The following is a 140366-nucleotide window of genomic DNA, read 5'->3' as shown; positions in this document are numbered from 1 at the left end:
CTCCAACAGAAATTGATTCGTCTTGAACCAACTATTATTGGAGAAAACCCCTTGAGAATCTTCAATTTCAGGCCCTAGGCCACAGTTCACCAAATACGGACACATATCGGATTTGTCGGTTCCTCTGGTAAGAGATTGGCAATTTCTAATCAAATCAGAATTGAAACGACTCGGAATGTCCTGGATGAACAAGTAGCGACCAGAGCAAGGATCGGCGGCGTCAGATTCCGAGTCGACGCTCCGAGCAGCAGCAGAGGGTTTGACGAGTAGTCTATTAGGGTTTAAGGAGGAAGCGAGGACGCCATTGTTGGAGGAATGGAAAGCGGAGTAATCAAAACAGAGGAAAATCCATGTTATGGCGAAGGAAATGAAAATGGCGAACCAGAGCTCGGTGGAGCAAGTGGTTCTGAACAGTTTCTTCTCCATTTTTTGGGTATGGCTGTGGACGGAATCTGAAGACGCGTCTTGTTGGAGTCAAAGCAACGGCATCTTCAACACAGAGGATTCTCTAGGAGAGCATCATCAGCATGAAGGGTGTGAAGGAATAGCAGAAATTACAGTTTTACGCCATTGATGAGCAGCAAGCTATGGAGGATAAAAGAAAACGTCGGTTACAGTGTTGGAATGGAAAGGAAATTGAAGTGTAATAATTGGTGAGGCCATCTCGTTTAATTTTCCAACACATAATACGCTATGAATGCGTGATAGGCGTAATCATCTAAACACTTTTCTATGCCATAGTTACTTTTTTTTCTACACCCAATTAGACATAGACCACGTCAGGATCGAATTGGAGTCATGAGTCGGTACATGTAGTAAGTGTTACCCATCTGACCCTTGATGCCATCGAGACAAGAAAGTGTCTTAACTCGGCTGGATATTTCTTATGTAGTTGGGAGTCATGAGTCCGTACATGCAAAGTCCAAAGAAGTCTCATTTGGATGCTGGTCGATGAATCTTGAGATATGTTAAAGGTACAGTCTTCTGTACAAAATAAGCAAAGACTACAAGTTACTTGGATATTGTGATATATTGACTGTGTAGGAGACCATAATACTTGAATATCAACCGAGACCATAATACTTGAATATCAACCACTGGGTATGTGTTCAAGTTTGGTTTGGGAACAATTTTTGGTGTAGCAAAAGACAACCAACAGTATCATTGTCAACTATAGAAGCGACGCAGAGTATAGAGCAGTGGTTGGAGCAGAAAATTGACTATCCAATATCATTTCATTGCGACGAACAGAAAATCCGGTGTTTCATTCTAAAATAAAACATGTGGAGGTACACTACCATTTCATTAGAGAGAAAGTCGACCCAGTGACAGACTTGTTTACAAAAGGGTTGAATAGTAGCAAATATGAGAGCTTTTGTTGTCAGCTCAATATGGTGAAGTGAATGAGGACTAGTGCTGAGCATAGTGTCAAAATATATCACTAGCACAATAAGGTCAAACTCAATAATTGTATGAGCCTATATTTATTTTTAAAAAAAATGATGGAAATATTTTAGGAATAGAGATATCTAGATGTCTGAGTAAAAACTTTAGATATTAAAAAAAATGTAATAAAAATTTTAGGAATAAATTGTCTAGTCTCTCCTGTAAATACCTTTTCACTTCTTCCTCACAAGAAATTGGAAGCATAGAGTGCAGTAATTTTTATAGTGTCTTGTAATCTCTTCTCGGTTTTAATAAAGGGTACAAGCATGTCCTCCAAGTAAGTAACTACATGAACTTTAGGTAAGTAATACTTGTAGGATTCGCTAAGACATGCTAGCATACGAGCATTCCTTACCATAAGTGGTTAGAAAATGCATGTTAAGGACTTTAGAACGACGTTTTTAGATGAGTATGTATTGTATGCATGGTATGATAAAATTATCTTTCTATCCATTTGTGATGAATAATTTTTTATATGCTTACCGCTGAGTTAGAAAGAAGGATGGCTATTATGATCTGTTCTTCGGGTGATCGATGAATGTTATTTCCCTATTGAGATTGTTTGCTTGTGTGAGTGCATGATACACTACGTTTAGCTCCATGTGCTGACTGTATGTTCTCCCTTTTGAGCGTGCTTATCTGTATATAGATAGAACATTAGAGTTTGGTTGGTTAGACAATAACCTAGGTCACAACGCCTCCAGTGGATTGAGCGACTTAGGATCGTGAGTGACGATCAAAGGAAAAAGACCCGAGGAGTCAAAATAGAGCAACCTGTAGCAAGAAGTCCACATTAAACCAGCTAGTCGCCTTAGGAATCCAATAGAACTTCTCAACTTCTAGATATGACTAAGGTGAAGTTTAAATTATGGGATACGAGCTTAGTTGATCGATAGAAATATCTCCCTAGCAAAGCATGCATGAGAGAAATTAGTTAACATTAGTACGCTACAACTAGTGCGATTTACTTGTTGACCAAGGTTAGTATGTTTCCAGTAGACCTTGCACCCAGGATCATGAGCGATTAGAGGCTTAGACTCATGTGTACCTAGAGAGTGGTTTAGCCCGAGGAGCTAACCCCAAACATCTTGAAAATGAGAGATGAGATTTAAACCATCTAAACGCCACTAAGAACCTAGTAAATTACAACGACATCTAAATATGATTAAGGAAGCTTAATATAACACTGAACCCACTTGAGTTACTATTGATTGAAGGATCAGGACAAGGCTGACGTCGCGATTCTATTAAACTAGTCTTGTAGAAAGACTAGGGACTCTACGGGTAGTTAGCTCAAGGTAAGGACTCCTATTGAGTGTAGAAACGAATCAAGGCTGATGCCTCAACTTTGTAAATCAGTCTTAGAGAGAGACTAGGGACTACAAGTGTAGCTGTCAAGGCCAAAACTTCTACTATGTGTAGAATCGGGTCTAGGCCTTAATCCTGCCTTGAGAGGAGACACTTGACTACATGAGAAGCGATGTGAGGAATTACCACTATATGTAAACCCGCCGTAAGAGGGAACGAGGGACTACATGATTGGGTAACATGAGGAACTACTACTGTATGTAGACGTAAACTCGCCTTAAGAGGAGACAAGGCACTACGTAAGTAGATACGATCCCAATTCTCTAAACCTTTGAAATTATATACAAAGAGTGTCTTTTTATTTTCATTAAATACTTTTAACTTTTCATTTTCAAGACAACGAAACAATATAACAACAACACCGTAGAAGAAGATCATGCAAACTCTCAAGTCTTTTGTCATTTTTGTTTTCGTTTTAGCGTTCGTCCACAGACTCGAACGATGTACGTGTGGTAAGCCTCTTTACTTTTTTAATGCAGTTTATTTTTAATAAACTAAGAACACGAGTCAAAGTTCACATGATAAAGAACCCAAATAAATTGGATAATGGAACATGGGCCGAAATAATGAGTATTGATATATTAATACGTCATTTATGTTTTTATTTTCAGACTCAAAGTATCAACTTCCATTGACGAGGTGGGAAGTGATTATTTGGAACCATTATAGAAACCCACCTGTTGAGGTTCATTGCAAGTCCAAAGACAACGATTTAGGTTATTGACTTTATATATCTTCTTAATTACTTGAAATTGTGAACCATATGTGTTTTCACTTTTATCTACATTATAAATTTAGGTGTACACACCGTCACTCCAGGAACCGAGTACAAATGGGAATTCAAGGAAAATTTCTTCCAAACGACATTGTTTTGGTGCAACTTTAAGAGCAAATTAGGGCATGCTTCATTCTAGGTTTTCTGGCCAGAAAATGGAAAATGGTTTTCTGATCGGTGCAATAATGAAAGATGTATTTGGTTTGCTGATAGTAAGGGTTTTTCATTGCTTAATATTCCTCTAAACAAATTTGAGTTCTTGCACGCATGGAAACCGGGTAGTTCTTAGACTAAATCTCATCACCAACTTTTGCTGTAATTTACTTCCCATATCAAATAAAAAGTAATATTAATTGACGTTTGTTGAGATTTTTCGTACCATCGTGCTATTGCTTTATGTGTTCGTTGTATATTTGTGTATTCTAATAGGCACCTAGCCTACGTTCTTCCAATTTATTAAGCTAAAGTTGTCTTTGTTGCGACCAAATCAAGATTCAACTTCTTTAATTCCCACTTCGTCTTACATTCTAGCTTAAGGGGAGATGAAAGACTTTTTTGAGTACCTATATGTCCACGTACCAACGTGTGACTTGAACACAGTCTGATATGACCATAGAGCTGTTAAGGACGGTTGGGCGGGAATCCCACCTTGGCTAATTTAGGGAATGATCATGAGTATATAAGTAAGGAATAACATCTCCATTGGTATGAGGCCTTTTGGGAAAATCAAAAGCAAAACTATGAGAGCTTTTACTCAAAGTGGACAATGACATATTATTGTGGAGGGTCCGTGGTTCCTAACACAGTATCATAGCAAACCCATGATTTGTTGTGGGTGCAAGAGTATATCACTATAGCCCAATACAGCTACCTTGTTACGACTTCACTCTAGTCACTAGCCCTGCCTCCGGCATCCCCCTCCTTGTTGTTAAGGTAATGACTTCGGGCATGGCTAGCTCCCATAGTGTGATGGGCAGTGTGTACAAGGCCCAAGAACAAATTCACCGCCGTATGGACCTCTATAATTAAAATTTAAGTTACATGTCGATTTTAATACTTTCTGTTGTGTTAGAATGAAGATGGTGATATTGTGGTTGTACTCCAAGCGATTGATGGAGGTTATCTCCTCGATAAGACTAGAGCATTACAGTTAAGCCAACTAGATAATGACCTAGGGCAAGACCCTTTCAGTCGACTGAGTACCTTAGGATCATGAGCTGCAATTAAGAGGTCTAGGCCCTAGTGCTCTAATACTAAGAAAGACTCGAGAAGTCAAAAAGAGTACCATTGAGTCAAAAGTCTATATTAAGCCACCTATCTGCCTTAGAAGCCTACTATACCTCCTCGTAGCCTAGAGATGATCAAAGCGATGTTTAGAATATGTTTTCCGTTCTTAGGTGATTAATAGAAATATAATTATGTAGGAGTGAACCAGGTTAAGATTACGGTGCTAGAGCTAGAGTAGTTTACATGTTGACTTGGGTCAGTACGTTTCTAGTAGATCGAGAACCTCAGGTTCATGAGCGACGATCAGAGATCTAGACTTGACTGCACCCAGAGATTAAATTAGTCCCTAAGAGCAAGTCCCGACTGTTCTGAAAATGAGAGATGACAATTAAACTCCTTAGATGCACTTAAGAACCTAGTAGACCTCCACGAGAAAGACAACTATGAAAGCTTTACATGCCCAGTAATAATGTGACAATGTTACCAAAGTCTTCCTGTCTTATCCTCTCTGATATGCCCTTAGTATTAGTAGCCTCACCAAGCAGTAGGAGTACAAGTACCATCAAGTTAGCCCTAGTCATGATAGTATATCCCGTCAAGTTAATTAGGTGCTCTTATCTAGTGGACCCATCCTAAGAGGTGGCATGGGACCATGCAAATAACATAGTAGTTGGCCAGCACATAAGTCTCTTCCTCATAAGATTCAGGGTGACTCTATAACCCTATGGAAGGGTTGCATCTAACCTTTCATGGATGATGATAGACTAGCTACATGCCATACTATCCTAACAAATTTTATATGGTAGCATCTCAACCTAAGATACCAGTCATTTATTATTGTTGTTATACAAGCTGATTAAGTCCAAGAACAGGATAGTTCACTCCTAAAAATTAGAATTTTCGTGCCGTAAAACCATGCACTAGAAATGGGTGTCAATACTGACGCAATATCTACCACTCCTAAGTGTGCATAGATATGAAAATATTATTACTCAACGAAAGAATACAGATTTAAGAATTAGAAAAAGAATTGGGATCGAATGTTCAATCTTCATTGATATTCATCACCTTTAAATAGGATACAAGATACTAAATAATATCTACCAAGAAAATATAAACTAACTAAATACTGATAATAAAATAAAATATATTACTATTCAAATTCAACTGATTACGATATCTAAAATATATTTCCTAACTAATATATTCTGGAATATTACGAATATCATATATTCCATAACTAATTCAAACTAAAATAAGTTGCACTAAATTGTGACATCATCGAGCATAGTGAGCACTAACGCCGTCACCAATCTCTTTTTTAGTTCTAAGAAACTTGTCTCACAGTTGTTCTTTTTTGGTTAGTTGAGTCAGGGCGGCTGCAATCTTGGAAAAATCCTTTATAAAACGATGGTAGTAACCTATTAGTCCCAAAAAACTTTGTATCTCAGTCGTTGTAGTCGAACAAGGTCATTTCATCCCTACCTCAACCTTGGTTGGATCCACTACTATTCCTTTTATTGACACCACGTGGCTTAAGAAAGAAAATTTTTGAAGCCAAAACTCGCATTTCAAAAGTTCCGCTCTCAGCGTGGTCAGTACTCTCCTTAGATGACCTTCATGTTCTTTACTAGATCTAGAATAAACCATGATGTTGTTGATGATTGCTATCACGATCATGACAAGGAAGTTTCTAAATACCCTCTTCATCATATCTACAAATACAATGGGAGCATTCGTTCATCCAAAAGAGAGACATTATTGTGACCCCATAATGTATGTCGCAAGTTCAGAAAGTTGTCTTAGCTATATATTCCCTAATTATTAATTAATGGTATCGGATCGCAAGTCAATCTTTGAAAATACTGCAACTCCATGCAACCAAAGTATGGTCCGCGAATGTTTCACTTGCCCTTTTTATTTTTTATTATTATTTATTTATTCGTTTATCCTTTTAAAAAAATAGATATTACACGAACATTGCCAACCCACCCAAATTGGTGCGCAAGTACACACCAAACTTTTCAAAAGTGAAAACACTAGCAACAACGAGATCACTCAATCAGATTTTGTGGAAGAACCATCAAACCTAAGAAATGACTTTAGAAGAGGAAATGTGAGCATCAATACCCCGAATTATTCTAGGATTAGTCAACTTCAAGTACGAAATAATTGAATTGACCTTGTACAAACCTCCAACTATGTTTTAATGATCGAGAAAATCAAGTCACATGTAATCATCTTGTGAAATATTAATATTCTCAATGAATTTTTGTCTTGTCTAGTTTGATGCAAGTTAATGTCTAGTTTGATGCAAGTTAATGTCTAGTTTGATGCAAGTTAATAGACTCTTTTTCATCCTCTGATCAGTTGAATGTTACCATCTCTATTGCATATTAAGTTTTTACTCATTCACACACTAAATTAATAAAAAGTAATACAAAAACTTCCACAATTTCAATTCATATTGTTCAAAAAATTAAATTAAATTAATGCATGAAAAAACTTAATTAACTTATAAATTTATACGATAATGATGTTTTTCTTTATGCTCTAAGCAATTTTGTATTATATATATCTCCTATCATTTATTTTAAACTAAAAATTGCAACATAAGGTTAAAATTGTAGCCATTATAATGCAATTTGATAAAAAGTTCAAGGTAATTATGACTTTTTTGAAGTACACTTTAAAAAAATATAAGCAAAAATTCATACAAGACGAAAAGAAACTGAAAGTTGTAAAATTACTGGCAGTGAAAGACTCGATTGTAAGCTGATCTAAGGAGAGACTATTGTGTTCTTACACCGAAAAATAGAAAGCTGATCTTATCTCACAATGCAAACCAATAACTAATTAATCTACACTGAAGAAGGCGGATTCTGTTATGATTGCGAAGAGACTTACGAGTTTGAATAATTTAAATGAGCTTCTTTTTCTCGAAAAAGGTCTTCAGGTGCCATAGTTGCAATCCTGCAACTGATAAGCAAACAAAGAGCGAAAGCAAACTCAACCATGCCATCTTTGTGTTTGTACTTCTGTTCAGATCTTGCATCTCGTCCTCCCTGCAATCACAGATTGTTCATGGTTTCAGACCAATAACGAGGACGTCCATGAGTAACGGGGGCTGGGGTCAGCGAAAAAACTTGTATTGAACACGGTCGAGAACAAGTGAGAACGAGTAATCTCAATTCCTAAATGGGGGAATGGGATGGGGGCAAAGAAGTAGAATGCATGATTCTGTTTTACCTTTCACGGAGATANTGACGCAATATCTACCACTCCTAAGTGTGCATAGATATGAAAATATTATTACTCAACGAAAGAATACAGATTTAAGAATTAGAAAAAGAATTGGGATCGAATGTTCAATCTTCATTGATATTCATCACCTTTAAATAGGATACAAGATACTAAATAATATCTACCAAGAAAATATAAACTAACTAAATACTGATAATAAAATAAAATATATTACTATTCAAATTCAACTGATTACGATATCTAAAATATATTTCCTAACTAATATATTCTGGAAGATTACGAATATCATATATTCCATAACTAATTCAAACTAAAATAAGTTGCACTAAATTGTGACAAATCTGTCTTTGTAATTTGAGACTACTTACAATTTTATATTTATTACTAGTCTGATTTTTTAAAATGTGATCTATTAAATGTTTTAAAACATTGAATATTCAACCATTTATTATAGTCACAAATTTATTGCAAATCTATTAAATAAAACATTAAACATTCAACCACTTATTAGTTACAAATTTATTTGGACCACTCTAAATTACATATTTTTTAAAATATATTTTATTTGCAATAAATTCCATGTGAAAAATGGAGAAATTAGGTATAGAAAGCTATGCACCTTTTCAAATTCGACATTTGAACATGGGACACTCGTTGTAGTACCAATCACAGGTTTGGTTGGATCAGGAATTCATTGTCCACATTGTTCGACAATAGAGATGGACCAAGATTTAAGCACGTGCGTTGATTCTTTCGAAAAACAACGAACAAACCTTAAAAAATAAAAGAACGAAATGAAATGGTCAATTCCCTCGTTTATAATGATTAAAATAAGTCTGAAAAGTTTTTAATTTATGTCGGTTTAGTTCTTGAATTTTTAAATATATTTTATATTCGAAAAATGATGTACTTAATTATTTTTTTAATTTGGTGTATAATAAATTTATACATTTTTAATATTATGGTCTTTTTAAGTTACTTTAGTGTATGCTACACAAACTCGTGCAGCAAGCGTTTAAGAGTCAATCTATAACATCGAGCATAACAAGCTTCATTGTTACGAGTCCCTCCATCAAAACACGTGAACAAGAAAACATCTTTATCTGTAGCGTTGATATTGTAACATACCATGTCAATGCTACCTTATTTTTAGACCTAGACTCTAAAACACGTAGTGACGGATGTTTCTTAACTCGTGGAATGAGGCAAATTGTTGGTGTTAATAGGGAAGTTATTATCAGTGTTCACTCATAATTTGGTTGATCATATTCATAGCAATCAATCATGTCGACAACAATCGTACATTTGTATTCGCTCGTATAATATAAAAATTGATATCGTGAAGAACTCAACGAATCGGGAATTAAGTGAAGGGTCGAAGTTTATAATATAAAAAATTGATGGAATAAATTTGCAAGTAGAAATATATATTATTATTACGTGTCGGCACATGCAAATACGGATAAGATATGAAAACAGATTTATATTCTTTTTTTTTCCAGCGGTGAATTTGAGGTAACAATAAAAGTGAACGTTACAACGTGGGGAAGGGAAATAATGAGCTACGTAAGCAATTACGTGTTACATAAAGGCACTGCTGCCGTCAGCTGCTGACGTATCCAATTCTCAAAGCCACATTCGTTCCATGTATGGAAATGTGTTTTGTCGGAAAGTTTTCTGGAAGTGACAAGAAAACAAAAGGATAATATCACCTCACCTCTCTTCAATCTCTTCAAAAATGGTAACTAATAATATATATTGGGTAAAATACACTTTAATTTTCAATCTTTAATCTTTAACATGGTATCAGAGCAGTAGATGAAGTACGGAAGAATTTTTGTTTCTTATTCTTAACATGATATCAGAGCAGTGGAGGAAGAACAGAAGAACTTTTGTTTCTCATTCTTAACATGGTATCAGTAGAGGAAGAACCGAAGAACTTCTGTTTCTCATTCTTAACATAGTATCATAGCTGTAGAGGAAGAACAGAAGAATTTCTGTTTCTCATTCTTAACATGGTATCAGTAGAGGAAGAACCGAAGAACTTCTGTTTCTCATTCTTAACATAATATCATAGCAGTAGAGGAAGAACAGAAAAATTTATGTTTCTCATTCTTAACATGGTATCAATAGAGGAAGAACAGAAGAACTTATGTTTCTCATTCTTAACATGGTATCAATAGAGGAAGAACAGAAGAACTTATGTTTCTCATTCTTAATATAGTATCAGAGCAGTAGAGGAAGAATAGAAGAACTTATGTTTCTCATTCTTAACATAGTATCATAGTATCAGAACAGTAGAGGAAAAACAGAAGAACTTATGTTTCTCGTCCTTAACATAGTATGAGAGCAGTAGAGAAAGATTGATCTTCAAGTTCTTAAATATTAAAATTTTGTTTTTGGTTGAATCCGCCCGAACCAACTTCAAAATTTCAGAGGTTGATTTATTACTGGGTAGATTGTATTCTATTCAAACACTGTGAACAATAACGAGGATTAAACTTTTGATCCCATTTTTGTTTCTCATTTTTAAAACTAGACATGTGATTTAAATCTAAACATAAATTATTGAGAGACATCCTAAACCGATATTCTTAACAGTTGCCACCATTACACACAAAATCAAGAAACGAGCTAACGTTGGCATTGGAAGAACCTCCCTTAGTGGTGGCATGGTTGGCCAAGTCCTTCCATTTTAAAGCATTCCTTCTCAAACTCTCCCCCTCAACACCATCGCCCATGACAAGGTCCAAGCATTTCTTAATCTCTCCCCTCTCAACAATCCCATCATCATTCATTCTCAACCTCACTCCACTCTTAGACGACTCCTCAATGATCCTCGCATTGGTGGATTGATCCGTCCATTGCGGAAACGCCACCACCGACACACCACAAGCAATGCTCTCCAACGAAGAATTCCAACCACAATGCGTCAAGAAACACCCAACCGATGGATGCAACAACACCTCAAGTTGCGAACACCACGTAACTATCTTCCCTTTAGCCACCAGCTCTTCTCGGCAGCTCACTAAATCCCCTTCATCACCATCGCTCCTTTTCCTCATCACCCATAAAAATGGCAGCTTTGAATCCAATAACCCTCTAGCTATCTCCTCCAATTGAGCCGTCGACACCGCCGCAATGCTCCCGAACGACACGTACACAACCGAGGATTTGGGTTTGGAATTCAGCCACCCAATGTAGGGTTTCAAATCCATAGAATTGGTAGGGTGAAAGAAAGAAAGAGAAGGCAACACAGGCCCAATTGGGATCAATTCAACACTAATCGCTCTCAAAACATCGTGCTCCAAATCATCAAACGTGTTGATTAAAATCTTCAAATGGGGTTCTTGTTTGATGACATGGAAGTGTGTTTCGTAGAGTTTAAGGACAAAAGAGTTGGAGTTTGCCGGGTTGCATAGAGAGGGAAGTTGTTTAGAGTCCAACAAAGGAAGCCCGGGTAAGTGAATTTTAATAGAAGGATGGGAGAAAGCGTTTCCAATAATGTCTTTATAGCCATTGAAGAAGTGATAATAAATTGCAAAAACGGCGGCGGATTGGTTCCAAAAGAGAGCGGAAGGGAGATCAAATGAACGAGCCACTTCCGCCATCCATGGAGTTAACAAAGAGTAAACAACAAAAGAGAAGGGCTTTCCATTAGCTTTGGATTTGAGGATGGTTTGTCGGATGGCTATGGAGGCTTGGCGCTCGAATTGTGAGAGGAATGGAACGACGTCGTTACCGAGCTTAAAGCCGTCGTCTTGGCCGTCGGAGAAGAAGGAGAAGTAGAGGTTTGGGGAGGAGGGAAGTTTGGGGAGACGGTGGCGGACGGAGGAGGAGGTGGCGAAGGTTACATTAACGCCGCCGTGAGAGAGGGTGTTGGCTAAGTGAAGGCCTGGATTGAAGTGGCCGTGGGTGGCTAATGCTACGAAGAGCACATGTGGGTGTGATTGTGCCATGTAATTGATAGATGTGTTGGACTTGGTGGGTGTGAATGTTCATACGTTCTTCCCCTTTTTATAGCTACAAATTTCGAGCACAAGACAACACAAAACACAACATGGTTTCTTTCTTTAGCAATGTGGGGAAGGAAATTGATTACCTTATACAACTTTTCTTTTTCTTTTTTTACTTAAATTACAAACTTTTAAACAAAATAATAATAATTATTATTATTATTATAATTATAATTATATATACTACCCGTGTTCGTATGTCTGATAATAAGATATTGGAGAATATAATGTACGAGAGAATCGTATAATTGTGTTTAATGTTACATGAAAACACTATCAAAATTTTATATAAATAAAAAAAAATATTTTTTTTTATTCCCACCGATTATTCCAATAATTTTATTATATTACTCTATTTTGTAAAAAAATTAAATTCATGGCTAAATTATTTTTTGACGAATTTATATAATTATGATAATTATTGATAAAATAGTAAAAGAAATGATTCAGAAAAGAATTTATGTAATACAATAGAATATTTAATTAGTTTTAATTAATTATAGTTATTATTATTATTCATTATAAATTTAATTTGAATCTTTTTTTTTTAATTATGGTATATTAATAATGAAGGGGCTAATTTAATATATTCCAAAAATTAATTAATCAATTATGGAAAATAAACTCTATACTAGGTAAGTCAATTAATATTAATTGATTAATTAAAACTTAAAAATATTTTCAACTAATTAAATAATAATGTTAGTAAATAAGTAATTCATTTCTTTAATAATTTTTTTTTATAAGAATTAATTAAATATATATTGAATAATAATAATAACTATAATTTAATATATTCCATTGTATGACCTGACGCCGGCAAATGGGGGAAGAACATTTTTGGGAAAGAAAGAGAAAAAGGAAAAAGAAAAAGAAAAAAGAAAAAGGAAAGGAAAATATATAATATATATTTATTGCGTCAGCAGTGATGTAATTGCTGATGCACAGGCGGTGATATAATAGTGATGTCATCATTGTAACAACCCGCAAAATAAGCTGTAACCTCCCTCAATCCCTATCTCCAACAAATCCTACCTAAGCTTATCGGATAGTGACTAGAAATTGTATGAGTTATCATTTATTGTATCGTATGATATCATATACTAGTATATGATTATGTATGAGTTATGATGCTTAGTCACAGGTTCAGTCTTCTTCCCCCCTGTGAATCTTCAAACCGATTTAAGAACCTTAAATTCGATGGAATTTTAGTATTAGAGAATAACGACCGGTTGGAGAAGCATATCAAGGATCTTACGAAGGAGTTGAGAATAGTGGAACAGTTAAAAGATCATGCTCATACGCAACATGCAACTGTTGACAAAAATTGTTGGAAATGACCCACGATCAATATATATCGAAACAAATTAAAGAAAGAGTAAGAACAACTTGAGGGGAGAGAACTTTTGAATAGAGGAACTTTAATTCTCGACACATGAAAACTATGTTAGGTGACCAAACCTACTTGAATGTTCATGTATGACGGTAGATTTAGTTACCATGTTCTCTAGAATTTTTTGCATGATGGGGAGCCTTAGCCTTTTGTTTTACGTGCTTTATGAGAATATGTTCTAGAACCATTCCTGGATGGTGAGAGTTCTATATTTACAATTATTTAGATAATCAAATAAGATCAAATGGAAATGAAAAGAGCAATATATAGATGCACGATATTAGCATATGATCAATGATCAAATATGATAAATATGATAAATATGATAAATTGTAATGAAAAGCCAAAAATCCTCTATAATACAAGATATTAGCCTATATTCAATGGTCAAATGAGATATAGAAACTAGATTGAATCTCAAAAATAGCAGTTTTGTTATCGCAGACACAACAAGGACTACTGTAAAATTGGAACCTTGAGATAGTGCGAAAGATGCATAAGCCAAAGAAGTTCAATAGCAATCATGGTAAGAGCAAGATACTCAGATTCAGAGTTGGGGTATGAGATAGTAGGTTGGTTCTTGACACTCTAAGAAATGAAATTGTTACCAAGATACCAGTTTTAGATTGTGTGATCATAGGATAGATTATTAATAGTTGAGATTCTTTCAAGTAATTTCAAGTATTGGTAGTGAAAACTTGACCAATATGTGGCGGCAGGTTAGTGATGAGAATTCCATGTTTTAGCCATCGAGATTTGGACCCAAATCCGACCGGCCACAATAGTTTTGCTCTCATTTCAGCTTGAGTCGTACATGTTTTCATTTTCCATAATTATTTTACCTTCCGTATTTTATTCACATGGTAAATAATTGCAACTTTCTTTGTTGGTCTCACAAAGATTTGTTCCACAAAACCAATAAATATATATTTTATTGACATTCATCGACCAACTTAGATCAAATTTTTGTTAGAGCGACATAAAATAAAAACCTTCTAAAATTAAATTTCTTGCTTTGACATCATTTGAAAAGGTTAAGAGCTACCACGTTCCCATGCGTGTAAGAAGTCAAAATTGTTTTGAGGAATATTAAACAATGAAAACCCTTTATTATCTACGAACCAGCATCGTCACAAAGCCAACTTCCCTTTTCTGGCCTGAAAACCTCGAATGAAGCATGAGTTCTCCCATATGTAGGAATTTTTAAATATTTCATTAAATTCTAGGAAAATAATTTTAAACAAAAAAAAAAAAAAGTAGTGACAAGTAAGAAAAATCGGGAGAAAAGAGGAGTGGAATGATATGAAAAACTTGATTATTCCAATTCAAATATTAGGAGTCGAAAGGAAAGATGAGACGATATTAACGAAACGATTATCTGCTTAAGAATTCAAAATGTCCCTTCTTTTTCAAGGTATGTCTTCAATGAGCTCCTCGAAAGACGGATGCAAAATAAGGGTTGAAAAATCTACGCTTGTCTTAGATTAGGTCTGAGTTAAAGTTAGTACCCAAGTTTTATCGTGTAAAATCAAACCGCGTTTGTACCCAAGTTAGTACCCATTTAAACCATTTTCAAACGGCTATTGAATATAAAAAAAATTAAAAAAAATATATTTTAATTTATCAAAAATATTTTTCCAACACGACGCGTAAAAAAAGATAACATTTTTAGTCATTCATATCGAGTAAATTGGCTAGTACAATATTAAGTTCATTACAAGGGCTTCACTTCGTTTTGATTTGATATCGTTACAGATCTTAAATATGGTACCCAACCTTGCCGTGGCCATGATCGAGAGCCCAATAACTCTTCATCTGGTAAGTCGTCTCATAAAAAACTCGGTGTTTATCATGAGATCGTCAACGGTAGTATTCATTTCTCTTTTAATATATCCTAAAGAAGCTAATAAATGAATCTTTTCGACAACTCTACACTTCGAGAGTCAAAAATTCTACCGATTATATCGTTCGTTTAAACGTTCTTTATCTCATTACACGGTCAAAGAAGAAAAAGAATCAAGGAATGTAACTATTTTCAAGAGCGGGTTGTGTTCTTACCACTGATGCAGAAGGCAGTCTACTTTTCCCGATCCAAACTGTACCGAAACTCTCTCCTCTGTCAGACACCTTCTCCATATCCTTAATGTTCTTCCTCCTCACAAACCTCAAAACCGCCATTAAAACTAAACCCACCAAAGCTAACCCAACCAGACCACATCCAAACCCAACCACCCACCATTCCCACACCTTCTTCTTCTTCTTCTTCTTCTTCTTCTTCTTCTTCTCCATTGAAGAATTTGGAACAACAAGAGAAAAATGGCCATAATCAGTGACAGAACACAACCTTGGCTTTGTCATGTTCTTCAATTCAAAACCCCCACCATCTCCAAATTTCACACATTGTAGCTTCTTCTTCACATCCATTTCTCCCAATTTCACTTCAGGAAACCTCACCAAAATGGGTTGTCTTCCCATGAAGAACAAATTCAGTTTTCGATTGGTTAATGTGCTGGAATTTGAAGTGGAATCATAAAAAGTGAAGCCAAGAACAGGGGCAACAAGAGTATAACCAGGAACTTGATAGAAACTTGAAGACCAATTCCCCAAATTCTCAAAAACTATGGCTATTCTCTTTACATAAGGGATTGGAGTGATTCTTGGCGGAATGGATATCCAACTCAAATTTTCTCCACTAACCCAGAAACTAATACTCATCAATCTAACATAAGAAACTTCAATCCCCGAAAAATTTGAAGGCAGAGTGATGTTATAAACAACCCCTGTTCTAGGTTTTGACAGAGCATTATTCGTATATTTATGAACAAACCCACCAAGAGAATCGGCATCTTTAAACGAAACAGAGCATGAAATCAACATCAATAAACAAAAGAACACCACCCAGATGATAGAATCGTACCAGTTTCTCCTTCCCATGAATCAAACGAGTGTTTTCTTGAGCAGCAAGCCAGAATTTCTGATCAAGGGCAACAAAAAAAAAAAACGATGGGGTTATTATTAAAAACCAAATGGGTAAGTTAGAGAAGGAAGAATCACCAGCATGGAGATTGCGGGCGTTCGTGAGCCGCCGTGGACGGAGGTGAGTGATGAAGTGGAGTGGGCGGCGAAGGGGGGAAGAATGATCGGAAGAGTGATGGTGTCAAGAAAAGGCATTAATGGGAGTTGAGAAGGTTTGTTTGTTTTTAATTGAATTTTGATTCCTTGTAAGTTGGGGTTTGTTGAGGTGAAAGAGAGAGAGAGAGGGCATTTGATAGGCTATGGCAATGTGCTTTAGCTCGAAAGCCGTTCACTTAATAACGTGGCTCACGATTCTATATTAATGGATATCTAAAAACGTACTCACTTGCACTTGGTTCATTCTTGTTCTGATCTTTTGCACGATTGATTTCGTGATTGGCTTGAACCAATTTGAGTATCAATAGTTCACGTCCACCTACCTTGCACGATATTAACAATATATCGATCACCTATTTCTAGCTCTAATGTATTGGCCGGGACCTGCATCGTTTTCGTACAAAGGTCTCGAATCATGTCATGTCAATGGTTGCTTGGATATTGTCATTATAAGTGAATTTCAGGAGATATAATATGGAAACCCGACTACATTTCCTTGCAGAAAGTAAGCAAACTTGGTGAGTTTGTCAATAATCACCATATCACTATATATTCCTTCCGAGCTTTTGCAAGACCTACATTGAGGCTCATGGTTATATTTTCCTATTTTTACCCTTGAACGCTAAGAAGTTTAATTACTTCGTCGTCCTTTATCTTGGTGCCTTCACTTATAAACAAACAAAATATTTACTTACGAGCTCGGTTATGTTTTTCTTCTTGCTTCTCTATCAAAAATGTTGTCTCAAGTCGTGATATATCTTAGTATAACTTGGATATATAGAAAAATTGTGAGGTATGAACTCCTCGTTGGCACATCGCCTGGCACCTGGCTCTGATACCATTTGTAATAGCCCAGATCCACCGCTAGCAGATATTGTCCTCTTTGGGCCCAGATCCACTGCTAGCAAATATTGTCCTCCTTGGGTTTTCCCTTTCGGACTTCCCCTCAAGGCTTTAAAACGCGTCTATTAGGAGAAGGTTTGGTGTTTTGTTCTCCTCCCCAACCAATGTGGGACATCACAGCTCTAGACATATATCAAGGCCCTTGAGGCACGACCCCGACATAAGTTCACATAAGGTTCATACATTCTAAAGTTCAATCAACTCTCAAGGTACTAGTATAGACCCTTGTCGCTCATGACAGGTTCACTAAGAGAAAATTAACTAGCGAACTCTATAATAATTCTCATCGAGTATAATCAAAGCATAATCAAAGCATAATCCAGTTCTATAATTATTTGGATCCCTGACAATCGAGTTAATTTTATAATTAGGGGCTAGGTTATGAACCCCTAATCGTCCTTGTATAATCGCATAAAATCACATGCATGAACATCATATGTCTCAAGTTCAACCAACTTTAAAGACACAACTATAGACCCCTCAGGATCATGACAGGTTCAAAGGCAGCTAACTAGCAAATTTCCTAATATTCCCACGAGTACAGTTATAAATCATAAACTAGTTCTATAGTTATTCGGACCTTTGATAATCAAGTCGGATTTACGAATAGCGACTAGTTGGAAAACCCCTAATCGTCCTCACATAATTGCATAAACGTCACATACATGAACAAACCCTAATCGGACTCAGGTTTAGATCCTTAAAAAACTCCAAAATTTGTCAGACTCCTAAAAAAGTGATACATGCTAATAGACCATAAGAACCGATAAAATCAAAGCCAAGATCATACTATAAATGGTTGAACCACACAAGTTAGGTGAAATCAATCGAATTGGTGAGCGTTGAGGACTCGAGCGGGTTCGACTATTTAGCTACTTCTCTAAGAGAAAAGGGAAATAAGTTGAGTGTGTTACTACTACAAGCAAGAGAGACGTGTGACGGGTCAAAATTAAAAATCATAATTTGTCAGATATGTCAAATTTACCCTTTAAAAGAAAAAAAAAATCAATTTTGGCGTGTTGACCTTGGTCAATCCCTAGTTTCGTTTAACAAATTTGTCATTCGAAAAATTGTTTCATTTGGGTTTTTCGAAGACACTTCTTTTTTCTTGACAATTAAGTTTCTTAGCTTTTTTTTTTTTTTTTTTTTNTTTTTTTTTTTTTTTTTTTTTTTTTTTTTTTTTTTTTTTTTTTTCTTTTTTTAAGGAAAACATATTTGGTTTACCTTATTATTAATTTTATTATTATTCGGGGTCCACTCTGATTTTTTAACTTAAAAAAGTAATCATTTTAATAATATATATATATATATATATATATATATATATATATATATAGTTTGTATTAATTGGATTAAAAAGTAATAATCTTGTATGACGGACAAATTTATATCATAAATCTCTTCTTCTTTTTTAATTAAAATATTTTTTATTATGAACTTTCTAAATATATATTTTAATTTATTATTATGTTATCTGAGTTATATCTCTCAATTGTTTATAAATGAGTTAGGTGTGGGTGGATATTACATTCCTCGCAAGGTAACAACTTCAAACTCAAACAAATAACGTTTTCTAGGAGGAAGAGGAAGGGAAAATCGGGGCTTCGCTTTTTTTGCACCTAGTTTTGGTCTTGCGACTATTTAAATTAAATAATAATCTCTTTCCCGCCCAATAAAGATTGAAGCTAATATTTAAATGGTGACATTAACAAGAATGCCAAATAAATGGTTAAGTATATAATTAAACCTAAATTTTATCAACATTAAAGCTGTTTTTATTTGTACAAAAGTTTTTATTTATAATTTGTATTTTTTAAACAAGTACCCTTTTTATGTTTATTGTTTCTTTTATAAAAGAGTGGATCAAGAAGGAAATCATATATTTTTGTAAAAAATTGATAAATTCACTTAATCAACTTCAGATTTTCGATTCGAGTATATATCAAAGGATAAACATATGAATCATTAAATAAAAAATAAGAATAAAAATAAATAAATAAAAAAGGTGGTAGAATGAGATGTTGTCTTGAATTGGTGAACACATGAAAAAGGAAGAGCTTCAAAAGTTGGAATTGAGCATAAAAAATTGGAACCTATTCAAATACAATGTCTTCTTTTCCTGCCATTGAGAAAATAGCTAAAAGGACTGACTACTACTATTACTACACAGTGAGTGTCAGCATGAAAAGAAGTCCTTCAATCTTTTGAGCTTTGACATAGAAAATATGGGAAGCAACAACAAAGAAGCTATGGCTTGATCGTCAGCTCTGCCCTTAGATGAAGGATCCCATTTATGAAGTAAATACTATCTTCAGCCGTGAACGAAGTCCATGGTATACCAAATAAGTTTCGGTACCCAACTGCTTTCCCACCTGTAAACGTGTAGTTCCCCTTGTATTTACTCAGAAACTCTTCGCTCGGTTTCGATCTTGCTGAAAATTCGTAATCCACAGCAAAAGACACAGACCCTTTCTCCTGCATCCCTAGAAACAATCCAAAGCAATGGAATGAACTCTGCTGGTCCATGTTGCAATGAGCAGACAAGAAGAATCCTTGCCCTCCCAAGTGAAATGCTTGAGAGTATATTCGTCCAGATGGGAATAAACTTGTGCATTCTTCTCGTTTCAAGTCCAGGTATACCACACACTGTTGTCGAGGGAGCTCCAGTTCAATGATCTTAACTGGCCTATACTTGTAGGTCCTCTCGATGAAGCGACGGTTCGAGGAAGTCGACTCATCACTAATCAAGGCTCTCTGTCTGTGAGGAACGTCTGCCTTGAAAAACAGTGCCTCGAGCACAAGTTTCGAAGCAGCCTCATGATCAAAGTCATTACATGTCAATACCTTCTTAAGCTTCCGGCAGGACATGTAGGGGAAGCGAATGAATTTAGCAAGACGAGTACCAAGGACTTCTCGTCGTTCTTCTAACGAAGAATAGTGCGACCTTGCCCACTTCAAAACAAAGTCAAATACTGCATCCTCTGATGCTACTTGAAGATCATTACTGGATAATATTGCCTCTATTCCAGAAAGGGGAAACAGCAATATCTCTTCTTGGAACCTGACATACACACATTACATTATCGTCATTATAGAATTTAAGATAGCAGGATCCCTTGACAAAACAGTTTAGGAAACATGGCTTGGAATATTTATCATCAGCAAATCGTCAATGTGACGAACTATTGATGGCAATACATGTCATGCATGTCTTATTCTTAGTTTATTAACTAGCTATTGCTAGCAAGAGCAGAGCAACAAAGGACCAATGCCATTGTGGTACTTCTTTGGAAGGTGTGACTCGAGAGGAACCAAAGATTATTCAAAGAGAAGATGACCAGCAGTGATGGCCTATGGGATTCTACTAATAAGCTCTTTCCCAACATCTGGTGTTCTATTTCTAATATTAAATTCTTTTAGTAATTACGATCTCGTACATATTTTGCCTAATTGGGAGTATTTTTTGAAACCCTCAGGGGATATCTCAGATCCCCTTTTGTTTGATCCTTCTTTCTTTCAATTATTATTTGTTTCTGGGAAAAAAATCTATAGCAGAATCAACAGGATGAACGTTGAAGTGGTATGTTTCTTGTTTTCTTCAATCTAGATTAACATAATATAGATTATAGAACACAAAAGACCAAGAAAAAGAAAATTAGAAATAAAATTTTGATCTTCTTGTGAGATGTGAACGTACTTAGTTATGTCTTTATAACGAGCCGCAAGGTACTGTTTTGCTGTATCAGTCAGTGATTGAACGGCTTCAGCCATTAGAACACTGGAAGGAAGCTCCAAAAAGAGCAGTGCAGACTCCGGTGTCATACTCAAAGTTCGCAATTGTCTACTGCAATACCTCATGCATGAAGAAACCTCATATTTATCAGCAGCCATAAGCACATCCAATAACGCAGGAGCGGTGGTAACAGACAGGCTATTGCTGTACATAAAGTTCAACAACTCCATGAGAGCAGCTTCCTCTGTTCCAAGTAAAAGGACATAATATAGCAAGTCAGTTTTCTCTTTATAACACAGCCAAAAACTATCATTCAACAGTTTTCGTTCGGAAAGAAATTTCATATGTTATTTCTTACCAGAGGCATTGATCCGTAAGGTCACACGTCGTTCATCTGATTCTTTCATGCCATTTGAGAACAGCTACAAGTTTACAAGATAGCGTGAGAAAATGAACATTCTTGGGATTGTTGGGTGTGATAGTTATGGAACAATATCAATAAAGACTATTGACCTTTACCTTATAGAAGAATGGGCTTTTGGCCGCCAAAATAGGAGAGCTAATATGCAAAGTCTTCACCCTCACCACAGTAGAAGAATCCAAATTTAAATCATTGCAATTTGCAGCTTCATCACCTACAACAATATTTTCATGAATCAAACACAAAGTTCGAAATTCAGATAAAAACCCGATCATATCAACTTTTTATTGTGAGCACAGAAATTCTGATTGGACTTCTCCGTCATTACCTGATAGTGATTCTTCAACCATTGCCACAGGTCCCTCGTCTGGATTTTCTGACAAGATATCTACCATATCGGGCTCTTCACAGGTTACAACTTGCTGCTGTAGGCATTTACTGAGATCCAGAGCTGAATAAAACAAGAAAAAGGAATTAATTTTTCCGGTGAACTTTTTCGTGCAAGAAGTTGTCAAAAGAAAAGTTACACCATCAACAATCAAGAACCCACCGAAATATTGGAACAAAATGAAAATTCTGCAAACTGAAAACATAAATTGATCTCTCGAGTTCTAATATTTTATACAGACAGAATGACATTGCATAAAAATTCCACATTTTCCATTAGCAACTGTAATCTAAGTAACCCACTACCACAGTTTTTATCTATTCTTTCAGGAAAGATCGGCCATTGTAACCATTTAATATTACAAACTCTGTATGAAAGGTTGCAAGGTATGAGCAGTTTGCTATTTACGGCAGCTGGAAAAAAACCAAAATAAGCGTTCTTTGCGTACAGAAGATTTTGATTCAGAGTTCAGAACGTAGACTTTAAATTTGTACATTTCCCCTTTGGTTCTCAGCTTAAAGTGCCTCGAAAGGAAACTCATGAACCGATTCTGAGTTCTAAAACTAATTTTATACGAATTCATAGCCCAGAGATAAGAAAAACATCCATAAACCCAGATGGATATGAGTTAACATGCTCAAGTGATTCAGAAGAAACGGCGCTAAAACCACAATTAGTTTTAGACAAGAAAAAGAAACCCGGAATTCTGTAAGGTTCCTCATAAACCAGAGTCGGTGATGGAGCTAGCTACACTAATCCAACGGAAAATTGAAATTATCTAAATATAGACAAAAGTTATACTCGAACCCCCGAAAAGAGAAACAAAAATAGTCGAGTATGACTCACCATTTTCCGTTTTCTTTTCCTCTTTCCTCCTCTTTCGGCGAGCCCAATCGAGGACACTGCTGCACCCACCAAAATCCGGCTCCGTTTCATCGGACACACCAACGATCTCAATCCTCAGTACGCGATCGGAGAAGTTACTGTCGTCAAAAGCGAATCCAAAATCAGAATCCCGAGACGAAGTGGAAGCACCAAGCACATAATCGGAGCCAATCGCCGCTCTAGGGTCGAACAAATCAGTGTTGGAATCTTTCATCTTTGGTCCAAACAAACAAAACAATCACTCAACACGAACCCAGATGCAATTGAAGACAACCTTGATCTGGAAAGCCCTAAAATCTCAGCAGAAGCGGGTAGAAAGGGTAAGAAAAATATGGAAGAAGAAGAAGAAGAAGAAGAAGAAGAAGAAGAAGAAACAATCAGAAATTGAGGTGGAAGAGTTAAGAATTTATACATTGGAAGAGAGAGATTCGTAGGAAGAAGCCAAATCATTTCGCCGTGTGATAGAGGTTGGGTTGAAAACCAAAACCCTCGTTTCCATATCCGTCCTGCTTCCGTTCGTTCGTTAATTTTATCATTCCGCCGCTCATGACTGACTTTACCAGAAATGATACCTAATAAAACTATTTTCCTTTTTTTTATTATTTATTATTATTATTACTCTTAATTTCCATCTAATTTATTTGGAATTTTTTCCATTCAATTATTTGTGAATTAAATTTATAATATAATATAATATAATATAATTTCTATTATTTCAATTTTTAAAATTAATCCATTACCCAAAAGTATATTCTCGTCAAGTCCACCATTAGCCGATTTGAAGCATGGCTCGCCTCCTCGTCTCAGGTGGGCGCATAAAAATAGTTGAAATTTATAAAATTATTGAATTTTTGGATTTATAAAATTTTAATACTAATTTTTATATGATATATTTAAAGTAAAATGTTGGAAGCAAACACAAATATTAAATTACTTGTTTTATATTAATTTTAAATGGAAAGAAAAATCAATATTTTTTTTAAAAAGTTTGGATTTATTTGGAGTAACCAAAGAAAGACCAAGTCAAATGTTGATTTCTCCGAAGGAGAAAATGTCCATTTTAGCGGTCTTGTTGAGGTGGATGTTTGGATTAGGTCATCTCCTACCTCCTACAAATTGACATTTCTTTATTCTTATTAATTATTTATACGTAGTTTTTTGTTTTGTTTTTTTTTCATATATATTGTCTTTATTGTTAATTTCCAAATCATTATTTAATATCTTTCCAACTGATTTTTGAGACAGCTCAACAACGTATCTCCTTAGTTTTGTTGACTATGCGTGCCCATCTTTAATAGGCCCACCTCGACTCGGCTCGATTGAGGTGTACTTTTAGGCCTTTTGGCTCAGTATTCTCTCTCTTAGGGTTTGATCTAGCTTTTTCTTAGTTTGGCTCTTAGTAGTCTCATCATTACTAGAAGATGAGAAACATGTTGGCGGCTCGTTTCAATAATATGGTTCGGTAATAGATTGGTTCTTCTAAAGCACCCCATTCGTTATGCTCGCAACAATCCAATTAATTCCCCTCGTGAAAAAGCATTGGTCCAATATTAGGTAGCCCTTTTAGTTTATTCACTATTTGCTTTGTAAATACTTGCCAAGCTCACACGACTAGTGTTTTGCCTTTTCTAGCTTAAAAATAAATAATTAAGAAAAAAATATTTGGGTAGTCACTCGATTTAATTTTGGAATGACCCATCAAACTATTGCATAAGCATCTCTAAATACTCGCTTTTGCATGTATGTATATATGTATATATATATATATATATATACATATATATGGAAGAGATTATTCATGTCTCATCGTCTCTAACGACAATGAGAGAACATGTTAGATATAGAGTATGTCCTAAGACACATGTCTAGCCACTTTAGTGCGCATGAGCGATGGTTGAGATTTATGCATCATAATTAATTATTTAATTTTTAATAACAACCCTTTTGATTATTTTAGTTAACATTATCCATTATATAAAAAAATCGAAGGTTATTAATGTAATATTAAACAATATATTATTGATATACAAGAGGATTGTATTAAAGAAATAACCTAAAGTTTTGTAGTCTATGGATAAGATTAAGTGTCTTGTCTTGATAACTTAATTGATACGGTTCATTTTGTAACTGTTACATTCAAATGTTTACGCGAAGACATGTGATTTAAGATATCTTATACGATGAATATATATAATATTAGACCATGAAATATTTAGTCTCTCTTTATAAAATCTTTAATGGAGAAGATTAATATTTATATAATCTCGATCTTAATCTTAGGTGAATTATGAACTCCTGCTTATGAGGGTTTGTCTTCTCATTTGTATGGAGAATTAATATTTACATTCAAATGTTTTCGCTGTTCAGTTGATACTTAACACTACATACCACACATTTCTCTTGTTTTACGCTGTATTTATTGCGTCGGACTATTTTTTAAAAAAATAAAACTATTTTTTAGTTTGCAAAATTTTATTTTAGATTTTGAAAATATTGGTAAGAAGTAAATAATAAAGCAAAGATTATTTTTGTTAATTGGTATTAATTCTTTCGATAAATAATTTAGGATAATTTTAATTAGATTTAAAATTAAAAGAATTAAAAAATAAAATTATTTGAGTCTAGAAAACTCCGTACTCGCGAACGAGAACCTTCAACGTACCAAAATTTCGACACGTCATCATACACGTGGGATTTCAGACTCCAGATATTTCCGGCCGGAAACACCAGAACAATCTCGAAGAGACCGGAGACGTTCTTCCAATTCGACGTATAAAATGGCGCAGATTCTTACAAAATCATCAAATCTAATATCGCCGAGTAGCTTGGATCGATCTAAAAGCGACAAAAGGAACTTGAATCTCCGTTTTCTGGGTTGGTGGACCGTTTTTGCGCCGATATCTATTAAGTCATCTGGATTGTGTCGGAACCGATTGGTTGGATTTTGTTCTTTTTTGTTCGAGAAATCGCATCCTAGGTGAGTTTTCATGATATCTTCTTCATATTCTCTTTCCTTTTTGAATTTTAATTGAATGTTGTTAGTGGTCTGAATGGTAAATGTAGAATGTGGAACTTGAATCGGGGCTTTGAGTGATCCGAATACTAAATAGGATTCGATATCTTATGAAGCCTTATTCTGCAATATGAGATGGTATTATGATTCTGTTTATGTATGATTCCGCGGTGTTATGCTCTCTCTTTATTTTCTTGGGAAGAATTCTTACCCGTAATGTGTGGATTTTACCTGTAAACATCTTATTTTATCCTTTTGAACTCTGAGGTGAAGGATATATTTCTTTGAACTTTGTTCAAGTTGGTTTAGTTTAGTTATAATTTTTCATAGATTTGTAACTATGATTTGACTATTGGAATTTAGCCATTTTAGAATTTATTACTTGATTCTGTGGCTGGGTTTGAGTTTTCTTATGATTGGTTTAGGACATTTTTGTGACATAAATTGGTATTTCATTAGTTGAATTTTGTATGGATCATGATTGATTATTGAATTTTGTAATCGTGTCTTGAGGAGTAATATATTGCAAGTTTGTAGCACCCATTCTAGCTTGGAATTTTAATTGATAAAATTGAAATTGGGTCGAAATTATCTAAAAGGTTACTCTTCCCTGTTCTTATGAACAGTAGTGGCAATATAATCGAAGAGACGATCTTCTGCATCGTATAGATGATGTTTGTTGCGTAATATCTCTGTTGCCTGCGTATTCACTGTCTGTCTCTTACAATGTGATTTGATGATACTCTCAACAGGAATTACAAAGATCCCACGAATTGTCTGAGCCAAACAAGCTTACCGCTTTTCCTTTAAGCCTAAAGCATCTTTTTGTGGGCTTCAGATCAGCTAGAGGAAATGATTCCCATGTACAGGTACATGGACTCCCAGCCGTTCCAGAAGAATCGAATGCCTGTCAATCCATATCAGTATCCGAATATGGGAAGTGTCCCATCTTACACGATGATGGATCCAGCTAAATCATGTATGCCTCCTCATGATTCTGGGCATAACTGTTGCCATTATGGCTACCCAATGCCACCTTCCTGCTGTAATGATGGTAATTTCTTCCCTGGTTACTATAATTTCAGACCACCGCACCTTCCTGTTCCACCCCATCAGCATATGCATTGCTATGGCAGTTATCCACCGTGCCCTGAACCGTATTACATCCAATATGTTCCTCCCATGCATCATAATGTAGAGCAGCCTAGGTATGAGTTTGACAAGAACATGATGAGGAATCATCACTGTTGTGGCTGTCCTAATAGCTTGTGTGGGCAGAAGCAGAAGGAAGATAGATGTGTGAAGATTGAGGAGGAGAAACCGGACGATCAAAGAAAGGGGTCGATGGTTCCATTTCAATTAGGAAATAACCAATCCCCAATTGTGTGGATTCCACCTGACTATGTGGGGAGTGAAAAAGGGAAAGAACCTTCTGAAACTGGAGCCATGAAGCAGGAGAAGGAACGCCATGGTTTGAATTCGACGAAGAATTTGGATCCAAAGTTCTGGCATGGCTGGCCTTTGTCTGATTTGAGTCGCCTCGGGTCATGGTTTCCTGATGCAGAAGGCATGGGGACCCGAAGTGTGCAAAATAATCAACCGGAGGATGGAAAAAAAGAGTTCCCATTTCCTCTTATTTGGATGCCTACTTTCGGTAGAGAGGAGAGGGCTGGAAAGGACGTCCAAAATATGGATGCTCCTACAACATACACTGAAGAGCCTTCTAATGTTGGGAAGTTGGTACCAACGAATATCTTGCAGAAAAATGATGCAACAAGTGAAGGTCCTGAAGTTGTGAAGACCATAAATCAGAGCAATATTCCTGAAATGGATGTGAAGCATAAGACTGATGACGCCAACAAAAAGAAAGAAAGGAGATGCATTGCGGTGGAGACTGCAAAAGAAAACGAGGTAAGGGAGTCATCTAAAGATAATGTCAAAGGACAGAAATCAACCTCGCCAAAGAAATCAAGATTGCCTCCTGTTTGTCTCAGAGTGGATCCTCTTCCGAAGAAGAAGAATGGCAATGGCAGTTCGAGGTCGCAGAGTCCTTCCAAACTGACCGATGTTAAGGAAAACACTCAATTAGATTCAAAGATCAATAGCACCATGGCAGAGCCAAACAGCGAGAAGATCATTAAGGAAGTTGAGGTGAAAACCCATGACAGCCTTGATGGTAATCATGGAAATAAAGAGAATATCTCTAGAAATGGAGAGCCACTAAGCTTGACAGCGCAGTCTCAAGAGAAGGTTCTTGACAAGCTCTTCCAGGAAGGGACAGAAGAACAGGGGGAGAAGGACAGAACAATAGACCAAGCACCTACTGAGAAGAATGTGGATGAAGGGTCGGAGGTAAATTCAGGGGACATAGTTCAGGAAGAAGGGAAAAATGAGAAGCCTAACTTATCGGATGATGAAGCTGCCATGCTCATTCAGTCAGCCTACCGTGGTTATGAAGTTAGGAAAGGGGAGCTTCTGAAAAAGATGAGGCAACTTGCTGAAGTTCGTCAACAGGTCATGGAGGTTTATAATCGTGTGAATGCTTTGGAATTGGCTCCTCCTCAAGATGAGAGAGAAAGAGTGTTTGTTGGAGAAATGATAATGGGACTGTTGATAAAACTCGACACCATACAGGTATTTGTCTTCTTCTCGACCCTTCCTTTTTCTTCTTTTTTCCCCTTTTCGAAAAGAAAAAAGAGTACAAGTAGGGTCTGGAACTCTTACTCCTTCAAAATTTATAAGATGTTGATTTGAAGGCTATCCTAAGTTGTTTTCTTAAATTTTGCATTGAAAAGGGTCTGTATCCGAGTGTAAGGGAGTTCCGGAAGTCTTTGGCGAAAGAACTTGTAGCGCTTCAGGAGAAACTTGACTGCATGGTGATTAACAAGCCTACAGAAGTAGTACAGGAAGCCACCGTGGAAAAACATGCTGAACATTTTGATACAGAAACTTATCATGAAATAAAAGAGGAAGAGCAACACAAAGAACATCAGAAGCCCACTGGGGATGGAAATAGCGAGTTGCCTGAAGTAAACGATGAGAACACGAAGGTTCATGAAGCAGAGCAACTTGTAGAAGTAAAAGAATCTGAACTTCAAAATGAAGATACCTCTGAATTGTCGTCTCATGACTTATCCAAGAATTTTGAGGGTGAAGAGGCTGAATCAAAGGTTGAGATGGAACAGAATGTGGAGTTGTTGACTGATGCAGAGCAAAAAGTAGGGGATGTTCTTCAAGCGGACAGGCAAAAAGAAGCTGTAAACCAGCAAGCATATTCTTTTGGAGATACTCGTCCTGCCGAAGATTCTTTGCAGGTTGATGCTTCGAGGTCTGTCTGTGATGATCAAGTGGGAGCACAAACAGGACTAACACCTCAAGTTCTTGACAAGATTAACATTTCTGCACCTGCTGAAAATGGACAAACTGAAGATCAGTTGGCTGCAGATGTGGAACTTCCAATGAGGGAGGATACCAATCCAAATAATTTCGAAGCTGCCAAGCTTGAGCAACTTGAGATAAGGGGAGAGGTGTCAGAGACTGAAGAGAATACACATGATTTGGAAGTTGAACCAAGTAGTGATGGAACTTCTAATGTGAAGCATCCTGAGGTTGAGGACTGTCATGTCTCAAGTGTCGGCTCTGAGCAGAATAGGGAGTATTTGGGTTATACAGAACACGAAAATGAAAACGAAGGAGCATCTGATGAATCTGCAGAATTGCCAGGGGAAGAATTGAACTCTAATGACCCGAACATCCAAAACAAGTTGGTAACCGAGCGAAACAAACAACGGACAATGGATGAGCTTGTGCCATCCAGCCAGTTAGACGACCAGGCTAGACGAGCATGTGATGAATCTGCAGATTTGCTAGAGGAACTATCAAAATCGTACCACGATCAGAACGTCCAAAATGAAATAGTAAACGAGGAAAATGAACAACGAACTGCTGATGAGGAAACTAAAACGGCGGAAGACATGCTGCACGAGCCACTTGTACTTGATCCTGTGCTATCCAGCAAGTTAGACAACGAGGCTAACGAGTTACATGCTGCTGATGAAGCAACTCTCGATGGGCCTTCTATTCAGATGGGTGAAGGGTCACTGCCTTCTTCGCCAAACCCGAATAAGCTTGATTTGGGTACTGAAAAGGAGATGGATAAGAAACTGGTGGAAGAAAACGAGAAAATGAGAGAGATGGTGGAGAAGTTGATGGAGGCTGGCAAAGAACAGTTAACCATCATATCAAAACTGAGCGGAAGAGTGAAGGACTTGGAAAAAAGGCTGGCAAGGAAGAAGAAACAAAGGCGAGGATGTGGCTTACCAATGCCAAGACAGCATACGTTGAATGGTCGGATAAAGGCTTGAAGGGATCTGCGATCTGCATTATGCATATGTTTGTGATGGAATCCCTTTTGTAATATTTCATCTCGTTGTATATTTGTTTCTCATAAAAATAAAATGCATCTATGTTGCCTATGATCATGATCGTTCTTAATAACTAATACTTCAGCTTATTACTGTAAAATAGTCCACTGAGCAATCTGCAAAACAGAGTACTTCAAATTTCGGGTTACTTTTTCTGAACTCGAATCGCCTCGACACCATTTCGAGTTTGAGTTCATAGGGCAAAGAGTATATATTGTATTTAGGAGTAAATGGACTCAACGCAGAGAAAAATATAATACATGTGGGTGAACATACAATAGCACCAATCAAGAAGGATGTTGGATGTTTTACATAATAACAAGACCATTTGAACAAAAAATAAAATAAAATAAAAGGAGAAGAACATGAAGACATCCTTCCAGAAAAAATTAGAGAAGAAAAAATACATGAAGATGTTAAAAATGAAATGAATTTAAGAGTAGGCTCTACTTAAGTTAACTAGTTTTCAAAATAGGTTCTGTACTAATTGTTGTGGTTGAATTTTCCATCTCTGGTGGAGGCTTTACATACTTCCCTATCACCTTTTGGTGTCTTCTGTGTCTCATTCTGTCTAGTTTAGCTTTGCTCTTTTTCTTTCTGTTCTCTTTCTGCCGATCTCGTAAATTCTTCTCTCTCTCGTACACACCTTGCCAGAAAACCTCACCTGTCGATGGCCATAACCACCGTCTTGTGGGGTGGTCGGCATNTTTGGGTTATACAGAACACGAAAATGAAAACGAAGGAGCATCTGATGAATCTGCAGAATTGCCAGGGGAAGAATTGAACTCTAATGACCCGAACATCCAAAACAAGTTGGTAACCGAGCGAAACAAACAACGGACAATGGATGAGCTTGTGCCATCCAGCCAGTTAGACGACCAGGCTAGACGAGCATGTGATGAATCTGCAGATTTGCTAGAGGAACTATCAAAATCGTACCACGATCAGAACGTCCAAAATGAAATAGTAAACGAGGAAAATGAACAACGAACTGCTGATGAGGAAACTAAAACGGCGGAAGACATGCTGCACGAGCCACTTGTACTTGATCCTGTGCTATCCAGCAAGTTAGACAACGAGGCTAACGAGTTACATGCTGCTGATGAAGCAACTCTCGATGGGCCTTCTATTCAGATGGGTGAAGGGTCACTGCCTTCTTCGCCAAACCCGAATAAGCTTGATTTGGGTACTGAAAAGGAGATGGATAAGAAACTGGTGGAAGAAAACGAGAAAATGAGAGAGATGGTGGAGAAGTTGATGGAGGCTGGCAAAGAACAGTTAACCATCATATCAAAACTGAGCGGAAGAGTGAAGGACTTGGAAAAAAGGCTGGCAAGGAAGAAGAAACAAAGGCGAGGATGTGGCTTACCAATGCCAAGACAGCATACGTTGAATGGTCGGATAAAGGCTTGAAGGGATCTGCGATCTGCATTATGCATATGTTTGTGATGGAATCCCTTTTGTAATATTTCATCTCGTTGTATATTTGTTTCTCATAAAAATAAAATGCATCTATGTTGCCTATGATCATGATCGTTCTTAATAACTAATACTTCAGCTTATTACTGTAAAATAGTCCACTGAGCAATCTGCAAAACAGAGTACTTCAAATTTCGGGTTACTTTTTCTGAACTCGAATCGCCTCGACACCATTTCGAGTTTGAGTTCATAGGGCAAAGAGTATATATTGTATTTAGGAGTAAATGGACTCAACGCAGAGAAAAATATAATACATGTGGGTGAACATACAATAGCACCAATCAAGAAGGATGTTGGATGTTTTACATAATAACAAGACCATTTGAACAAAAAATAAAATAAAATAAAAGGAGAAGAACATGAAGACATCCTTCCAGAAAAAATTAGAGAAGAAAAAATACATGAAGATGTTAAAAATGAAATGAATTTAAGAGTAGGCTCTACTTAAGTTAACTAGTTTTCAAAATAGGTTCTGTACTAATTGTTGTGGTTGAATTTTCCATCTCTGGTGGAGGCTTTACATACTTCCCTATCACCTTTTGGTGTCTTCTGTGTCTCATTCTGTCTAGTTTAGCTTTGCTCTTTTTCTTTCTGTTCTCTTTCTGCCGATCTCGTAAATTCTTCTCTCTCTCGTACACACCTTGCCAGAAAACCTCACCTGTCGATGGCCATAACCACCGTCTTGTGGGGTGGTCGGCATCTGCTTCCTCTCCCAAGTCCTCATCCATGTTCTTTAGCGTGTCGTATGAAAACCATTTGATCCACATTTGGCCTCTTCGTATATCGAACTTGTGTTGTTCTTGCATTGCACCAGTCTCAGGGTTAACATACACTATACGCCTTGCACTGTGGTACGCCCAAACGTTTACGAGGAGTTCTAGCAGCCTGGAGTAGCAGTGCTTGTCCTGTGAAAAAGTACACAACTCTAGCATTTACAACAAAACAATACAAATGCACAAACTGAGGGATATTCACATGTGAGAAACTAAAAGTAGAGGGAATTTACTTTGGACAAACTCAAGTAACATCGTCCACTTAAATGGTGTTCGTCGTAAAATTGCGCATCCAGGGCATCAACAAACATTCTGCAGACAAAAAGAAAACTCAAGAATGGGAACTCTCAAGCAAGAGGGCTATAAAGATAGGGTACAAGATCTCTTCCGAACCTCGAAAACATGACAAATTCCAGAAAAGATCTGGTTGGCAGAGCCCAGCTCTGCATGGCAGACCATGTAGAACCATCCGCAGGCATGGGTGGTAAAAATTCCTGATCACCTTTTATACCGAACATCGTCTTCAATGACTCGGAGAAAGCAAACCTATTACCGAAAGGGGCATAGGCAAAGAATTGATATTAGAAGACTGTATAATGAGAGTTCAGATGTTCCTGTACATATGTTTTCAGGTCTTACTTGCAATTTCCAGCATTTATAGAATCACAAAATGACCAAAAATCAAGCTGGTGTGGGTTTCTTGGATCCGAGTCCATGCGCGCCCAAAAGTAAAGTGCATCTCCATGCCTTCGGGTTTGAATTGCATCTAATAATGCACTTTCAGCAATTTTTGACAGTGATACCTATTCAAAGCACACCATCAGTTAGATAAAAGGGTGTTTCTTCTCACGGAAACGGTAACGGTAGGTATATGCTGATATAGTTCTGTAATCCTTTATCGAATAGTCTAAGCGTTTACGTTTGTGAAAATAATCTAAAGATCATGTCGTAGCAGCCAAGCTAAAAACCTAATGCATGGACAGAGAACTTACCAGTTCTTTAAAGTTCAAGTGGTTTGTTTCTTATTTTCAGAAGAAATATAATAGTGAGTTCAAGAAGGAAACTTCAGAGGAAATATGGATAGAGAGACGTCACATACATTCCTGGCGGTTGCTCTCCAAGATTGAAAACCGATCCAAGCATTCTTGTGTATGCGGTCAACCCGGTTAGCAATTGCAAAGAAGGCTCCGTATTCGCCGAGTACATTTCTGTAGTATGGGTTATTGAGAAGTGGAAGCCGTGAAGGTGCATCGATATCATCTACCCCAGGTCGCCTGCCTTTACTAGACTGCAAGAATTACGTTCAACATCAACATTCAGATGGTAACGACAACGAATCTTGCAAACATAGATACAATAAGAAGCCATTTTCGTTTATATTCGAACCAAACAATCAAGCAGAACTGAGAAGACAAGACGACAAGAAAAATTTTTACGCACCAGCCCAATTCCACGGTAAAGAGAATAACGGTGCAGGAAAGGCCAAACTCCTTCCCCAAAATAAGGTTCATAAATGCATAATGGCTGTCCTGTCCTTTCAAGCTCCCCTTCATCCCTCTCATGCAAATCATTCTTAGACCGATCAGCTCTCTTAGCGCTTCGATACACGTCCTCCCATGTGGTATGAGGTTGTTCCGTTCTATCTTTGATCTGTCAAATTCAAGTAACAGTGATAATAAGAAAAAAAATCTCTATAAATTATAGAGAACCAGGATGTGCTGCTTAAAATCTTACCTCTTCTTCCTCTCTTCTTCTTTTGATATTAGACGTCGCCGTATGTTTTTCCTCCTCCCATATATCGTATACAAACGACTCACTAAAAGCAATAAGACTAGAAGGCTTCGGTTTTTTAGAATGGTTCCAGTGCTTCTCAAATTCATCTACAATCGTGAAGCTTCTTTCGTTTCTGTTCAGGATGGTCAAATTTGATACCCCTTCAAATAACTTCCACTGCCATTTTTCTTTCAGTTGGGAAGGGATTTCAGCAACTTCCTTAGCTGGTGCAGCTTCTGATGGAAGCTTAAGAACAGCATCAAGTAGTGAGGCATATCCCTCCACAGTTTCTGAAACCATCAGATTTTTCACAGTGCCCCTTCCAATCGAAGCAATACTGCGAGCCAGTGGCGATAATCTCCCTTTCGAGACCATTTGCATAATAATTTGGGAAAGTACATAGAAATTTCCCTTGGGGAACAAATAGCCATTTACCCTGTCATCAACCTAGTTGTTATTGCCAGTGTAGTCAGTAGCTTGTCCAGAATTTTCACGTATGATAAATATTTTCTTTAAAAAAAAGAAGTATCTTTCATTAAATATGCAAGTACAAAAAGAAGAGGCCACACAGAGAAGACTTCAATCATTTCAAAGGATTGCCAAAAAGGGAAAAAGTTACAAGGAATTCCAATTGTTGGTAAACGAAAATCGGAAATACCCCTAAGCAATTTAGTGGTAGAAACACAAAAGAGTCATACTAAGCCACATCCCAAAGATCCTCCAAAAGCCCCTCATTAAAAGAACGGTAACGGGTTAAGCCCACTGCTAGCGGATATTGTCCTCTTTGGGATTTCCCTTAAGGTTTTTAAAACGTGTCTGCTAGGTAGAGGTTTCCACACACTTATAAAGGGTGTTTCATTCTCCTCCCCAACTGATGTGGGATCTAACAATCCACCCCCCTTCAAGGCCCAACGTCCTCCCTGGCACCGTTCCTTTCTCCAATCGATGTGGAACCCCCATCAAATTCATCCCCCTTCAGGGCCTAGCGTCTTTGCTAGCACACCGTCTCGTGTCTACACCCCTTCGAGAAACGACCTCCTCGCTGGCATATCATCCGGTGTTTGGCTCTAATACCATTTGTAACAGCCCAAGCCCACTGCTAGCAGATATTGTCCTCTTTGGGCTTTCCCTTTCGGGCTTCCCCTTAAGGTTTTTAAACGTGTATGCTAGGGAGAGGTTTCCACACACTTATTATAAAGGGTGTTTCGTTCTCATCCCCAACCGATGTGGGATCTAACAAGAACACTGATGCTACATAATACTTGAGATAACTGGGAGAAGAGTGGGAAGATGCAACAAGGAACCAAAAAATATGTCATATAAGCAAGAACACAGAATCTTGAAGAGAGATATTATACAAGTATCAAGTCAAGCACATAAAGAGCGGATGATAAGTCAATCTATAAACATTCAAATGTGAAAGGATGAAAGAACAGGTAAAAAACATTTTACCTTCTTCTTTACATGAATCACATCCTTCTAACACTAAATTCCAACTGTTAGAACCAAGGATCATTATATAATGAATCTTTTAAATGAATTTCTTTGTTTATTATTGTAGTCACCCCTTTCTGTTGTATATTGGTTCTTAGTTATGAATTATTTCTTATCGTAAGCAATGATTGAGAACAAATGTATGACGTATCCAAACAGATATGAATAAGAAATAAGTACCATCCTGTCCTAGCATAGTATCAGAGAGTTGTAAGATAAGAAATTAGAAACGTACGTATTTCCTAATAATGGCAAGATCTGGAGCAATGATAGGTTTACCCATGCCCATGGCCTTCACCAAAACCTGTGGGAAAGATTGTTCTTCCAAAAAGGAACTATATATAATAAAATCAGCCATGCTTAGAGCATTGTCTGATCCTGAATCGACGGGAACATGCTCCACAATACTCCTTGGATATTCCAGTCTCTGAGCAATTGCCTAAGGAAAACCGAACGAGTCAATAAAGGCTAGCAATTCATTAATGAGAGATGTAAACCAAAGCTGACATGCACCTCAACAGCCATTGTGTAGTTGCCGTTCGAATCCCCACTTAGAACAAAGATCTTGAGATGAGAATTCGAATGTTCATCCAAAGAAAACTCGTGAAGTAGTGGTAATATGGCCTGCAAAATCATTGCATGTTCCATCCACATACCCCTATACAAAAATTGGCTTCCAACAATGGCAATAACCAAGTCATCATTTGCATAGCCCATCCTCGCACGCAGAGAGGTGATATCAATCTCTGCTTCCAATGTGTCGGGAGGATAACTCGGAATCACAAAGAAATTCCCACTATCAAATGTAGAGTAGACCATCTGTGGAAGTTTTAGATTCAATAAAACCAATTAACAACTTCATTACATCACAGGTTTACAATGTATGAAATTATTCTTTCTTCCTTCTTTTTTGTCAAAAAACCAAGCATTGCTGGGAAATGATTTTAAAGATGATTTACAAGTAACAAATTTCTTAGTGAACAAGTCTTTTTCTTTTTTTTTTCTGCAGGCTAATTAATTGGTTCATCCCTGTGTTTAATCTTGTTAAGCAAACCATTACCGGCATGACATAATTGGGAAAGACAACAACAGTTGAATGGTTGAATACTCTCTTCCAATCATTTAAAAGATCAAATAACCCACTTGAAGCATAGTTTTGAGAGCGTAAGGCAAGGGTTTCTTCACGGATAGTCCAGATAATCGGCAAAGACTTGAAAGGTTCCTGCAGAAAACTGTAAACAAGCAACACTACTCATTGAACTAAATAATAGACTTCCGGATATTGCCATAAGTTCACTATTAGTACAAGATTAGATGGATTGATAATGAACATATAGGCAATTCTTGGGATAAGAACACTAATGTAGCGGCAAAAACGCAAACAAAGAACAATAAAATAGAAAGAAAAAATAAACTGTACCATAAAAATTAAGGAATACATGAACAAAATTTATTTCTTAGTTAAAAAGTTACAAAAAAAAAAAACAAAGAACCTTTTTAGTACTTTCGAGTTTTTAGGAAAGGTTGCGGTTTGAATCCTAGAATTTCATTAGTTTGGAATCCAGTGACGGATATGTTTCGAAACAACTTTCGAAAGCCTATTTCTTTTGAGGTACGCTCAGCGAGATTCTTCTTTACTTATTTATTTTCCTCTCTTCAAAATTCAAAAAGTTGCGAGGAAAAGTTCGATCTTATTAAATATCAAGCTTCTTCATGTTCTGCTCTCTCCAAAGCTTTTTGCAATTATTCTTCTTTAGAAATTAATTTATGCTTACGATCAGAAGAACTAGTATTTTTTTCAATGGGTATTTCCTCCATCAATATAATATCTGGTCGTCGAGCCTTTAATGACACAGAAATTGTAATGGGTTTGGGCCGTTACAAATAGTATCAGAGCCAGACATCGAGCGATGTGCTAGCGAGGAGGCTAAGTCCCAAAGGGGTGGACACGAGGCAGTGTGCCAACAAGGATGCTAGGCTCCAAAGGGGGGTGGATTGGGGGTCTCACATCGATGGAAGAAGGGAACGAGTGCCCCAAAACTCAGCTCAAAAAAACCATCTTTACTGAATGTAACTCAAAGAAATGGCAACAATACTCCAGGATTTCATGAAGTAGGATATACTATATCATGATAATCAAATGTCCATACTTATTGTTGGTACCAAAAAAAGGATTATACTAATTCTTACCAGGAATAGATATCTTTCACTTCAAGAGAGTGCATAAGTATGCCATCATAGCTGAAAAAAGCATCATAAACATGATTAGAAACAATACAAATTTTATTTAATAGAACGCTTTAGAGATAAATGTCATTAAGTCAAAATATTGAAGTAGAATTAACATACTTTAGCCAATCAACCATGACCTCAGTCTCATCACAAGTTTGGATTAGAGTAACTGGGACTCCCATCTGCCTCCAAATATCACTCACTGGCCCACCCTGAAGAGAATAAACCTGTCGACCAAACAATTGAGACATCAAATTATATGCTCGTGCAGATAATCTCTATGACAGATATCGTTTAACTGATATAAACTTAGTTCTTGACTTCTATTTACACTGAAAGCGCAGCCTTGCATCCATTGGCAAGAAAAACGGTATCAAAGCAGAAACAATTGTGTGAAATTTCTAAAGGTGTACGAACAACGGTATCAAGGTAGAAACAATTGTGTGAAATTCCTAAAGGTGTACGAACAACGGTATCAAGGTAGAAACAATTGTGTGAAATTCCTAAAGGTGTACGAACAACGGTATCAAGGTAGAAACAATTGTGTGAAATTCCTAAAGGTGTACGAACAACGGTATCAAGGTAGAAACTTCTGGGTGAAGATCAGGGATGCCGGGCTTTAGCACTCAAATCTCAATCGAAAAGAGAAACGGATATTCTCACTTTACTTGCCGGGATTCTATCAATATTCTCCTTGCTTATCTTTCTACGGACCCCAATTGCTCCCTTTGAAGACGAAGTTGAACTTTACTATAGGGCGAGCGAAGTGGTAAGACCCGCAATCATCCTCCTAGAATGCTACCTCATCAATAACTCCCACTGGGATAATGGCTTTGGGAAGTGAATCTATGGCTTCTATGTCTCAATCTCTGGCAGGGAACAATATATATAGGTATTGTGCGAAATTCCTAAAGGTGTACGAACAACGGTATCAAGGCATAAACAATTGTGTGAAATTTCTAAAGGTGTATGAACAACGGTATCAAGACAGAAACAATTGTGCGAAATTTCTAAAGGTGTACGAACAACCGTATCAAGACACAAACAATTGTGCGAAATTCCTAAAGGTGTACTAACAGCGGTATCAAGACAGAAACAATTGTGTGAAATTCCTAAAGGTGTACGAACAACGGTATCAAGGTAGAAACAATTGTGCGAAATTTCTAAAGGTGTATGAACAACATTATCAAGACAGAAACAATTGTGTGAGATTTCTAAAGGCAGACGAACAACGGTATCAGCTGCTTCACGATATATGGAACGGGAAATGCCAGAATACAGAATGCTTACACATTACCTTAAATATTCTCACAAATCTACCAAGAGTAAACAACATAATATAAGTTGAGATTAAAGAAGGCAATGTGAAAACATATGAATTACCTGAAATACATATCCTATCTCCTGCAGAGCAGATGCAATGGTTACCATCAGCACTTGATAAGAATCAACCAACAGATCTGAAAATACCTTTAAGGAGAAAATGATATTCAAGTGAATTTTAACATCAAACAACATCAGGCATGCATTCAGTAACATTCAACTGAAGAACAAAATCCATAAACACTGTCAAATCTACACAAGATATGAAGTTAAAGAGAAGAATTCACAGTCCACGGAAGAACATAAATGGAAGAGGCCCAAAGATTTGAACAATTCAAGAACATAGCTAGGATTGAGTAGTAAACTCACCAGTGCAAGTTGAGGTTTCCTATATCCATAACGATTTCTAGTCCTATTCAAAGATTGAAACCCTGTTTCTCTTGATTCCCTTTGAAATTTCTCCAGAAGCTTTGATGGTTCAAATCGAATATCCTCCCCAAATTCCAACATGCCCAGCTCCTCTAAGAACTTCAAATCCCCTAAACTTCTCTTCGCATCTTTAAAAGAAACCTCAGACTTCTCCACGACTGATCCAGGCAAGAACATTTGAAAAAGAACCACAAAGAAAAGGAACACAACCACAGTACAAATCCATTGCAAGTAATCAAACTTTTGGAAAAGCAAAAACCGGGAAAATCTCGATCTAGGTCTCTGCAAATAGGAGTATCTTTCCCCCTTGTTAGTTGATGAAGAACGAAGAAAAGGGTCTCTCTTCAATGGAAATCCATTTTCCAGTGAACCCATTTGCTTCCATCCAATTACAGTAAAGTAAAACGCCTCAACTCAACATCCCAAAATCAATCGCATAAAATAACACCAAATTCACAGCCGAAACCTGAGAATTTCGAGATTCAGAATCAAAACAGAAATGACCCAGAAATCGCCGACAATTGCTTAAATGGGCTGCAACGGATTTGGCAGTAGAAGCAGTAAATTGAGGGCGAAAAGTAGAGGATGCTTGTGAGCTAGTGAACACAGAAAGAAAGAAAGGGTGAAATTGCTCAAGTGAAGGAGAACGAACGAGGATTGAAAAGAGATGATGTGGATGCGGGCATCATCGTCGTCAAGAGTCAAATTCAATTCCAAATGGGTCTCGAAAATCAAAGATTTTCAAAGATTTTACTGGAAAATGGTGGGTATTTGCTAAATATAGGGCTCCGCACTTTAATTTGAGATTACATAAAAATAAACAAATCAGAATTAGTTCTGAAAGTGAAAGATTCTAGCAGCGCTACTGTTGCAACACTCCATTCTTAGACAGATTTACATACTTTTTTCTTTTTTTTTTTCTAAGAACAAGTTTGAATTTGAGTTTTGATCATAGTTTCTTATCATTATATATTAACAAATATATATATATAATTAAAAATTAAATTTTGGGAATGTTACCTATATGAAGAAATTGAATTATGTTTAAATTCTTGTTTGTGAATCAAATAAATGTCACAACTCCATTTAAATATTTTATTTTTATCGAGTTAAATTATTAAAATAATTTAATTTTTATTTATGTAACTTCAATTTTAAGTTTTTGAATTTATTTTGTCATCAATTTTAATAATTATTTTTAAATAAATGACTTTAATAAAATAAATTATATAAGTGTAAATAGGACACCTATATGCTAAAATGAATTATGTTAAGGGAGATATATTATAAATACGATATAATTATAATAATTTATTAATAAAATAGAATAACTTTAAAAAAATAGAATATTTAATTAATTTGTACTGGTTATAGTATATTTATATTAATTATAGTTTTAATTTGAGTCAATTAATTTTATTTAAAATTATGAGACATTAATGAATGAGATGGTGAAAACTAATCCTAATAAATAATTAATTTGTTGTAATTATAATTATTGAAGATCATTTTTATAAGTTAATTCATTCAAATTAATTAATTAATTATATTCAAGATATTGTTATTTATTTATTTGTTTATTTTAGTAAATAAGTACTTTATTTATTTAATATTCTTTTGTCAAAAATATATATATATATATTTGATAAATTATTATTGATTTATTATAATTAAATAATTAATCGAAGACCAATTAATAAAATGGATAGAATCCGAACACATTAAAATATGTGTGAAATTTTGCGTCCAACTGTGGGACTAGGTTGGAGGCGGCGCTCATGGGACCGTGTCCACCAATGGATTGCCCCTGCGAGCTGAAGACGTGCGTCTAGGCTGAAGCTCTACGTTTGTGCGTCTCGAATACGGTTCGTGGATGCAGGTTAGGTCCAAATCGATTCGATCTTTCTTATTCACCTGATTGTACTGGCTGCTTTTCCTCCTCCAAATGACATCTTTCTAGACTCAAATTTTGAGACTCATGCTTCAAAATGAAAAAATTTATCTCGTGACATAATAAATATTAAAATTTAATTTTTAAAAAAAGAAATTATAATAAAATAAGGCCACTGAACTACTCTTATTATACAAATTTTTTTAATACAAAAATAGAATCAATTTCAACCAATAATATACACTAAAAGTATTCAAAGTCAATTTGCTTTTTATTATTTTTATTATTTTTATTATAAGAAAGTCAATGTTATTTAATACATTAAATATATATAGTCATATAATTGACATTTATGTTAATATTCATTTTCAATATACTTTACTAACAATATATTTAGAAGTAATTAAAAATTTAACGTAAAAAGTAATTATCGTGTATAAATACATCTTAACGAAAAAAGACGAGTTTATTTGACCGTACGTAGAGATAGAGATTTGAATTCTGACCTATTAATTACGAAAATGTTTTAATTGAGCTATTTTTATTTTGATAAATAAAACAGGTTTGGGGGAGGTTATAAGTTCGACGTTATTTTTAAAGCGGAAAACAAACGCAAATATGCAAGTTACAAATTCATACATTTTCAGAGAAATAAATTAATATTGTGGGTACCGCTTTAAATACATTTTTGAAAAAATCCATCAAAATTCATTAATAAATTGAAAACTTCATGAACAAATAACATAAGTTTGCAAATAGAGTAAATATATTGAATAACCATTAAATAACGTGGAAGTATGATCAAAATATGGGAGTAGTTTCTCACAAAAGCTTTGTTACGGGTCGTACGCTCTTACTCCTATATGAAAAATATTTTGAAAGGCTGAGTTCCAAAAGTAATCTTTTTATTGGGTTAGATATGCATATACACACAAAGAAAATATAAAATAGATCAAGGAATGTAAGACCGTTTATAAAAGGGCCAACTAGCATTTTATCTCGTTCAAAACTTTGGCCAACTAGATTGTGACAAGCATCTACGTATCTCTATTCAAATCTACAAGTATCGATCATGCTAGCTTGAGACTAGACCCAAAACCTTGGCCAACTAAACTGAGATCAGGAATCGAAATGTGGGACAACGAGTTTGTGCCCGTAGTGGTACAATTAACCCATAATCTTAAGAGGTAATTGCTACAATTTTACTTTCAAAACATGCCAGAGGTCCCATAAATACAATGAATTTGCATGGTGTACATCAAAAAAAAAAAAAAAAAAAAAAAGAAAAAAAAAACAGAAACCATGGTCAACCACATGCACACATATTTATTGGTTCAAAAAATATGTAAAATAATCTCAAGAAAAATTATTTTTAATCTATTTCGAAGTTACTTACCAAAACCTAATCAAAACACCTTTTAAATAAATAAAAAACTTAATTCATAAAATTCTAGTTTAAATATGAGGCCATATAAGCTCACTGGCCTTACCTAAACAAAAAAAAAAAAATGTTGGATAAACCATACCGAATCAACTAATAAAATCAAATTAGTCTATATGAATTGAACCATACCAGACTGATACACATGAGATCCTTGCATACAACCCCTAAAATCCACTACGTTAAATGTAGTTTTTCTCTTGTCCCTCCTCCTCACCCACAATTGCGCGTGTTACTGATGGTAGTCGATAATGCGTGACGACTGCTCCTACACAAATAGTCAGGAACACATGACAATGAAATTTCTAAGAGAACAAACAAAGTCATAACACATTTGAATTGAAAACAAAAAATAAAGACGGCTGATAGTTGAGACGTCACAATTGATATGAGAGAAAACGAGAATGATCGATAGAAGAATCAATGGCAACGGGAACGAGGCCCATGATAAGTGAGGTTGGGAACAATATAAGTTGCAAAGATGATCGATTGCTGCAGTGAAATCAAATACTAAGCCAAATGCAAAACAAGAATGATAATACACGAAAATAATTTTGAACACGAAAATGATAATATGTGAAAATTGTTTAAATTAATTGCTACAATAATGGTATTTCATATTTAACGACTAAAATGCATGCAAAGACGTACGAAAATGGTTTATGACATCAATAATGGTAATAGTCTGCTTTCGAAATTGGTAGATTAGAGGTTTCCTAACTACCACTATTTCTACTTTCTCATTTAAACAACCAAAAATAGTGTTAGAACTTGACATTTTTGTGCAAAAACCATTAAGAAATTTTGGGTTGTTGTAGCATACATAATCAACAACTTATACATACATGGTTATTCCTAAAATCAAAGGAGGGAACATCGTTTAGAGATCTAAGAGTAAGAGATGCCTCTGCTAATAAGATTCAAGTTGCATTCATCTAGTTCATGAGTTATACAAATTAACCTTACAGAATTTAGAAGAATTATTCCCAAGAATTGAATACAACTACCAAAATTTCAAGAATTTCCTACATTTTCCATTCCGAGACCAAATAGAAAATCTCAACTTCAATATTCAGAATTTTCTTTCTCCCTCCTCCGTCATCGATGCCCGTTTTCCTTCATCGTTGCTATATCCTTCTACCTAATCATGTATAACAAAGAGAAATAAACATGATATACAAGCCTTCAGATCTAATGAGCTTGTAAAGCTCACCAAATGCAAGAATAGATATGCTCCTAATATTTGGGAAAAGGGCCAAAAGAAAAGCATGAGAAAAGGGAATAGATGAAGGTAGGCAATATTTTGAGTGTACGAACCTAAATGCACTTAGATAAGGGAGAGTCCAAGTATATCAAAGGGCAGTGGAGTTAGTTTTGTCTTTCAATATCATTTCATTTCTTTAGTTTCTAGCAAGAGTTCGTTTGGTCATACATGAATGTCATAAATTTGTAAATTCTCCAATGGAGAGCCCTCACTAAAGTTCTAAGTAAAATAACTTCCACAAACAGAATTTTGAAAGAAATTTGATCAATGAGACTGAGTTTTTCAGAATAATACTGGTAATAATCGAAAATGTTCAATGAATGATGATGATAATCTTGCTATATGCTGCTACTTTGTTGTCATGAAATATAGTTCTAACCGAATGCTAATAAACAATGACAGAGCAGGCTTCACTGCAGTTGCATGATTGTCATTCCACTAATTGAATCACTGTGAAAACAAACCGCAAAAGAAAAATACGAGACTGCCAGGAAGAAGGAAAATTCAAAATTCAACTACATGTAGCTAAGGCTGCACATTTCTAAAAGAATGTACCTTTAATTGAAGGAAGAATTGTGATGACACCTATGAAGTTCTCATATTCGACCAAGGGGGGATTCGAGAGTATGATCATCCACATACCACAGGTTGAAATCTCGGAAACGCTTAATCTTCTTTTCAAAACCTGTGATATAATTGTTATGTATTATAACATGCATTCCCTTGGTTTCCTGTACCCACGACTGGTTCTTGAAGTATAGTCCACCTGTTGGGAATGCTGTCTGCGGCAGCAGGTATAGATCCACCTGTATATGATCATTGTAGCCAATTTTAGATAGTTATCTAAACTGCATAGTCTCTCTTTATGAGAAAATCTAATATATTTCGTCTCGTCTTGACCAAAAACTGAAGAATTCTTCCCGCATTTATGCCATAGTTAAGAGATTTAATCCAAGTGACAGAACCTTGAGTGAACAAACTACTAGATCAATTGGTTTCAGCAGCTTGGCAGATTGTTAGCTCAAAGGAAAATTTGATTCTGATTCTAGATTACCAAAGGGAAAAAAATTGTCTACTCTAAGGCCAGTTTGATAACAATCTTGTTCTTGGTTTTCTATTTTTAGGCTTATATAGAAACAATTGCTATTTCTACCGGTTACCACTGCAATTTTGGTCCCCTTTGAACGTCTAAGATTTCCAGGGCCCATTTGGAGTGTGTAAAGAACTGAGTACCAGGAAAAACACTGTTTGGAGATGAACCAAATTTTGAGGAGGGACATGAAACAATTCAACAAGCTTATTTTCTGTAGACTAAAAAAGTGTTTTTAAAAGGGGAAAAATCTAGACAAAGAAATTGTAAATCGGACAAGCTTAATTTTTAAAAACTAAAAACAAACATATGGGACCCTTTCATCCCTTGGATAGCCCCAAGAAGCTGGTATGGCCATTGGAATCATTTCGGTTTTCACAGGCTCAAAGTCCGTTCACTCTTCAAAGAAAATTGTCGACAAAGTTAGCTTGGAGCATCGCCCTATTAAAACAAATGTGGCACAGCATATACCCAAAGAAGTGAGTTTCTTCTTGTGTGAGCTTAGCTGTGAAAACATAAACTCACGACGAGACATAAAAATGGCTTCCCACATGCTCCCTCTACCTGTTTTTTTTCTTTTTTTTTTTTTACTTTTTTAGAAATATCTGGAGACCCAAGGCCATATCCCCTCAACTGTTCTTTTGCTGGTAATTTCTGGATTTCGATTCTCTTCGCTTTAAATTGGCAAGTGGCATGCCCACTAGATATCAAGGAGCTATTCTTACTATGTTCGTCGGCCACTCTTTTAGGGAAAAAAGGAAATTCTTTTGGCTGCAGCTCGATAAAGCTATCTTTTGGGATCTTTGGCTTGAAAGCAACAATAGCATCGTTAATGACAAAGAAAAATCTTTGCTTTATAATCGAATGGAAGTTCATACTTGGTAAATTTTCACTATTTTCATGAAAAGTTTTGATAATTTTCATGAAAAGTTTTGATTCAATCTTGTGATAATTTCATAACACACCATCCTTTTTGTGTTCTTACATGGTGTAAATTTGATTCTCCTTTCAATATTTTCTAATTTTTGTAAACTTAATTGTTATCGTATGGGGTGTATGCAGCTCAATTAGGATATGATAGTAAGAACTATAAGGCGAGAAAAGCAAACCTCTCCGGCGGTTTTATTCAGTGCCCAGTTGAAAGCAGGTTGATCATTTGATTTCTTTGCTTTGGACCATGGCTGAGCTTTAAGTTCATCAATCCACTTCTTCATGATCCGTTTTGCTCCATTGGTGGGGCGTAAGAAAATCATGCAGCTGCATATGTAAGTGCGGCCCTTTTTCCCTGGAGGTGGCAAATCATGAGAGTGGTGCAAAGGTTTTACCTGTTAAGGCACGAGGACAAATAACCTTATGTTAATCAAACAAGGATGCATGCACATTTCATCAAAATTTAAGATGAGAGTTTAGTGTCACCACGCTTCTCAAGTTATATTAAGCTAGAGATCTACAAGTACCACATTTTCCAGTCAATTTGATCGATTGATCAAAGAAATTATCAAATATACAAATGTTTAACCAAAGGTGAAATTTCAAGAAGCTAAATCCTCCAACATTTTTCATTAAAATTTTCCCGAACTTATTATGAATGTTCTTTTTGTAACGGCCCAAGCTCACGCTAGCAAATATTGTCTTTTTGGGCTAGAAAAATCCTTTCGAGCTTTCCCCTCAAGGTTTTTAAAACGCGTCTACTAGGAAAAGGTTTCCACACCCTTATAAAGAATGTTTCATTCTCCTTCCCAAACGATGTGGGATCTCACAATCCACCCCCTTTCGGGGCTCAACCTCCTCGTAACGCCTCTTGACTCATACCATTTGTAACGGCCCAAGCCCACCGCTAGTAGATATTGCCCTCTTTGGGCTTTCCCTTTCAGACTTCCCCTCAAGGTTTTTAAAACGCGTCTACTAGGGAGAGGTTTCCACACCCTTATAAAGAATGTTTCATTCTCCTCCACAACCGATGTGGGATCTCACATCTTTCTTACTCAAAGATTAAGAAATAAAAAATTAGAGTTTATACGCAAGGAAAGTGTAAGCAACACAAGTCCACAAACATTGCACCAGATGAAATGGGAAAAAAAGGGAGAAGAAAAGTTGTATGTACCGCAGCCATGTCATCTGTGAAGTACACATCATGTTTCCCTTGCAGATAAGGAAATGGATCAGCCAGCCATACCATATCAACATCATTGTACATAACATTATAACCAAGCTCCAAAATGTGTAGTAGGTGTCGTGGTCTTCGGGACGTGAAGTTGAAGAATCCCTGAAAAGTGAAGACAATCATTTTCATTTCACATAGGCAGTGAATTTGGCTAAAGATTTTTTCCTATTATCATTTTTAAAAAACTGAGCTTTCATTGAGAAAAAAATGAAAAAATACAAGTGGCATCATGTTTAGAAAACACATGCAAGAATGTTCATGACCAAGTGCTGCATTAACAAAACATCTTTGCCCAGGCAATCTTAAATGTGATGAGATATTGAACAGAGAAGCAACAAACACTGAATATGTTGATATAAGCAATCAAATTTTTAGTTTCAAATAAAATAATTAAATCTACGCCTATGATAAGGAAACAAAATTTATGAAAGCACATACTAGAGTCATAACCACACCTGAGAACCAAATTTATGAGCCGTTTGAGCATCAGGAGCTGGTGGGACGAGCACTGCATGCCCCGGCCATCGTTCATTCACCTTATAGAGCGTTGCATAGTCCTCTGCAATAACAAGAACTTTCTCGTGGTGCTTCTGCCGAGTAACACTAATCAACCAATTATTAAGAAACGGCAAGTAGGGTTGGCTCACAGCGCAAACAATCACAGTCCCGTTCCTAGCGACGAACGACGCAGCTTCAGCCAATGAGTATTCTCGCCATTTATCGTTCGAGATCTTGGAGCTTGAGAAAATACTCTCTTGTATATTCATCCAAGGTAAGAAGACCCCGAGAATCACAATAAGAGAAAGCAGAGCAAGCAGATTTAAAGGACTGAATATGGAAAAGGATCTCTCAGAACTCGAGGAAGAACGAGGAGAAAGTGGGTATGAGTTTGCAAGTGGGTTATGAATGGGTCTTTGGTGCAAGATCGACGGCATCTTCGTGCATTAAAAAACACAGAACAGTGTGAAGCCGATGTCAAGTAAATCTCTAAAACTTTGAGCCAGAAGGAGGAAGACGAGAACTATCCACAAATCATTCGTCGCAGAATCAAATTACAAAATCAATCAACAACATTCAAACAAGAAATGAACACAAATCAACTGCAGATAAGAACTCCCATTCCATCAGGAGTACGAAAACTGAACTCTCAAGGCCAGATTCGAGCTTAAGAAACCAATTAAAAACCAATCTTAACAAACTTTCTGTGCCGATAATCGGATCAATCACAATGAGAGGAAACAAAACACAAATGGCAGTGGGCAAACAGATCAGCAGAACTTAACCATGCAAAATTGCCACGGATTCATCCGCAATGATCAATGATCTGAAAATTTTCGGGCAGGATTCAGAATACGAATTCAAAAACTAAAAGTAACCAAAAGAAAACGAGTTCATGAACCAAAATTACTAAGATTTACCTTGCCGTTGGAAATCAAGCTTCCACAGAGGCTTTGGCGCTTGAAGAGTGAGGATCTGAGAGGTAGAACAATGGAGAGTGACGGTGGCGGGGAGCTGTTTTAGCAGTTTCTTAGCTTAATACTAATAGGCAAAAGAAATAGAAGATGTGGACTAATTATGTCAATATGATATTTTGTAGGGGGTTTTCTGCAAATAGTCTTGGATTTTTGTTAAAAACATTATAAAAATATGATATTTTGTGGTATTTAATGGTGTGTGAATTTTCAACTACTCTTTTCTTTATTTTTTTTAAATAATAAATATTATTTTTATATAATTATAATTAAACAATGGCAATCTATTTATTTCCTTTTCATAAAAATAGAAAAGGATTGGGAACTAAAATAAATAAATAATTCCTTACAAATTTATTAATTTTTTTAATTAACCTATTTATCGTACCAAAAGTTTAAAAATTTATTAGACATTTTAAAAAATTTAACACTTACTAATAATAAGATATCGGTAACATATAAAAATTTAAAAAAATATTAAAACTCCGCCTCATTTTTTAACATAAATATAGATTTTTGATTTGTATAAATGTAATTTAAAAAAAAAAAAGAAAATTAAAATCAATAAAAAAAAATAAAGAAAAAAAATCCTTATAGTGTGTGTGGAACACATCTTATTGATGTGGACATAATTGTGATTAGTAAAGATTAATGGGTGATTAGTAAAGATTAATGGGTGATTAGTGAATTGTGTTGATAATTCAGCTTATCCAAAATAATTATAGGTTTATCTATACAGATATTTCTCCTTCTCTGCAGTCGCATTTTCTCACCAGTTAAAGAACGATCGGCTCTGTGGTGTAAACATCTTCGTTCGTTCTTACAGAAAAACAAGGGAAAAAAAATGGTATTTTCTGTATTGGATTTCGTTTAATTCTTGAATTAGCTGTCGACTGTGTATTTCCATGGCTCTTCTCGCTCGTGCACCGGAATTTTCCATCGTCTCGAAGATTATCAGCCAGCCCAATCCTAGAAATGTTAAAGGCTTCAGAGTTTCATCGAATTTTGGGACGATCGGCGCTAAGGCTATGATTAAGGTTTGTTCGGAAGTGAAGGGTTCTGAAATTGGTGTTTCGAAATGGGATCAGTATGTAAAGCTGCACGGACAGTTTGCAACTCCATTGAAAGGGGACTCCAAGATGAGTAAAGAGGAGGAAGAAAAGCAGAATTATTATGTGAATATGGGGTATGCTATACGAACTCTGAGGGAAGAGTTTCCGGAGCTTTTCTACAGGGAGCTTAGCTTTGATATATACAGGTATTTAATGTCTGTCCTTTTGTTTTATTGATTGTTGTGAAGATTTCTTTTTTGTATATCCTGTATGATCGATGTATCAGGATGGAAGAGAGCCTAGAACTGTGGTGCGATAATTTGTATGTTGTAATTGTTGGTAGTTGTAGGTTTGATAGAAGGTTTCAGTGAGATGATGTGAGAAGACAAAGGGGAAAAAGCCATTGTGAGATTCCGCATCGGTTGGGGAGGAGAATGAAGCATCCTTTACAAGGGTGTGGAAACCTCTCCCTAGCAAACACGTTTTAAAACCTTGAGAGGAAGCTCAAAAGGAAAAGTTCAAAGAGGACAATATTTGCTAGCGGTGGATTTGGGTTGTTACTGTGAGAGTGAGAGATGATCAGTTTTCTCCATTTTTACATCATTTTACAAACCTTCCAATTCTTAGTGAAAGGTTGATTGTGTGGTGATGGAGGATGACATGGGAATTGAGGAAGAGATTATTTCCTTTTCCTCCAAGTTGCATGCTCCTTATCCGCTTCCTAGACAGTTCTTGGAAGATCTTGACTGGTGTCCTATCCTAGTTAGGGAAAATGAGGAGTTGATAGGAATAAGTTTCCTTCACTAGATGCGTTCACTATGGACTTCTTTTAGGATAATTGGAATTGTGTCAAGGAGTATTTGGGGAAAGTTTTCGCATAAGTTTTTGAGAGGGGTATTATCTGTGAGATCCCACATCGATTGGAGAGGAGAACGAAACATTTTTTATAAGGGTGCGGAAACCTCTCCTTAGCAGACGCGTTTTAAAAACCTTGAGGGGAAGCTTGAAAGGGAAAGTCTAAAGAGGACAATATCTGTTAGCGGTGGGCTTGGGCTTGGGCTGTTACATTATCGATAATGCAAGTATGAGTGAGACTTACATGTGCCTAATTCCTAAGAAAGACAACAATGACAAATCACAATATGAAGCATTTTGGGCCCATTAGTTTGGTCACAAGTTTATATAGGATTATTGCTAAGGTATTGGCAGTTCGGTTGAGGAAAGTTTTTCCTAGGACTATTTTGAATACTTAGGGGCCTCTATGGCTAGGAGGAAAATTTTGGACCAAGTGTTGATAGCTAATGAGGCCATTGAGGACTATGGGCAAAGTAAGAAGGAAGGGATGATTTTCAAAATAAATTTTGAAAAAGCTTATGACCATGTAGACTGGAATTTTTAGACAGGGTCTTGGAGAAGAAGGGGCTCGGTGTTAAGTGGAGATCTTGGATGTGGAACTGTATCAGGTTGGCATTGTGGGAGTTGGTGAGGCTTAATAGCTCATGTTGGAGTTAGTCGCTAGGCCTTTTTTATATTATATTTGAAATTATGATCTTGGTTTGATTTTGTTGAATTGGAGTCCTTATGTGTAGTTTCTGAGATGTTCTTTTATGGTGCTTGTTTCTTGTATGGCCTGTATTTTCTTTCATTTTTCTCACAGCGCAACTTCTTACCAAAAAGAAATAAGAGAAACAAAATAGGATCAAAGGAAAGGTGTGAAGAGTGAAAAGGAAAACTTAGAGATGGGTTTATATCAGATCAATTTTAATTTTAAAGGTTAAGTGGAAGCACGGTTGGTATTTGATAAAATGTCTCATCCAGATGTGGTTTCTTGGAGCATTATGATTGATGAGTTGGTAAAAATCCATGTTGTGAAGTCTTCAGACTTCTGGAGAGTTAGAAACAGAAGGAACATTTCTGTCTTAGATCTGTGAAGAAGAATCCTTCCACAATGTGATGGCAATGGTGTAATGACAACGATGAGAGGAGAGATGTGGTGGCAGATGGTAAGGACAGCGGTGAGCGACAACGACAAGCTTTGACCGAGGAAAGGAAGAAAAAAGAAAGGCGAAGAGGGAAGAAGAGAGAGAAGAGACCACCTCATAAAAAAGTTGGAGCGACCCCCTATTTTTCCTCTTAAATATAAGATCGTTATTACATGCATGTCATGACATTTCAAACTAACTCAAGCAAAAATTCTTTTTGAAAACTTGGAGTCTCTAAGAAAATATTTCAGATGTTTTACTTTGCAATTGATACTCCAAGGCTAGCGTGGTACTCTCAGTCCAATGGTTGGTCCAGAAAGATGTGCTTCCTCCATCACTCACCCTATAGTGAATTCGGTTGGTGATGATGTTTTGATGTTTTTTTATGTACTTCCATGACCCTTTGCAGAAGATGGGTCGATTTGGACATGATGTAGGAGGATGTTTGGCCTTTATAAGTTTTCTCCACAAGGCATTGTCTTCGTGATAATATCTTCGTATCCATTTGGCGAGGAGAGCTTTGTTCTTCTCTTTTATCGAAAATAGTACAAGTTCTCCCTTGTCTGCTAGGAGGTTTATGATATTTCATCAGACAAGGTGTGACAAATAGTTTCTGAATAATCTTTCTATATCTGTAGACACTTTTTGTGGCATTTTGAATAGAGATATGTAGTAAGTGGGGAGGTTGGACAGTGTGTCTTGTATTAGAGTGAGCATTTCGCCTTTGGAAGTATAAGATGATGACCATGTTGATAACCTTCTTTCTATTTTTTCAATAATGGTCTTTGAGGAGGAGAAAGATTTGTAGTTCCCATTGAAGGGTAATCTTAGGTACATATCCTGTTGGCAAGGTCTTTGATAATCTGTATGCTAATATTGATGCCCATAATCTTTATTTTTTAGAGATTGACATTTTGTCCTAAGCATCTTTTGAAGGTTTATACTATCTCGATTATGTTTTTTATGGAGGAGACATCTGACAAATTAGAAAAGAGTATTGTATCATTCGCAAACAGAAGGTGGTTGATGGTTAAGCCTTCTTTTCCAACTTAAAAGTTATTTATCTGCCCTTCATATTAGACCTTAGTGAGTAAGTGACTGAAGCAATCCATTGCCATTATGAAAAGGAAAGGGGATTGTGGATCCCCTTTTCAAAGAACCTGTGAGGCATGAATCTTCCCTCTCGGTCTTCCATGGATGATCATGGAGAAGTTTGTGGATGAAATGCAACCTTATATCCATCCCGCCATTTTGAGCCAAAGTCTTTTGCTACAAGAATGTTTTTGAAGAAAGTCCAATCGACCTTATTGAAGGCTTTTTCCAAAAATTTGATGACTACACTTTTTTGTTTCTTTCTTTTCCATTCATATATAAGTTCATTTGCCATGAGGGATACATCGAGGATTTGTCTTCTCTCTACAAAAGTTGTCTGCAGCCCAATAATCGTGAAAGGTAGAACCCTTTTAAGACACTCTGATTGACCATTGCTATGATTTTGTATAGTTCGGTTGTAAGACTCATGGGGTGAAAGTCGGCGACAATGTGGGCATTCCTTTTGGTCTTGGAGTTTTTTCGAAGCCTAGGAACTACATTCCCTTCCTCCCTTTTCTTCAGTGAAAGGATCCTCAAAGGAGGCTGCTTGCTGTTGGTCAATTGGGCTCCCGTCAATATTGTTTGGAAATTCGATAAAGGGTATCGTCCTTTGCATATAAGGATGTGTAAAGTTCTATTACAATTGCATCTTCGTTTACCAACTTCTGCCTTGTGTTGATAGAATTTTCATGATGGTACTCTTTCATTTCTTTAAAGCCATGTTATGATAGAAAATTTTGGAGTTTATGTCGCCGTTTTCTAGCCATCTTTTTTTACATTTTTGTCTCCAAGATTGCTCTTCCTCTGCTGCCAACTAGGTGAGTTTTAAACTAATGTGATAGAGCCCCTCCAGATCAAGGAGAGCAATTTCAGTAACGTTGGTTTATTTTTGTGGAAATACAACAAAAAACCTTCTTGTTTCATTTCTTCAAGACTTCTTTTAACCTTTTAAGTTTGTTGATGAAACTAATGCCCCGCCCATCCACGGAAGGGTGTGTTCTTCCACCAGTATTCTACTATTGCAAAAATTCAATGTGGTTATATCACATATTCTCGAAGCAGAATAGTGAGGGGCCATTTCTAGTAGTCCATAGAAAGTACAATGGGATAATGATCAGATGTAGGTTTATTCAGTCTTTAAACACTAGTGTTACTAAATTTTCTGAGGGGACCTTTTGTAGCTGAAATCCGTCAATTAGTGTCAAGGTGGGTGAGATCTGCTGTGTGATCAGGTATAGAGACCATTACTTAGGAGAAGGTCAATGAGTTCAACTTCTATTATGAAGTTATTGAAGTGTCTCATGCCTCTGGTAACTTTTCCGCTAGATTTGAGAGATATTGAAGTCACCAGCCAAAAGCTAGTTTTTTTTGTGCAAAGGCTATATAGGTCTTGTAACTCCGGCCAGAAGAGAGGTCTTTCTTGATATCTATAAGGGCTATAGATCCCTGTTATCCAAAAATCGAAACTGTTGGCCAATATAATATGTGTGGTTTGGGTGTAAATACCTTTGTTGACTTCGGAGATGATCAAAGTTGGGTTATTCCACATTATTAAGATCCCCCGATGTTCCTGAGGCATTAAAAAATGTCTAATCAATATGTCTAGCACTCCAAAGGGATTTAACTATCGAGCGATCAACAAAATTCAATTTTGTTTATGGAAGAATGACCCTAATGGGATTGTATTTGAGGAGGAAAGTCTTGCTGAGGGCTCTCTTTTGCCAATCTCCTAAGTTTTTGACCTTTCAAGAGATAATAATAATAAAAGATAGTGGTCACCCAATTGTGACTGGTTGGATTTCTCATAATTGATGCTCGAAAGGGGGCCAACAATCTCCCTAGTTAGTTTACTCTGTTTCATGGCTATAGTGGGCTTATTTTTCCCAGATGGAATAGTCGTGATACACATGTGGTGTTCTTTTTGCCATGGTGCCAGGACTTGAATGGGCTATTACTGATGTGAGTTTCGCCAATATTGGGGCGATTTCTTTTGCCTTGTTTTATTCTTCTTTCTGGAAAAAAAGTGTCAAGCTCTATATTCACAAGGATAATCACTGATAGAGAGACAGAGAGATTGGACATACTCGCAGTAGGAGATGAGGAGATGTGGAAAAGGGGAGATGACTAGATGCATATTTGTCATCGGATTCTTGGTGAGAGTCAACCGTGGAGAATTTTGTTCCTGGAACGAGGATTTTTTTTTGGTTCATTACGATGATGGCATGTTTTTCTAGTGATACTGTCACAACTTGTAGATCAAGGATAAAAAGTTGTATAGTAGACGAGATTGTGGAGGTTAGCGAAAAGTAGGGTGGGGGATTGGTGACCTTTGGTTTATGTGGGGCAGGTGGACTTTTATATGCGGCGGTGGGTTGGTCGAAGCGGGTAGCTATGGGTCCATGAAGGGGAGAATGCAGGAAATGGGTTTGGTTGAGGGGTTTAGCTATTTTTGTAGGAGTGGGCCTAGAAAGTTGGGGGCGATCCATGGTGGATGGGGGTTGTATTTACCTTTTTAGGGCTATGGGATATGACCTGGTGATGTGTAAATCTAAGATTGTTGAGTAATACTGTACTTGAGAAGTCCCTTTTGGTGATGTGCCTTTGTGGTTTGACCATGGGTATGGTCCAAGAATGCCTCCTGAAGTTTCTACGATAACTTCACTATCCTTGATGGTGCAAAATCCTTTTATTGTTGCTTCGGTTCCATGGAAACTGACCATTGCATCAACAAACAAATCTCCATGGAAGCAAGGGTCAAGACCATGAGGGGAATACTTCCTCTCTCTGAGTGTTTCTTGATTTGGATGGTGGCTTGTATCAAATCCACAAGCGATGAAGTCTTTTGGCAATCTCAACAAAACTTCCACAGGCATCTCCTATGTGTTTCAAAGTTTTAATATCCCAACGATTGAGTAGAAGTGTAACAGCCCAAGTTCACCGCTAGCAGATATTGTCCCCTTTAGGCTTTCCCTTTCGGGCTTCCCTTCAAGATTTTTAAGATGCGTCTGCTAAGGAGAGGCTTCCACACCCTTATAAACAATGATTTGTTCCCCTCTCCAACCGATATGGGATCTCACAGGAAGGGTGGCCTCTTGTGAAGGGGCCAATTTACTTGGCATTTGCCAAGTAGAGTTGTCGAGCATTCCTTTACACTATCATGAGATACTAATAAAGTGAATTTTCCCTCTAAGAAGGAATCTGGCTGATTTAGGGATGAATGAGCTCTTGGGATAAGTTCTCCTTATCTGAAGAAGGAAAACGTCTCCTCCAATTTGAATAAGGTGAAGCCCCTTCTCATTTGAGTGAAGGGTCTGTACCTTCTTTATATCAGAGGTTATCTCCAAGGTGTTATATTTTTTTTAACAAGAAACAAAACTTGTCATCGATGAAATGAAAAGAGACTAATGCTCTTTGTGGTTTCCATGTTGATTCTACGACTAGATCGAGAGACTATAATAGACCTATGTAAGAGTTGAGTACTAGTATGAGATTTGCTGGGGGATTTAGTATATTAGTGAGGAGAATAGTGGTAATGAGTTAGGGGTGTCTTTGTTATTTTTTGTTTTGGATCTTCCAAATCATTCCCGAGGGAGGTTCAATACCTCATTCAAGAACTGTTTTTGATCAAATCCGCAGGAATCAATAGAAAAGGCAAATCCCTTATGATACACCAAATCCGGCTTGGTTATTGATAGAGTGAATAGATCTACCATCTCTTAAAATCTCTCTTCTGATTCAAAATCGTGGTGTAACGTGTATCCCCTCCTCTTCCGATCATGGAATAAATGAAATAAATAAATGGATTTTTGTTCCAGAATGAAGTCTTATTGGAACTATCTATACCCAGTTCATCCTTTGGAACCATATCACACCCCGGATCTGATGAAATGGGATGAATTGAGATGGTATTATCTTGAATATATTAACTATTTCTTTATTTTTCGATCCCCTAGAAGGAGGCAAAAGAAACATCTTATTGAATAAGGGGTGTTAGGGACACAGGATCATTTTAGTGGAGTGTCTATTATGGGACTTGGGGGAGAGATAACCCTCTCGAATACGTATGGTTATATTGTAATTAACTTTTGCCATTGTGATAAATTAGCATATTGTGTTTGTATGTGCTTGAATACCCAACAACCTCACTCTGAGATCATAAGATTCAATAACAAATGGGTAGTTCTTGTGGCAGGTCAGTGTTTGAGGGTAATGGCTTTTAGCCTCGTTAACACGATTATTTTGTAATTAGTCTTTAAATCTCTTTTTACTAGACTACAACCCCTTCCTTTTGTGCCCACATATTCTTTCACTATGTTTTGATATGACTACTCAAAATTCTTATTGGGAACTGAGCCGCAAGGGTGTCTAAACACCCATCCATGACAAGATTCCAAAAAATGGCTACCTTCATGATTGATTTTGCTGGCTAGAGTGGCCTACCATTTGCAAGAAAGATTTAGAATTTCAGGACCACCTTTTTCTCAACTGGCCCTTTGCTGGAAACCGCTGGAATTTGATACTTTGCACGTTTATTTGCCACATTGCCCTTCCTCATGACACAATCACCTTCTTCCTTTTATAGTGGTGGGGCATCCGTTGAAGAAACACAAGAACACCCTTTGGCTTCACTTTGTTAGAACTTTTTTTTTTTTCCCTTCTTTTCCTTTTGTCCTTTTGGCTTAGAAGGACGAATCTTTGTCGACATAGAATTGCCTTTTCGTACTCATTTCAACCATTAGAGTACTGTTTTGTAATATTCCAAGTCCACCGCTAGCAAATATTGTCTTTTTTGAGCTTCCTCTCAAGGTTTTTAAAACGCGTCTGCTAGAGAGAGATTGTCACACCCTTATAAAGAATACTTCGTTCTCCTCCCTAACCAACGTGAGATCTCACAGTTATCGGCCAATTGGAAGAACTTTTTTGTAATCTCTCTTAGGCTTCCTTTGCTTTCCTCCCCCCTCTTTTCTATTCTCCCAATTTTTGTAATAGATGGATGACGTGACTTTAAATATGTGAGTATTGACATATCGTATAGCGTGAGACAAATATTAGGTGAACTAGAATGATTACTTTTTTAAAGTTCAAGAACTAAATAGACCAAGTAATGCACTTGGAATTTCAACTCTTTGAAGTAACAAGTTCTTTTCAAATAGCATTTACTATATTCTACCTTATCTTGTAATATTCTGATTTTCCTCTTTTGTTCTGACTTCCATGCGAAGAGATGACATTGTATTCAAAGATCCTCTCAACACTTTCACTGGCATTGACAACTACAAGTCAATCTTATGGGCACTACGATTCCATGGAAAGATCTTTTTCAGGGCTTTGTGGGTCGATGTTATAGGCGTATGGCAGCCGATGGAGAGCATCATCATGGTTCGATGGACCGTTCATGGCATCCCACGAGTTCCATGGGAGAGTCGTGGTCGATTTGATGGGACGTCCGAGTATAAGCTTGACAAAGAAGGTAAAATCTACGAGCACCGTGTCGACAATATAGCTCTCAACTCACCACCTCCCAAGTTTCGGGTTCTGACCGTGGAAGAGTTGGTCCAAGCCATTGGCTGTTCGTCTACTCCAAAACCCACTTATTTTGAAACGTCATCGTCTTCTTCAGCTTCAAACGAAACATAGCTCAGTTGAAAGTGACGGAAAAAGTTTTGGAATATGGTTTGGTTAATTGTCTGTTAATATGTTGGGATGATACTGTTTTATAGCATAAGGTGGTACAAAATTTTAGTGCTGTGTTTGTGTGTATAATCAGGCTGTAATTACTGTTTTACCCATGTTTTTCATCTTATGAGCCTTTGTACAAACATTGTAAGTGATATATAATGTGAATTTGAAGGCCAATTTTGTGTATTGATTGTGGGAATGTCTGATGAACCGTAGTTAACTCCTATAATTTATAAACATTTTTGAAAAAAAAATTTTGTACAATTAAATTTAAACACTATTTGTCCCTCGAAGTCATGTATGAGATAGTTTAAATTGATTGGATAGGGGTATACGTAGGTTCGTTGGGTTGGACCAGATTGAGATATTATATATACTTTTATTTATTTATCGTGAAACATCCAATTTTTAACAATAAATATCTAGTTATTTTAAGAATAAAAAATAAATATTTAGATATTTTAAGGATAAATCTAGAATATCACAAGGTCCTTGAAAGATCTGTCTCGTATCATAATGTTCACCCTCAATGTGACACATGGTAGCTTGACTAGGCCATAGGACCAGAGGTGTTAGAGAATTGGCATCATACCGTCCCCTAAGGCACATTTTGAGTATTTTTGATGGTGTAGACATGATAAACGGACATACGAGTTGTGGAGCGTCCGTCCGATGTCCGATTGATACCAAATTTGGAAGCTTTCATATTTCATATAGATGGACTTGACTCTAAAACTGCATGACCAAATTTCGTTCGAACCCCAACTTTCGAACAAGCCTATCTTTTGACGCTCTTGTCTACTTGTTTTTCCCTATTTTGCTTATGTCTCATCTTCACTCCAATGCCCACGATGTATTGGATGATACACTGTTATCTTTGATTGCATCATGACACTCGTCTGTTTTAACCTTTGTGTAGCTAGATGGATGTCACTTGAGGGTCGTCATTTTACTTGTGGCAATGTGAGAGTCACAACCTACCCTCTTCATTTTAGTGCTGTGACAATAAACACCACGTGACTTCACAATTTTTCTTCTTTTACATATATTGTTAACTTTTTTTATGAAAAAAATAAATAAATAAACTTGTTAATTGATTGTTGATTTTGGATGAAAAAGACAAATAAAAAAAAAAAAGAAATAAATTGATGGAGATTTGCCTGATTCTTCAATTAAATTTGACATTTTTTTTTATTGAATTTTCTAATACCATAAGTTAATAGTTGACCATTTTTAACTTATTAGATTTTTTAAAAACACACATTTGAATATTTATATGTATGATAATTATGCCGTTATGCCACCCATACCCTCTTAATTAAATCACTAATTAATATAATCAAAATTAAAAATCAACCATATATTAAAAAGTGGGGATTAAAAAAATACTGCCAAATATGTCATCAATTAATTATAAATATTAAACTAATTATCTTTAAACTATTTAAAAATAAAAATATTACCGACTTTATATAGTTCAATATCAACATGAACTCGTTATCATATACCTAACAGTTCAAGTCATCCAAATCCGCTAGCAACGGTTGTTTTTTTTTTTTTTTAACTTTTCCTCAAGATTTTAAAATATGTCGGATTATGATTAAATTTAATTGAATTAATAAAAAAATTAATATTTGAATTTAAAAAATTGAAAGCATAATTGGATACTAATTTGATATAAACGTTAAATTGAATATCATGACAATTAATATACAATATTTTGCTAAAAGTTAATGGTTTAAAAATTAAAAATCATAGCACGTGAGCTTAAAGAAAACGCACGTGCACTTGCATGTGATAGAAAACAAGATGTGGATCACCTCTTCCAAATGCAAATTGAAATTTAAAAATTGGGAACTAAATTAATTAAAATTTAACATAAATTATAATTATAAGATCGATCAAATTAAATCTTTAACCAATTTGAGCTCCAATTGATCAATAAAAGACGGTTGATTCACATTAAAAAAAATTGAAATCAACGTGGAACTCATATCGTTTAACTCATAATGTTTTAAACATCATGAGCTAATTGTGATCGTGTTGAGTCAAATAAACTAATATGAATTGATGACATAAGATAATAATGGTCACCATTAGAACTGATATGAATACAAACATCTCATTTGTGCAACAAGAACTCCAAAATTCTTCAAGTGGTGTTGATCAAATCTCTTGTAAAATGATTCAAATCTCAAACAAGTTTTCTTAGAGCGGGGTTTTTTTTTTTTTTTTATCGTTTTTGGGTTCTTAGATATTTAGATCTAAAAGTTTTATTCTTTAATAAAATTGTTATATCAAATTCTCAACAGTTACAATTAGATAAGAAGTTACCGTCGCTAATTCATTAAGGACAAGCACCACACCGATACAAATCTCGAGCTGATGTGGGCCCCACGTGAAGCAAGTAGGGCNAAAAAAAAAAAAAAAAAAAAAAAAAAAAAAAAAAAAAAAACCTTGTATTGACAAAAATTAAATTAATGAATTAAGGAAAACAAAGGGTCCTAAAGGTGCGTTCTCATACGTGATAGATCCAGCTGGTTCTTGGACGAGGAAGCAAATGTGCCTTCCATGTTCTACCTCATCTTATAATATTATTATTGTTATTATTATTATTATTTTGTGTTATGTTTTGTGCCCTTTATTTTTGTTTATTGCCTATTGGCCCGAAGGCAGGCAATTCATTTCGAATCTTATCAAAAGTTTTACTTGGTGTGTTGGATAATGCATTGTCCTCCTTGATTGCATCATGACAGGATAGAGGCAACTTGAGCATCGCCTCTTCCTGTCATGCATGTGGGGTCACAACCAAAATTCTCTCCATCATGTTGTCACACAGGATGTCATGTAGCATGCTTATGCAGGACGTTCGCCCAGCTTTTGTACTATGTTTTCAGGTAATTAGGAACAAGTGAAGGATGGGAGCTGGCTCTAGAGAAGACACCATAGACATAGACAAGCCACTACTGCCTTAAAGAATGTTTTGTTCTTTTAAAAGAGTAGTCTAAAGACATGGTAGGAGTAGTTACTAAGTTGACTAAGTACCATGAACCATGAACCTAAGCCAAGAATAAATGTCAAGTCCCTCGTCGTTCAATACTCTTAGTATTGTACCTTATCACCTACCATTGACACAACTTAAGAGCCTACAAGTATTCTGCTTATTGAATTTAAGAGCCTATCGGTCCGGGATGAGAGCAGACTCTAAAGTAGGCGCCATGTTCCCTTATCTTACTTTCCTCAAAATTAATTAAAAAATAAATTTATTTTTGAAAAAAAAAAATTCAACTATACTTTTCAAATATACCTTTTAGTCCTCATCTTACTTACCTTTTTTAGAAAAAAGAAATACACTTTACTTTTAACACTTTAATTTCCTATTAAACAAAATTTAAAATTATAATTTTAGGCCAATTTAAAAACTATTTAATTTTTAATTTTTAGTTTTAAAATTGTATTTTTAACTCACGATTTATACAAAACCTCTTAGGAAAAAAATGACTAAATTAATAAAAATATCTTTTAAATTTCACTTTTTATTTTAAAAAATACTTATAAATTTTTAAATTTCAATAATAATAGACGTGAATTTTGATTTTAAAAATACTCTTTTAACTTTAAAAAATACTCATAATTTATATTACATTTTAAAAAAATACTCATCATCAATATTACATTTTAAAAGTTTTGAAAATAATTTACGAGATTATCTATTCATATATTAACAATATTTTTTTAAAATTTTTTAATTATAAAGTAATTAATATTAATGCAAATTCTCAATTTTCATGGTATTTTTTAAATATTTTTTCAACTTTTTAAAATTTAGTATTAATGGTAAATATAGTATTATCGGTAAATATAGTAATAATAAAACTTTTTAAAATTTAATATTATTGATAAATATAGCAGTAATGAAACTTTTTAAATTTTAGTATTAATGATAAATATAGTAATAAAACTTTTTAAAATTTAAAAGTATTTTTGAAACACCTATTAGTTTAAAATTAAGAATATTTTTTAGATTTTTTTTTTTTACTTTTAAAGATATTTTTTTAGACAAAATATTAAATATTAAATTTAGGAATATATTTATTAATTTAAACAAAAAAGAAAAAAAAAAAAAAAAAAAAAAAAAAAAAAAAAAAAAAAAAAAAAAAAAAAAAAAAAAAAAAAAAAAAAAGACAAGAAAATCATCGACGGTCAGAAAAACCAACAGCTGGGAGCGACTGGCACCTCCTTCAAAAATATCTCTCGAAATATTAATTTTTTAAGAAATAAAAATATCATCCCACCCAAATATTAAAAAAAAGAAAAAAAAAATAGTAATCCTGTGCATTCTCGTCCACATTAACATTCTCCATTCTCTCATCTCAGCCGTCCATTTTTGAATCTTATTCCCTTACAACTGACGCGGTCGTATCTTCGCCACTCACCCGTCACTACGCATGACACCACACGTTACGCAAAAAAATCATTGTTTTAACCGACTTTAATTATCAATTCCCTTTTTTAATTCCTTAAATTCAAATTTTAAATTATTAATATTTCATCAATTTAGGAAATTTCTTAATCCCTCTCATTTATGTTTAAAACACGCATTACTTTATTTGAAATTATTTATTATATAATTTAACATGAATTTCTATTGATTTAAATGGTTAAATAATTATAATCATGAGTTGTGCCGTGGGATTAAATTTAAAATATAATATTTTATTTTTTTAAGAAAAAAAAATTGATGATGATGATGCGAGGGAAACGGCCCCCCTCAATCAACCGTGTACTTCGCTGTTAACAATCACGACCTCTCCTTCTCCACTATTCATTCATTTGAATCTGTTTAATCTTTTCTATATTAGAACTTCCTAAAAGCGTCATGCAATTTGAGAAAGAGGGGTTCACGCGTTCTTAGATTTTGAATCAACCCAGCCCTCTTCTCCTAATGGAGGGTTGAAAATAAGGAATCGAGTGTTCATTTGATCCTTTTTCTCTTCTGGGTTTCGTTTTTTTTTTGGATTCCTTTTCCTCCATTGTTGGATTTTTGAAGGTCTTGTTCAGATATGGTGGCCGAGAAGTACATTTCGTCTGAGGAGCTTCTCAAGCACAACAAACCCGGAGATCTGTGGATTTCCATTCAGGGTAAGGTCTATAATGTCTCAGATTGGGCTAAAGTACATCCTGGTGGCGATGCGCCTTTTCTCCTCATGGCTGGTCATGATGTTACTGATGCATTCATCGCTTATCATCCTGGTACTGCTTGGGCGTATTTGGAACCCTTGTTTACTGGATTTCATCTCGAGGGTTTCCAGGTCTCGGAGGTTTCTAAGGATTATAGGCGGCTTGCTGCTGAGTTTTCGAAACAAGGTTTGTTCGAGAAGAAAGGGCATGTTACTATGTATTCTTTGATATCTGTTTTTATCATGTTGTTCANCCAAGAATAAATGTCAAGTCCCTCGTCGTTCAATACTCTTAGTATTGTACCTTATCACCTACCATTGACACAACTTAAGAGCCTACAAGTATTCTGCTTATTGAATTTAAGAGCCTATCGGTCCGGGATGAGAGCAGACTCTAAAGTAGGCGCCATGTTCCCTTATCTTACTTTCCTCAAAATTAATTAAAAAATAAATTTATTTTTGAAAAAAAAAAATTCAACTATACTTTTCAAATATACCTTTTAGTCCTCATCTTACTTACCTTTTTTAGAAAAAAGAAATACACTTTACTTTTAACACTTTAATTTCCTATTAAACAAAATTTAAAATTATAATTTTAGGCCAATTTAAAAACTATTTAATTTTTAATTTTTAGTTTTAAAATTGTATTTTTAACTCACGATTTATACAAAACCTCTTAGGAAAAAAATGACTAAATTAATAAAAATATCTTTTAAATTTCACTTTTTATTTTAAAAAATACTTATAAATTTTTAAATTTCAATAATAATAGACGTGAATTTTGATTTTAAAAATACTCTTTTAACTTTAAAAAATACTCATAATTTATATTACATTTTAAAAAAATACTCATCATCAATATTACATTTTAAAAGTTTTGAAAATAATTTACGAGATTATCTATTCATATATTAACAATATTTTTTTAAAATTTTTTAATTATAAAGTAATTAATATTAATGCAAATTCTCAATTTTCATGGTATTTTTTAAATATTTTTTCAACTTTTTAAAATTTAGTATTAATGGTAAATATAGTATTATCGGTAAATATAGTAATAATAAAACTTTTTAAAATTTAATATTATTGATAAATATAGCAGTAATGAAACTTTTTAAATTTTAGTATTAATGATAAATATAGTAATAAAACTTTTTAAAATTTAAAAGTATTTTTGAAACACCTATTAGTTTAAAATTAAGAATATTTTTTAGATTTTTTTTTTTTACTTTTAAAGATATTTTTTTAGACAAAATATTAAATATTAAATTTAGGAATATATTTATTAATTTAAACAAAAAAGAAAAAAAAAAAAAAAAAAAATTGTACTTCGCTGTTAACAATCACGACCTCTCCTTCTCCACTATTCATTCATTTGAATCTGTTTAATCTTTTCTATATTAGAACTTCCTAAAAGCGTCATGCAATTTGAGAAAGAGGGGTTCACGCGTTCTTAGATTTTGAATCAACCCAGCCCTCTTCTCCTAATGGAGGGTTGAAAATAAGGAATCGAGTGTTCATTTGATCCTTTTTCTCTTCTGGGTTTCGTTTTTTTTTTGGATTCCTTTTCCTCCATTGTTGGATTTTTGAAGGTCTTGTTCAGATATGGTGGCCGAGAAGTACATTTCGTCTGAGGAGCTTCTCAAGCACAACAAACCCGGAGATCTGTGGATTTCCATTCAGGGTAAGGTCTATAATGTCTCAGATTGGGCTAAAGTACATCCTGGTGGCGATGCGCCTTTTCTCCTCATGGCTGGTCATGATGTTACTGATGCATTCATCGCTTATCATCCTGGTACTGCTTGGGCGTATTTGGAACCCTTGTTTACTGGATTTCATCTCGAGGGTTTCCAGGTCTCGGAGGTTTCTAAGGATTATAGGCGGCTTGCTGCTGAGTTTTCGAAACAAGGTTTGTTCGAGAAGAAAGGGCATGTTACTATGTATTCTTTGATATCTGTTTTTATCATGTTGTTCATTGTGGTTTATGGAGTTGTGAAATCTGAGAGTGTTTTGGTTCATTTGGGTTGCGCTATGATTTTGGGTATGCTTTGGATTCAAAGTGCTTATGTGGGTCATGATTCTGGACATTCTAATGTGATGTCGAGCCGTGGATTTAACAAATTGGCTCAAATTCTGTCTGGGAATTGCTTGACTGGGATTAGTATAGCCTGGTGGAAATGGACTCATAATGCTCATCATATCTCATGTAATAGCCTTGACCATGATCCAGATCTTCAACACATCCCTGTTTTTGCTGTTTCTGTTAATTTCTTCCGCTCTTTGACATCTCATTTCTATGGAAGGAAGCTTAAGTTCGATTCCTTGGCTAGATTCTTCGTTAGTTACCAGCATTTCACATTTTACCCTGTGATGTGTGTGGCTAGAGTGAATCTCTTTGTGCAAACATTATTGCTCTTGTTTTCCACTAGAAAAGTTCCTGATAGAGCATTGAACATAATGGGGATTCTTGTGTTTTGGACATGGTTTCCTCTTCTAGTTTCGTATCTCCCTAATTGGCCTGAGAGATTCATGTTTGTTCTTGCAAGTTTCGCTGTTACTTCTCTACAGCATATCCAATTCTGCCTCAACCATTTCTCTGCAAATGTTTATGTTGGGAAGCCCATAGGGAATGATTGGTTTGAGAAGCAAACTAGTGGGACTTTGGATATCTCTTGTTCTTCGTGGATGGATTGGTTTTTTGGCGGATTACAGTTTCAGCTTGAACATCATTTGTTTCCAAGGATGCCCAGATGCCAATTGAGGAAGATCTCTCCAATTGTTGTGGAGCTTTGCAAGAAACACAATCTTCCTTATAGAAGCTTGTCATTTTGGGATGCTAATGTCCGCACCATTAGAACTCTTAGAACAGCTGCTTTGCAGGCAAGAGATTTGACCAACCCTGTTCCTAAAAACTTGCTATGGGAAGCTGTGAACACCCATGGATGAACATGATGGTGAAGATGAACATGAAGAAGAAGGTCAGATCTTTCATAGTTCTTATCTAGACTTCTCAATAATGGTAGCAGTTTTTTTTTCTTGTTCTTTTTTATGTTTTGGATTATGTTTTTGATATGCTCTGAAACCATTACTCTCTCTGCTTCCTTTTGTTGGTTATTTCATTTGATTTTACTACAAATGTTCTGAACTTGTGATATGAATGAAGAAAGATTCATAAATTGTGGGTTTCTTTGAATATGAACTCCCCTGTTTTAGAACATACAGCCATGTCCCATTTCGACCATTGTGTCTTTGATTACGAATCTTTGCTTTTATGTTCTGTTGTTGCTTTGTGTTGAGATTTTGAGTTGAAAATGGTCTGTTTCTGTTTTACCAAAGGGGTTTGGCCCTACAACACATGGCCTGTCGAAGATGTGGCTCACTGGTCCCCTTCTCTTCTTTTTAGGTCACTTCTCGAGTCGAGTGGTTCGGTTTTGTTTGGTTAACCCTAAACATTGGTCCGCTTCTCTTCTTTTTAGGTCACTTCTCGGGTTGTGCGGTTCGTTTTTTGTTTGGTTAACCCTAAACATCGGTAAGATATTTGACTTGAAACTATTGATTTGGTTGACGAAGTATACATTTAACTCGAGTAATAAAGGATGTTGTAGGATATATCTCAAGCACGATTAATTCATACCTAGACCTATTCGATGACTTGAATCGTGATACGTTCTTTTACTTTGGGTGAAGTAGAAAGGGGTGCTATCAATTAATATTCGTGAATCTGATTCGTTCGGTCAAATTGATTGACTAATTTATGAGAGCGACGGGTGAAAATAGAACTTTCAAAGTGAATAAAAAGACATTTGAATTTTGTAAATGCTAAGACTTAATCCATAAGGGACAAAGTTAATTCAAACAAAATGTCTTGCTTTAGAAGTAATACATGATCACGTTGTCGTTTTCAATACGAATAAATGTGACGTTTTCAATACGAATAAATGTGACGTTTTCAATACGAATAAATGTGAACTCTGTTCTCACTCTCTCAATTATGGTAAAAATGGCCACAAAAAAAAAAATTTTAGCTTACCTCGATGTCTATATGACCATAATTCACGGGCAAAAAAAAAATGTTAGATTGATATAACTTATGTCGATTTTGTTATGGCCAAACATCGTTAGTATGAATTTAGCTCATTTAGCTCTCGTGGTGGTTTTCACATATATGGCAAAAAATCGCCTCGATGTTTATATTACCATAATTCACGGGCAAAAAAATGTTAGATTGATATAACTTATCTCGATTTTGTTATGGCTAAACATCGTTAGTATGAATTTCACATATATGGCAAAAAATCACAAACAAGTATTAATGAAGGTTTGTAACTTCTAAGATAAGAAAAGGTAGAGAAAGGAGAAAGAAGAAACATTTTTTTACTTCTAATTAAGAAAATGTAGAGAAAGGAGAAAGAAGAAAGGAAGAGTAAGGATTGGTAAAAAGTAATCTAAAAAGACGCAGGTCCGAGACGTAGAAATCAAACTTAGAAAATTGGTCTTAATATCGTCCTATCAAGTCCTATCAAGTCCTATCAAAATCAAAGAAGGTAAAGTTAAACAAATATGAGAAGGGAAACGGACTAGTTTAAATGGGGGAGAATGTCACAACCTAACTATGAAGAGAGTAGGTTGTATGTCACAACCTAACTATGAAGAGAGTTATGAAGAGAGTAGGTTGTATGTCACAACCTAACTATGAAGAGAGTAGGTTGTGACCCTCACGTTGCGACAATAGAAGTGGCGACAAGATAGAGACATCAAATAGACATGAGGGGCAAAGATAGGCTTGTTGAAGGGCCGGGTAGGGCCTCGGGCCTTAACCTCAAAAGTTGGGGTTTCGAAAGGAATTTGGGCATGCAGTTCGAGAATTAAGCCCGTCCATATGAAATATGAATGCTCGCCAAGTTTGGTGTCAATCGGATACCGGACGAACAATGCACGACACCGTATGACCGTTCACCAAAATCATGTCTATGCCTGTAAGATTGAAAATAGCTCAAAATGTACTATAGGGATACTGTGGTGTTAGCTCTCCACTACCCTTGGGCCCTGTGGCCTAAGTGAGCTACCATGTGGCACATACGTGGGTCACAGTGCGGGCGAGCGTGCCGAGAGGAGTGTCTCGGGCGACTTCCTTTGAAATAGGTTTTTGAAGGACAGTATCGGACGGCACGGGTGTGCCGATATTGCGCCCCAGCCTTCGTGTTGGAGGTCGCTACATACACCCGCTATCCGGTACGGTATCCGTAAATGACTCGGCATGGGCATGGGAGGGCGAATGCCTCGATAGAACCTGGATGGATGGATGTTCGGGAAGCTCCGATGAGATGAACAACAGCGGGCCCATTCTCGATGGCATGATCGAGTGAGTTATGATGATGACATCCCAAGACTCGGGATGGTGTCAAGACATATGGACCATGTCAATGGGGGTCGAGATGACAAGATGAGATGCGATGTTGCATTGAGAGACCTTAGCCCGAGCAGAGGCAAGGTCGAGCCGAATGGCTTGGCCTAATGTAGAGGCAAGTCGGATGTGTCGCAGACGATTGAACATGCACGCGCAGGCGGCGTGTGTAGTTGAACAAGCTTGGATTTCGCACAAGCGATGTTCGATTGGCGAAGACAAACCTCGCCTAAGGTTCGACGAAGCCACAAAGCCGGGACGAAAAATATATATGGGGTTTAATTCCTCTTAAGGCTAGTCGTGAGCGTGTCAAGATCACAACGCCGTACGATAAAAAATGTAGGACCGTGACACGTGGCGGGGCTCGCTTGCTTGCAGATTCAGGCATTGCGTGGTTGTTTTGCAAGATCTCACTTTAAATTCGTAGAACTTCTCCTCAGTTGTTGATGTAGTTGGATCTTCAGAAATATATTAGTTGATAAATTAGTAGTTGTTATTCTTGTTTCTGTTTGGACACAATAATGAGACTTGTCAACCATGATATCTACAATATAGTTCGTGGTCAAACCTACAACACTTATTATTTGTGTGAATAAATAGTTCATTCCGTTCATGATTGATATTTACTTGGAGACTTCCAAATGAGCTACTTATTGAACATTTTATAAATGATATATTTTTTTTTTTTTTTTTGTAAGATAATACCTACTTTGAACGTTCTGTTCTAAAGCCGTGAGATTATGAAACTATGTTCGTTCTTAGTTGTTGAGTAGTGGTATAAATTTTGTTATGTAAATTAGCTTAAAAGCTTACAAAGCGCCCACCCGCGCTTTAGCTCGACCCAGCTCCCAACCTGTATGATGTCATGAAACACTATAGGTATACTTAGAACACGACAAGTGTGGTCCAACAAACGTCAACATAGGAAATTTGTGACTTTATCTTAGGCCTACAGTTTGGATGAATTGTATGTTTCATGAATAACACGTACGCATGTATTATTACTTGTATGATATGATGTTGATGAACTTTGTGTGATGCTATGATACCATATCCATGTTATGCTCTATGAGACACTCGATGAGTCATGTATGATAAGAATAAATGATACGTCATGTACACATAAGTAGGTCTTACAGGAAGGTTATGTTATGAAAAATATGAAAGTATGATATGCATCGTACCAATATATAATGATTGGAAAATATGGTGCTTCCTGCATGTTGTATGTCACATGATATGACACACGCTCTCTTCTTTTTTCTTTAGTTTTTGACAGCATGAGCCTACACTAGCTGTGTACATATACGAGCACGCCTAGTGGGTTCATGCGTTAACCGTGTGTAGATAAGTATTATGTATCCAACCCTACCCGAAAAAGAAAGTAGAGTCTAAGGAATAGTCACGAAAAGTAGGTCCCACAACGAACAATGATTGCATGCGATTACATTTCTCAACTCCAACAGTTGAATCACTTTCTAGATATTTTTTAGTACTCAATCACGTTTAATATCTTTTCAAGTAAACACGATGCCCCATTTACGAATGACAACACAATCTAAGGATCTTCCACCCAAGTCTACACGAATTGAGTTGGGTTAGGGAAATCTTTTGGACTAACCCAAAATTTCAACTACCCAAACAACTCGAACAGACTTCACAACCTAACCTAAACCCTCTATTTTCAAGTTAGGTTGAGTTGAGTTATCACAGTATTATTTTTTATTAATTTTTTTTTACTTGTCTCAATATATATTACATTAATAACTAAAATCTCATGAACTCACATATCAAATATTCACAAGTCACAATCTATCACTACCTTCCCGTAAAAAAGTCAAACATTCTTAATTTAAGAATGATTGAATTGAATATTAAAATATCATTGACCTTAGGTAGAAAAGTCAACTATTATTAATTTTATAATAATCTTAGAACGGGAGCATGATGGGATTGAATTAGATTGTAACCCTATTTTAAAGTTGATGACCGGATAAAAAAATGTCAACCTCCAAACTGGAACAAACAAAAAAAAAAAAATCTAGCTCTAATTAAATAATTAAAAAAAAAAAGGATAAAAAAAAAAGAGAGAGAAAAGATCGACGTATCGACTGTTCCAAACCGACAGAGTAGTGCAGTTGACGACGAACGAGTGATGTTGTCTAAACGTTTCAGAAGGCAGAGAAAACCAAAATTGTGTTTTCGACTCTTCTCTCAAATTAATTGTTTGCATTGATTCCAAGAAAATACGTTTCGTCATCACCAACTTACAGATTCAGATCTGCAAATTTCGTTTCTCCATCTGATTTCCTCTCCAGTTCTTGCAAAAATTTGGTGCAAAATCCTATTATTTTGATCATATACCGGGATTTAGGAGCCATTTCGGGTTTCTGGAGTTCTGGTGTTTGAATAATGTGGAGCTCGATAGCTAATTTTAAAGAGAATTTGAATAAGATAGCTCTCGATGTGCACCACGACGATGACGAAGAGGAATTCGCGATTTATGGCTCCAATGGAGGGGATGGTGATGTCTCTGTTTCTGATCGGAGGAACTCGCATAGCTTTGCTCATTCGAATTCGGTGACGTGGTCGCCGATTACGAATGGGATTGAGGATGCTCGTCACCCTGAGGTGCCTAAATGTTTATGAATTTGATTTTTATTTTAGCTGAATTGTGGGAAGGTGCTGCATTTTGATTGGGGTTTATGAGCGCGTTATTGTGATTGGGGTTTATGAGCACTGTTGCTTAGTTCTTAGTCATGATGCTCTTTTTATGTATATGTCTATGTTTCTTAATTTATGAACTTATCTTCCTAGAATAAGTTATTTTAGACTTGCCTATATCTTTATGCTTTGTTATCTTCGGTTTCCTTTTAATTTCATGACTTTAAATCATGTATGGTGTTTTCAATTATTGTGCTTCCTTGTAGATTGAACAATACAAAACGGAAATTAAGAGGCTTCAGGAATCTGAGAGGGATATTAAATCATTATCAATGAATTATGCTGCTTTGCTAAAGGAAAAAGAGGTATCAGGTTGCTCCTTGGAGTTTACCTTTGTACTCATAGTTCTATTTTCATGTATTATGGAGCCATATCTAATGGTTTCTAAGTAATAATTATTAGATTCTGTTGATGTTATTCTTAGCTTGCATTTTTCTATGATAAGGAGGGTTGTTATTGGCTAATGAAAAAGGAAAAGATTGTAGTGCCCTTCCATTGTTGGACAAAAGCATAAATGGCATGTGTTACTTACTTGCCATCTTACATGTTGCATGGGAGGCTTACTATTTTTCTATCTACTCTTTTGTCATCATGAATCAACTCTCTATCTCTATTTTTTTTTTATTTTTTTTTATTTTTTAAATAATCGTGCTTGCCCTAAAAACTAGACTTGGAGACATGGTTTGAACATGTGACCTCTGGTTTTGTGATACTTAGAGACTTTGGGCCAATGAGGCTGCCCCTTGGGGACTGACTCCCTCTCTTTCTCACACGCGCTAATACTCTCCTACTCACTTTTTCACATGCTGGCCCACGCCATAGCTCCTTCATATATTTTATTTTTTGTTGCTCGATCTTTTTATAATTAAATTACTATTTTATTTTATTTATATTTTTTACTCATTTTTTTGTGTAGTATCTTCTTCTTTATCTTTTGTTGTTATTCTAATTTCTCTTTTTGACAAAAGTTATTATTGAAAATTCATTTGGTGTTATATAAGATAATTAATAATATGATTCTATGGTGCATTGTGTATTACTTTTTAGATGAATAATAGCAGGCTTTCTCTATTATATTTGGATGAAATGCAAAATCAACCTTGGACACTCATGGACCACAATGTTCCACTTGTTTATTATGTGTTGATGTAATATATTAAATACCCTTGGAAATTTATTGTTATTTCATGTTTCATTCCATTTGGCAGGAGTTAATCTTACGATTGAACAAGGAAAATGGCTGGCTAAAACAAAATTTGGACGCCACAAATTCACCTAGAGATGAAAGTTCCAAATCATCAGCAAATGGAACTAATGATGTGAAGGTAGTTATTGGAATGCTGATGAAAAATTATGAGCAACTCTTACCAAAAATTATGAGCTTGATTGATTGCTATATATATTGGGCTGTGTTTGATTTTGTGGTCGTGTGTGTCAGAAACACTCATTTTTTTCAATGACATTTTCAATGTTATTCCAGTCCCTGATTCTGCTTTGATGCTTATGCTGCATGGAAAGATGTTAAACGGCATTCGAGTTTGTTAATTGACGTTAAATTTCATCTCATCAATGTTTTTTTTTTCCTCTCATTAATAAAGATGATACTTGAGGATGCGCCTTATCCATGGTCTGGTCTTAGGGTTATATTTATGTAGTTATAGTGTAGAGTTTCTGCTTTTGCTGTTTATTTTCTGTTGTGAGACTCTGATATCCAATTGATCAAGTATAAGGTTGGGTCAAAGAAGTCAGTGACTACAAATAGGTATACTTTTTTTTTTATTAACTTAAGATAACATGGTTTAAATTGACCGAGTATAGTGGCCCATGATAAATTCCTCATGAGGTCATGTATTCATTCCCCAGACTGTAGGCTTTGTTGTGGCAAACTTACCATTTGTACCTCTTTTGACAATGAATTGATCGTTTCTTATTTGTTTTTAAAAAAGGTCTGCATGATGGTGGGGCTGTATTCTTTCCTGTTCAAGCTCTTTTTGTACTTTCATCTGTCTTAATGAATGGTGATTTTTTTGGGAATGATCATCTGGTCACCTACAGACTTTTTGTAGAAGGGAGGAAAATTTTACGAAAGAAAAGGAGAAGGCACACAAAAGGGCTATATCTGGTCTCCTGCGGAGATTGAATATTATTGTCTTTAGTATTACAGTCTTTTAGGTATGGTACTGATGTAGAAAACATGGAAATATATTTCCTTTCCTTGAACAAGTCATTAAATTTTAATTCTTCATCAATACAGTCATCATAGTTATTGGAAGTTACAAATGATGTTCCACTTTGAGAAAATTCTAGATGATTTTTGTCAGATTAAAGAGAGGAATATTTTATATTTTCCCGTGATGTTATTTTATGACAATATATCTTTTTTTCCCTTCTGTTTAAAATGATTATCATTATGTCATAGCCAAGTATTTTGTTATTGTAATTTTCTGGATATTTTGATAATTTTGCAGGGAAGTGATCAATCACCTAGCCAACTGCGTAGGGGGAAGAACCGACGTAATGGTATTATATCTAAGCAGGATGGAATTACTAATGGAGCTTCACATTCTGGAAAACTTGATCACCAGTGTAAGATGATACCAGAACATTCAACTTCACGGGTAAAGGATACGGTAATATCTTTACTCCCTGTTATAGATAACATATATTCCAATTTATGCAGGAAAAAATTATTAAATTAACAGTAATCGTTAGGGTCAGGGAACAGAGGAATATTTTGTTATTGTATGGGGACTTGCGGGGGCCTCATTCAGTTGTGCATAGGTCTTGTATATTATGGGAGAGTACAGAACTCTCAAGTGTCTGCATTTCTATGTTTTCCTCTCTTATATTAGGATACCTCAAAACACTTGCTCCCTATTGTTCTATCAGATTACTATTAAGATATTAGGAGCATATTAGCCATTAGTTAGGTAATTTTTTTAGGGTTTCGTTAGTTTGAGTGTCTAGGAAGAAAGATCAATCCTCTTGAACGGTTAGAACTTTTGTAATTTTTCTTGCCAGTATTCTATTGATACCCTATTCAATTTCAGATTTAATAGTTTTTTTTGGCTTGGGTTTTTTTAGCATCACGATAGCATATCCCTAATGTTTTTAATTTTAGAAAATGAACCACTTATTTGAATTGATTATTTAGTTATTTGTTAATAATGAATGAACTTGACAAACAGATATATGAATGCCTTCTAGGAGCTTGCGGATTTGCAAGAAGGGAATATTGGATCACCACAAGATGTGCAAGCTACTCTTGAGATGAAACAATTAAGGAAGGAGCTTCATCAAGAACGGGAACAGTTAGCAGATATGCAACTAAGATTACAAGGTTACATTTTTTCTCCTTGAAGTTTGAAAGATCCGTCTTTGCTATATTTGATATATACCTGCTTATTGTAATTTCTTCAACTGCCGTTGAGTCCCTGCTAGATCTGATTCATTTCCCTCTCTCTCTTACAGAGGAGCAAAAATTGAACAAAAAGTTCCAGGAAGAGTTGAACTCTCTGATGATGAACAAGGACAAAGTAAGTTTGAATTTGGATATTATTTATGAGTTTACTTGCAGTTGAATTTTCAAACTGTATGTATACCTTATGCACAAGTTGTTCTCTTTTAGTTTCATGTTCTGTGTAGAATGTCTTAGAAGTTTATTAGCTTAGTTTTTCCTGTGGGAATTATTATTTCCTCTCTGGTAAGGATCCACAAGTCCCATGCATTCCCACTTGTCTAAGAGAATTGAACATCCGTTGTTACTTGTTCTTCCTGCGGCTAGCTCCTAGAAGGTTCCTATCATCCTCTTAAGGATCGGGCACCAAAGGGATCGAACTTTGTTGGGGCTAAAGTCATGCTGCTGTCTATTTTCAAGACAAAAAAGAATTGTTGTGAATTGAATCACAGCTTCAAATGAGTAATTTGATCTTTTTTTAGACACTAAAGAAAGTAATAGGAACTTGGGGCTCTCTTATGAGTGTTTTTTATTATGTAATGTGCCCTTAGAGCATAGGTGTGCCCCAGCATTCACTTGTCTGCACAAATATCTAGCATCACCAATATATGATTGGCACAACTCACACCCAACTGTTGAAATTGGAATGTGTCTTGCCGGCTAATTCTAGGTTTAGAGGATGGATTGAGGCGGGCTCTGTCATTATTGGAAAGCTGATTTTGTTACTTTCTGGCCACTCCTTACTAGAGTTTAACTTGTTCTTTTGAATGTCTCTTGAAGATATATATGCACATTTGTTAGTAATTGTATATAATATGCCTCTTTTTTACTCTTGCTAACATGGTCTCTTTTCTTAAGCAGGCATCTTTGGAGATGAGCAACATTCTAAGAGAACTTAATGAGAAGAAATTAGAAGTAAAGAAGTTGCATGTTGAGTTGAATAGAAGAGAGAATACGAAGTCTGATGATAATGTGGAGGCATTGAAGAGATTAGTTGCAAAATTGGAGAAAGAAAAGAGTACTCTGGAGGTCGCTAACCATTTTTAGATTTTGGTTGGAATAAGTGAGAAGTGTATTTTTTTGTTTATACAATTTTTGTGTTCTCCGTCCTTAATATCAACTGCTTCCTGTATCTCATGTATAGATGGAAAAAAATGAACTTAAAGATACATTGGAAAAGAGCCGAAAATCCTCAAGTGTTGAAAGCCCATCAAGTTCTTTAGAAAAGGCGAATCGGCACCTAAGTGGTTCTAGTGAGGTAATTCTGATAAACATAATCTAGTAGGGTACCTAATCTGTTTACCAGCTGTTCAGATTGTTTGATTTCTCATAAAGCACTGCAGGTTGCTTGTACGTGCTAGATTTGCTTGCATGTACTGGTTAAATACATTGATAGTGACGTTAATTTGTTGTAGGTTGATTTTCTATTTTTTGTCAAAATTTTCGGGACGGCTTTTCTTATAATTTTCATTCTCTCTTTNTCTTTTTTTTTTTTTTTTTTTTCTTTTTAAAGTAGAAATTAGGCCCATTTGGAATTCCCCCCGGAAAAGAAGATACGGATCTATCATTGCAAAAATTGAAGGAAGATTTGAAGGATATACAGCAAGAGAGAGACAAAGCAGTGCACGAACTATCACGTCTCAAGCAGCATTTATTGGAAAAGGTTTCCGGTCTTAACTAGTTTGTGGGCTTGATATTCAACACTGCAGTATGGTCATTTATATTAGCCTCTGAAGTTGCATTATGTGATATACCATCTGAAGTGCATGTTTATCAAGCTTATGATAATTGGCTTATGACCTTATTCTCTTTACCATTTATTGATTATCTTACTATCAGTGAAGGTGGGTGACAATAGTCAAGTTTGCGTTCTTTTTTCTTCAAATTAAATCTGTGATATGGTTATGAATCTGGACTGTTAAATCATGTATATATTATTAATCTTATCCAGTTCATTCTAGAAGTGGGATGATGCGGGGTCTGGTTGAGGTCACTGCATACAAACTCTTTATTTTATTTTTTAAATGGAGAACTGACATCATTGTTGAGATTCAATTTTTCTTGGAAGAACGAGCTGCCTATGATCAAACATCACTGCGAGTTCCTTAAAGCTTAACTCAATTGTATTTAGTGATTATACTAATTTTTTTTTTTCAAGAAAAAGGTAAATATGTTCAGATTGATGTTTTTTAGCTGATGGCAAATCAATTATCACGGTGCTGCAATGTTTCTGCTTATATTCTTTTCGTTGCGAGTGTTTTGGCAAAAGTTTGGATCTTTTGTGTGTTAGCGTTTATCTTTAGAACTTGCTTTAGCTTGTGTGGGTATTGTTGTTAATATTTTATTTCTGGAATTCTATCAAGGAATCTGAGGAGTCAGAAAAGATGGATGAAGATAACAGAATTATTGAAGAACTTCGGAAAAATAATGAACATCAAAGGGGCCAGATATTGCAATTAGAGAAAGCATTGAGTCAGGCAATTGCAACTCAGGAGGAGGTTGAGATGTATACGAATAATGAACTCCAGAAATCTAAGGAACTTATTGAAGACCTTAACAGAAAAGTTGCAAACTATATGAGTATTATAGATTCCAAGAATATTGAACTTTTGAATCTTCAAACTGCACTCGGCCAGTACTATGCAGAAATTGAAGCTAAGGTAAAAGAACAATGAAATTTAATTTGAGTTTGTATAACTTATAGGAATGCGCAATGAGCATCAAAGCATGCCATTATTTGATTGTTTTATAATTTTATTTTTACTTTGAATTTTAGGAACACTTGGAGAGTGATTTGGCTCGGGAAAGAGAAGAAGAAGCTAAATTGTCTCAAATGTTAGAAGTATGTTGTTCTTACTCTGTCTACCATACTCCTATTAATCTCGCGTCTTAGTTTTATAAGTGGACCATGAAGAGTTCAACATAATTTCAGGGATTTAGTGAAATTATCGGTGTCATTTGTCAATTTATCACTTTCAGACTCTTAATGATCATCGAGACTTTCAGCATGATCATTTTTCACATTTGATATATTGTGGACTTACTTTTTTTGGATTAAGGATCCACGTTGCCTCCGCAGTTAACTGATGAGATTTGACTACTTAAATTGTATGAGTGATGCTTGTTACCTTTTGTCCTTTTTTGTTCTTCTCATTTTTGCTTAATACTTTGTTTCATTATCCAGTTGGCTAACCAAAGAGAGGATGCATTAAAGAAGGAGAAGGAAGAAATTTTGGCAAAGCTTTCATTTTCTGAAAGTGCATTGGTAGAATGGAGAAGCAGAGTAAATAAACTTGAGGAAGATAATTCAAAGCTGCGCCGCGCACTTGACCAGAGTATGACAAGGCTGAATAGGATGTCAGTGGATTCAGATTTTCTTGTTGACAGGTAAATCCTCAAATTTTTATTGGGAGTTCACACCCTTACATATTTTTTCCAGTCCACTTACATTGCAGATGTTTGACATCCCCATCACCTTTAGATGCCCACACAAAAAGATTATGTTAATTATAGATGGAGTATAATTTAAATCCTGGAATTTGAAACTTCTAGTGCATCTTTTTTACTAAATGCTCCGAAGTATAGACATAATAACTATAGCCTTGAGAAATCTATGCTTTCCACTTAGTGGTACACATTAAAACTACACCTAGTTACCATCATTAAAGCAATGAGGAATCCAGTTGAAGCTAAAAATTTGTAGCAAAGAAACCTGTATCGTCTTGCCAACAGAATGAAGTTAATGGTCCACTCCTTTAAAATCTTCCAAGCAAAGAGAAGACCAAGCTTGTTTTAAGGCTTATCATATAGGCACTAATATATCAGCTGCATTAAGGTCATGAAGACGAGCTGTCCACAGAGTGTTTACCTTTTTAGGGTAGTACTGGCCTTTTCAAATTGCGAAGGAAAGATCTGCTGTCAAGTTTCACAAAGACAAGCTACTAACTATTGTTTGGTTGATTAGCCATTATTGTCGCTCCAAATTGAAGTTCTAGCTATCCCCATTGTATCTGCTCTTTTGAAGTATCACGTGTACTTCATGAACTCCATCTTCTCTCCATATCTGGTGTTCTTAAAACTACTCCTTCAATTATGTTTTTCCTGTGCAATTTGATCACGTGGAGTTCTAATACTAATGATTGTTGGGGAGTTTTGGCAGGCGTATTGTGATCAAATTACTGGTGACGTACTTCCAGAGAAATCACAGCAAAGAGGTATTATTATATGTATGCTTTTTACACAGTTCTCGTAATATAAGCTCCGTGTTTTTCCCCTGCATTCAATTTGTCTGCAGACGTGTGAACATAACATTACGTTCTTTTAGAGTTGGCAAGTTTACTTGGTTCGTTGATTGGAATGACATTAGAATGGCAAAGTTTGACTAGAATCAAAATCGTAATTGAAATTTATAACTGTGCTAGGTACAATTATGTTATAACTGTGCTAGGTACAATTAGGTTATAACTGTGCTAGGTACAATTAGGTTATAACTGTGCTAGGTACAATTAGGTTATAACTGTGCTAGGTACAATTAGGTTATAACTGTGCTAGGTACAATTAGGTTATAACTGTGCTAGGTACAATTAGGTTATAACTGTGCTAGGTACAATTAGGTTATAACTGTGCTAGGTACAATTAGGTTATAACTGTGCTAGGTACAATTAGGTTATAACTGTGCTAGGTACAATTAGGTTATAACTGTGCTAGGTACAATTAGGTTATAACTGTGCTAGGTACAATTAGGTTATAACTGTGCTAGGTACAATTAGGTTATAACTGTGCTAGGTACAATTAGGTTATAACTGTGCTAGGTACAATCATGTTATAACTGTGATAGGTACAATTATGAAAAGAATGATCGAAAAGAGCATAATTGTACGTTTTTGTTGGTAGCCAAATTCTCTGCGGTGGTTCAAAGGTTGTTCTGTAGAGTCTAGCATTTTTCATAAACGGAGGATTGAAGCAAGAAAAATTTGGCAGCTTCATAATGGATCTATATTCTAGGGAGATCTCCATTTTAATTTTGAACTAAAGCTGTTTAAGAACTTCTACAACAAGTGGTCATCTTCAGTGGCTCCTGTTGCTCTGAAAAACGCACCAAACAAAAGACACAGCTCTATGAGTATTTTTTTGTTGCGTTGTCTGAAGTCTTAATGCTTTCAGAATTCAGGAAAAGGTATTCCATATAAGGATTTGCACATTTTGGGGTATCTATCCTTCCAAGCACCATATCCAAACGCACATTGAGGCTAGAAAATACCCCACTCAGCCTTGCACACTTTCATACAGACTCGTTTTCCCTTTCCAAATTTTCATCCAATCAGTTCTTGTGCTTTGCATCTGCAGGTCTTGGATCTTATGGTCCGTATGCTTGGATTTTCTGAAGATGACAAGCAGAGGATAGGAGCTGCTAGACAAGGTCCAAGCAAGGGCGTTGTACGTGGAGTTTTGGGCCTCCCTGGACGCCTGGTGGGTGGGATTTTGGGGGCAAGCTCTGCGGAGATGCCTGCTGATATGGCATCGGATAATCAGGTACATCACTCATAATGAGACAATAATCTATAAATGATTTTATCATCAATGTCTTATCTCACCCAAAATCCACTGAAGCCAGTATAAGTGATTTCAATATACGCTCACATCAATACGTTAATGTACATATTCCAGTTTGCTATTCATCTATCCAACAAAAGAATGGTAGAATCATGGCTAGGGACCAAGCTAATTATTGTTTTATTGTTCGAAGACCGATATCATTTTGAACCTTATCGTAATAGAATTTGATTTTGTGAATAAATGTAGCCAATGTTCTAAGCTTGGCTGTTCCTTTCAGTCCTTTGCAGATTTGTGGGTTGATTTTCTCCTCAAGGAAACTGAAGAAAGAGAGAAAAGAGAAGCCGAGGCAAGCATCAGGCTTCAGGAAAAACCCCAACTCAGCAGTCCGAATGTTGGCGCTACTGGTCCAAATGGTTCGACATCTGATTCTTCTTCAAGAACACCTTTTCCTTCACATCTTCAATCAACTAACCGTCCTTTTGGTGGTGGTGATATTCGGCTTTCAAGACATCACTCGGATTCTGAGTTCTCAACAGTTCCTCTCACATCATCTGAGAACACACATAATTCTAGACCGCTCCCAAAATACTGAGATCTTCTTCTTCCATGGGATTTTGTAATTAATAGAAAACTACGGATTACTGTGTTTGTTAATGATGATAAAGCCCTGTAATGTTGTTCAATTGATTATTTTACATGGGAGTGGTTTGTGTTCAGTTCACATGGTGCTGTAATTGTTTGAAAGGCTAAAAGTTTCTGAGCTTCATGTTTTTGTATCTTGAAATTCCATTTGTTGGGCATAGAATGGAATAATCACGATTTTGTGTTTGATTTGTTTCAACATTTTGCTGTATCATCCACAAAGGTCCATGTGAACTTTAAGTTTCATTAACAATCCTTAACATAATTCTTGAGTTCTATGTTCTGAGTTAGCAACTTTTGAAAATGGTTTCTTCTATTTGAGTCGTTTGATTGACATTTATTATAAAGTAAATATAAATTCTAAACTAACCATGAAAATCTCGTATGTACAACAAGACAGGTCTAACATTCTTGATCTCTCATGCCATCGTCAACAACCGGTACCTTCGGGTTCTAGCTACGCTACAAGAAAAATAGAAGCATGAGTATATAAACATACTTGATAAGTATCTCAGGTATAATCCAATACGAAAGAGACTTACTACTGTCAGCCACCTTCTGGATTGCAAAAACATTTTCATTCGATATTCGCCTCGCTTGACTCTTTGACAAAAGTAGGTGTAGCGTTATCGCATTAACATACTCGTACGCTTCATAGCAACCAACCTCATACTATCATGTGATTTGTAAGTAGAACTAGATTACCTTTCTTTGTACTCTAGTTATCTCACTTTCCCTCTAATTCGAGATAAACTCTTTACTTAACCCTTATTGTCCTCTAATTCGAGATAAACTTTTTAAGACTCTCCACACTGGTAATGATACTGTCCACTTTGAGCATAAGCTCTTATGGCTTTGCTCTGGATTTCCCCAAAAAATCTCATACTAATGGAGAGAGTATTCCTTAATTATAAATTCATAATCATTCCCTAAATTAATAGATGTGGGACTTTCATCCAACACTCTCTTAGTAGTGAGAGGACGAGATCTTATTCAAGTCTTGAAATCAGTCTTTACTTTTCCTACCTGGAATGAAGTAAATTATATCCGATGACATTACATTCTCAACTCTATATTTGGTCATGAGTCCTAAAAAAAGGTAGACCTACTGAATTGACAACCCCAGCTATTCTCACCCAAACAAATCAAAAGATAAGTCCTAACGGCTTTCATAACTCCGATTAATATTGAATGGAATATTGAGTTGTGTAGTTTGAATTCAAGTAAATGGGAAAGTAAATTTTTGATTAAAAAGTAGAAGTACTTTACTTTTTAACCTTTAGAATACAAGCAATTGATGGGGTTGGATGAAACAAACTCGATCCAAAATCCTAGGTGTCCTCAGAGTTGTGCCGCCACGTGCATGTCTCCGGCGGAAACAGCCGTCGTGATTTTACACACTTCCGCAGCCACGTACCTGAACAATCCTTACCATCAAAACGCCACCTCTTTCACAAATCCCCCACCATTATCACCCTCTGTTTTTTTTTTATCTTTCCACATTTTCCCTTCATTGTCTTCAAAATAGATATGGCAGACCACTTGGAGACCAAACAATCAGAGCCCATGGCGGTGGAAGTCGCCGACCAAACTGAACCCCTTTCTTCGCCGCCGTCTCACAATTCGGATGCCGGGAAAATTGCCGATTCTCCTCCCTCGCCGCCTGTGGAGGAGGCTGAGGGGTCTAAAATGGTCGACAGCGAGCAGCCTGTTCATCGTGTTCTCGGCGGCGGAAAGCGTACGCATCCTCTGTTTTTAATTTTCCCATTAAAATGCCTTTTTTTTTTCTTTTTTTTTTTTTATAAATCTTAAAATTATTCTGTTTTATTTTAATTTTTTAAAAAAGAAAAAATCATGAATTTATTTATGTGTAAAATTGAAGTCTCTTTTTCATACGAGTTTATTTTAGTTAAGAGGGTTAATAGAAACTTAATCCTTAAGTAATTTAAGGAAGTGGAAGTGAGTTCCCGTCTTGTCTCTAAGACAGGTTATCGGTACCTACCTGAAGTTATCAATATATGATTTCTTAGCCATCGTGGAGTTTCTAAGATGGGTTTTCGGTAGCATACTTGATGTCATAAATATATAAATTTTTAGCCATAACCCCGAGGTGGGTTATGGATAACGTACTTGAAAGTCATCAATATATAAATTTTTAGCCATAACTCCCAAATGGGTTATCGGTAACATACGTGAAGTCATCGATATATAAATTTTTTGCCATAACTCCAAGATGGGTTATCGGTAACATACGTGAAGTCATCGATATATAAATTTTTTGCCATAACTCCAAGATGGGTTATCGGTAACATACATGAAATCATCGATATATAAACTCTTGGTCATCGTGGAGTTTTCAATTCCACTGTTACCACGTATATTTCGATCGATCGAGTGTCTGAGTTGACCATCTTTAACTCCAATTGTAAGCATTTTAAAAAAAAGTTCAATCAAAATTTCATTTTTAACTCCAATTGTAAATAGTTAATTGTTGAGGGGTATAAGAGAAATAAAGTTGTGCATATTAACATAGACAACATTATTGATGAGATGGTAATTTGTGTAGCTGCGGACGTGTTGTTATGGAAGAACAAGAAGATCTCTGCCGGGATTCTCGGCGGAGCCACCGCAATTTGGGCGTTCTTTGAAGTCCTCGAGTATCATCTTCTCCCATTGATATGTTACGCCTTGATCTTGGTTGTTGCTCTCTTATTCCTTTGGTCCAACGCTCACATTTTCATCTACAAGTAACCTTCATTACCTCAAACTATGTGTTACATTCTTGAACTCTTACTTTATAATGCAAAATTTCAACGAAAACTTTTACAGGACCCCACCTCATCTTCCCGAAGTTCGTATCAAAGACGAGCCGTTCCTGCAGGTCGCCTCTGCAGCAAGGACCATGATCAATCGGGCCATTGCAACGTTGGGCGACATAGCATCGGGGAGAGACGTGAAGAAGTTTCTAGCTGTAAGTACATTTATGAACTTGTGGTGTACTAATAATAGATACTTAACAATGTTTTTGGTTTCTCACAATGTTAGGTAGTTGCTGGCTTGTGGATTCTATCAGTTATAGGAAGTTGGTGCAATTTTTTGACGTTGTTCTACATCGGTAATAATTTAACGATACTCCGCACGAAACTCATGCTGTTTCGAACTTTTCTCACAATATTGATCTTTTTGAACAGCGGTCGTATTGCTGCACACGGTACCGGTCGTTTACGAGAAGTACAAGGGTAAGATCGATACGTCTGCACAAAGGATCATGGTCGAGAGTAAAAAGAGGTACGCGGTTTTTAACGAGAAAGTTGTGAGTAAACTTCCTAAAGGGGTATTTAGAGAGAAGAAGGAATGAAAGGAGGAAATGATAGTGAAATTAGTAGGATGGTGGATAGTGAAGAAGGCCTCTTTGGTGGCTCATGTTGTGTAAATGTTTTGATTTGAAGTTTAAAGCAGCTGTTGTTTTTCTCTTGGTTTTTATGTGGGTGTACGTATTATATGGTGAACAATGATGTACTTTTATGTGTTGAAATTATGAATGATGGGTTCGGTTTGATCGCGTAACTGTTGGACTAATTTGCACGGTTGACGCTTGTCGATTCAGCGATCAAATATCGCGCTTCCCTTACATGGAATTTGTTGGGATCGTCACGTTTACGTGGAATTAGTTGAAATTTCGTCATTTCACAAGAAATACTCGGTAGCTTTAGAAGAACCGATCTAGGCTTTTGAGTCACTCAATCGGACGATCCGGTTCTAGGCTTTTGAGCCACTCGATCGGACGATCCGAAAAGTTAGGAAACGAGCAGTGGATTACACTCGCAAAAAAAAAGATTAGAAGTTTAGTAGGCATGTACGACACGACAAGGTTGAATCATACTGATCCTTAATTGTGTGCTAAGTGTCTTTTGAAAAGCGATACGTGAACCTTACATATTGCTATGACACTATTGAAAACTAGTACTCCGTGAAGTTGGACGGTCTCTTCCATGTATACCAAGCTGTGATACAGATGTCACACTTTGAAGCATTATATAGTCGAAGGTGTCGGTCATCTTTTGGGAGGAAGTTGGCAAACAGCCGTTACTGGGGCTAAGATTGGTTCAAGCTACGAATGAAATAGTTCAAAAAATCAAACAAATGATTCAAATCGCCCAAAGTCAATAGAAGAGTTATGTAGATTTTCGGTAGAACCCACCACCTTTCCTCCATTGATCCATGCATTATTATTGAATCCCAAGCTCATCTCACACATACACACACAAAGAGGCCTCCATTAACACCAAACAAACCCCACAAAAATGTATTCAAAACAAACATCATCAACCAAAACTCCATCACAACAACTAATAATTAGGTCAAATCATCGAAGTTTTCTATGCATCTTTACATTAATTATGATATCCACCAACCCAAAAGAAAGAACGATGTGTTTCTTTGTCCTAGAACCCTATATGATATAGTCGAGAAATTCGAGATCATAACAATATAAACAAGAAATTTTCTTAGAACTTAAACAAAATCATGGTTTAATCGAAGATTAAGACATGGATTACAAATTTGCAATCGAAGATAAACAAAATTTATTGAATATTTCTACACAATAAACTAAAATATTGGGTAAACAAAAGAACAAAAAGGCATAATCTTTGTGTTCTCTTATGTACAAGGGAGAGCTTTAGGTTGAGGTTGAAAGGGGTATTAAGGCTCCATTGACATAGTATTCAAAAAATGCCTTGGCTTAAAGGCTCCATTGACATTGTAGCACTCAACAAATAACACAAGCATTTGGGTTCTCTTCAATGCTATGGACCTGATAATAAGTGTTCATGTGAGGGTTATATGCCTTATAAGCCTTCACCATTTCCATCACTGGGTCAGGCAGTGGCATTGCCACTGTCCCAACCAGCTGCCCCTGTTCTTGCTTCCCTTCTTCCTTCTTTTCGCCTTCTTTCTTCGCCTCCTCTTCCTTCTTTGGCTCCTCCTTTTTGGGTTCTCCTTCTTTGCTTGCCTCCTCCTTCTTGCCCTCTTCTTCTTTGTTGGGTTCATCTTTCTTCGGCTCTTCCTTCTTGGGCTCCACTGCTGGCCCTACTGAGATTATCTCCGTTGCCCAATGTTTCCTTAGTTTGCTTACTACACTCACTGGATCCACTGTCCCTATTACTGTTAGCTTCCTCTCCTTCATGTCCATGGCTATTAAATCAATCCCTGAAAACCCATCCAAGAACAATTCTAATGAAAATTTGAGTCGAAAATTGTTGGGGGGAGTCCCGTGTTGGCTAATTTAGGGAATGGATGATCATGGGTTTATGGGTAAGGAATATATCGTCATTGGTATGAGGCTTTTTGGGAGGAGCTACAAGCAAAACCATGAGAGCTTATTGCTCGAAGTGGACAATATCATACTATTGTGTAAGTACATGGTTTCTAACGTGGTATTAGAGTTATGTTTTTAACTTAGTCATGTCAATCGAATCCTCAAATGTTGAATAAAGAAGTTGTGAGTCTCGAAAGTATAGTCAAAAGTGACGAGTGTCGAACAAAGGGTGTACTTTGTTCGAGGACTCCAGAGAAGGAGTCGAGCCTCAATTAAGGGGGAGGTTGTTTGAGGGCTTCTAGGTCTCAAGGGAGGCTCTATAGTGTATTTTAGGAGTCGAGCCTCGATTAAGGGGAGGTTGTTTGAGGGCTCCATAGATCTCAGGGGAGAATCTATAGCGTACTTTAGGAGTCGAGCCTCGATTAAGGGGAGGTTGTTCAAAGGCTCCATAGGTCTCAGGGGAGGCTCTATAGTGTACTTTTCGAGGCTAAGGCTCCATAGGTCTCAGGGGAGGCTTTATACCATACTTTAGGAGTCGAGCCTCGATCAAGGGGAGGTTGTTCGAGGGCTCCATAGGTCTCAGAGGAGGCTAGTGTACTTTATTTGAGGGAATGATTGCTAGGAAGGAGTCCCACGTTGACAAATTTAAGAAATGATCATGAGTTTACAAGTCTTTATAACTTTACTAGCCTAAAGCTTTTTGAGGAAGCTCAAAACAAATCCACTCGAGCTTATTGTTCAAAGTGAACAATATCATACTATTACAAAGGTTCGTGCTTTCTAATATCGTATCAGAATCATACCCTTAACTTAGTCATATCAATAAAAATACTCAAATGACGAAAATTCAAAATTAGCTTCAATTCAAAGCTAAGAAAACAACCCAAAAAAAAAAATTGAAAAAACCTGAAAGTGAAGAGACCGTCTTCAAAGCCTTCTGCTTGGCCCTGTCATCATGTAAATCCAACTTCAATATGACCTTCTGCAAAACCCAGAAATCACAGACCAAAAACTGAGATCTATACTTAAAAGGGTCCACATCACAAATCAATTAAAAAAAGGGGAAACAAAAAAAACCCTTTTAACAAAAAGAAAAACCCATAAGAAAAACATAATCAGAACTTAAAAAAACATTAAAAAAAACAGAGACAGAATCATCAGAATTAACACATTTGTCGAGAAAGTTCAGATTTTTTCTTCTGGAATCCTCATGAATGAATCCAAGCTCTAAAACCCATGTCTTAGATTCTTGAAAAAAGCACAAAAAAAACACCATTTTTGAAGAAGAAGAAGAAGAAGAAGAAGAAGAAGAAGCAGAGACCTTCATAGCTGGGGTATGGCGTTACTGAGAGATGGAGAGAGTGAGGGTGTGTGTTTGGGCAGCCGTGGTACCATAGATAAAAGAAAGTGAGAGGGAAATAGTTGAAAACTTTGAGAGTCCAAACAAGNTTTTTTTTTTTTTTTTTTTTTTTTTTTTAAATAAAGGTGAGAGATGAGATGGTGGAGATTTGAAGGTGATCTATAGACTCAGACCTAGCCACTCTGTCCTCATTTCTAACCCAATGCATTGCTTAACCTCGACCGACACCTCTGCACATTTGTTTTGTTTTGTTGACGTACGTTTGGGGTTTTCTTTTGCGTGACACTCACGCGCCGCCTTTTGCCTTCTTTTCCTCTTCCATGGCTGATCCTTGGTCCCACTCTCCCTTGGTATTTCAGATCTTCTTCCTTTTTATGCTTTGGGTTATTCGACTCATTTCATATGTCAAACAAAGAGTGGATTTTGTTTGAGGGTTATGGAGAACGAGTCGAGTCTCGATTGAGTAGAGGTTGTTCGAGTGCTCCATGTTGGATGATGAAGGTCCCACGTCAGCTAATTTAGGGAATGATATGGGTTTATAATCAAAGAATACTACTATCTTCGTTGGCATGAACCCTTTTAAGGAAACCCAAAACAAAGTCATGAGAGCTTATGCGCAAAGTGGACAATATAATACTATTGTGGAGAGTCGTGTTCATCTAACATGGTATCAGAGTCATGCCCTAAACTTAGTCGTGCCAATAAATTGAAAAATCCTCAAATGTCGAACAAAGAACTCCAAAAGAAAAAGAAGTCAAGACTCGATTAAGGGGAAGCGTACTTTGTTCGAGGGGAGGTGTTGGATGATGAAAGTCCCATATCGGCCTACTCGAAGTGGACAATATCATAACTCTATAGTATACTTTGTTCGATGGGAGAATTGTTGGGAAATGAGTCCTACATTGGCTAATTAAGGTATTGATCATGGGTCCAAGGCCGTTTGAGGAAACTAAAAGTCTAAAAAAAAATCTTGTATGTATGTACATGATGAGAATTGTCATGTCTAGAAGCATGGAAACATCATGATATGTCATATGTATGTAATATGAAGGATATGATACGATTGACATGTAAAATAACGAACTAGCATGAAATACAACCTCAGTATACGCATGAAAGATATAATAAACAATATGATATGAAGGAAGACGCAGCAGAGTTGTATTAAATGATAATGAAAATAAAAAAAATGTTGGGACCTCATGCATTATTGTGTGCTCATGCATTGGAGGATACCCCTTATTCTTCACGATAGTACGAACGCCTACACTACAAGATTAGTTTATCATAATATTGTCATGACGGTCGCTATTCCTAAAAGCTGTCCAGCATCAATAGCTACCAGAGAATGCTCGCCCTACCAGAAAAGGGCCCAGGAGGTGTGCCAACTGACTAGTGAGTCCATACTCACACGTGCGAGCTTTGTGTAGGAAAATTAAAGTATACATCCAATTGCTCGTTAGGATAGTTGTCATAAGAGAATAGACTGATATGATAGGTCTCATTCATGAAATTTTATGTGTTTGCATTTAACCTCAACAGTGGGGTCACGGACCGAGTATTTCTTGAAATATTCAAGCCACACGTACTTATTTTTATATATTTTGTCCTTACTCACACGTTTCTTAGTAAGTTACCAAAAATAAAATTACTTCAAGAAAAAAATTTATATTTTATTGATATAGATAGTAACTATAAAGTTTATATTATTAAATATGCAAACAAATTAAAAAACATCTCCTAGAAAATCTCATTTCTGATTTAAAACGTTCAATCTCTAATCCCAACATCCTCAACCCTTCTTTCTAGGTTCTTTCCTAACACAGTCATTTTCACTCAAAGCCGCATGGCAACGGAGATTGGGAACCACGCGCCTCTTTCTCTTCTAATCCTCTTTCCAAACACTTGTTCTTATACACACTTTTAGACAACGTTGAAGAAAACCCACCGAGAGACGGCGGCGCGTTACAATCAGTGACTTATAGTTGTGGTGGGGCTTAAGATTAGCAGTCATTTTATGGCCATATTAATTATAATACCCAAAAAAAAATATTAAATTACAAATTTAATATCATTAAATTTTTAAAATTAATAAATATATTTAGAGATAAATTAAAATTTTATATTTGATAAATTTGAATTTGTGGGAGGGAGCCCATAGACACCGTCAAAAATCGAATCCACGGTTTGGACAGGGCCCACCATAGATGGTCGCCACGTCGACCACTGAATCAAGTGACGTGTCAGCATCACACGGTGGTTNTTTTTTTTTTTTTTTTTTTTTTTTTTTTTTTTTTTTTTTTTTTTTTTTTTTTTGTTATTACGTGGTAAAAAACTTTGTATCAGTTTGGTGCTGATTAGGAAAATGACGTCATTTTCCATAACAAGAAAAAACAATGGCAAATGTTATAACTATTTTGCTTTCTCTAAAATAACCGTGGGATGTTGAAATTTGCCACGTAGGACAAATTGGAAAGAGTATATGTACGTGTTTTTAGATCCACCTGGGTAGAGAGGATAACAAAACATTCTTTATAAATACACATAAACTTTTTCCTAACAAACATATTTTAAAAGTTAGAGGGAAAATAAGCTCAAAGAGGATAATATCTGCTAGCGGTGGAAGAACGGAAGCCAGCAAAAACACTGAATCCTGAAGGGGGGTGGATTATGAGATCTCACGTCGGTTGTAATGGGGAAAGAAACATAAACCTCTTTAGAATTAAAACTTTTAATTTTGTTTTTTTTTTTAATCTTTTTTTAGATTTTACTTTAATTAAAAATAAAAATTTGTATAAATGACTTAACAACCTAATCCAATCTGATCTATTTAATAAAATTTGTTTGAAAAAATTTAGGACGGGAACAATTGGGTTGAGTCAAAATAGTGTTCAAGCATAAACAAGAACATTCCAATATGACTCCCGCTCTTTCCTAGAAATTGACAAAGTGTCCCATAATGGCTTCCATAACTTCTTCTGATTTAGGCACGTAGTAGAATAGTTGTGTGAAAATTAGGGTATGAATTGAACAAAATATGATACCCAAATCATTTTTTTTTTTTTTTTTGGTCTCTCCCAAAATTCATCTCAATTCCAAAATCTTGTAATGTCTTGATCTATACTTTGCGAGATTTTGTCTGAAGTTGATTGATACACATCACCCAACCTAACCCTTTTAAGGACAACAATTTTTGACTTTATGTGTAAACCGACCTAGCTACCGCTATGCGCTATCCTTTCAAAGGCTTGAAATGAAAAGACCTAAAGGAAGAAAAGAAAACCGAAAGATTTGTGTGTCGTTGAATGTTTTCTGATTGTTAATGTATAATCGAAACTTACGTAAATTTAATCGATAGTCATGTTGAACTCTTCGTGTATTTCATTTACTCTGTCAAATTTTTAGGTTTTGATTTCATCACACGAATGATATTTATCACTCAGATGAGGTAAGGTATGTTGGTGTAGATATTGCGTAAAGCTGAGCCATTACGTTGGGCATAGTCAATGATGCATTGATTCCCTTTTTAAATCTCACACTTCCAATGAACAATCAAATTCCGTGTTTCCTTCTAATTTAGGTTGGCTTGAAGATGGTTGATGGCTCGTACGATGATGGAACGTGCAAGGTGGGGTGGAGCTGGGTGCCTTTGGACGTGCGACATGAACCTCGTTGAGTGTGTGACGTTGTGGTGATGCCTGCCAGCCTTGGGCCAGCCCTATGTTTTGAAGGCAGTGTGGTGCTAGAACATTTTCGGCTGGTTGGAATCAGGTGCCTTTGGGTGTGCGACTTAAGCCTCATCGGTACGGAATGTTGCGATGTTGTCTCGTATTTTAATTTACATCTTTGCAAAAAAATTTATTTATTGGATAGTCTCTAAGAAAATTTTATAGGAATGTTATTTATTTATAGGTAGGTTCTGAATTTTTTTATTTATGTATATGGATGTCGCTTCGTACTCAGTGACTCAAATTCTAAAATTAAGTGTATTTTATTGGGTAATCTCTTAGAAAATTTTATAGGAAGTACCCGGAGTAAAAACTCAGAATGCTGGAGTTCGGTACGTAGGGACAATCTTCTCTCTTTCCCTCTTTAAATCGAGCAGTACAATAACCTAACCATGTCTAGAAGAATACTGAGATCGTCAAATGTCGAATCCCATTCATGGTTGTTGCCATCGTTGTTGCTGTCGTTCATTGTTTTTTGATAACAAAAAAAAATTATAATTTAAACAGAGTTAGTGCATTTTTTGAAGATTTAAAAATTTAATTGTAGTGGTTTTTTCTTCAATTAACGTAACCAACCAAAATCAGACGTTATCCAAATGAACAGAGTTTTTTCTTCAAAATTGTTTTGAATCAAAGAGCCCCCTTCGATCACATTCTGATTTATGCGATCAAATGGACGTGAATTGCCGTAAAATGGTTATTTCCCCAAATCTTAGGTAAGCTCACGAGAATCTTTTTCTTAAGCAATGGCGTTGGTGTTGATGAGAAGCTTTGTCATCTCCTCAATGCTATTTCCTATCTTGTCTTCTTATTATTACTCTTGAATTCATATTGTATACACTTTCCTAATCAATCGGAGCAGAAAAATTCATCGATTAAGGAGATGGTTGAATGCTTTTGCTATCATTTAGCATTCAGACCTTCCATGGCGACAAAACCCTTTGTCACTAGGGCCGAGCAACCCATCGCGCCCGATCTCAACGCCGACCGATCAATTTTTCATCGTGGGTCGTCTTCTTTCTCCTCTTCCGGTCGTCGCGATCTGGTTTTCGTTGTTAATCCTCGCGGTTCGTTTCTCGTCCCTTCGTTTTCAGCTTCGTTGTTGGAAAAGATAAAATTTGTTGAGGAATGGGGATTTTATGATGTGGGGTTTGTTGTATTTTGTGGAATTAAAGACTGTAATCCCTTGAGTTGATTGTAAATTTTCTTGAGATTGTTCTTTTTACAAATTTATTTAATGCTTTTCAAGTTATCGTGCTGTTGGGTGATTTCTAGTCGTGGATTTGCTCACGTTATAGCAGTAATGCAGGTGCTAATGGCAAGACGGTGAAGGAATGGAAGAAGCTCGTTCCATATCTACGCACTCGCCTTGGTGAACATTATAATGTGAGTTTCTTTTTCTCTTGGTCTCTGTAGGAAGCTTCACAATCTCCATTGAAGTCTATTTAGCTTGTTGAATGTATAAGGAGCTTATTAGAAAGAATGTTCTGCGAAAGAAATACTAGATTCATGGACTTCGGGGATGTTTGGGAGCTGTTTTCAGAGCTACTTTTCTGTTTTTATGAGAACAGAAGTTTAGTTCGACATGTTTGGAATTTGGATATCTGTTACTCAAGAGTTGTTTTCCATACTATCCTATCTATTTGTTGGCCTGTTCTTGGAGTAATTGAATTTGTTCTCCCTTCAAACGTCATGAAGAGTGGGCCTTGACATCATTTTAGAAAAGGATATTGTTAAATTTTTTAAAGGGATCACAAACATGTGCTTGCTTGGACTTAGACTGAGAGATCTAGTCTTAGTATTGATCGAGTATTGCTTTCCTTACATACAACTCACACAAAGGTTATCCAACAACACCATTTTGATTGAATAACCATGTGATTGTAAGTAGAACCAATCAATTTGCTTGCTGCTTCTAAAAGCTCTATGTGAAATTCGAGCAGAATCTTCTTCAACTCCAGCGACAAACCCATGCGACATGACCACCCATGCGACATCGGTCATCTTCCTTGGCTAAGTTAATTGCAGTGTTTGAACAAAAATGACACGCAAACCTGTACTGCAACCTGCACCCTTTAGTGATCTTTTCCAATGTAAGTGCGGCACTCCCTCCTCGGTGGCAGTGAGGAACACCCAAGAACAACGGGAACCTGCTCCATCATGGCTAATTAATGACCTTTTGCTGTGACCCACTTCAAGGACTTCAGATAAGATTCCCATAGTGTTTAGAATTGCGAGTTTGAACTTGTTTGATCCTTGTGCAGCAAGGACTGAAGTCCTTTTTGGCGCCGTATATATGTTAATGGTTGTTGCATCCCCCAACCCCTCCACCTTTGTGCTTACCCCTAGATGCCCAACAATCTACCTTGTCCACCATGAGAGACATGCGAACAGAGTTGGCTTTTGTTTATTATCTGACGAAATCAGCAATGCAACCTTATCCAACTGCAACCCACGACATCCAATGGCCTTCCAAGCATGACAACTTGTTGCAACAACCTTACACAAAATTGAAAAATGTTGAATATATGAAAATTGGGTGAGTCTGATAACCATAGAAGATTGAAGATCGTGTGAAGATTGTGTGAAGGTTTACCAACAACATTTTTGGTTAGTGAGTATCCAGTAGTTGGTTAGTGGAATTTGGGCTAAGGTGTCAACGCCAAAAGTTCAAAGAATGTGGTCATTGGAAGATTGCAAAAGCTCATCCCCCACCCTCACAGACCAAGTCCCATGGCATCACTTCTATACTTCTAAAATGCAACACTGTCATTGATAGAAAGATCTATTCAATTGAGCTAGATGAAAGATATAGGGAAACAAGAATAAAGTTATCTGAGATCACCCGATACAGTTTGTTTCATTCATTGAAATGACTCTTTCCAATAGCTAAACCATTTAGACAGAGAAACTCGCCGACAAGAAGGCACTATGGCTTAAATCTCTCTGCTCTATAGAAATGGTGGTCTTGAGAGACTTTTTACTATAGTGGATGAAGAACGAAAAGGATGGATAGTTTTCCTCAACCTCATTGAAGATTATCCTTCGTTGTTCCCAAAAACCCTGATCAACATCCAAAACCTAATGAGCATCATAATAGAAAGCAAAACCATAAACATTTTCTCTGACCCTTACAACCCTTGCATACCGTTAAAAAACCATCACAAAAGGCAGGAAATCTAGAGGCAGATATAGAAATATACCTTTGGATCCTCAACAAGAAGGCAAAATAGTCATCATAGAGGTTCCCCCCTCCCCCTCCCTATCCTATGTGATACAATGATGATCATTACATGGAAATACTTCCACAACGATTTGTTCATGACAAAAGAAGCATTCCATCCCTGCTCAACGATTTCTGCTATCTTAAATCCTTTTAGGACGACAAGATGAACCTCCATTCCACAGCAAAGGAGCAGGTCTCTTCACTTTGTAATAAAAAGGATTGGCAAAACGTGGGAAGCTATCTATTGAAAATAGAACCATGGTCAGATGAAAAAACACTTGAACTACCTAGTGGCTCCTTCATATGGAGGATGGATTAGAATAGAACTGGGGAGCTCAATTTTGATCGTCTTGCCCTTTTTGTTTAGGATCGAGAAGTATGTTTCTACCTCTGTCTTTATATTTTCTGACATTTGTAGTGGTTTTTTAATGATAAGCAAGGGTTGTATGGGTTAGAAAAATGTTTGTGGTCTTGCTTTCTATTATGAGGTTGATTGGAATTTGGTTGTTGGTTAGGTTTTTTGGTGGACGATGGGGGTAGTTTTCAGTGAGGTTGAGGAAAGTTGTCCAACACCACGCTTTTTGGACATGCATTTGCGATAGGGTGGGTGATGGAGGAAATACATCTTTTTGGACTGATTCTTGGATTGACAACACCACGCTATTTGCAGTATCCTCTTTTATATAGTCTCTTCATTGCAAGATAACCACATTCAAAGAAAAATGGAAAGATATGAACAAATTCTAGAACCTGCAGCTCTGTAGGAATCTAAAGGATAGCGAAACTATGGAATTGGCTGAATTAAGTCTTTATCTTGCCCCAATTGTGCTGCCCCAAGAAGCAGACTCATTGAAATGGCGTTCTAGTGCTGACGGGGTCTTCACAAAATCTTTGATGATGTATATGAGGGAAAAGGTAGATGTCATAAACCTCACACTAGCAAAGACAATATGGAAAGGAAATCATCATAAAATGAAGTTTTTCCTTTGGGAAATGGTGCATGAATCCATTAGCACAAGTGAAAACCTTAAAAAGAAATAAATATAAAGAATGCTCTAGGTGACTCTATTTTGGTGCCCTTTATGCAAGAAAGACAACATATCGCAAATTTACTTGTTTATGTAGTGTACATATCCTTATAATTTAAGGATAAAGATCCTCAATATCTTTGGATGACACCTCACTTTTCCTAGGAAGGCAAAGGAGTTATTGAATATGGTCTTAACATACCCCCTTCAAGAATGAAAAATCTCTACGATGGACAAATCTCATTATCAGTTTCTTTGGTATCTATGGAAACAAAGAAATAAATAAGTATTCATTAAGAAGACACAAACTTATGGGCCCTTCGAGAATTTGTTTACCACATCATTTATTGGTGTAAATTGTTTCACACTTTTTCTTCCTATAGTTATACCTCCTTCATTGTAAATTCGGAAGATCTTTGTAAGCATCATGGATAACATATCCCTTTTGTAAATTTCAAACATTAGTGAAATTATCTCTTATTAAAAAAAAAATAGAACCAATCAATTTTGGAGCTCTGGTCTACATGGATCAAATCCTCAATGACAAAGGAAGACCTTTTGATAGCTTTGTGGATAATATATCCCTCTAGGATCACTCTTGGTGTAAATTTTTTTCTTTCTTTTATGGCTACAGCCTATTTTCTCTTTTGGCCAATTGGAAGTCTCATGGTAATGTAGTGCCAATTGGCCAATGGTAGCATCGAATGGCTTGGCTTTGCTTCACTCACTTTTCTTATATTTATCTCATCAATGAAATGCCAGAATGTTTCTCGTAAAGAAAAAAAGGAAGTCTTATATTATCCTTGAAAATTTTATATCCCATTTATACCTTTTCCATTGCTCTACCTTTTTTAAATAACCTACAATTTACGTGTATTATTATTGCTTTCTTATCTACTAGTCACTTGGGCCATATTTAAATCAATATGTTGATTTTTTTTTTTCACTGTGGACAGATCTGTGAATCTTTGACCTCGGGTCCTTGCCATGCTATCGATATAACGAGGGAGGTTAGTATGGATTCTTTCTTTCTAGGACTTCAATTAGTTACTATCAACCTTTCTGTTGACTTAATGAGCTTCAGGCAATTCGGGAAGGTGCCGATGCTGTGATACCTGTAGGAGGAGACGGAACTTTTCATGAGGTATGAATTGTGTAATCTCATGAGAATTATTACTGTTAGTTTGGTTTTCAATGCCTGACTCAAACTCGGTTCTTAAATTACCTATTCCTTTTGCTGCTTTTGGTTTCGGTTCCACCAGAAAGCCAAGCCAAACTGCCTGCACATCTAAGTTGAATGATGTGATTGGTTTATGGCCAGTATTTTCTTGTGTTTCTCTTGGGCCTCAACCAGCCTTTTGAAGATACTATTTGTTCTATTCTTTAGTTTTGGAAGCCTGAGATTTCAATGGCAATGTCTAACCTTGAGTGTTGCTTGTTGAGGAGGTCTTCTTCTCCTACTACTTAATAATGATCGGTTATCATAATCTGTTTGCAATAACGATAGCCTTTTTAGTTGGCTTTGATTCTAGCAGCCCTCATGGATTTTCCATTAGATATGAGCAAGAATTCTATAGGCGAAGTAAAAGGTTCTAGGATTTTGGATCCATTGTATACGTTTGTCTTGATGGATGAGGGGATTAATCTGCTTCTGATTGGCAGGTGGTTAATGGCTTCTTTTGGGATGGAAAACCTGTTGTTAATAATGATGGAGAAGTTCATAAATCAACCGCACTCGGTGTAAGAGACTGCTCCGTAGTTTCAATCTAACCTGTCTATTTGATTACCTTAACTGCTAGTTTATCAGTCTGTGACTGGTTCAGATTATTTACATGAACTTATGATATTGAATTGTCAGACTACTTAATTATTGTCTCCTTGCAGCTTATACCCTTGGGGACTGGTTCAGATTTTGCAAGAACATTTGGTTGGTAAGTGTATGTTTTACTGCATTGTGTTTTTGTACAATGTGAGAGCTTGCTTTAAATTAGAGCACTTCCTCCATGTGGTTAAGCAAACTGGGTCAACATTCTTTTAATTAGGAATAACAATCCTATTGAAGCCGTGGATCGTATAGCTAAAGGTACCCTTGTTTCACTTTTTTCATTCTTATCTCTTTGCCTTTTGTTGATTAAGTACTTAAAATGGCTCTATTTATCCACCCAATAAATCCCATTAGCATTCTTTGTTCATGTAACATATTCTCTGCAGGATTGAGGTCCCGAATTGATATTGGGGTTGTCAATAAAGAAAATGGAGAGTATCATTACTTTGCAAATGTTGCAGACATTCATTTGTAAGGTTAATCGAAACAGTATTGTTGATGCTAACTGATTAACTCAGCTGATACCAGACAACTAATTATTATTGCGTGGAACTTTTTGCAGGAGCGCTAAGGCTGGGTTTTATGCTGCAAGATACAAGAGATTTGGAAACTTATGCTATGTTATTGGTGCTTTGCAAGGCTTTATAGGACATAAAAACAAAGACTTTAAGATTAAGGTTAGCAGGCCCAGGCTCACTGCGAGTAGATATTATCCTTTTTGGGTTTTCCCTTTTGAGCTTCCACTCAAGGTTTTTAAAATGCGTCTGCTAGGGAGAGGTTTCCACACCCTTATAAAGGGTGTAAGGGTGTTTTGTTTTCTTCGCAACCGATGTGAAACTCATGTATTTTTGTACAATAACAGTGGTGCCTTGAGGTGGTTTCAAAATGTAGAGCATGTTAGAGAGCATTGTTACCATCATGATTTGATTTCATTTCTGTTGTATGCTATAACTTACAGGTTGACAACGGTGAATGGGAGCTGTATCCACAAGTAACTTCCTTGTGTATTGGAAATGCTAAATACTTCGGCGGTGGAATGAAAATCGTGCCGAACGCCGATCCTTCCAACGGGAATCTAGAGGTAGAATTTATTTCCGGAGTTTATTTGATTTCACTGTTTCCTTCATTGTCTCATTGATTCATGTATCGCTTGCCCTTTGATTTCTGTTGCAGGTAGTAATACTTCAGGATTTCAAGTGGTACGATTTCATCCTTAATTTACATAAAATATACAATGGGACACATTTGACAGTGAAAAACGTATCATCAAGAAGGTTTGTCATCTCTTTAAGCATTATATATCTGTATTTTCTTCCATAGACCTTCCATTTTCAATTGTATGGAGAATTTGTTGTGTTCACTTCTGTCAAGTTTTGCTTTATAAAAACTTTCATCCAAACTTATTGGAGATGTTTTGTTCACCTAGCACTGAAGCTCTAGGAGAAGTTTTATGTTGCTAAAATTTCTGGCATTCTGATGCATCCTCAACCAAAGCTATATATGATTGCTAAAATCTTTGTTGACTATATATAATGAACTTGGTTTGAAATTCTGGACCGACATCAATGTACTCGTCCATGATTGAATAAATCTCGAGTATCATCAGTTTATCGTTGCATTTTTTTCAAGCAGTGTTCGTTCGATCGAAGTGGAAGAAGTTTCGAGCAGTGGCAGCATTTACGTTCAAGCTGATGGGGAACACTTGGGATTTCTTCCAAGGAAGTTCCATATTCTACCAGCTGCCATTGAAATGATCTGCTGAATATGAGCCAAATTTGAGTGGACAAAGTGGGTAGCAGTTTTGCTTTCGGTATTTGCTACAGTCCCTTAACGCCAATTTCTGGTTTTGTTTATATACCTTGGAGCAAAAGTTTAATTTGGTAATATATCTAAGAACATTAGACTAGATGTTTTTTTCTCTTTTAGTTTTCCTTTTTCATTTTTTATTTCTACGTGTTTGGAGAATTCAAACTCTTTCTTCTTAACGGAGAGTATATATCCGAAAGAGTATATGTCAATTATCCCTAAACTAAACTTATTTTTTAAGATAGAGTTGTGAGTTTTGATTAATATTATATGGATCCAACTTAATTCCGGGTAAAATTTATTTTGATTTTTTTTATTGATATTAATTATTTTTCTATTAGAAGTTTTATTTTATTTTGGTACTAGTGGGCAAATTTGCAAAATTTAAATAAAAGGTAAACTTGTATAACTTATTTAAGGGTCAATGTGATAAATTTTGATATATTTTTAAGATTATGGGTTTTTTTTTTTTATAATATAGATTATGTTGAATTTTTGGATTCAAATTACTTCCAACCGAATTAATAGACTTTTAAAGTTTATTGAGTGTTCAAAATGTTCAAATAGACTTTTATAGTTTCAGAATGTTCAAAGTCTATTGAGTGTTCCAAATGTTCAGTATCTTTTAAATTTCATATTCTTTTAGATATAAAATTCAACGATTAAGATTTTATTAGAGGTTTGTATTTTCAAATGTAAAATTTATCAACGTATCAAACATTCTAAAATATGTTACCTATCGGATTAAGAATGTTATTATTATTATTAAATATTCTAAAACTTCAATTTCGTTCCAGAATATCAACAACTAGATTGATCCAAAAAAAAATAAAATAATTAATTAATTTGAAAAAAAAGTCAAAGCTTGCTTGTGAATTAAATGATCAATATTAGGATTATAACACATTAATAAAATCAAATTCATTTCTACAAATTTAAATTTTTATTTCCTATAAAATTTGAAAATTTTCACTTAGAAATAATTTTTTTTTTTTAATTTTGTACAAATAAGTTTTAGTTTGATTCTATATTTTAAAACATATTATATATATATATATATATATATATATATATATATATATATAATAAATGTTGAATTTGAATTATTTAAATGTGTTTTAAAAAAAAAATAAAATGAAATAATTTTAAATATTTAATGTTGGTAACTTAGGTCCATGATTTGTAAATGTTTGATGTTAGGGAAGATTTGTTTAAATAATTAAAAAAAAATGTTGGTTGAGTTGAATTGTAAACTCTATTGGAATAACTAACTCAACATGCGCCAGTAAACATTAACTGGCATGCACCCGTTAAGGATATTTAGTAATAAATTATAGTTTACCATATATATTATATTTGATATTTTATTATAAGACAAATATCTAATATTTGCCTTATTACCATAGTATCTTTCCATTTATTGTTATTTTCATTTATTACTATTTTCATATCCTTCTAATTTGTTTGATTATAAATAAGATAATTTTCACACCATTTAGGTGTGGTGGATTATGCAAACATTGTTATGGTATCAGAGCCCTTTCGGTTTAACAACCTCGATCCTTTCTCATCAAGGGCAGTCTTCATGGCTGCCGCAGGCGGAACCGATTGATTACTCTTCGGCTCAACCCTTTTGACCTCCAAATCATCATTCGTCATACTTTGTACATACAACCTCACCTTTTCCAAACATAGCCTTTTTCGTTTTCTTCCCAATTTTCCCTTCATCCTTCATCCTTCACAGAAACCTTAATCTTAGAATCTTCATCAGCGTTCTCTTCGAAAATATATAGAATCTTGATAAGCCCATCGACCTTATGCAGAGATTTACCTTTGGAATTGGGCGCCGCACTGGCCTCTTCGCCAACCAAGTTGCCGCCGCCCTTCTCGCCAAAATTGGCTCCTTCACCCAATGTGGAGACTCTTCTTGCTGCCCTTCTTGCCATAATTGGCTCCTTCGCCCAATGTGGCGACTCTTCCGGCTTCAACATTATCTTTGTCCCTTGCTCTAGGTTTCCGCTTCTACGTCATGGGGTTAGACATATTCTCACCAGAGCCAAGGTACCATCGTCGCTAAGCGACAATCCCTCTTCATGGGTTAGACATATTCTCGTCGAAGCCAAGGCAGCATCGCCGCTGAGCGGCGATCCCTTTCGATGGCCAAGAAAGTGTTTCTCTACGCCTCCTCTGAACCAGGTTGTTGACATCTTCACGAAAAGTGTTTCTCAACCACTTTGAATTTTTCAGATCCAAGCTTCACGTTCGTTCAAATCCGACGCTCAGCTTGCGGTGGGGTGTTAAGGATATTTAGTAATAAATTATAGTTTACCGTATATATTATATTTGATATTTTATTATAAGGCAAATATATAATACTTGCTTTATTTCCATAGGTATCTTTCTATTTATTGTTATTTTCATTTATTACTATTTCCATATCCTTCTAAATTGTTTGATTATAAATAAGATAACTTTCACACCATTTAGGTAGGGTGAATTCAGCAAACATTCTCAAACTAACTCAACATTTCATATTAGACCCAGACCAATCCAACGGCATGTGCCAGTAAACATTAAATATTGGATTTTAGCCACATGTATGCATGTGGCGGTGATTCCTCTCCTTCATATCCCTCACACGGGTTGAGTTGAAATATTTTTGGTCCACTATCTTCTTTACTCTTTTACACGATACTGTTATGAGTTAGGTTGGGTTGTCGAGTTGTTAAAAACAGTACAAATGTAAGCATAAATCATAAACATTGTGTTAAAGATATTTAGTCATGAATTATATATTATCTTATATATCATACTTTTCATTACGGCTTACCATAAATATCATATTTCTCATTTTATCATAGGCATATATCTTGTATCCTCTTTCCATATGATTTTGTCCTCTTTTGACTTTCCGTTTCCAGCTTCCCCTCAAGACTTTAAAACGCGTCTGCTAGGGGAAGGTTTCCACACACTTATAAAAGATGTTCTAATCAATTCATGTCTAAGGATACCTTGGATTTGACACATATTTAACCTCCAATTCATGTAGAGAAGTAGGTGCACGTGGAATAAGATCGATCTAGAGAATATGACGATTAAGAAAGGCTTAATAGTATTAAAAGTTACTACATATACTAATAAAGTGCATTTTCTTTTTCGGTGGCTCAATCATAGAAATTTCAAAATTAAGCGTGTTTTGTTTTGAACAATCTTATTTTGGAATATCTCCTGAAAATTTTCTAAGAAGCACGTGAATAAGGACAATATGTGCTACAAGAATTTGTATTGTAGGAGAATGTCAAGGCCGTAGGTGTCGAAGGCGAATCTTGAAACTTGATCCAAGTCTTAAGCATGAAGCGTATGTACCAAATCCAACTGATTTGCCCCACACATATTTTAGATTATCTCCCGAAAATCTTTCTAAGAAGCATGTGAATTAGGACATGATGTGTTACAAGAATTCGTGTTGGTCTGTGGGGACAGTCTAAAACGTTATATAGCTTGTAGTTCGACATTTAAGCCAACCTTATTTTAGATTTTTTTTTTTTTTCTTTTATATTTATATAATAATAATAATAATAAATAAATAAATAAATAAATAAAACCTAGCACACCACTCTTATACGAACCAATATTAAAATAACATACCTACAACATTAACTAAACGTGAACCCAACTCGCTATTCCATGACAGCAGAGAGAAGCCACTTGTACTCAATTGTTCATCACTGATATCAAATTCTAAGCTCGTGATCAATTAACATGTCGTAATTTTACCTTTATTTTAAGATTGACAAAATGGTCGGCATCATAATTCATTCCCGACAATTATGAATCGTAAGGACTAAAATAAAATAATTTTAAACCATAGAAATATAATCGAAACAACGACCCGACCCATCGTTTTTATACGGCCCACCTATTAAAGACAATTCAAGTTGATAAGTTCACAAATAAAATTGTGGAAAAGTTTGGCCATTGGACTTCGTCAAAAGGTGGCCACACCCATTGCCTCCCCATTAAATATGACCATATAATTTTAAATATCGTCAAATTACCATTTTGTCCCTACATTTTCTAGCTAATTTCGATTTAATCCTATTAATTTTCAAATTAATTTTATAAAAAATAATATTAGAATTTCCATAAAATTATTTCTATCTTTCTTTTCTAAGACGTTAACACTTTTTTTTTTTTAATAAAAAAATAAAAATATAATAATGTAACGTTCAAATAAAATATATCATATGTCAACTGTTTTATTTTTTAATTAAATAGGTTAGAAATTAAAAAAGGAATTAATTACCATATAAAATATCATCAGTATTTAATTAAATTGAAAAATGAAAAACAAAAAGACCAAAATGACCTTCAAGTTTGGCAAAGGCAATTTGTGAAAGAAACCCTAATAAACCTTCAGGTTGTCGTCTTTCTTTTTCTTCTTTGCATTTTCCGTCTCTTTTCACACCTATATTGTCACAGTCCCCACGTTTCAACTTTCCCAAAATACCCTCGCTATAATCACCGATAAAAAACCAGCCTCCCCCACTCCCAAACCCAATCAAAGCTGGCCACGTCGTTATACCTACTCCCCTTGACTCACCTGCCCGTGATATTATCAAAGTCTCCCCTTCCTCTTTTTCTAATACCTCATCTCCTCCCAGTTTCCTCCGCATACTGAAATTTCAACGCTGCAAAAAAAAAAAAAAAAAATCCTTCACAGAAATTTCGATCGATCTTCGTTCAACTACACGGTATATTTCGTTTCCCTCGGATGTTTTTTGATTCATTCGATACATTTAGGATGATTTTTTAGATTTTTTTTTTTTTCTTTTCAATTTCCTAGTTCTTGGATTTTCGTTTCTTCCTTTCCCGTTCCTTTTGGAGTCGTCTGGTGTGGGTTCCGGTGCTCTTTATCTGTAGGAGTTTCGTAGATCTAGCTCCTATGTAAGTAAGCTTGTTGATACTTGCGTTATTTTGTAATTTTTGTAATTTTTTTTTTGGATATCTGTTTGGTTTCTTGTAATATTAGGTTTAGATTTCCATGCTTTGTATTTGAGTTTGCTACCATCTGCTTTTTTAGTGATTCTGGAAGAGATTCGTTTGTTGGAGGTTTTTAGAGGAGCGTGTAATGGATGTTTGAGGTTTTGACGATCTTTATGTTATATTTGCAACTGAAAGGATAGATTAGTAGATTTATAAACGAGATCTGAAGACTTAATATCTGAACAACTCAGTTTCTATCCTTGGTTTAGGGATTTCGTTAAAAGGATGTACTCTATGAGTTCAATTTGATTTTAGTTGATTAGATCTCTGCAAAACAGAACTACATAAGGCAAACTAAAGTGAAATTAGTTTTGTTTTGTTTTTTTCTGCTGTCTTTGTTTTTATGATGGTTTTGAAATTGGATCCATAGATCTATGTTTGAGATATCTGTTCTGTAAATATTCGTTGATAAGAAGAGTCTGTTTGTTTACTCTGATCTTGTTATGTGAAACTTAAGCTATATAATGATTTTGATGATTTTTTACAGCTGATATTCAATTTTCTTCCCTAGTTGGGAATTAGGATGAGATGAGAAGAAATTCAGTTATATTTCCTGTCTTTAATTGTTTTGAATCTCTGCAAATCCTGAAAATAATAACTGATTCGTGCAAGAAGGTTGAGGTGTTTATGGCTAGAAACATCATTTCTCCATCTTCTACCTATATTTACTAGGAAATTGGATATAGGGATTTTCCTGCTGTTGATTGTAGATGAAAGTTTCAAATGCAATGCTCTAAAAAATGAGCTTACAAGTAATTCTAACTTTTAAATATTCGGATCATTAATTTTTTATTTCCTGATGTAAAATACGGCTGAAATATTCTACCTCTTTTAATCTTAAGTTATACCTTTTAATGTGGTTTAATACATTTTGGCAGTCAATACATAGCATCAAGAGCTCATAGTTCACGAAAATGAGCCGCCCACAGACTCCCCCCAGACAATTTTTCCCCTTTGGTAACCCATTCCGCATGATATCTCCAAAAGGTTCGAATTTGCCTTCTAAACTTGCTGCAATATTGAATGCTTTTGAGAGAAGCCTAGCTGAAAGACTAAGAAAGCTCCATCCTTCAAGTAAAGATGACGTTCTTAGCCTTTCATGGATGAAATTAGCAATGGAGTTGCTTTGTGAAACTCACAGTGATATTAAAACTCTTATCAAGGAGTTAGATCTCCCAGTGCCGGACTGGAATGAAAAGTGGATCGATGTCTATTTGGACATCAGTGTGAAATTGCTTGACATCTGTAATGCTATTAGCTCAGAGCTTTCACACTTGAACCAAAGCAACCTCATGCTTCGATGTGTCACCCATAATTTGGATTCTGCCGAGTCAAAGCGACTCACTCGAGCCCGTGCTTCCTTAGGTCAATGGAGACTGAACATCAGCTCCTCAAATTCTAGAATTAAGAATTGTTGTACAATCCTAGACAGCCTTGGAGAATCACTTGATCTTCCAAAAGTAAAGAACTCAGCCAAAGGTAAGGTTCTGATGCTCGCTTTATACGGGGTGAAGGTACAGACAGTTTTTATGTGCAGTGTCTTTGCCTCAGCCTTCCTAGGTTCCCCAAAACTGTTTGATCTGAAAATTGCTGATACATATTCATGGGGACAAACTTTCTCCTCCTTGCAAAATGATGTAAATAATGAAATTAGAAGTACATACTCACATGGAAAGTTTACCCCCCTGAAGGAGCTTGAAGCTATCGACCAATGTGTGGCCAATCTTCATAAAATAATCCCGGAGAATCCAGAAGTTGAAGAAGCTAAACCGCTGGAAAACGCTGTATCGGAGTTGCAAGGAAAGGCCGAGAAACTTTCAGAAGATCTTCATTTGCTTACTAATGAAGTGGACAGCTTTTTCCAGATCGTTTTGGCAGGACGTGATGCTCTGCTATCTAGCCTGAGGGATTCAGAAACCATATGGAGCTGAACTTGAGAACCTCTGTACAGGGCTAGGTTTGTCTCTCTTGTGTTTCAACTAAAGTATACTAATTAACTAACCGTAGTGTAGTGTAGTGTAGTGTAGTGTAATAGTGTTATAGTCTTTGGTTATATGCTTAAGGCTTTTGGGTTGTATTTCTTATTAACGTGTGTAAGACCGAACTTTGAAATGGTAATATGTAATACATATGGGGTTTCTATGTTTGAGCAAATGGTTCTTTATTTTTTAGAATTGAATTTCGTTCTTTAGTTCCGACCTTTAAAATGATAATCCTAACAGTCCTAGCCCACCCTTTGGCTCGATGTCAGGAGAGATTTTCATCTCTTTATATGGAATGTTTCCTTGGGATGTCAAGAATTTGAGGTTCGTCTTAATTTCATGATTTTAAATTTATTTAAATGTTAAATGGGACTTTGATGAAGTTATTATTGCATGATATAAAATTATTTTGCTTTTGTTAAATTAGAATATGTATAACAATATATATTATAAATGGCATAATATAGTAAAATAATGATAATACAAAATTCAAACATATATCAGGTTCATAAATGAGTTAATAATGTTGTTAAATAATAACAATAATAATAATAATAATAATAATAATACAAAATTGATTGAAGAGTTTGCATGCCCTTATACGGACGACATCGTCCATGTTGAAGACGATGTCTGCCTACCCGTTGACGTGGATGCCAACTCTTCTCCCTTTGCCGACTGTGAATGTGGTGGCCGTCGAGTACAAAACTCTTGAAACTCATATCAGCGTCCTTGTTCAAGTCCATAGCAGCAGTTAAGGCCATGTCAGCAGAAGTTTGTATGCAACGAACGCTTTTCAATTGGTGGCTTTATCTCAGTTGGCGTCGTCATCTATATAAGAGACTCGTCTTTACCTGGAAAATAATAAACGTGGAATGAGTATTTCAAAATACTCAATGACCTGTTGTTGAGGTTAGAAGATATGGTTCATTGGCGAGATCTACTTTTCATGATCGTACTTAATTGTTCCTTGAACTTTATTTTATTTTTTCAAATAGGGTTAGATGCATGATACTATTCCACACATAATTCATATATGCATGCATAAGCTCATTAAACTAGTTTGTATATGTATCTCCTAGACCTAACCTATAGACTAGCACACGCTTATGTTGTTGAAAACTAACCAAAAAAAAAAAAGGATCGCGTATAATATATCATGGCATATGCACTCGTATGTAATATACTAGAAAAGTAATCTATGCTCATAACATACAACATGCATGATGTTCAACATTTAAAATTATGGGACAATATAATGTAGCACATAGTATTTCTTACATGTTCATAAATACTTCATACATGCTCGTAATAACTAGTGTGTTATAGTATCTCATGAGGCATAACATAATCATGGCAACAAGATAACAAGAGCAAAATAAAGAAGTACATGCACGAAAAATACTAGCACATCGTGACATAGAACTTTCGGTTAAGTATTAGTCATCTAAAAATTTTGGTCTCGTGGGTCGAGTCCTAAAATCTTTTTGGTCTTATGGGTTTTCAAGTTAGACGTTGTTTAACTGAAAATTTTGTTTGTAATACTAAAAAAATATTATATTTAAAAGTACGAGACCTAAAGGTTATTTTAATATATTCAATGTTATATGAAAATGTTATCAAGATTTTAGATAAATAAAATAGTTTCAACAATTTTATTACCCACTTATTTTTAGATAATTAATTAGGGTGTAAATAAATAATAATTTTTTTTATCAAAATAATTAAATATCTATTTAATTAAATTATTATTGATTTATTATAATTAAATAATTAAAATATAATAATTTTGTAAACTAATATCAATTAATTAATAAAATTTATTCAAAACAAAATAAAATAAGTTAGGAGAATAAATAGCCGTCAATATTAATAATTATTCTCAACTAAATTATTTTAATATAATTATAAATAATTTTAATATAATTATAAATGAGTAGTATGGATAATGGAACTCAAAAATTAATTATACATATTATATTTAAAAAAATTTAATATAATTTATTTATTTCAGTTCTTCTAACATAAAATACAGTATTTCAATTTATTATCATTTTTCAAGCCTTTATAAACTGATTGATATCTAAAATAACATTTATTAAGAAAAAATAAAATAAAAAAATAAATAGCGAAATGAAAAGTAAATAATACAAAATAAAAATAAAGAAAATTTTGAAGTCTATGCAAGTTTTCCATTTTATTGGTGAATTCTTTTTTTCATTAATTGTATTGTTTGAGGAATTTATATTTTAGTTTAGAAGATAAGTGTGAAAATCATATTTTTAAATTAAAAATTAAATAAAAAAATTATTTATATGTTCTAAGAAATTAAGTTTGACAAAGAAGGTAAAAGAAAATCCTGGGTCTCACAGTTTAGGCAGCTTGACTTGATATCTCTAGCCTCTTTCCAATTATCTTGGACGGTCACGGAGCTGTTTCTAACGTTTTTAGAAGTGTTTGGGGTCAATATGCCCATTGTTAGATAAATTAATAGTATGTTTTGGCCTGATTCTTGTCGTGGGTTTGCATAGGATAAATTGAAGTTAAAGAGCTTGTTCACGCTAGTTCCAAGGATAGTTAATAACTCCGACCTAGGTCAATTAGATAATAGGCTCTAGTATTGGCATGATGGATGAACTAAATGAAGTATGAATGACAGATACTCTATGATCCTTCCATGTGCCGTATTTTATGACTATTGTGACATGTATTATGTTATGTGATACTATGACTTCTGTTATGCTAGGTTAATTTTCATCTTCATAGGTTGGCTCCTTGATCTCCTCAAGTTAAAATAAGATCAAGATACGAGAAATTTATATTAACTGAGAATTATTTATAGAAAACTTTTTAATGTATAAAAGATTATTTATAGAGAAGAAATGTAAGGTCAAACAAACTTTTGATTAGAGTCATAATGAAACAAAAGAATCAACTTTTTTTTCAAATTAATAAAAAATAAAAGTTGATCAGTCGTCCATGAAAATGTGAACTAGGAAGAGCATACGCACGCGGGCCGCCCAGTCTTCTCGAAGTCGTCCTAATGGAAGTGCGTTTTCCTCTCAACTTCTCCTAATTCTCCTCTGCCCACAGATCATTCTGGGAACTGCTCAGCTCGCTTTCGCTGCAGATTCCAACACACCCATCTTCAAATTCGTCCATCTCTCAAAATCCCAATTCAGTTTTAGCCTCAATCTCAAGTGGGTAATCTTCGTTTTCGAATTTTCGATTTGGGTTTCTTGTCAATTTTGATATCATCACTTCCTCCTTTGGACCTCCGGAGTGTCAATGGAGTCCGGTTCTTTTGATCAGAACATCAGGGGAGTGCCCACCCATGGCGGTCGATACATTCAATACAATTTGTATGGGAATCTCTTTGAAGTTTCTAGGAAGTATATTCCACCCATAAAGCCAGTTGGTAGAGGAGCTTATGGTATTGTCTGGTATGAAGCTTCTCTACTTGATTCCTTTTGCTTGTTCTTATTTGTTCTTCATTCAAATTATGGGTTTGACTTGTGCTACTTTGAGTCTAACTTTAACAAGAATTCTTGATTTAGATGTATAAACTTTGTGTTGATTTCCTTAGTTCTTATGGGCTTATGTGTTCTCGATCTTACTAGGATGCACTCATTCTGAGACTGTTCTGAGTTATGATTTACTTCCGATTACTTAGTTTTTCGATTTCATTGTGTTGGGTAGTGATTTAGATTCTTTTGGAAGGGAGATGTGATAGGCTACATTTGCCCCATTTTTCATTGGGTTGACTCAAGTGTCGAACAAAAGGTGTACTTTATTCGAAGACTCTAGAGAAGGAGTCGAGCCTCGATTAAGGGGAGGCTGTTCGAGGGCTTCATAGGCCTCAAGGGAGGCTCCATTTTTCATTGTGTTGGCTCAAGTGTCGAACAAAAGGTGTACTTTGTTTGAGGACTCTAGAGAAGGAGTCGAGCCTCGATTAAGGGGAGGTTGTTCGAGGGCTTCATAGGCCTCAAGGGAGGCTCTATAGTGTACTTTGTTCGAGGGGAGGATTGTTGAGGATTGTTGGGAGGGAGTCCCACATTGGTTAATTTAGGGAATGATCATAGGTTTATAAGTAAGGAATACATCTTCATTTGTATGAGGCCTTCTAGGGAAGCTTAAAGCAAAGCCATGAGAGTTTATGCTCAAAGTGGACAATATCATACCATTGTGGAGATCCATGATTCCTGACAGTATAATGGTAATGAAAGTTTTCATATAGGAAGTTAAACCCATCGTTCGGGGTCTTCTTTCTATTCAATTACGAGTTATGGTAAATTTATCTATGATAGAGAATGTCATTTGGAACTTGCTAGATTCTTGCTGCATACAAGCATTGGAATTCCTATAGAACATGAATTTTATAGGGTTCTGATCATTTTTGGATTAGTTTTTTGAGGCAAGATTTGAGGTTCTTCTTTAAATTCTTGTGACATAGCTTTTTTTCTTTGTTCATATTGTTTTTGTACAAAAGTAATATGAACAATTAAAGCAAGACATTACTTGTTTGTACCCTTCAGTGCTGCTACTAATTCAGAAACAAATGAGGAGGTTGCTATTAAGAAGGTTGGCAATGCATTTGACAATAGGATTGATGCTAAAAGAACCTTGCGGGAAATCAAGCTTCTTCGTCACATGGATCATGAAAATGTAAGTTCTTAGTATCTATGAGTTTTGTTATTTTCTTGATCTTAAATTCATTATTCAAAGAGATATAACAAAGGATTGAAGAAGGATCTTTCATGTTCACGCTATGATTTTAAGAGAATTTATTAGTCGATCACGATCACTTGATAGAATACATCGAGCATTTTCAGTGACTTTTACCTTATACCATTGTAATGGCCCAAGTCCACGCTAGGAGATATTGTCTTCTTCGGGCTTCCCCTCAAGGTTTTTAAACCGCGTCTACTAGGAAGAAGTTTCCACACCCTTATAAAGGGTGTTTCGTTCTCGCTGGCACTCGTTCCCTTCTTAAATCGATGTGGGACCCCCCAAATCCACCCCCTTCGTGGTCTAGCGTCCTTGTTGACACACCGCCTCATGTCCACCTCCCTTTGGGATTCAGCCTTCTCGTTGACACAATGCCCGATGTCTAGCTCTGATACATTTGTAACGGCCTAAGTCCACCGTTAGCAAATATTGTCCTCTTTAGGCTTTCCCTTTCGGGCTTCCCCTCAAGGTTTTTAAAACGCGTCTACTAGGGAGAGTTTTCCACACCCTTATAAAGGGTGTTCCATTCTCCTCCCCAACCGACGTGGGATCTCACAACCATCATCTTATCACTTTTTAGTTCATATCTATGCTGCAACTGTGTGACCATGTGGGCTGACTTGTTTTCTTTTTCTTTCTCAACTGCAGATCATTGCTCTTAAAGATATTATAAGACCTCCTCAGAAGGAGAATTTCAATGATGTGTACCTTGTTTATGAACTGATGGATACTGATCTAAATCAGATAATACGGTCCAACCAATCGTTGACTGATGACCATTGTCGGGTTCGCACCTCTTCTCTCTTCGGAGTTACAATACCATGAACGTTTCTAGGCATTGGAGTATTTATGAATTTCAACGACTTAGATCCCGTTTAATAATCATTTAGTTTATGAAAACGTTTACCATGGTTTTCATCTTTCCTAAGAAAACGTTTGAATTACATAGGTCGGACATGATAGTGTTCTTGACTAAGAAGAAACACTAGATTAGATTTTATGTTATTAATACTTAAAATTTTTTATGTGCAGTTCTTTCTGTACCAGTTGTTACGAGGCCTAAAATACGTACATTCCGCTAATGTTCTACATCGTGATCTGAAACCAAGCAATTTGTTCCTCAATGCAAACTGTGACCTAAAACTTGGGGACTTTGGGCTTGCAAGGACAACTTCTGAGACTGATTTTATGACTGAGTACGTTGTTACTCGGTGGTACCGTGCACCGGAATTGCTTCTTAATTGTTCGGAATACACTGGAGCAATAGATATTTGGTCTGTTGGCTGTATACTTGGTGAAATTATGCACAGAAAACCACTGTTTCCTGGAAAAGATTATGTCCATCAGCTAAAACTTATTACTGAGGTACACTTGCTAGTTATCATAATCTGCCTTAGCTTCCTAGTTTTTGCTCTTCACCGAACAATGGGTACTAAATGTGTGAGATCTCACATAGTTGGAGAGGAGAACGAAACATTCTTTATAAGGGTGTGGAAACCTCTCTCTAGTAGACTCATTGTAAAAACCTTGAGGAAAAGCTCGAAAGAGGATAATATCTGCTAGTGGTAGGCTTGGACCGTAACAAATGGCATCAAAGGCAGACACCTAGCGATGTGACAGCGAGTAGGCTGAATCTCAAAGGGGGGTGGACACTAGGCGGTGTGCCAGCGAGGACGTTGGGCCCTGGAGGGGAGTGGATTATGAGATCCCACATCGGTTGAAGAGGGGAACAAAACATTCTTTACAAGGGTGTGGAAACCTCTCCCTAGTAGACGCGTTTTAAAAACCTTGAGGGGAAGCTCGAAAGGGAAAGCCGAAAGAAGACAATATCTGCTAGCGGTGGGCTTGGGCCGTGGACTTAAAGAAATAGTCATGATTTGGAAGCAATTGCAACCTAGTTGCTAAGTTGAATCTTCTACATTGACTTGAATTGATAGTCCTGATTAGTCACCTTTCAGTTTTACTTTTTCAAATGAGTATCTCTCTGTTCTTTATGATTGTTCAATCACCATGGTGTTGATTTCGATTCTAATCTTAACACTGTTTTCCTTTTGGTTTGTGAAGCTCATTGGGTCACCTGACGACTCGAGCCTCGGGTTCTTACGAAGTGACAATCCACGAAAATATTTTAAAAATATTCCTCACTTCCCGAGGCAACCGTTCTCCACTAAATTTCCTACGATGTCTCCTGCTGCTATCGACTTGCTGGAGAAGATGCTCGTCTTTGATCCTACTAAACGCATTACAGGTACAATTTGACTCGGTGACGAATAAAACTAACCAACTCTTCTAGCTCTGTCGATGTACTAAGTAGACCTTTGTTCATACTATTTTCAAAGATTCTGATCTCTTTTCTATTAGCATGATAAAGTTTTTCACGTCTCATACTTGTTTAGGATATATACATTTAGATGACAGAATTGTTAGATTAGGGAGCTTTCTGCTTATTTATATCTTAGTCAACTGTTATACATAGTAAAACTATATATGGTAAATGATATATAAAATAAATTATCATATAGCAATCTACACAGCAAAAAGCTATATCTATAGTAGATGGTTATATCTGGTAAAGTTATGCATAGTAAACTGAACCATATATATAACCCTTAGCCAGAGTTTTGAAAATGTAGTTTCTGTCTTCTCTGTTACTGTACATACCCTCTCTTACTGTGTATATCGGAAGTAATTAATACAAAATCTTTAGTCATTATTTCTCCTTGCATTTTCTCTCTCCTGTTTTTTTGTGTTCATAAGGATCGAGAGTGTGCATTGTTGTGCGATCCTAACAAGAACTAATAATAGTCACAACAAAACTACATATAGATTTTCGTTTCCTTTTCTTCGTGTGGACGGTCATATCGAACCTCGATGCTTTGCAGTTGATGAGGCGTTGAGGCATCCATACTTGGCACCTCTTCATGATATCAATGAGGAGCCTGTATGTCCGAGGCTTTTCAGTTTTGACTTCGAGCAACCGTCGTTTACCGAAGAAAACATCAAGGAACTTGTATGGAGAGAATCCGTGAAGTTCAACCCGGATCCCGCTTGATGAAGATCATACCAATTTGTTGAAGAAAATATTGGACAATCTTAGCTGTTCATTCTTTTCCCAGTTTTCTTCTTCTGTGTTGCATTGGTTTGGGGTGTAAAAGAGATTAATGAAACTATCTTCTTGTTTGCCACTTTGTGAACTAAGTTATGAACTCGGTTTCTTAACTTAGAAATAAGTTTAGAAAGTTTTAATTGTGTTTACGGGTTTTAGTTATAGTTTTACGCTCGTTTTATTGATTTATTGTTGTCTACTCGTGTCAAAGCTAAAATACCAAATATACTATAGGAGATGTGTCTAACTGTTAATTCTTCCTACCTAGGTTATACGCTATCAACGATTTCCAAACGCTTTCTAACATTTCTTTTATTACCGTTTTCTAAAATTTTTATGAGAAATGAGACTAAACGACCCAAGTTCTAGTGGGTTGATTCTCGAGGGTGAGATTAAGTGGCGCACAATTACGTTGCGCGATTGTGACACTAAAAATGATATTTTTTAAGGCGAATCGGGTCCTTTCATTTAACATTTTAAGGATTATTGACAAAAACGTGTAATAGGGAGTAATTATTTATAATTTGAAAATATTGTAAAGAATGGAACTAAGTGGAATTCGTCTTCAAATCTTAGCTGTATCATGAGGTGTGATGGTTCCATTTGGACCCTATCAAACGCGGTTTTCTTGATCACGAATCCTCCATCCATCTTCTTCTTCTTCTTCAGTTTCTTCTGAATTCTCTTCCAATGGAGTTTCTTAAGCTAATTCTCTTTACCCTGTTACTTTCTTCCTCCGCCGTTCCAATTCTTTCCTATTCTCATTTCTCTCCGGTCGATCATTACCTCGTCGACTGTGGGTCAACCCTAAAGTCCACCGTCGATCATCGCATCTTCCTCTCCGATTCATCCCCTTCAAACTCTCCTTTTCTCACCGCTCCTCACTCTTTCTCCCTCAGAAATGAACACCCCTTCGAGGGTTTGCCCCCGATTTACAGCTCGGCTCGCGTTTTCGAGGCACCGTCCAAGTACGAGTTTCAGATCAGAGATAAAGGGACGCATATGGTACGTCTCCATTTTCAAACTTTTAGTTCCTCAAATTTGGATTTGATTCGTGCTCAATTCCACGTTCTGGTTAATGGGTATGTGATTTTGAGTAATTTTAGTGGGGTCTCTGCTGTAAACCCTAGAATTAAGGAGTTCCTTATCTGGATTGGAACTGAAACCCTTGAAATTACCTTTGTCCCTGTTAAGAAATCCAATTTGGCTTTTGTTAATGCGATTGAAGTTATTTCTGCGCCTAAAGATCTTGTTGCTGATACTGCAAAATACTTGAGTTATGAACATAGTGGAGTTGTTGATGGTTTGTCCAAGCAAGGGCTTGAAGTTTTGTACAGGGTCAATGTTGGGGGCCCTAAAGTGACCCCGTTTAATGATTCTTTCTGGAGGACTTGGCTTCCTGATGATGAACACTTTGAATCCATTTGGGGATCAAAGAAAGTGTATTCTACTGGAAGAATGAAGTATCAAGCAGGTGGCGCTAGTCGTGAAGTTGGTCCTGACAATGTTTACAACTCCGCCAGAGTGATCCAAAGTACAAATTCTTCGGTTCCATATATGAACATGACATGGACATTCCCTGTAATTGATGGATACAATTACATTGTTCGCTTGCATTTTTGTGATATTGCAAGTATATCAATTGGTTTTCTGTTTTTCAATATCTATGTTAACGGGTACATGGCGTATGAGAATTTCGATCTCTCGAGCGCTACTAATTGGGAACTTTCTTCTCCATTCTATGTTGATTTCATGGTTAATGCTGGTCAAGAAGGAGTTCTTAGAATTGGTATTGGAAGCTCTAATCAGAGTGTCCCATATGCTGTAGATGGTCTACTAAATGGAATTGAGATCATGAAATTGAACAACTCTTTGGGTAGCTTTGATGGTAGCCTATCTGCAGAGATGGTTTTGAAGGGATGTCGAGGATACACCGTTAATTTAGTTCCATATGTAGTGATTTTGTGCTTGATCGTAAGCGTGTCGCTGATGTTACGTCGGAAGGTGATCGGGAGGGACGAGTCTTTCTCGTGGTCGAAACTTCCCGTGGTGGATAGTTGGAGAGATAAATCTAGCATGGGAGTAGACAATCAGTAGTTAAAAACACATGTTCTATATTTGAGGATACATAAATATGTATAAGTTGGTGGAATTGTTGTATCTGAAAACCAGTAGTAAAGTAGAATATAAATCTGTATCAAAGTTTGTTTTGAATGTTAAGTTTGTTTCTTTTAGGGTTTGTTTGTTGAAATTTGTAATGATATTTTGGAAGTTATTGAGAGAACAATCTCAAGGAAATGTCATATTTATACACTTATATATGTTTGTGATATATCAGAGTACTAATAAATTTATGGTGTGGAACAGCTACTTTAAATGCTTTATTGTTTTAAATCTCTCTTCATGTTCATCTATCTTTAGTCAAGGCACCCTCAATTGTATTCATGAACTTAGTTTTATACTATGTTTTTACAACAATTTCTAATGTAGACACTAGAAATATATTTGGGGCCTATTCCTACTAATCTAGATACTTGAAATATACTTCTATTTGATAATAAACACGACTCCACTTGTAACATAGCCCACCGCACGTTGCGTATCACCGTCAGCCTTACGGTTTTAAAATACGTCCGACTCGATTTGATTGATCTTTTGAGTTCGCTTCAAAACAAGATAACTAGTCAACCAATCTTGGGATAAAGGCTCTCTTGCGCCTACGTTTATTTCTGCTAACTCTTATACATAGAAAATACATAGAAATGAGACTCAATATTTTCACGGCTAATTTTTATTTATCTAAGTTGTTTTCTTTCACTTATATAACTTCTTCTGATTTAATAAAAATGATATCTATTCATCACCCATTTTCGAGCGTCCTTGTTGGACGTTTGACTATGATACTATTTGTAACAGCCCAAGCCTACCACCAGCTGATATTGTTCATTTTGATCCATTAAATATAGTCGTTAGCCTCGCACATTTTAAAACCTTGAAGGGATCGCACATTTTAAAACCTTGAAGGGGATCGCACATTTTAAAACCTTGAAGGAAAAAGTGAAAGTCCAAAGAAAACATAAACATCTTCTAACTTTTACACTAGTGCTAGTAGTGAGCTTAAACTATTACACCACTACAAACAGTGAACTTAAGCTAATACACCACCACCTACGAGTTTCTTTGTTTTGTTATCCACTTTCGAACAATATTTTTAAAATTCAACTTAAAGAAAAAAGAAAAAAAAAAATCGTTACTGAAAGCTTTGTTTTTTTATTTTTGAATCAAAAGAATTCAAACATTTTTTTTAGGTAAGAACCATATTATAAACCTTTCCTAGGTTTAGTGTTCAAGAGAAACAGATCTATAACCCTCAAACAAATGAGGATGCAATCTCTTCAATTAGTTGTTCAAAACACCATCTTCTAAAGGGCTCTCCATTTGACATTGCTAAGCCGCTGCAAATATATTTAACATTCTATCCATAAAGTACAAGACTCAAAGCACTAAACTAATGCAACAAGTTTGCTTAAAATTTTAATTTAAATAAGGAATTACTGTAAGAGAAATAATACTTGCTACAATGTGAACATTTGCAGCAACTTTACAGATAGCCTTCCTAACATTACTGAACCACCCTCACCCAATAGAACTCTTCACAAAGGGGGAGATAACCATATACACAACATTGAATTACGATTATAAGGTGAAGAACGATAACTGCTTGGCTGAGAGACTTGTAACCTCCCCAACCTGCAAGGCTGTTAAGAATAATCACGAACATTTTATTGAAACTCTACCCATTACTATTTGATGCTTGCGCCGAAACTACGACTTCACTGTGCTCGATGTTAACGTGTCGATGCTCGATCAAATGTACTTTGATCTATCTGCAATCTGTCACCAAAAACCAGTGAGGTAATCCCATTGGACATGGAAATGAGTGACCATGTCATTTGGCAACAGACGGTAGATGAAGATGAACAATGGTTAGAAGCTAGTCCAGACACTATTTCTCATCCAAGTTTTCCGTTGATAGCAGTTTCTCGTTCAAGTCTTCAAGCAGATCATGATACTCGGCAAACGATGACTACGAGGATACGAAATAAAACATTATCAGAACAGCATTCGATTCTCGTCTTTTAATTACTTTGATTAACATGGAAGATTACAAGTACTCTGAAAAGTTCAGCACAAACTTTACCTGTAGGGTGCTCTTATATGCTTCCCACAACCGCAGATCATGCCTAAATAGATCAGACAGAACCTGTAAAAATTGAACAAAAAATCAAATTTGATGAGTGTCACTGATATTGGCAAGTTGAGACGAAAGATCTTGAGATGTGTGTTGGCTTTTGTGCTCTACTCATTTTATTGGGTAAGAAAATGCTTCAGATAATTCCCTTTCAGAGGGATACACGTGATAAAATGATATTTTATGAAGGATGCAATGGGTGAAATTTCCAAACATATACACAAATGTAATCAAGAGTAAGGTGCATACTTCAGACCGTCTTAGAAGAGTGGCTAAAACAACAATCCATTCCTTAAACTTAACAGAGCACATATGAGCCAAGAGGAAATCTGCATCCAACCGGCTTTGAAGTGTTCCCATTTGAAGCTGGACAAAAAAGATAAGCTCCACAGTAAGAACATAGTAACCACCCTTTGGGAAAATTGCATGATGCTGGAAGCAAAATTACAAAATCTAGCTATATTTATGGCTTCAAAATGGTACAACAATATATTAAGTAAGAAAAGCTGGTTGTCGATTATGCAGATATGAAAGTATTAAAGAATCAATTACATCATTATACCAGATGCTCGAAGTATGAAATGTTATAATATAATATAGTAACCTTATCAAGTTGTCACTTAATGGAAATAGTGGGAACCCATTACTTTTTATGGCAATAATCGGGATTAGAGCCTCTCATCCTCACATGAGCAACTAATTTCACTTGATACTACAGATTGAACAAGAAGAGTGTCGAGAATCTGTAAACCCAAAAAGAGAGTTCAGAATTGGATCATAAAGTTCTAATACCTTCTCCCCAATTAGTTCAAGCCCTGATGCAAAATCCTTCAAACGAGCACTTCCATATCTCTCCCTTTGGAGATATTCCTGCAAACATTACAATTATAACGCAAATCCAATATGTAGAATCAACCTGAACATTCAAAAAGTTTTTAAAATAGCTTTTCCCTACCACTAAATCAAACTGCGTTCCTTTGACAAATGCTACAAGCTTTGATAGTTCCTTCCCAGACATCAAATAACTAGCATGGCCTTCCAAAATGTTTTTGACAGAAGCAACATGTGCGCTCGGTTCCTTGAATGATGAGCTGCTAATAAAGATGTCATCATAAGTTACATCATTCCAAATGTAGAATTTGCGAGGTTTATGAAACATGCAAAATATCTCAATATGTTAATAACCTTTTATCCAAGGTTTGATTCCTGCTAGAACGAAAAAGAAAATAGCCCAAGAATCGAGGTGATAGTTTGTCTGTCTCAATTGATGCATGATCGTAGTCTCTTCCAGATCTCAGCAGAAACCTCACCTTCAACAATAGAAGAAATATTATTAACCTCAATGAGTTTAAACTAACATACCCAATTAAGAGAAGCTAAAAGATATCCAATATTACCAGCTCTCCAGCAAGTTCATACAAGGACTCGTCTAGTGTTGCCTGCAAAAGGCGTAAAGCACAGTACTGACTAACAGCAGGACCTTCAAGTTTTGCAATCACCTGTGAAATTCAAATAAAGAACATTCTGTTACCTTCAACTTTGTGCCATAGCTAGCCCTATTTCATGGCAAGAAGCTGCTCAAAATCTTCATATAGTTTTCATTTGAGAGCAGTAAAGCAATTCTCTAGGTTGTGCATAGACTTGTGTTATGCAGCTCAAAATAAAACTTACTTCCTATCTAATTCTTTTAGCAATAACCTACAAGATTCCAGAGTATGAAAACTTCTGATTAGCCTTCATAAACTACTAATAGAGCCATTAGTTTTTTCTAGACTTGGATCTAATCAATTCCAAATGAAAATTAAACCTCTTAGAAAGTTAAATTCTTCTGGACCCTTGGGCTCGGGGAGATCCAAACATCAGTAGTAAAATTCAAAGCATCCTTTTTTTACAAATCAAATTTTAACAATTACAAATTCTATTATTTTCACTTTATGCTAAAAAAGAAATGCTTCTCTTACAAGTATGTAGCAGGCTGCAGTACGGTACCACCTCCGTTGGAAGCATTCCTCAAACAACCTGAAAAATGAAACTGTAATAAATAACATAGCACTTATAAAGGGGATATAACAATGTATCAAGTAGCAATACTCTTAACAGATATGAGGTGCCAAAGTGCAAGATATGAGGTGCCAAAGTGCAAGACATGAGCACTGTCATTGCCATACATTTGACTGAAGTAGACATAGTGGTTTAAATATCATGCATGTCTAAGACACATTAATTTGGTAAAAGACACTTAAGTCCCTTAGTTTTGAGGATAGGTTTCTATTTGGTCCCTAAATTTCAAAAACTGCTAGACATTTAACATTCTAAAAGGTGCCTAGACCGTAAGTTAACTAACACAAAGATTCTTTGGCAGTTAACTGTTGACATGTTTTTATTAATGAGTTGGAAATTATTCTATGTTCAACTTATGGGACATCTCTCTTTTTTTCCCCCCTGCCCTTGATCCTTTTCTTCTTCGTCCCGCCTGAGTTAGTCACCCCTTTGCACTTCAAAAGAGTCAGGCAAATAGAAATGGAAATGGAAAAGGGAAAAAAAAATACCAATTAAAATTTCAAAACCAGTCATCAGCAATGAGTAAACAAGATAAGAAGAAGAAACCCAAATCCCCTTGCCATTTACTCCAGAGTTTTCCTGATTCCAAACGTCCACCACCGACGGAGCTTCTAATAGTCAAATTTCAGTCCTTTCACCACCTCAATTATTTCACTGAAATCGCAACCCAAATCCCACTTGTCTCTGCTCCAACCAAAATTCCTATTTGCTCCCACCGTCACCAATTCCCATAAAATCCTCCTCCATCAATGAAGTGGGAAGGAACCACTTTCACCACCAACACCACCGCCGCAACAGGCGGCCACAAATTTTTTAATGGCAGAAACTTCTCGTGGGAGCTGTGCCGGATTGTGCCCAGATCAGAGAAATTGAATCCAACAGCACTACCAATAAAATGGTCAGAATCCAACCCGCAGGCTCACAGGAATAGGGAGGAGAAAATATGAAGAGGAAGAGAGATAGGAGAAGAAAGAGGAGAAAGTTAAGATAATTTTCCAAGTCATTAAAAAATCATATAAACAAATCCAGTAACAACGGTAGCTTTTAAATGGAAGAACTATTAATCAAAGTCTAAATGCTCAGCAATGTTAGTGAAAGCTGTGTTTATCATGATTAAATTAGTCAAAGAGAAAAGTCTTCACGTGGAAACATCAATAGTATCCTTGATAAGACTCCAATCATTCATATTACTTTTAAACAATAGTATAAGAAATATTCTTAGCTTCAAGTAGGTAAAATTAAACAATTATTTAATTCATAAACACATATCAAAACATTTTTTCACATAAGAGAACACAATTAAACTATATTAATGTCAATAATATCCTTGATAAGACACCAATCTTTCATACTACTTTTAGACAATAATATAAGAAAAGTTATAAATTAGAAGGTAAAATTAAGCAATTATTTAATTAAAAAACACATATCATTAAATTTTACATATTAGAGTACACAATTAAAACAATGTCAATGTCAATATTCTTATAAACACTTGACAAATCCATTCTAAATATTTCCATGTTGGCCTTCAAATGAAACAAAGGAAAAACTAAAAGTAAATGCAAATTTGTAATCCTTTCAAGATTGAAGTCCAAAGATATGCGGAAGAAGTATAAACAAGAGATTAAAAAAATAAATTCAAGAAGATTTTAGTACTACATAGCGTGGAATTATCACAATTAAGTGCCTTCATCTCTCCCTTCCAAGTTCATTCAGTATTCAGTTTACCATAATTAGCTTCCAATTTAGATGTTCCCAAACTATGACTCATAAAAGGCTTCAAAATAGCATTATGAGAAAATAAGGAGCAATAAGATCAAAATAATCAAATCTATCCAATGCATACATACCTATATAATTATAAGTGTCTAAAAATGTATTAGCTAAAGGCTAGGCATCCAAAAACGCAAGGAATAAAGAAAATCAAGTTCAGCAAGCCCACCTCAAGAACAGTAACAAAGATAATAAGAAACCACGACACAAGTTCTCTGTACAGAAATCATTAGTAAATGCCAATAAACATGTCCTACCACCTAAGCATGAAGGCTAAAGACTAGGCATCTCAAAATGCACGGTACAAAGAAAATCTAGTTGACAGGCTCACCTCAAGAAAAGTAACAAAGATAATAAGAAATCATGACACAAGTTCTAGGTACTGAAATCATTAGTAAATGCCAATAAAAATTTCCTACCACCTAAGCATGAAATTTTGTGTTACACTTTAAACATACACATATCTTTAAGAAACCAAAGTTGTAAAGAGTATAAAAATTGTACTCTGTTGATCTTCCAGCGGCAGAGAACAAGTCAGCCCAATGTCGACCATCAGTTTTTCTTGCAACACTTACAACTACATCAAGATACTCGGGGAAATTCTTTATCAGTTCACATGTCTTCTCCAAAAGTGATAGCTTGTTGTTAGCATATTTAGCAGCCATATTCTGGTTCTTGTTCACATTTTGCCTACAATCCAAATCATGATTCATGATGTAAAGTTCAACGTAAAAAATGAATACTACAATCTCAGACATAATTACAAGGTCACTAAATTTTAGCAAAGATACAGTATAGTGAAGTTTAGAAATTGAGCAAAATTGAAGTTCATCTGGAAGTGTCTTAGTCATCATAAAGGACCAGAGATGTTTCCTCTTCTACTTCCTCTTATTTCCAAAACCTTTTGAAAATTATCAGTTAGGAGCTGGCTTCCCCAGTAGGTGATAGGTACCCAAAAAGGCTACACCGAAGGTTTGCATCAATAACCTTTTTAACGGATGATTCAAATCTTCTTGTTCACATTTCTTAGAAAGGAAATAAGAAAAAATTCTGCCTCATGTTATATCAAATTTTCATGCTTGGTAAATCCAATATTAAAATGGCTGTTCCAAGCAGGTTAAATGTTTTCTATTTGAGTTTCTTTTCCTAGCAGGTTTACAAATAGAAGCTGCGCCCTCACACTTAGACAAGCAAGAAGCTAATTGCCGTATAATATGCCATTTTCCTTAAAACATTGCTCTGAAGATTAGGGGGGGGAAATTAAACAAATGGAACGTGGACAATCAATATCTTAAAAGCATGGGAATAGGTGTAGTTAATGTCCTGAATTTGATACTAGAAATGTATTATAAATTTAAGGAAACAAGAACAAACGCAAAGAAAAACTAAATAAGGCAAAGAAATAGTACTTGAACTGAATTGAGTGAGAAAAAATTTCCTAGATATATAAGTACCTGGATATTTCAGCTTCAAAAACGGTAAAAAGAAGCCATTCTAAACAATGAGAAAAATGAGGCTTCTCTGCTGATAACTGTGCCAATCTCAGAGCTTCCTCACTTTTGTCCCTCTGGCAAATTTCCAATCACAATAGTGTTTAAAGAACACCCATATTGTCTAAAGTAGCATGCGACTATTAGATATTCACCTCTAAGATGAACCGCGGTACAAGAGAACATACTGAAAAGGCCAGGAGATAATGAGAGGAATATGTCTTTTTGCGTATAAATAAGGAAAAACTTCACAAATGCAATGTGACTAGAAGACAGAAATTTTTGTTTGGATGAAGTTTTTATTTTTTATCCTTTTTCCCCTCACTTAGAATTTATGTTATAACTTTTTGTGGCACTTTTCATGCAGAGGATGCACTAACAGGCAGCAGAGTAATGGTTCACATTGTTATGAAGTAGGTCTGATTAGCTTCATACTTAGTAAAAGAGGAAAATAAGGTTAAAAGCATCAATATAGTTACAAAGAAGCAAGTAATATTAAATTTCTTCCTTCGAGGAAGCTGAAAGTACCAAATTCTAAGATATAGCCATGCCAAGCATTATGGAACCATTGAAGTCAATGGAGCTTTAATAACATAAGAACAATGAGCTACCTGTAGAAGGTGCCGTAATAGGCAGTGAAGTATGGTCTGAGCTTGAGGTGATGGCTCAAAACATGGAAATTCTGTGCTTGCAGAAAATGACATTCTTTGAGAAACACCTACAACGACACCAGCATTTGGGAGAAGTCCAAGTGGGTATACCTCCCGATCAAATTCCAACTCCGGATCCAACTACAAACAGGTTGTTTATCAGGGAACGTTCTACAACTATTTTGCATTTATGACTCATTATAGTAGAAAGTTTACTTTTTCTCATAGGAAAGGTAAAAGCAGCAAAAAAGACCACCTTGGTAGTACAAGGATATACAAATATAGAAACAGTCAAACAGAAGGGGCAATAGAAAAGATATGACGGAATGGCTGAACCAAAATGTTTAGTATCAATCCGCAAGATTTAACTCATAAGTTCTCATTATTTAAACTAATTTTAAAAGAAAAACTAAAAAACTTACAGTAACCACAAATGAACTAATAAAATTGGCAGAATCAAATAAATGAGAAATATTTGTGACGAACCAAAAAGAGAAATTCTTAATTTTCTGGCATTGCTTAGGAACTGATCACTATGTAACCAATAATAATTTAATAGTCACAGGCAAGCATACCTGCAAGAAATCCTCCTGCTTAAAAGAGTCAACACCTGGAGAAGGGTACCAAACCTGTAAAAAGCTTCCAACCAGAATAAATATCAGCCATGTCCAAATAATGGAGTCAAGATACATTAAATATGTGCACCATATAATAATTAATAAGAGAACAGCAGAAAAGTCCTTCACCTGCATTCCCCGATGACCATAATCTAACCAAGAAACTTCCTCAATTAAATTTGTTTTCTCCTCTGAATGACCACAGGTGACCCAGAATAATTCAACTGAGTCGGTAAGCTCCCTTTCTCGCCCATCATCCAAATCCAGAAGAGAAAGCTCTCCATTTGCTCTCAAAATCAAACATCTGAAGAAGCATATCAACCCTCAGAAGTATGTCCAATGAGAACACCTGTTTACATAACATTACGGACATTTACCTTGCAGGCTCTCTAACTAACATGTCAGAAGAAGAGATATGATTGTTTGAAATGCCTTCCCCTGGAATTTGTTCAGGAATGAATCGCATTGATACTGGATGGCTCTTTGCAGTCATAATTGACAGTTCTCTTACTGTAGAAAGCTGTTTGTCATTTTATCACTTAAAAAATGAATGAAGAATTAAGTAATCAAAATGTTGTCACTCAAATGCGACTTAACACTTGATAAGAAAGCACATCTGAAAAGTACAACCATTCTCAAAGAAATTTCAAAATCAGAGTAACTTGAAATATTCCTTTACCTGTAATTCTGGAGTACTAGACAATGTCAATTCCCCAAGTAATGTCAAATGGAAAATGTGAACATCAAATGGTCGATAGGTGACCAATATATATTCTTGATATACATCCATCACCACAGGTTTGCCAAGCAGTAGTTTCCGACACAGTAAAGAACTCTGGTCAAGGTGATACCTTGGGAAGAACAGTAACTCATACCTGAAACAGATTGATCATAATTACAGATAAACATAAAAATGTGCTCAATATACAAAATAGTAGAACAAATTTAAATGCAAGTCTTATAAAAAATGTAGCCAAACATAGGACAAAAAAATGCTGTATACAAAGTATATAAAACAAAGGTTAAAAAGAAAAAAAACAAAGACGGCTGTGAATGCTCCTGCTTAAAAAATATAGCCAATTCAGTGAAACTATTTAAGCAAGCCAATGATACTGGACCAGGCTGAAAACTGATATTTTAATATGAATTAGTTGTGGCCAGAAGAGAATACTTCTAAATAGTTTCTCACATGTTGGAAGCTTCAATGTAGTTGCAGACCGCTATAATCTTCCCCAACCACAATAAACCTTCACACTGGATTTTTTGTTCTTGAGTAATATCCCCAAATACACGCCACCTTTTCAACCGAATATCATATAATATTAGACCATGTAGGCCAGCAACTGCTAAATACATTCCATCCTCACTAGCTGCAACATGTTGAATAGGCCAATTTTGAGAGATATAAGAGACCTAGACCAAGATAAATGTTGTCAGAGATGCATACATATAGATGAATAAATAACAAACTAAAATAGCCGATTATCTGAATGCATACTGGGAGATTAACGTTAAGCATTTTAAGTTCGTCACTGTCTTCCGATTGCACAATGAGCATTCGATCATCACCATGTATGACTTGCCGTACGTGTGTTGTGCGAGAAACACCTCTGTTAAGGCAACATTTACCAAAAGAAAATGCAAGAATTCTTTCGGAAGATTTTTCCTCGATGGCATAAAGCTTATAACCATATTCATCCCACTGAATCACTGAGGTACCGCTAATTAAAGGTTCATATTTACAATCTTGGTTTGGCTTTACCATTGGAGATGATACAGAACTTAAACCAATTTGCCGGATAGTTGACATCAAACGGCAACCAGAAACAGACCATACAGCCAATCCTCTTAATTTCCACCCGACGGCAAAGGCAGAATTATCTGGTGTCCAAGCAATGCAACTAACATAACCAGTGTCCTCTACAGAATATCTGCATGATGTCAAAATCATCTTTAGATACAATGAATTAGTGTAAGCATAGACATCCTTGAATTCCTCAAATTCATGGTCAACAAACAAGCAACATTAAGGAGACTCCATCCTTAAAGAAATAAACAATTTTTACTAGCAATGGAAGTTTTAATCCTGATACCCTACAGAAATTTCTTTATTCAGGAAAAAGATAACTCCAAGCTTACCCCCAGTCATGCAAAGAAACAGAACGAAAGAGGGAGGCAGAATCTGCCAGATCATATAATTCAACAACCCCTCTTCTGGTACCAACTGCAAGAATTTGTTGATTTGAAGCTACTGATGTACACACAGCATCCGTGGAACCAAACGTCTTTTCAGCCTTAATAGCATCGGTGTACTTTAAGCCTTTCTTGCTTACAGAACACTGCACTAACTTTCCATCAGCATATAGCACAAGGAGCATCCTCAGAGGAAGACAAAGGTCTAACTTTATGATAGCAGACTTTTCGCAGACATCATAATTGGACTTTAGAATTCTTGGTGAACCTTTATAAGGAAGTCCATTATCCAGAGAAAGAGAAGTTACGCCAATTTCATCATGATCATGGGGGTGAAGATCAATGTGAAAGGCCCCATAGAACTGTTTTAAGAAAGATGTGTAATCAGAAGAAAGACAAACAAAAGAAATTGGAAACATAATGGCAATTCAACCTAAAAGCAACGATGATTAGGAAACTGAGCATATGAGAATGCATCTAAAAGAAATATTTATTATTATAATTATTATTATTTTGTATAAAAAACAACTTCATTGATGTATCAAATTTACAAAATGGATATAGAACCAATGGGTTACAAAGGGCTCTCTCAGTTGGTTTAGTGGGAAGCATAAGCAAAGAGATTAGATAATTTACACCAAGAAATAGCATGATAAATGACAATATCAAAGAGCATTTCAAAAGGGATATAGAATACATCTAAAAGAAACAATTAATAACTGTAGCAAAAATCTTCACATTACCTCTCCCTTCCAGGATATACTGTATAAAGATCCACTGGAAAGCCCAATAAGCATATGCTTGCTATCACTTACTATGTTGCTACTGCAGAAATAATGTAAAATTCAAAATCAATCCACATAATATAACTATCATACACAAACATAAATAAGTATTAGTAACACAAAGTATCTAACCTAGAATTCTAAAAAGTTAATTCAAAAGGGAAAAGGATGCAACAATTCCTCAGTTGTCAATCCATTTAAGGGTATCACTAAGGTAAGTCTACATCTAGGTGTCCATTAATAATTAAATTTCTTATTGGCTGCATTTTGGTCAGCGGAGCCTTCAGAAATCAAGTCCCAAGAGCTGCATTATTCAAGTCTCTTGTTACAACTATCCAATTCACTAATCTCATGCATACAAATTTTCCATGAAGAATGAGAAGAATAACTGTATTTTGGAAGACATTAGAAAGAAGCTCTCCTTTTTGTTTCTCCTATCCTTATGTGGAAAGGCAGTAGCTTAAAACAACTATTTCTCACGTGTTAACCTCAAGTTAGATACTACAATCTGCTTAAGTGTCATTGAAAGTAATTCCAACTATAAAATGATACAGAACAATAGATAGAAAATTTTAAAGGATAATCTAGGGTCCCCTGTTAGATATTCAGGACTTTTACCAGATATTGGGGCTATTGGATTTTACTTCTGTTCACTAACCTGTATTTCTTAGAACTATTTGAAAACACAAGTTCCTAAAAAGGATCCATCACTTAACTTGGTTGGTAGCTACAAGAAGATTGATGCTAATAGCGACAGTGCTGAAAATAGAAACTCTTGCTGATCTTTTCAGTCTTAATAAGGTAAACCTTACAAAAGTATGGCTCAGAATTTAAAAGTTCTGCTCATTTATCTGTCGTCAAACATCCTTTCCATTAAGCAACATCTTAAGTTATTATGGCATTTTGAGACCAAATATTCTCATCGTAATATCTTGAATAAGTTTTTCTAGAGCATCTCCTTCTTATAGACAACAAGATTGATGGCAGAAATGAATCCATGGACATATGGCCTATTCAGTGTATTTGGTCAAGAAAATATAGATGTGACACCCGAGTAAAGGAGAGGTGCATTAATGAACCGAAACCATATATGAATAAGAGCGATCCCAAGGATAGGATAGCTAAGAAAGACCTACAAGAAATGAAAGTTACAACCTATACCAACAAGGTACACCTTCCTTTTCAGTGGCTCAATCATAAAAACTTCAAGATTAAGCACACTTTGCTTGCAGCAATTCTGTGTTGGGTGACCTCCTCAAAAAAATTTTAAGATGCATGTGAGTGAGTACAAAACATGCTGGAAGGACTCGTGCTGGTCTATGGAGATAGTCTTCACTTTTAGAAGCAAAGAGTATGTAACATGACCATGTCATGGGGGATGCAGGAGAATGTCAGGGCCATCATGTGGCGAATCTAGATTCTGAATCCGGATCCGAATTCTGAGCATGGGTTGTTACAATAGATGTGTCTTTAAAAAATGAAGCTTAATCTGTTCAGTTGGAATTATTCTCCACAACACAAATGTACCACCGTATCTCGTTGATTGTTGCCAAATTGAAGATTTACATCATTTGACATAACACACTACAAAACTTCTGTAAAGTTCCACAGAGTGCTAAATGGTTTCTCTTTAGCAAGACCGAAAATTCAGTTACATTAAAAACAGGATATAGCCAACAAGATATAGCCCTTTTATCAGAATTAGAAGATTGCATACACTGTCAAGTCCCTCGCTGCAAAAGGCACCTGCTCGCTAAGAACCAAAGAGATGGTGGCAAAAAACAAACCAGACGGCTGTTTTCCTCCAATATGTATCTTTCTATCAGTGAATTGGACCTTAAAGATGAGGAGAAAGAAAGATGACGTCTGCAAACAAAATTAGATTAAGAGATTTGAAAAAATGAAAATAAAAAAAAATAAGGCAACTTAATCATGCCACAGACAACAAAATAGAGTATTAGTCTCAACTTTAAGGATGTTCCATTCTATTTTTCAGTTTTAAAGTATTATTTTTAAGGTTTTAAGTTACAATTTAGCTAGTGGTCATTATGGTATTGGTGGGTAGTAGAGTCACAACCTTTCATTTGACCCATAGGTTAACTCCCGGATTTATTTTTAAGACTATAAATAGTCATTCATATTTTTGCTTTACAATTAAGATTTTGGAGATTAAAATAAAAGTGGTATATTATGCTTCTTAAACCATGTGCTTGTTCCTTTGCATTTCTTGTATTTAAATTCCATGCTAGAGTCATTCAAGTAGCCTTGATCAAGCAATCTTATGAAATGATTCGAATCTCGAGTTTAGAAACAAGTTTTCTTTACTCTTGATATTGATCATCAAGGTAAACTCATATCTTACTTTTCTTTGGGTTGATTCGAATCTCGAGTTTAGAAACAAGTTTTCTTTACTCTTGATATTGATCATCAAGGTAAACTCATATCTTACTTTTCTTTGGGTTAATTCCTTATCGTTTTTTTGGAGTTCTTGGATATTTTAGATCTAAAGGAATTATCTTCCAACCAGTTGTTAAATCAAATTTCCAGGAGCTTCAAATCAAAATTTCTATGGTATTATCGATACAAGAAATTAAAGAAATACCAAAATATAGGAGGATACCAAATTACAGATTGAATGAATATAACCTCAACCAAATTCCATTCATGACACCTAATCTCAGAATGTATCCTAATATATAGATTAAATTAACAGCGCTGGTTGGACATTTACAGAAATAGGGATCAAAGATAGATATATTCCTAATTACACATTACAGGAATGCTGTACTTAAATAACAACCGCATTACAAATTGGACAAGAAATAATCACTCAGAACCAATTTAGATTAGGGGAAACACTTACAAGAATGGCGATCAATTTGGTATCAGGGCTCCACACGGCCTGCATATTCTCTCCTTCCCTCTGCACCGAATCCGAATCCCGCTTGTACTTTCCCAATCTTATTCTGTGCTGAGCTCCACCCAAACCCAAATATTCGAATGTCAAAATCCAAAATTCTCAATTGCCAATACCGAAACAGAATGAAAAATGACAGAAACCACAACCAAATGTCGAAACCAACCAAAAATTGTCCACACAGAATCGCCAATTGAGAAAACACGCAGAAAACAAGTACAAGAATTGGTACCTGGGCTGAGCTCCATAGCTCGAGATGAGTAGGAGAGACGACAAGTAGTAAACGATTAACGACCTTAAGATATATGATCTGCTGAGAAGATGGGCAAAGGCCAGGTTCCAGAGGGATGACCTGCGGCCATCCATACGCCATATACATCTTGTCGCTCTGTTCCTTAGTGTGATCTTGGATTGGAAGCTGGTAAAATGAAGGATCAAAAAGAAAACATACTGAATAAGCACGTAGAATTAGGGCTTATGAGAAGAGATCTGAATGATGTTCAGGATTTGGAGAAGAATGTTGAAGCCAAATTTGCCCAATTATTATCAAGTGGGATTTGGATCTCAAATCCTTTGAACAGTATCAAACCGAAGCCTGTTTTTTTNTTTTTTTTTTTTTTTTTTTTTTTTTTTTTTTTTTTTTACGGAACTGATCGTTTTCTTTCGAGCTTTTTGGCTCTTACAGAGATCAGGTCAGACAGCTCATCACCTTCCTCAACTCCTATTGATTTTTGGATTTAAATCTATAATTTTATTTTATTAAAAAAAAAAAATACCTAATTGGGTTTATCTTAATACTTTTATTTTATTTTGAATTATTAAGGTCACCATTTGGATTAATCTAAATATAATTTAATACATAAAACATTTATAAAATGGAATGTGTTTATATTTTTTTAATTTTCACTTCTTTTTTTAATTTTGTTATTTACGCGTATTTTACCAAAATTAAATATATTCTAAGTGAACTTACAATTATAACCTCAAAAATAAGTTATTAAACTCTTTAATTAATTAAATCAATTAATTTATTTAACGTAGGTTTAGAGTTATGTAGGATAAGTTGTATCAAAGATATAACCACTACATATAAACACAAATCATTCACGAGATGTTCATAGTTTCAGTTGGGTCAAAAGTATGTTTGACTCCGGTAATTACATTTGACAGTTTAAGTATTATTTGTCCTCTAACAAACAATTTGTTTATGATTCAATCATAAATTAAGTTTCTCTTATTATTGAGGGGCAAAAATAAATGAATAATTTTTTAAAGATGGAGATTGAAATAGGAGACGGGAATAGAGATATAGAAGGCTTCAGTTCATCTAAGAGACAACAATTAGACCATAACTCGTGCTTAAAACGAATAGATGAAAATCAACCTGGATTTTAGTTTAATTTTTTGAGAGGGAACCATACTCAGAAACGAAGTTTTGTGTCAAGACTCTTATGATTCCATCAACGTTTTGAGTCTGAATTTTGAGGGGTTTTGTTCAATAAAGAGTGATCATGATTTCTCTCGAGTTAATTTTAGAAAAAGTGGGTAATTTTGTGACTTCCCACGTGAAATTTTTAGAGTTTGCTTCTAATTTTTGTTCCTACGTTTCGTGTGACCAATGAGAGCGATTCTTGTGAATACATTAAAGGTTGAGAAGGTCTAGAATAGTAGATCTCATTCAAGATTCGGAAGGCTTTTTTTTATTTTCATTTTGTAAATATTTTTCTTATCTCACTGTAATTTTAGGTAAGAAATTTGAGCCACTTGATGGTATTAATGAGTGTCCATGCATGGTAAAACACAAGCTCATTCCCATATATGACACCAACGATCGATACCATAATTTGGATTAACCGATCAACAATAAATTTATATTCTAAGAAACTAAACGAGCGTGCAAAACAAAAACAAATGAACACCAATGTGATGGTAAGTCACCTACAATTCAATATTCAAGTCAGCTACCCGGTTCATAAAAAGCTTAGAGACAACTGTACGTAGTTGCTTCTTTTAACTTGGTCTTGGTGTAATATAAGCTTATTTAAAAAGTGTCTAGTGTAGAAGGCATTGAGGGTCGAGGCTAGCGTCGGGGGCACGTGTCATGCATGTCTTCGATCATGGACCTTTCATTCGGTCCTATTCAGTTTTTCCTAACCTAATTTGTAAAAGTAAGACTCTAGAGACCTCATATAAGTTCTAATTTGAAACCTATATCGAGTAAACTTGTTCTTATTCTTTAAATTCTTGGGACACTTTGTAACTTTTTTCGACTTAAGTATCAGAACTTCTATGATAAAATATTATTCTAGTGTGCATGTCTTTCGCAGGTCAGATCTTCACCCACTAAATAAATTTACTCCCGCTTTCACATAAAGGGTTAATGCTAATTTTAATGTCTTCTATTGTGCTAGAAAGTGGTCCGTGTTTAAATTATACATTATGTACTTTAGGTGATCGATTGGATTATCTCTCTAACAAGCATGTGCGAGTGAACCAAGTTAAGATTAGGGCACTAGAGCTGGTTTAAGTACGTTTTCGGTAGACCAATCAATATTAGATCATGAGCGGCAATAAGAGGTCTAGACCTTAGTTCTACTATAAATTGGATTAGCCTAGAGGAGATAGTCCCAAGCATCCTAGAAATATGAGATAAGATTTAAATCGTCTAGACGCCATAAGAACCACAATGTCGGCAGAGTCTTTTGTCTCCTTTATGCTCCTGTGCACTCTTACCTCTAGCAGCGCCCTGCCAAGTAGAAGAAGCATAGTCGAGCCACACCTAGGTCGGATAGTGTAGCACATCAAGAAGACTAGGTGTCTTTATCTACAGAAAATGGGTAAGGTCTCTTGAACAGGGCCTCTGCAATGTAAACTCGTCTTGAGAGGGGTGTGCGGGACCATGCAAGTAACCTAATGGCTAGCAAGCACATGGGATCATACCCCTATACTCAAAGTGACTCTATATCCCTAAGGAAGGGTTTGTCAATTATTCCACAGATGATGTCCAAACCAGCTAGATGACATAACTGTCTTAACAAAATTTATAAGATAGCATCTCAACCCAAGATATCAATCATTCACTATTGTGGCTATGCAAGCTAAGTTCATCCAAAGTTAAGATACGTCGTCTAGTAGATCCGCAGTGCCAAAAATGGTGAACTACCTTTGGCCTTAGATTCGGCTTGTGATGGACATGAGAACCGTTCAAAACTTCGAAACATTCCCAAAAGTTTAGATAGCTAATGAATTAGGCTCGAACTTCCCAGATCCTAGAAAAAAACCTTGCAGATGTCTATTAGGAATCAGATGTAATAAGAGCTTACAAGTATTTTTTTTATACTCACTTCATTTTACATTTGTTTTTCTAGTGTTCGTTGACTGTCGGTAGGGTGGTAGAACCTTCGAGAGTTGAGCAGTCACGCAATTAAAGAAAAATCCAACCAAAGTACGTGAATAATTGGTAATTAAAATAAAATAAAAATAACAAAAAATAATTGAGTATGTATGAAGAGTTTAGCAATGATTAATTTTGAAAATTAAAAAAAAAAAGTTGATTAAAAAGTTTATATTATAGGAAAAATAAGGCCTTCCTTATGTGACATGAAATGATTAGAAGTTTGGTAGGCGATATTCCCAACGCACCTAAGCCTACTTACTCTTTACTCATATTGTTTTGTACGGCCCAATATTTGCTTATAAAACTTTATATTAAAATTCCCTTTTTGGTTGTTTCCTTCCATTTTCCACAATATAATCAACATTCTTTTTTTAATATATAGTCTCCATTCCATTAACTTTATATTTATAACATATAATTTCAATTATTCTATAGAAACCCATCTTTTTTGGACTTTCTCTTCTCTCTTTTGGGACCCTCCAATCCACCTCTCGAAGCACAGCGTCTTCGTTGATACTCGTTCCTTTCTCTAATTGATGTTGGACCCCCTAATCCACCTCCTTCAAGACCCAGCGTCTTTACTCGCACATTGTCCAGTGTCTGGCTCTGATATCATTTGTAATAATAGCTCAAACCCACCACTAGCGGATATTTTTTTCTTTGGACTTTTTCTTTTGGACTTTCTCTCAAGGTTTTTAAAACATGTCTATTGCGCGTAGGTTTTCACATGCTCATAAAAAAATGTTTCGTTCTCCTCTCCCCAATCAATGTGGGATCTCACATTTGGATCGTCAATTTTTTTAAAACAACAATTATAGTTAGAAATCTTGATGATATATTTTTTTTTAGAACTAAATTTTTTTTTTCTAGTGGCCCAAAAAAATGAGAAAAGAGAGCCATTAAAAAGAGGTGTGGCCCCACGCACGTGAAAGGTTTCAACAAGTAAATTAGATGACGAACTTGGTTATGAATATCACAATGAACAAAAAAAAAATTAATTGAAAAAAAAAAAAAACCTTGTACCTTTTAAAATAATTATTGACCACTACGTTTAAAAAATATTAAATTTATAAAAGTACAGCTAAATTTTTCATACGTTACGGTGGACGAGAATGATCATTATGTTTATTATAATGCTATGACGGTAGCTATTTCTAACGGGTGTCTGACATCAACAACTTTAGAAAATGCTCGCCGACAAAGAAAGAAGCCCAAGAGGTGTGCAAAACAACTAGTGAACTCCCACTCACACGTGTGGGTCATGTGTAGAATAGTAAATACACATCCAATTACCCATTTAGGATAGCCACCTAAGGAAATAGACTTAAAGAATAGGTCACATTCATAATTGATGTGTTTGCATATAACCTTAATAGTTGGGTCACTTAAATGAGTATTTCTTAAAACACTCAAACCACGTGTTATTTCTATTTTAGGTCAAAGCAAGGCACTTATGTACGGCTGATAACGACATCGTAAGTCGAGACCATGAGATGTAAGTCTATGACAGTGTTTTATCTTGAAGGTTCAAATTATTAGTTCTACACAAATGAGTATGTTAAGTATACAGTAGAAACTTTAGACTATCAGAAATCTAGGGTCGTTACAATAATAATTCTCTCTAAACTTTGCACAACATGTCGTATAATACATCTTTACCTCTCTGGGACAAAAGCCTATTGTAACTCACAGTAGGTCATGATCGTGTACCTAACTCGATCGTTAAAGTGACTTTAAACAAACATCACACATTGAGGATCAAATTTTTTGACGTTAGGGAAAGGAAACAAAAGGAGGCGATTAGGGGCCAGTAGTGTCTAGGAGTGGGCAGGCAAGTGAACCCAAATCCAATCTTAAAAATGCCCCCATGAGCTCTAAATCTCCAACTCTCTATTCCCATAGCATTGGCCATTGGGGAGGCCCAACCTATGGTGTGGTGAGCGTGTGGGGTGGTGGGGATAGGGGTGACCTTCTCTTATCATTCCACTCTCATCTCATGTGCTCTTGTTCTTTGCCACTTTCCACCTTTTCTCTCTCTCTTGCTACCGACGATCCTTGTCGTTTTCTCCGTTTGAATTTAGATCGAGATACAAATTTAGTTTATAAACTTTAACGAATGGGTTACGTAACAGATGGTATTTGAACAGTTCTTTGCTTGTAAGCATGTTTGTGAGTCGGACTGGGTTGAGTTAGTACATTTTTTAGACCCAATTCAATTTTTAGCTATATAGATAAAGAGTTCATTTCCTTCACTTGGTACCAGAGCTAGAAACATGGTGTGACAGCGAAGATTAGCTCCTAAATAGTGGATTGTGGGATCACAGTGGATCAGGGAAACAAAACATTTCTTATAAGTTAAAACCTTCCGGAAAAGCACTAGTTGTAAAAAAATTTAACCGTAAACAACTTGTTAAATTATGAACTTAACCCAATCCAACCACAGTTTTTGGATTGGGTTGAGTTGGGTTTATTTCTCGTCATTTATTCAATTTTTTTTTTTAATAAAACTATCTATTTATTTTTAAAAATTAGTTATAAAATTAAATTTATAAAAATGTATATATAATCCTATTAATAAACCACATTTCTTTCATAAAAGAAAAACAGTTTGATGTGTTGGAATTTGTAATTATGAGTTGGTTGATTGCACCCCAATCCTTTCCATTATATTCTTCACCTTTTGAAATGACTAGAGAATGAGCAAATACACCGTCTTCAATAAAGTAAAGCATCATCATTCATTCTTTGAAGGACTCCCAAATTCTTTTCGTTCTCGTTTTGAATATTTTTTAGATGCTTAGAAAAAGTTTAGTTCGTGTGGAGAAGGTTGAAAATATCTGCTTTGTTAGAAAATGCTTCTACTGTTCTTTGTCTCAAATGATCTTCCTACTCGAAATTTTTGGTTAGTTGAGTTGGTGACCCATGCAATCCAATTCAACTCCCTATTTTCGGACTGGATTAGGTTAGGTTAGGTTTTACAAGTTGGTCTGGTTACTGTCTCAAATGATCTTCCTAGTCGAAATTTTTTGTTAGTTGAGTTGGTGACCAATGCAATCCAATTCAACTCTCTATTTTCGGGCTGGATTAGGTTAGGTTGGGTTTTACAAGCTGGTCTGGTTATTGTTACATTTATAACTAAAATCTCGTAAAATTCAAATATCAAATATTCGTAAGTCATACTGCATCACTAATATGAGATGATAAAGATGAAATGGGAAGATTGAGCAATAAAATGTCAAAACCATGATGCTGGTTAAGAAATGGTGGGCATTTCTAAATTTTAAAATAAGTGGAAGTTTTATTATGTATTAATATTATTTGGTATGTTGCCTAATTCAAATATCACACTCAAATAATTGAAATTTCAACCTAAGATTTCTTTCCCTTTATTGCTTTGTAATCATTATAGAATGCATTTTTCTTCCCAAACATACTCGAACCTATTTTATATTCGGTAACGTTACCATTTTAATCCATATTTTCTCTGCCTTTATGTTATATTGTCGTTTTTGTATTTTAGTTCAATCTCTCCAAACCCATCTTGAATGGAGTACAAAACTACTGTCCGTAAAGAGAATGGGAAGAGATTTCTCTCTGTTAGCTAAATTGGATCAGAGATGAAGGTTATATTCTCAATCCCTGCCCCACTCCGTTAGCTAAATTGGATCAGAGATGAATTAACTATGAATTACCACTAGTTCGATTTTATCAAGGAAGTTCGTGTGCATTATCGACACAAGATTGATGGATATAGACCAATCACATTAATAATCTTTTTATTTTCTTTTATTTAGAGTAATAAATAAATAAATAATAAATCATTAATTTCTGTTAAGCCAAAATAAATAATAATAATAGTAATTAATTAATGAAGAAAAAAAAAAGGTTTTTTTGGGCAAAGGCAAACGCGGTGTTATGTCCGGATTCGAAACGTGAAATGACCATTTTATCCCCCACGTGTTCCCTCACCTACTGCCCTCTCCTCTCCCTTGAGTCCATGACAGTCATTTTCAACGCAAGTCCTTCTCCGGACCCACACATTAAAAAAATAATAATAATAAATAAATATATATATATATATAAAAAAAAAACACCTCTAATTTTTATTTAAATAAAATTTAATTAACCTAAAAAAAATTAGTAACATTTTTTAAATCTTCTACTCTACATACATGTGGCTAATACCCTAAAAAAAAGTTTAATTTTTTAAAATATTTTTTATGATTAAAATTTTCAATTTCTTTAATAAATATTTGACTTATTCGATATATTTTTCAAAATTCCAAACAGAAATGATAATTTAAGAAGAAAAAGAAAAAAAAGGAAAGAAAACGACCCACTGAAATCCCACTCTATTGGTCATTTCCATCACCCTCACCGCACGACATGTGAGGTTATCACCGCCCACCTCTCCGTCTTCCCTATATCTTNGAAAAAAAAAAAAAAAAAAAAAAAAAAAAAAAAAAAAAAAAAAAAAAAAAACCCTTCTGCAAAACCAACAGAAACCGTCCATTTTCCGACCCGACCCGATGGGCTTTCCGGTGGGTTGCACGGAGGTTTTCTTCCCCACAATATTCCTCCATTTACTCTCTCTCCTCGACTTACTAAAACGCCTAATTCTGTACCTGTTCCGCCTCCTCGGCCTCCCGGAATTTCTCCACTCCGACTCCGCCATCTCGCGGGAGGTTGGGATTCCGTTGAACCCGCCAGCCTCCGCCGTGGTCCTGCGCGAATTCCTCCCCGTAGTGAAATTCTCGGATGTTCCCCAGGCGGCGGAGGCGGCGGCAGAGAGCTGCGCCGTATGCCTGTACGAATTCGAGGGAGCAGAGGAGATCCGGTGGCTGACGAACTGCAAGCACATATTCCATAGAGGGTGTGTGGACCGTTGGATGGATCATGATCAGAAGACATGTCCGCTTTGTAGAACGCCGTTCGTGCCTGATGGGATGATGGATGAGTTCAATCAACGGCTGTGGGCCGCCTCTGGAATTGCTGAGCTTGATTCTGAGTTCAACTCGGTTTTAGGTTAGTGCACCCAAAAAAAAAAAAAAAAAAAAAANTTTTTTTTTTTTTTTTTTTTTTTTTTTTTTTT

The 140366-nt window shown here is 35.7% G+C and overlaps 18 protein-coding genes across 24 annotated transcripts in view; 10 read left to right on the top strand and 8 right to left on the bottom strand.

The window, feature by feature from the left end:
• Window positions 1-715, bottom strand: part of LOC111779226 (probable xyloglucan galactosyltransferase GT14) — a 2069-nt gene extending 1354 nt beyond the window's left edge. Inside the window, exon 1 of the mRNA XM_023659325.1 lies at window positions 1-715. This exon is cut by the window's left edge and continues 1354 nt beyond it. Within this exon, the coding sequence (XP_023515093.1) occupies window positions 1-426 (426 nt within the window). The 5' untranslated portion in view covers window positions 427-715.
• A 9788-nt stretch (window positions 716-10503) lies between these two features.
• On the bottom strand, window positions 10504-12157 carry LOC111778863 (crocetin glucosyltransferase, chloroplastic-like). Its single transcript, XM_023658857.1, has one exon. It carries the CDS (start codon window positions 12037-12039, stop codon window positions 10675-10677), a length of 1365 nt encoding a protein of 454 aa, XP_023514625.1. The 5' UTR covers window positions 12040-12157; the 3' UTR covers window positions 10504-10674.
• Window positions 12158-15339: 3182 nt separating this feature from the next.
• On the bottom strand, window positions 15340-16748 carry LOC111779082. The gene is made up of 2 exons (XM_023659141.1): window positions 16544-16748; window positions 15340-16463 (listed from the first exon to the last, which is right to left on the bottom strand). Exon 2 carries the CDS (start codon window positions 16421-16423, stop codon window positions 15506-15508), a length of 918 nt encoding a protein of 305 aa, XP_023514909.1. The 5' UTR covers window positions 16424-16463; window positions 16544-16748; the 3' UTR covers window positions 15340-15505.
• A 2782-nt stretch (window positions 16749-19530) lies between these two features.
• LOC111779015 (BTB/POZ domain-containing protein POB1) lies at window positions 19531-23506 on the bottom strand. The gene is made up of 7 exons (XM_023659042.1): window positions 23364-23506; window positions 22913-23241; window positions 22007-22129; window positions 21777-21892; window positions 21616-21679; window positions 21222-21501; window positions 19531-20585 (listed from the first exon to the last, which is right to left on the bottom strand). Exons 2-7 carry the CDS (start codon window positions 23163-23165, stop codon window positions 19772-19774), a joined length of 1650 nt encoding a protein of 549 aa, XP_023514810.1. The 5' UTR covers window positions 23166-23241; window positions 23364-23506; the 3' UTR covers window positions 19531-19771.
• Window positions 23507-25735: 2229 nt separating this feature from the next.
• Window positions 25736-31938, top strand: LOC111778609 (BAG family molecular chaperone regulator 6). 2 transcript variants are annotated; one of them, XM_023658534.1, is made up of 5 exons: window positions 25736-25928; window positions 26717-28598; window positions 28760-29627; window positions 31101-31810; window positions 31848-31938. In XM_023658534.1, the coding sequence occupies exons 2-4, from the start codon at window positions 26817-26819 to the stop codon at window positions 31799-31801; spliced, it is 3351 nt and encodes a 1116-aa protein (XP_023514302.1). In that variant the 5' UTR covers window positions 25736-25928; window positions 26717-26816; the 3' UTR covers window positions 31802-31810; window positions 31848-31938. The 2 variants fall into 2 exon arrangements, with proteins under 2 accessions (XP_023514302.1, XP_023514301.1); XM_023658533.1 differs by having other exon boundaries at window positions 31101-31918.
• LOC111778610 lies at window positions 30637-40664 on the bottom strand. Of its 2 annotated transcripts, XM_023658536.1 has the most exons (15): window positions 39832-40664; window positions 39523-39609; window positions 38257-38366; window positions 38098-38148; window positions 36968-37139; window positions 36421-36726; window positions 36143-36346; window positions 34375-34860; window positions 34081-34290; window positions 33740-33928; window positions 33280-33443; window positions 33034-33186; window positions 32874-32952; window positions 32543-32772; window positions 30637-31069 (listed from the first exon to the last, which is right to left on the bottom strand). In XM_023658536.1, the coding sequence occupies exons 1-15, from the start codon at window positions 40264-40266 to the stop codon at window positions 30844-30846; spliced, it is 3102 nt and encodes a 1033-aa protein (XP_023514304.1). In that variant the 5' UTR covers window positions 40267-40664; the 3' UTR covers window positions 30637-30843. The 2 variants fall into 2 exon arrangements, with proteins under 2 accessions (XP_023514304.1, XP_023514303.1); XM_023658535.1 differs by lacking the exon at window positions 30637-31069 and having other exon boundaries at window positions 32110-32772; window positions 39832-40663.
• Window positions 40665-44114: 3450 nt separating this feature from the next.
• LOC111779174 (UDP-D-xylose:L-fucose alpha-1,3-D-xylosyltransferase MGP4-like) lies at window positions 44115-49270 on the bottom strand. Its single transcript, XM_023659256.1, has 6 exons — window positions 49160-49270; window positions 48197-49065; window positions 47682-47843; window positions 46687-46902; window positions 45043-45293; window positions 44115-44364 (listed from the first exon to the last, which is right to left on the bottom strand). The coding sequence occupies exons 2-5, from the start codon at window positions 48674-48676 to the stop codon at window positions 45084-45086; spliced, it is 1068 nt and encodes a 355-aa protein (XP_023515024.1). The 5' UTR covers window positions 48677-49065; window positions 49160-49270; the 3' UTR covers window positions 44115-44364; window positions 45043-45083.
• Window positions 49271-49938: 668 nt separating this feature from the next.
• Window positions 49939-59204, top strand: LOC111778526. The gene is made up of 2 exons (XM_023658417.1): window positions 49939-50471; window positions 58562-59204. Exons 1-2 carry the CDS (start codon window positions 50119-50121, stop codon window positions 58974-58976), a joined length of 768 nt encoding a protein of 255 aa, XP_023514185.1. The 5' UTR covers window positions 49939-50118; the 3' UTR covers window positions 58977-59204.
• Window positions 59205-65534: 6330 nt separating this feature from the next.
• On the top strand, window positions 65535-67393 carry LOC111778574 (delta(8)-fatty-acid desaturase 2-like). The gene has a single exon (XM_023658485.1). It carries the CDS (start codon window positions 65804-65806, stop codon window positions 67142-67144), a length of 1341 nt encoding a protein of 446 aa, XP_023514253.1. The 5' UTR covers window positions 65535-65803; the 3' UTR covers window positions 67145-67393.
• A 4340-nt stretch (window positions 67394-71733) lies between these two features.
• LOC111778646 (golgin candidate 3-like) lies at window positions 71734-81931 on the top strand. 3 transcript variants are annotated; one of them, XR_002812592.1, is made up of 15 exons: window positions 71734-72233; window positions 72533-72631; window positions 73535-73651; window positions 74795-74956; window positions 75534-75666; window positions 75798-75862; window positions 76645-76812; window positions 76928-77041; window positions 77300-77446; window positions 78147-78443; window positions 78560-78625; window positions 78968-79170; window positions 79943-79997; window positions 80677-80990; window positions 81130-81218. XR_002812592.1 is itself a non-coding variant. In XM_023658578.1 (15 exons), the coding sequence occupies exons 1-15, from the start codon at window positions 72015-72017 to the stop codon at window positions 81929-81931; spliced, it is 2346 nt and encodes a 781-aa protein (XP_023514346.1). In that variant the 5' UTR covers window positions 71737-72014. The 3 variants fall into 3 exon arrangements, 2 of the variants coding, with proteins under 2 accessions (XP_023514347.1, XP_023514346.1); XM_023658578.1 differs by lacking the exon at window positions 80677-80990 and adding an exon at window positions 81617-81931 and having other exon boundaries at window positions 71737-72233; window positions 81130-81315; XM_023658579.1 differs by having other exon boundaries at window positions 80677-81242.
• Window positions 81932-83319: 1388 nt separating this feature from the next.
• Window positions 83320-85548, top strand: LOC111778919 (reticulon-like protein B1). The gene is made up of 5 exons (XM_023658929.1): window positions 83320-83719; window positions 84548-84728; window positions 84811-84952; window positions 85027-85096; window positions 85173-85548. Exons 1-5 carry the CDS (start codon window positions 83512-83514, stop codon window positions 85337-85339), a joined length of 768 nt encoding a protein of 255 aa, XP_023514697.1. The 5' UTR covers window positions 83320-83511; the 3' UTR covers window positions 85340-85548.
• Window positions 85549-86512: 964 nt separating this feature from the next.
• Window positions 86513-88749, bottom strand: LOC111778144 (heavy metal-associated isoprenylated plant protein 39-like). The gene is made up of 3 exons (XM_023657811.1): window positions 88623-88749; window positions 88208-88283; window positions 86513-87192 (listed from the first exon to the last, which is right to left on the bottom strand). The coding sequence occupies exons 1-3, from the start codon at window positions 88626-88628 to the stop codon at window positions 86753-86755; spliced, it is 522 nt and encodes a 173-aa protein (XP_023513579.1). The 5' UTR covers window positions 88629-88749; the 3' UTR covers window positions 86513-86752.
• A 4262-nt stretch (window positions 88750-93011) lies between these two features.
• Window positions 93012-100538, top strand: LOC111778748 (sphingoid long-chain bases kinase 2, mitochondrial). The gene is made up of 13 exons (XM_023658721.1): window positions 93012-93105; window positions 93252-93456; window positions 93699-93775; window positions 97600-97653; window positions 97728-97787; window positions 98306-98383; window positions 98528-98574; window positions 98686-98726; window positions 98855-98939; window positions 99031-99145; window positions 99427-99549; window positions 99642-99742; window positions 100101-100538. The coding sequence occupies exons 2-13, from the start codon at window positions 93273-93275 to the stop codon at window positions 100228-100230; spliced, it is 1095 nt and encodes a 364-aa protein (XP_023514489.1). The 5' UTR covers window positions 93012-93105; window positions 93252-93272; the 3' UTR covers window positions 100231-100538.
• Window positions 100539-104891: 4353 nt separating this feature from the next.
• Window positions 104892-107474, top strand: LOC111778658 (protein BPS1, chloroplastic-like). 2 transcript variants are annotated; one of them, XM_023658609.1, is made up of 3 exons: window positions 104892-105028; window positions 105121-105221; window positions 106199-107474. In XM_023658609.1, exon 3 carries the CDS (start codon window positions 106235-106237, stop codon window positions 107249-107251), a length of 1017 nt encoding a protein of 338 aa, XP_023514377.1. In that variant the 5' UTR covers window positions 104892-105028; window positions 105121-105221; window positions 106199-106234; the 3' UTR covers window positions 107252-107474. The 2 variants fall into 2 exon arrangements, with proteins under 2 accessions (XP_023514377.1, XP_023514376.1); XM_023658608.1 differs by lacking the exon at window positions 105121-105221 and having other exon boundaries at window positions 104915-105028.
• Window positions 107475-110281: 2807 nt separating this feature from the next.
• LOC111779354 (mitogen-activated protein kinase homolog MMK2-like) lies at window positions 110282-115294 on the top strand. The gene is made up of 6 exons (XM_023659505.1): window positions 110282-110745; window positions 111838-111967; window positions 112679-112816; window positions 113063-113395; window positions 114095-114278; window positions 114913-115294. The coding sequence occupies exons 1-6, from the start codon at window positions 110591-110593 to the stop codon at window positions 115080-115082; spliced, it is 1110 nt and encodes a 369-aa protein (XP_023515273.1). The 5' UTR covers window positions 110282-110590; the 3' UTR covers window positions 115083-115294.
• A 388-nt stretch (window positions 115295-115682) lies between these two features.
• Window positions 115683-117488, top strand: LOC111778843 (probable receptor-like protein kinase At5g24010). The gene has a single exon (XM_023658824.1). It carries the CDS (start codon window positions 115827-115829, stop codon window positions 117231-117233), a length of 1407 nt encoding a protein of 468 aa, XP_023514592.1. The 5' UTR covers window positions 115683-115826; the 3' UTR covers window positions 117234-117488.
• A 1072-nt stretch (window positions 117489-118560) lies between these two features.
• Window positions 118561-132501, bottom strand: LOC111778450 (RAB6A-GEF complex partner protein 1-like). 2 transcript variants are annotated; one of them, XM_023658285.1, is made up of 22 exons: window positions 132110-132501; window positions 131824-131931; window positions 130678-130826; window positions 128919-129000; window positions 128122-128537; window positions 127481-127913; window positions 127172-127395; window positions 126662-126857; window positions 126360-126502; window positions 126112-126286; window positions 125941-125994; window positions 125327-125506; window positions 124680-124792; window positions 123730-123915; window positions 121350-121407; window positions 120786-120887; window positions 120574-120698; window positions 120344-120482; window positions 120181-120258; window positions 119638-119754; window positions 119338-119400; window positions 118561-119223 (listed from the first exon to the last, which is right to left on the bottom strand). In XM_023658285.1, exons 1-22 carry the CDS (start codon window positions 132254-132256, stop codon window positions 119143-119145), a joined length of 3369 nt encoding a protein of 1122 aa, XP_023514053.1. In that variant the 5' UTR covers window positions 132257-132501; the 3' UTR covers window positions 118561-119142. The 2 variants fall into 2 exon arrangements, with proteins under 2 accessions (XP_023514053.1, XP_023514054.1); XM_023658286.1 differs by having other exon boundaries at window positions 120344-120479; window positions 132110-132500.
• Window positions 132502-139715: 7214 nt separating this feature from the next.
• LOC111778995 (E3 ubiquitin-protein ligase RHA1B-like) lies at window positions 139716-140333 on the top strand. The gene has a single exon (XM_023659018.1). It carries the CDS (start codon window positions 139804-139806, stop codon window positions 140302-140304), a length of 501 nt encoding a protein of 166 aa, XP_023514786.1. The 5' UTR covers window positions 139716-139803; the 3' UTR covers window positions 140305-140333.
• Window positions 140334-140366: the final 33 nt, after the last annotated feature.

The sequence above is a fragment of the Cucurbita pepo genome, chromosome LG17, assembly GCF_002806865.2.
Source record: "Cucurbita pepo subsp. pepo cultivar mu-cu-16 chromosome LG17, ASM280686v2, whole genome shotgun sequence".
Classification (NCBI taxonomy): domain Eukaryota; kingdom Viridiplantae; phylum Streptophyta; class Magnoliopsida; order Cucurbitales; family Cucurbitaceae; genus Cucurbita; species Cucurbita pepo.
Note: the sequence above shows the minus strand (reverse complement) of the source record. Positions and strands in the feature narration are given on the sequence as shown.

Excerpts from the sequence above, each read along its gene's own strand:
- LOC111778863 (XM_023658857.1), bottom strand. The coding sequence starts at position 12,039 with ATGGCACAATCACACCCACATGTGCTCTTCGTAGCATTAGCCACCCAC.
- LOC111779082 (XM_023659141.1), bottom strand. The coding sequence starts at position 16,423 with ATGGGAAGGAGAAACTGGTACGATTCTATCATCTGGGTGGTGTTCTTT.
- LOC111779015 (XM_023659042.1), bottom strand. The coding sequence starts at position 23,165 with ATGAAAGATTCCAACACTGATTTGTTCGACCCTAGAGCGGCGATTGGC. Across the intron at positions 21,680-21,776 it reads AAAGCCCATTCTTCTATAAG|CTGTTCTCAAATGGCATGAA; the intron begins GTAAAGGTCAAT and ends GTAAACTTGTAG. Across the intron at positions 21,502-21,615 it reads CTTACGGATCAATGCCTCTG|AGGAAGCTGCTCTCATGGAG; the intron begins GTAAGAAATAAC and ends TACTTGGAACAG.
- LOC111778609 (XM_023658534.1), top strand. The coding sequence starts at position 26,817 with ATGATTCCCATGTACAGGTACATGGACTCCCAGCCGTTCCAGAAGAAT. Across the intron at positions 28,599-28,759 it reads TAAAACTCGACACCATACAG|GGTCTGTATCCGAGTGTAAG; the intron begins GTATTTGTCTTC and ends TGCATTGAAAAG.
- LOC111778610 (XM_023658536.1), bottom strand. The coding sequence starts at position 40,266 with ATGGGTTCACTGGAAAATGGATTTCCATTGAAGAGAGACCCTTTTCTT. Across the intron at positions 37,140-38,097 it reads GTGAAAGATATCTATTCCTG|TTTTCTGCAGGAACCTTTCA; the intron begins GTAAGAATTAGT and ends GCTTGTTTACAG. Across the intron at positions 33,444-33,739 it reads GGAGAGCAACCGCCAGGAAT|GTATCACTGTCAAAAATTGC; the intron begins GTATGTGACGTC and ends TGCTTTGAATAG.
- LOC111779174 (XM_023659256.1), bottom strand. The coding sequence starts at position 48,676 with ATGCCGTCGATCTTGCACCAAAGACCCATTCATAACCCACTTGCAAAC. Across the intron at positions 47,844-48,196 it reads CTCATAAATTTGGTTCTCAG|GGATTCTTCAACTTCACGTC; the intron begins GTGTGGTTATGA and ends TTCACTTTTCAG. Across the intron at positions 45,294-46,686 it reads TGAATAAAACCGCCGGAGAG|GTGGATCTATACCTGCTGCC; the intron begins GTTTGCTTTTCT and ends GATCATATACAG.
- LOC111778526 (XM_023658417.1), top strand. The coding sequence starts at position 50,119 with ATGGCTCTTCTCGCTCGTGCACCGGAATTTTCCATCGTCTCGAAGATT. Across the intron at positions 50,472-58,561 it reads CTTAGCTTTGATATATACAG|AGATGACATTGTATTCAAAG; the intron begins GTATTTAATGTC and ends TTCCATGCGAAG.
- LOC111778574 (XM_023658485.1), top strand. The coding sequence starts at position 65,804 with ATGGTGGCCGAGAAGTACATTTCGTCTGAGGAGCTTCTCAAGCACAAC.
- LOC111778646 (XM_023658578.1), top strand. The coding sequence starts at position 72,015 with ATGTGGAGCTCGATAGCTAATTTTAAAGAGAATTTGAATAAGATAGCT. Across the intron at positions 74,957-75,533 it reads CTTCACGGGTAAAGGATACG|GAGCTTGCGGATTTGCAAGA; the intron begins GTAATATCTTTA and ends AATGCCTTCTAG. Across the intron at positions 77,447-78,146 it reads AGCAGCATTTATTGGAAAAG|GAATCTGAGGAGTCAGAAAA; the intron begins GTTTCCGGTCTT and ends AATTCTATCAAG.
- LOC111778919 (XM_023658929.1), top strand. The coding sequence starts at position 83,512 with ATGGCAGACCACTTGGAGACCAAACAATCAGAGCCCATGGCGGTGGAA. Across the intron at positions 84,729-84,810 it reads GCTCACATTTTCATCTACAA|GACCCCACCTCATCTTCCCG; the intron begins GTAACCTTCATT and ends AAACTTTTACAG. Across the intron at positions 85,097-85,172 it reads TTTGACGTTGTTCTACATCG|CGGTCGTATTGCTGCACACG; the intron begins GTAATAATTTAA and ends CTTTTTGAACAG.
- LOC111778144 (XM_023657811.1), bottom strand. Across the intron at positions 87,193-88,207 it reads GACGGTCTCTTCACTTTCAG|GGATTGATTTAATAGCCATG; the intron begins GTTTTTTCAATT and ends ATGGGTTTTCAG.
- LOC111778748 (XM_023658721.1), top strand. The coding sequence starts at position 93,273 with ATGGTTGAATGCTTTTGCTATCATTTAGCATTCAGACCTTCCATGGCG. Across the intron at positions 98,575-98,685 it reads TTTGCAAGAACATTTGGTTG|GAATAACAATCCTATTGAAG; the intron begins GTAAGTGTATGT and ends TCTTTTAATTAG. Across the intron at positions 99,743-100,100 it reads AAAAACGTATCATCAAGAAG|TGTTCGTTCGATCGAAGTGG; the intron begins GTTTGTCATCTC and ends TTTTTCAAGCAG.
- LOC111778658 (XM_023658609.1), top strand. The coding sequence starts at position 106,235 with ATGAGCCGCCCACAGACTCCCCCCAGACAATTTTTCCCCTTTGGTAAC.
- LOC111779354 (XM_023659505.1), top strand. The coding sequence starts at position 110,591 with ATGGAGTCCGGTTCTTTTGATCAGAACATCAGGGGAGTGCCCACCCAT. Across the intron at positions 111,968-112,678 it reads GTCACATGGATCATGAAAAT|ATCATTGCTCTTAAAGATAT; the intron begins GTAAGTTCTTAG and ends TCTCAACTGCAG. Across the intron at positions 112,817-113,062 it reads TGACTGATGACCATTGTCGG|TTCTTTCTGTACCAGTTGTT; the intron begins GTTCGCACCTCT and ends TTTTATGTGCAG.
- LOC111778843 (XM_023658824.1), top strand. The coding sequence starts at position 115,827 with ATGGAGTTTCTTAAGCTAATTCTCTTTACCCTGTTACTTTCTTCCTCC.
- LOC111778450 (XM_023658285.1), bottom strand. The coding sequence starts at position 132,256 with ATGTATATGGCGTATGGATGGCCGCAGGTCATCCCTCTGGAACCTGGC. Across the intron at positions 129,001-130,677 it reads GCAGCGAGGGACTTGACAGT|TAGCAACATAGTAAGTGATA; the intron begins GTATGCAATCTT and ends TTATTTCTGCAG. Across the intron at positions 126,287-126,359 it reads TTAGTTAGAGAGCCTGCAAG|ATGTTTGATTTTGAGAGCAA; the intron begins GTAAATGTCCGT and ends ATGCTTCTTCAG.
- LOC111778995 (XM_023659018.1), top strand. The coding sequence starts at position 139,804 with ATGGGCTTTCCGGTGGGTTGCACGGAGGTTTTCTTCCCCACAATATTC.